General features: G+C 38.9%; 2 protein-coding genes and 2 long non-coding RNA genes across 7 annotated transcripts; 2 read left to right on the top strand and 2 right to left on the bottom strand.

The window, feature by feature from the left end:
• Positions 1-1152: 1152 nt before the first annotated feature.
• apoa1b (apolipoprotein A-Ib) lies at positions 1153-4151 on the bottom strand. The gene is made up of 4 exons (XM_065281764.1): positions 4044-4151; positions 3387-3433; positions 2768-2912; positions 1153-2035 (listed from the first exon to the last, which is right to left on the bottom strand). Exons 2-4 carry the CDS (start codon positions 3424-3426, stop codon positions 1456-1458), a joined length of 765 nt encoding a protein of 254 aa, XP_065137836.1. The 5' UTR covers positions 3427-3433; positions 4044-4151; the 3' UTR covers positions 1153-1455.
• Positions 4152-26890: 22739 nt separating this feature from the next.
• Positions 26891-106127, bottom strand: septin4b (septin 4b). Of its 4 annotated transcripts, XM_065281760.2 has the most exons (13): positions 50578-50829; positions 44279-44401; positions 41276-41575; positions 39630-39726; positions 39466-39552; positions 38949-39072; positions 38568-38702; positions 34930-35047; positions 34751-34852; positions 34247-34343; positions 32712-32874; positions 32002-32101; positions 26891-29892 (listed from the first exon to the last, which is right to left on the bottom strand). In XM_065281760.2, the coding sequence occupies exons 1-13, from the start codon at positions 50611-50613 to the stop codon at positions 29824-29826; spliced, it is 1551 nt and encodes a 516-aa protein (XP_065137832.1). In that variant the 5' UTR covers positions 50614-50829; the 3' UTR covers positions 26891-29823. The 4 variants fall into 4 exon arrangements, with proteins under 4 accessions (XP_065137832.1, XP_065137833.1, XP_065137834.1 ...); XM_065281761.2 differs by lacking the exon at positions 44279-44401 and having other exon boundaries at positions 50578-50827; XM_065281762.2 differs by lacking the exons at positions 41276-41575; positions 44279-44401; positions 50578-50829 and adding an exon at positions 106003-106127.
• Positions 106128-109656: 3529 nt separating this feature from the next.
• Positions 109657-110924, top strand: LOC135770536 (uncharacterized). Its single transcript, XR_010542680.2, has 2 exons — positions 109657-110588; positions 110835-110924. It is a non-coding gene; the product is annotated as an uncharacterized lncRNA (long non-coding RNA).
• Positions 110925-111111: 187 nt separating this feature from the next.
• On the top strand, positions 111112-115172 carry LOC135770535 (uncharacterized). The gene is made up of 4 exons (XR_010542679.2): positions 111112-111260; positions 111507-111596; positions 111843-111936; positions 113790-115172. It is a non-coding gene; the product is annotated as an uncharacterized lncRNA (long non-coding RNA).
• The last annotated feature ends 6976 nt before the right edge of the window (positions 115173-122148 follow it).

The following is a 122148-nucleotide window of genomic DNA, read 5'->3' as shown; positions in this document are numbered from 1 at the left end:
CACACACACACACACACACACACACACACACACACACACACACACACACACACACACACACACACACACACACACACACACACACACACACACACACACACACACACACACACACACATGTATCATTTTAAGAAACAAATATTTTTATATAATAAATATTTATATTTATATATAATATAAATTATATATAAATATAAACATGTATATACACATGCAAATGTTTCTTAATTATATACATGTGTGTGTGTGTGTGTGTGTGTGCGCGCGCGTGTGTGTGTGCGCGCGTGTGTGTGTGTGTGTGTGTGTGTGTGTGTGTGCATAATTATTATACACAGTACACCCACATATATTTTGTAAACAAACACTTTTATTCTGCAAATGATTAGTCACGACTAATCGTGAGGCAGCACTAAAACTGTGTTTAATAAATAAGCCAGAAAATACGACTGAAATATGAGCAAGAAATGCCAATGCCTGTGATTTTAATATTTATGAATAGGAATACTACATCGGTAAAGCTGTTCTGACCTGTCAAATGTCTTAAAATAACCACCAGAGCAATGTCTGTTGTAACTGTGGTATAAGTGGAATAATTGACTCCGGATCTTTGGATTATTTGAAAATAATGCACTCCGCTTCACACCGCATTATCATCTTGGGTGTTCATTATTTTCTAATAATTCAATGGCTCATAATCATTTACATAACCCCATATTTTACTTTTTACCATTAATGCAAATATATAGCAAATGAAAAACAGTCCTTGTCTCAAAGATAAAAAAGCACAGGTGAATTAAATCTTCAGAAAACCATTATGGTTTGGTGTTGAGATGGTCTTGCCCAAAGGCATCATCATCCATCTTCTGCCATTAGTAATGAATAACAGATCACAGAGTCTATTGATTACTGCTGATGTTTCTGTTATCAACTCATTAATCAAGTCTCAAATGTATAAAAGTGTCTGTGACTGTTTTCTTTTTATTTTGCAAATTCGGTAATAGTCCATAATTGTTCATCCATGTATTTGTGTAATGTTGGTTACATTTTGGTTAAAGTTATTTTATTGTAATGTGTAGGAATACTTTTATTTCTTGGAGAATGATTTGCACATTCTATTTTCTACTAAAACAAAGACAATGAAGAAATCGTATCCAAGTTTTTTGTTCAGTTTTTATTTTATTTAACATTGCAAATCAATTTTTACCAAAAAAAGCATTTAACAAAGGATTTTGCTAAGCATTTCTGTGAACGTTAAACCAAATTGTGTTCTCATGTTTATATCTCTGTTTGATCATAAGATTAAAGTCCATAAGTTTAGTGGTTTGGTGAAAAGTGCATATGAAGTGTACTCTAGAAGAAAGACAGACTGGTGTATTCTCTGAGAAAGGCTGAGGTTTTCGTATTGGGTATAAGTGGAAAGGAAGAAAGAAGTGGGAATGTTAAAAAGCGATTGCTTTACTCAAAGGACTTTTGGAGAGCTGCAAAAATAGCCTCAAAGTGGGGCTTGACCTCCGCTCCCAGTTCGTCCATCTTTTTCCTCAGTTCTCCGGATCGGACTTTCTCACGGAATTCCAGGGCGCCTTTCTCCACTGAATCTTTATAGTCCTGGATGTAGGGCTCTAGCTGGGCCTTCAGATCCTGGACCTGCGCAGTAATCTTGTTACGCACAATCTCCAAGATGGGCAGCAGCTTGGACTTGGTCTCCTCCCAGTTAACAGGAATTTTCTGCTTCAAGCTCTCTACCACAGGCTCCAGCTTGACCTTCAGCTCCGCCATTTCCTTGTCGTGTTTGGCCAAGTACTCATCGACGATGGGCTTGAGCTCAGTGCTGTACTCCTGAAAGTGCTTCTCTATCACAGCCCTCAGCTCCTCTCGCTTGGGTTCGAGCTGCTTGCGCATGTCCTCCATATCCTTCTTGAACTGCTCGATCTTTGGAGCCAAGACTTCAGCGAACTGGCCGGCAAATGGGGCAATGCCTTGGAAGGCATGCTGAAAGTAGCCATGGAGGTTGTCCACGGACTGGCCCAGGAACCCTCTGAAAAAGAGAAAGTAGATTTAGGCTGGCTGTCACTTCTTAAAGGGGACATTTCACAATCAATCTTTGGTGACCCTAGAGTACATATGTAAAGTTTTAGCTCAAATTATTAAAATTGACACTTTGTAGGTGTGAGCACAAATGTGCTATTTTGGGGCGTGTCCTTTAAAATGCAAATGAACTGATTAAATGCAAAAACTGATCACCATAATGGTGGTTTGTTGAAATTGAAACTCAATTGTGCTGTCAATTATTTTCTCTCTCTCTCTGCACTAAATGGCCATACCATAGTTGGATAGTGCAAATTAAGGGGTGGTTTTATTATAATAAGATCCCCTTTTGACATCACAAGGGGAGTCACATTTTAATGACAGCAAACAAAGTTACTGGGTTGTTCTTTATCACATTTTCTAGGTTGATTTTCTAGGAACCCAATTATTTAGATTTAGATATATATAAATTTTTATGATATGTCCCATTTAATTGAAAAAATATAGATTTAGTTTAGATATTAAAATCTGCTGAGCTTTTATTATTAAAACATAAAATTAGAAGTGACCCTATTTGATGACCCGTGTAATTAACTCATAACTGTTAGGATCAAACAAAGCTGCAATCTTTTTGGCTGACTAATGTGGTGGTTAAATATCCTCCACCTGTACAACATCAGATTGTTTTGCATTGACTTTAAGTTTAATACCAATGTTATTATCCAAATGCTGTGCTTCTTACTTGTAGTCTTTGAACTCTGTGTCATCGAGGTGATTGAGGGCTTTGTGTGCAGATTGTTTCAGTTGATCTGCATACACCTGCAGAACAGACTTCACATGTTCCAGCTGCGATGGAGGTGCATCCTGCATGAAACGTGCCTGGCAACCTGAAATTAATCAATGTCATGTATAAGAAACTTTTCTAGTATTGAAATGTCAGCACTGCAAAATTTTGTTTATCTTTTTTCCAAATAAAATATTTAATTTTCACAACTAAAGAGAGGAAGAATTTTCTTGTTTTAAGCAAAAATAAAAACACTGAATTTCTACATGGTTTTAAAATGTTTGTAGAAATTACAATAATACTGGCAGCTGTTTGCCAGTAACTTACTGTAAATTAAAATGTATGTTATTTACTAGCAACAGTTTGTTCAAAGTTAAATAAACATTAGACATTAACAAGTCTTATCAAATAACAGCCTCGTGCAAAGCATTCCCAGAATGCTTTGCATGAGGCTGTTATGTCTAATGTTTATTGCTGCATAACGACAGCAAATTTCTACAGTGTACATTTAACAATTTCTCATTTTTAGTTAAATGTTATGTATTTTTTGCATTGTAGAAAGGAGAATTGAGCATACCTGCCAGCAGAACTGTGACTGCAAGAGCTATAAACCTCATCCTGGATCTGAATAAAAAATTGAAAATCTTATTATCATCTCTGAAGCGACAGTTAATATATGTTTCAGATTTGTATAAGAGATCAGCGTATCAGTATTCAGCATACAATGATGCTACATACATTTTTTTTTGTAAAAATGCATTTTTAAAAATTTTGGCTACTTTTTATTGCTGTGATGGAGAGAAATTTAATACGGTAAAATTATGCAACAACTATAGGAGGACTTGCAAGTCACTATTCTGGATTTGTTTAATCTTAGCCAGACTATTAGGCTAGAGTTCATAACCAGATTATTTTAACTACTCATCTGGATGCATTTGGACACACTCGTGATGGACCTGTATAACTTTAGACTAAACCACTTAAATAAAGTAAAGTGGCAATTACAAATCACTGACAAATTTCTGTCAGGGTTCATCTAGTCATTGTAACAATAACAAAAACGATTACTAAACCTTTAAAACCAATTTATAATGATTAGAAATAACATTTTACAGTACCACACATTTCAAGCTGCTTTCTTTTAATTTCCCAAAACTTTTTAACATCTCCCAACACAAACTCCTAGATGTACTCGGTTAATCGACAGTAATGCTGACGGTCTGTAGCTGCTTACCTGTTGATGTAGCTGGTCTGGAAAGAGACTGAGGAACTGAAGCCAGAGATTTCTCTTTTAAAGGCTGATCTGACGGAGGGGGCAGATATGTGGAGGTGAACCTCACCCCCTTGACTCCTCACAGGAGGAGCAGGGTTCAAAAGTCACCCACTGAGAGGCCGGGGGAGATCTTCATCAATACTGTCAGCACAAATACATGCTAGTTATAAAACCTTACAAGTATCTTTTTAGTTCAAACCATTCAGTCTTCAGAAAAGAAAAAATATTGCATATGGTTCGTCTTTCGAACAATGACTTCTTCAAACTTACGACGCTTTAAACATTTTAGTGCAATTTTGTTTCTTATCTGCCACCAAAATGTCTGATGTAATGCTGATGTTTTATCAGACCACTTGATGTTTCATCAGATCACTCTTTAAGTTAAATTTAAATCTTGATAATTGACTCATTTGCATGAAGTAAAAAATGCATAGGTTTATTTAACATGTATAGGATTATTAATGATATATAAATCTGTTGTAAGCTTATATGCACCATTTGAGGTAATAATTCAACACTATAAACCCAAATTTGCTCTTTAATAGAGGAACACAGTGCCCCTGTGATCATTCATTGGTTACAGCCCGAGTCATTTCAGTCTGAGATGAAAAAATATTAACTTTAAATAGTAACCTTATAAAATCAAACGCTGTATAAATTAGATTTAAATTTATTTGCAGAATGCTATGCATGAGGCTGTTATTTTAGTTTTTTTTTTGTAAAGATAAACATAATGTTAATGTTTAATGTTCATTTAACTTTGAACAATCTGTTGCCAGTAAATAACATACATTTAAATCTACAGTAATTTACTGGCAAACAGCTGCAGAGCATTTTTTTTACAGTTAATGAATCCTGGGAATAAACTAAATTTAGTTATTAAACATCTTTTGTAATGTTTAAAATAAAAATGCTAATTCTAATATTGCATGCTTTCATTTGTAAGACACAGGGACACAATGCCCACATGCTGGGCTCTTTATTTGGCTAACTCTCGCCTCATGTGGAGTCATATCTGTGGTCAAGAGACAAAGGACTCGCTCAGAAAGAGACACTGTGAAGGGGGGACAGAGGAAACTTTAAAAAATAAAAATTATTCATAAATCTACACATTTGCTGCACTGTAAAACCTAACAGTTAACTTAACTCAAACAATTTAAATAAACCGGTTGCATTAGACCATTTAAGTTTTAAAACACATAAATTTAAGTACTGTGAACTTGAGTCATGTGCAATTATGCACTTATATTTAAGTAGTGTGAACTTAAATATAAGTGCATAACTGCATATGACTCAATTTGTTTAAGTTCACAGTACTGTGTATGTGTTTTAAAAATAACGCAACCGGTTTACTTAAATGGTTTGAGTTGAGTTAACTTTAAGTTTTACAGTGTGTGGTTATTTGCATAGTTTTCAACCTATTTCAGTTTTATCCTTCAGATTTTTGTTCCCAGAATGCCTTGCATGAGGCTGTTATTTTAGTTTTGTTCTGTAAAGATAAAGACTTGTTAATGTTTAATGTTCATTTAACTTTGAACAAACTGTTGCATGTAAATAACATCAATTTAAATCTACAGTAAGTTACTGGCAAACAGTTGACAGTAATACTTAACTGTGTAGTTAATGATGTGCTTTTTTTAAGAAATCAACTCTTTTATTCATCTTTGTTCATGAAATTTTTTAAGAAGTGACATGAAATTGTATTAAGCCATGTCCAAAGTTTGGTTGGTCCTACAAAAATGCAAACCTTAAATAAAACAATAAAATATAGGGGATTAAACAAAAGTGCAGTGATTTGTGCAAACTCTATCAGACCATCTGAGTAGGAGTTTAAGTAAACTAATCCAGCAAACACAGAGTGTCATTTGTTCAGTAAAAAAATCAATGTCAGTTTCAGAGCACAGATGTCTCTTTGGCTTTCCTTGAACATGCTGGGGCATTCGGTCCAGGCTCTTTGCTATGTAAGGAGAATGTCGTAATCGTTCCTAGTACACGCTGTCTATATGACAACATTAGTGAACGCTGCCAACCGCTGTTTGAGAGCAAATAGGTCAAAGATTCAACTGAGCTGTTTGTGGACTTTGAGGTTCTGGTTTCCATGTTGTCAAGCGCTCGCTCAATACAATTCTCTGTAAGCAGCGGTACTTCTTCAGCAAAATACTTGTGTTCATTTGTGTTCTGACTTTAGTTAGATTAAAATAATTATGTACATATACATTTATTCATATATAAAGTGACAAATGAGAATAATACACACTGAAGCATTAAAGGGATAGTTCACTTTAAAAAGAAAATTCTGTCATCATTTACTCATCCTCATGTTGTTCTAAACCTGTATGAATTTTTTTTCTGATGAACACAAAAGAAGATATTTTGAGAAATGATGGTAAACACACAGCAGTAAGTGACCATAGACTTCCATAGTAGGAAAAAAAATATTTTGGAAGGATTGTGATAAATGATGAAGAAAATATTTTGATAAATGATGGTTAGTACACAGTTGATGGTATCCATCAAATTCCGTCATATTTTTTTATTCCTACTATGGAAGTCTATGGTCACTTACTGCTTTAAACATAGTTTTTTTTCAGTAGAGTTGTGGTGTATTAGTGCCCTCCGTTGTTTTCTAAATAAAATAAAACCTTAAATAAGTCAGAAAGCGCACAAGTTGGGTTTCTTTCATAAAGGCGTCCACCTCCTAAAACATTAATGAAGAAAGTGATCACCCATATGCATGACTGGAGAGAGGAATTATAAAGTCATTTTTAGAGTAAGTCATTTATTGACAGTCTGTAAACATCAGCTATCAATGAACTGAAGTCTATCCAGGACTTGAAATTTCTCAATCCTCAGTCTCAGCATTGACAAATAATCTCTAGAACAAAAAACACATTGATAAACCATTGATTGCATTTTTTGTTCAGGTTATTGCTTCTGAAGAGACCAAAAATGCAAGTGTAGATTATATTTATTATTAATAATCATCAACTGCAATCGCCTTTCTTGCTTGGCCTTTGAAGTAGGGAGCCCCTGAGAAATGTTGTAGTTATTTTTTACAATGTTTTCTTCTTTTTATTTTACAGAATAAAACTAAAATAACAGCCTCATGCAAAGCATTCTGGGAACCAAAATCTAAAGGAAAAAACAGAAAAAAGATTGATTTTCGGGTCTAAGAATGCTTTGCAATTGTATATATATTTTTTTTGTAAAGATAAAGACTTGTTAACGTTTAATGTATATTTAACTTTGAAATACTATAGCAAGTAAATAACATCAATTTAAATATACAGTATTTGGCAGACAGCTGCATAACTACAGCAACATGTTTAACAGTGTATGTCTTTTCTATGAAACAGATTTTCAACAATGCAAAATTATAATGCATGTTATAGAAATTAATGCAAATACTAAAGATAACATTTTATGACACTTTAATGTTAAGTTAATATAAACGTTTTTCGTTTCATCTTACAACTAATTACCTATACTTTAACAATAGTTTGACATTGTTTATGAATACCCCATACAGCAAATAATAATAATTATAATTATAATAATAAAAAATATATAATAATGATTCTCTGGCGAAAAATTTATGTTAAATAGATTAAGAAAAATGTATATGTAGTTTTAACCTTCATATATTAAAATTAATTTCAAAATGTATTTCAGGGACAAAAAATACATTTCTAATTTTACAATCCATAAAGAAATAAAAATATTTTCCTGGCCAAAATATAAAAGTTTGTATAAAATGTATACGTATGTATAAAATATAAAATTATGAATATATTTTTGCAGTTGAAAAAATATAAAATGTAATCTTTTCAAATGTGTTATGTTTATAGGTTTTTAACAAAGATTTTCTTCCAATGCGACTTAAATATATTTATTTTTAAAATATATTTAAAAGTAATATATATATATAATTTTTGTAAACATATTTAAATATATTTCAGTACGTGTGTATATATATATACAATATATATATATATATATATATATATATATATATATATATATATATATATATATAAGCCAGCTCATGCATTTCCGGTTAACGGCTATAGGACGTCATTCTCAATTCACTGCCTTCAAAAAGCTTAAAATGAAAAAGATGTTTGCTTTTCAGTGTCATGAGTTAATCACAAGTGAATGTGAAGCCATTGCTGAGATGCTTTACAGTTTCAGTTTTAAACTTTTGTTTTTAACTACTTGGGATTTATTATCTTTCTTTCCTGTCTCAGTGTCATTGTCATTGGCCTTTCAAGTGTGTGTCAGTCATGTTTATAAGTCGTGTAACACTTCTCTTTATCATTCATCTCTCTCTCTCTCTCTCTCTCTCTCTCTCTCTCTCTCTCTTCTCTTCTGTTCTTTGTTGAATATCAATAGCTCTGTTTGGAGTTTAGGGTACAATTGAGCGGCTGTTAGTTCTCACCTTTCACCCAGCAGGAGTGAAGACATCTCAACTGTTAAAGCTGCTATCATGTCTGTGATTGAATCAAACAAACAACTGGTTCGAAGAGACTTTAATTGAATTTAAGCTATACATCAATTTTTCTTCAGTACTGTATGTGTTTTTCTGGGGATTGAACCCATGACTTTTGTGTTATTAAAACAATGCTCTATAACAGTTAAACCAGAGGAAGCCCTTTAATTTATAATATTTTGTTTTATTTTATTACTAAAATTAAAAATTGTTAGTTAAAAAGAATGGGACATTATTTAAAGATTGTTTACAAACAACCATTTTTGTGAATCACACTTCACTACAGTTTTAATATGATGAGCAATTCCAGTGTTATGAATGTTTCAGTCAAAACTTGTAAATATAATATATATTATATATAATTTCTCAGAGATTGTAATATATTGAATCATCTGCTTCTATTTTCCTAAACCCCTCATGAGTCCTGACATCAGAAAAATATCAGTTTTAACTCATGTTTTCTATTTACATGAGGGAATAAAATATGGACAAAATAAGACACAAGTTTTGGGGAGACAACATACTTTGTAATTCTGCGAATTAAAATGCACAAACCAGAAGCAATATTACTCAACAAATTGAGAAAGGTTGGCTTTACAAATAACAAATAATATTAATTTTATTTAAATTTTTGTGTGCATTATGCCAATACAGAAAAAATATTTTCAAATATAATTTTAAATATATTTCAAAATATACATAAAAAATGTGCTGAAACATTTTTTGAAATATGTTTACAAAAATAGCTATACTTATGATTTTCATATTTTATACACTGTTAAAAATACTCAGCATTTTTGTCAAATCGACACATATTTTTATGTTTCTTTAAAAGTAAGTTAGTAAAAAAAAAGAAAAAATTAACCATTTTAACTTGATTTTATAAGTTATGTTAACTTTTTTAAAGCCTAAACTTAAAATATTAAGTTGAATAGTAGGTTGAACTGACTAAAAGCAAGTTGTTTTAACTTCATGCTGCATATTTTTTACACTGATACTTTTATATTTTGGCCAGGAAAAATATTTCAAAATGTATTGTAGGGACAACAAATACATTTCTAATTTTACAATTTTACAATATGGCAAAAATATATGTTAATATATGGTGGTTAAAATATTTACTAATTCAAAAATATATTTAATTGAGATTTACTTTCTACAAAATGTATTTAGCATATGTTTACAGCAATTTTTGGCAAGATATTTTTTTTTTTTGCTGGGTGAAGAAGAAACAGCATTATGGATGTGCCCTTTTTATATATGTGAATATTCTGAAATTTGCAATTACTTAACTATGGAAAATAATTTTAAAAATGCTTTAAAAACTTTAACAGAGATTTTGCATGGGTATTTAAACCACCAAATATTGAGATCTGAGATATCAGTTGGGTTCAAACCTTTGGGTAAAAACTTTTCATTTCATAATAAAGTTAACATTTGCTTTAACTTTCTTGTGAATTAAGTCAACAGTCAGTCACATTCACTAATCTCTCTCAACATAATTATGACATAAACAACCAGCTTTTGCATGAATCATTTGATAAAAGGTCAATTTCTCAAGTTCACGTAACAAAATACACTTTGCAGAGCAGCTAAAGTTTTTTGTCATTATGATATTTTGACAAATAATCACCTGGAGGAGTTAATAATTCCTCCCGCTTGGACTCAAAGCCTGTAAGTTAACTCCTGTTAACATTGCATTGTGATTGAATCTTTCAAACATGATAAGGAGCGTCACATTTACGGCTGACTTTAGAGGTATTCAGGCCAATCACAACGTACAGATTAGCTGGCCAATCAGGGACACAGAGCTTTTCAGATCAATAAGTTTGTACAAAATCAAAGTGTTTGAGGAAGGCCGGAATATCTGGAGCTATAAAAATGTACAGTATGTGGAAAATAATGTGTTTTTAACCATAAACCTCGCAAACACATTGCATTATACCAATTACAGACATTTTAGCAATGAAATAGGTGCACTTTAAATAAATGCTGAAGCATAAAATGTAGACGTATTTGCAAGATAGCATTATTACATTTTTACAGCTACAAAACTTAAAAAAAAACTTACATTTTTAACATTTACAAATCTTTCATATCCTAAAGATTGCTGTTTACCTACCCCAAACCCTTCCCTAAACCCAAACTCTTTTTAAACAAAAAATAAAAAAAATGTGTTATGTATTCTTTTTATATTATGCAACGTAACAGACAGAAATGTGTAGGAAATTTTTTTATAACAATAGTAATAATATAGCATTTAAAAGATATTTTAAGCCGCCGATACAACCTACCCAAAAAAATTCAAATTAAAAAATGACATCGACTGAAAGACGGCAATGTCGCAAATCTGTAAAGTACACTGTAAAAAAATTCCGTAAAAATTATAGTGATATTGCAGCTGGGTTGCCGGTAACTTACCTTAGATTTAAATTCATGTTTTTTACTGGCAACATTTTGTTCAAAGTTAAATGAACATTAAACATTTACAAGTCTTTGTCTTTACAGAGTAAAACTAAAAAAACAGCATCAAGCAAAACATTCTGGGAAACAAAATCTGATAACATAAATTTAAATCTACGGTAAGTTACCGGCAACCCAGCTGCAATTTCTACGGAATTTTTTTACAGTGTAGCACGCAAGAGCCAATGAGCGTTTCATAACACTGCCGTAAAGCAATGTGTCGTAAAGCTTCTTGAGGGGCAATATTTGAATTCAAGTTCATAATGAACGTGAGATTTAACGTTTGCGGTCGCTGATGAGAACTGGGATCAAGATCGCTGGATCAAGGGCTGAATTTGGATCTGTTCATCAAAGATGTGGATTACAGCAAATGAATAAAATGAACATCTTTTGTGAATTAATGTTATGTTTTGGTGAAGTTATTGTTGCATAAGAGAAAACACATATTGTGTGTCATGCCAAACAAAGTAAATATTACAAAATGGTTAAATGATTACAGAAATGTTATTAATTTGAAGGTTTTAAAGTGTAGTCTCTCTGAAAGTCATGAACATTTCATTAGGTGAATGAGTAAACCGTCTTAAATAAATAAGTCAGAAAACATGACTGAAAACAAGTCATTAATATGAGTAAGAAACACCAATGCTTATGATTTTAATACTTATAAAGAGGAATACATACAAATCTGTACATTTGTAAAGCTGTTAATACATAAGTAATTAACGTATTAGTCCTGTCAACACGTCGGTATTATACGTTTCAGTGTGTATTAAAGCCTAAGTAAATGTATGAGTGGTACAACCACACTTTATGTAAAACACACACATATTCTCATGAGATCACGTTATTATTTCAGTGCGTCATGGCGTCTTATATTCATGTCCCTTTGGTGCCCATCATGGGAATTATGCAGTGAACTTTTATTTTCAAATTTTCCCTTTAATGATTTGTTATAAGGCAAAAAAATCTTTGTTTCAAATATATGCTACATACATTTTATGTAACATGAAGTTTATTTAACTAAGTTTGGGAGGAGCATGGTCATGTGATCCAACCAATCAGTGCGAAGAGGTGCCTATAAATAGCCGTCCCTCACCTCTGTCCCATGACAGCATCCCTCCTCCACCCCATCACCTCACTCTTAGCTAGATTCATTTATCCCAGAGGGGGGAGTACTCTGGGTTTGGGCTAAAATTCCGAGCTCGGAGCCCTCTCCTCGGACAGCACACCAAATATGCTTTATCTCACTCACTGTCGATTACATGTTAATACAAACTCGTGAATTATATGTTGGGATTTGAAAATGTATTTAGTTTTAATCTTCATATATTAACATATATTTAAAAATGTTTTTTTATTAGCTACAAATACATTTCTACATTTTACAACCCATACGTCAAAAAATATATTTTTTCTGGCCAAAATATAAAAGTTTGTATAACATGTATAAAGTATAAGTATGTATAAAATATTAAATTATAAAAAGTATATTTTTGTGCTTAAATTTGATTCATTTCAAACCTCTTATGTTTATAGGTTTGTAACATACAAAGTTTTCAACACAGTCTCAAGGCAAGTCGTGTTATAGTAACGCAAATTTTGATGAATTTATTCGTGTTTGATGACACGAATTTCCGCTGTTTTTCGTGTCTCTGGAGACGAATGTCTTTTCGTCCTTCCCAGCACTAATTTCTATCAATGGTTGTTCGTGTCTGTGGCACGACTTTCTTTATCGTGTCATTTTATATTTTGTTTTCTCATCGTTGTTTTCTATTTTTTGACCATTGTCGCTTGGGGTTTGGGTTAGAATCACTTTCTGTGACTTCCTAACCCAAACCTCAACTCTAACCCCAACTCCAGGGGAGAATAGTTTTAAAAACAAACCAAAAATATGTAGAAACCAATACATAAAATTACATCCTAACGCAAACCTCGAATCTAACCCTAACCCCAAGCGACAATGATTTAAAAATAGACAAGAACGATGAGAAAACAACATATAAAATGACACAATAAAGAAAGTCGTGCCACAGACACGAACAGCAATTGATACAAGGTTAAATTGAACAGCTTTCTGATACAAGGTTAAATAGCAGTTGTTACAAAACAGTGATCTTTTACCTCATCCACCTTAAAAAAAAGAAAAAACTAAAAGACACAGTTCTTATTTTTACAGCCGTCAGCGTATGAATGATTGGGTGAATGTGAGGCAACTTGTAAAGTGCTTTGGGTGGCCATGGGTCTGCTATATAAATGCACTCCATTTACCTTTTTTTTTTTTGCACAATGCAAAACCCAAAGTAAATGCCACTTTAAAAACAATAAGAACATTGTGTGTTTACACACTTCTGTGAGAGAGACTCTCTTCTTGATCATGTTTGTTAAAGTTTAGAGTTGGTTATGTTTGAATAAGACAGTAATTTATTTGCATGTTTTGATACAAGCTTGCATACAGAAAGACTTATCAGTATTAAATCCATTATTTTAACTGTTCTTCTCTGATTCTGAGACAATCTGAACAGGTAAATTGATTGGGACTGGATGTGTTCAAGGCTCACTGGGGTTAAATGTGCTTTTACAAACAGACACCCACATACACTGATAAACAAGGTTCACTGTTTGTTTCATCAGCAGCCACAGAAACTTTTGGCCTTGCATTCAGTCAAAGGTTTACAGCTGCTGGTTATATAAATGAAACATGACTTGACTTTAGAAATGAGCTTAAGTCACATAATATCTTAGTTGTAATGTTTAGGCAACAGTATGTTATCTGTAAATGTGTTTATAAACATGTAGCCTATGTGTATATTAAATGCTTATGTGTATTCAGCATTAGTTTGCTTCGGTTTAAATATAATTTAAAAATATTTCAAAATATTACAAATTTTTACAAAATGTATTTTTCTCCAATATAATTTTTGAAATTTTTTGTGTATTTTGAAATATATTTTAAAAATAAATATATTTTTAAGCATTTATTTGCACCTTTGTATTGTGGCAAGAAAATATATATTTATATAGGTTGCAAAATTAGAAATGTATTTGTTTCCCCTGAAATAAATTTAGAAATATATATGAAGGTTAAAACTAAAAATATATTTTTTTAATTAAAAAATATATAAAATTAAGCTTTACTTTCTACAAAATGTATTTAGCAAATATTCAAAGCATATTTTTGGCCAGAGAAATTTATTTTTTGCAATATGGGCTTGTTCATCTTAGATATGAAAAGATAAAGCAGACAAGAACCAACACTCTGGACATATGATGAAAATCTGACTTTTTCCATGTTTAAGTGCTATAATTGGGTCCCCAGTGCTTCTATCAATCTAGAAAATGAAAATGAAGAAAAACCCAGTAACTTAGTTTTGGTAAACCATTCTCTGCAAGCATGTGGGTCATTGAAATTTGGCTCCTCTTGGGATGTCAGAAGGGGATAATACCGCCCCATAATCTGCACTATCCAACCACGTCACTGCAATTTAGTGCAGAGAGAAAGAATAATTGACAGCACAATTGAGTTTCAATTTCAACAAACCATCATTATGGTAATCAGTGTTTGCCTTTCATCAGCTCATTTGCATTTAACTCTTAACTTATACAACCCGGAAGTAGCGCCTCATGTGAAAGAACTCCGTGTATGTTTTAAAGATCGCTCTGCATCTGATCTCTATGAAAAGTCCTTCACAAAAATGGAAATATCTCAGCTTTTTGCACAAAATTGGGTGTTTTTGAAGAAGCCTACACATATTTGAGAAGTGATAAAAAGAGAACTGATGAAGGTAGGATAAAAGGGTTTTTTTGGTTTGAAAGCAGAGGGTCAAATCTTTCATTTGAGATATTATTTGTTTATATATTTAAAGAAGAACATTTTCTAGAAGGCATTAAACTTTTGTGAAAAGCATGAAAAATGCTGGCGCTGGGCTTGCAACTTTTTTTTTAAACGCTGGCAGGGAAAGAGTTAAAATGAAATGCCCCAAAACAGCAAATTTTTGCTTACTCCTACAAAGTGGCAATTTTAAAGAGCACTAATGGTCCGATTCACGATTTTACATTTCCTTTGGTGTGTAAGTGTGTATTAGTTAATGTTAACGATATGCAAAAGGTACAAACCTCAAAGTAAACAATGACGCAAGTTATTGTATCCAACATAAATCTCTTTCTTGTACTACAACAAACACACAGATAGTAGGCAACAGTTTACTTCCAGGGATTGGTGATGTAGACAAGACAAACATTATCATAATTCCTCCCGCTTCAGACTCAGCCTGTGGGCCCTATCATACACCGGGTGCAATGCGGGCGTTCTGGTTTGAAAACGAGGTGTGTTCAGGCACATTGTTGGCGCGTTGCTATTTTGAGGCAAACTAAATAGACCACGCCATTGACAAACTAAAACCTGGTCTAAAGTCTAAAGCTAATGGCGCAATATTGTTTTTGTAATTTAATGAGCATGTTAGTAATATGCGCCTATAAAGGAAACAACAACGCGGGTTTGCTTCTCACACACTTGGATGCGCAGCAGCACAAAAACGCTTTTAAATGCGAAAAATAACAAGGATTAAAATGTAAAAGATTATTATTGAGTCAAATCAAATCAAATCAAAATTTATTCATAAAGCACAATAAAAACAACAGTAGTTGACCACTGTGCTGTACAGCCATACTAAAAAAGTCACACAAAATGAAAAATAAAAAGTTTCAACCACAGATGCACTATCGAGGATGTATAAAACCACTGAAAATAAGAGATCCATTTTACAAAGAACAATCATAAGCCTTGGAGAAAAGGTAAGTTTTTAACTTCGATTTAAACTCATCTTCTGATGGAACTAGTCGGAGGGACACTGGGAGACTATTCCACAGTTTTGGCCCGATGATTGAAAATGCACGATCGCCTCTCAACTTCAATCTAGATCTAGGAACCATCAGCATCCTTTTCCCAGAGGACCTCAAAGGTCTAGCACATATATTATGACTTAAAAGATCACTCAGATATTTTGGAGCCGTTTCAGTAAAAACTTTAAAAACTAGCATTAAGATTTTAAATTCGATTCTGTAGCATACCGGCAACCAATGCAGAGAGCATAATACAGGGGAAATATGATCATATTTGCGGGTGCCTGTCAGTAGTCTGGCAGCTGCATTTTGAACCATTTGGAGGCGATTTAAATTTGATTGATTTATTCCTATATAGAGGGAGTTACAGTAATCGAGCCGTGAGGACACCAAAGCATGTACCACTCTCTCTAGGTCTTGAAATGACAGAAAACTCTTAACCTTTGTTAGTAATCTTAATTGGAAGAAGCTGGATTTTACTACTGAGTTTATCTGTTTATCGAACTTCAGCGCAGAGTCAAAAATAACGCCTAAATTTCTCACCGACAGTTTTTTGCTGTAGTTCAGATTTCCCAAATCACATTCGGGGACTCTCGAAGACCCAAACACAATGACCTCCATTTTGTTCTCATTTAGATGTAAAAAATTTGAGGATAACCATGATTTAATGTCAAGCAGACACTTATTTAGGGATTCCAAGCCTCTTTTATCATTTTTACTCAGGGGCAGATAGATTTGGGTGTCATCAGCATAAAAATGAAATGACACCCCATGTTTGTTAAGAATTGATCCCAGAGGAAGCATATACAATGAGAACAAAACAGGAGCCAAAATGGAGCCCTGAGGAACCCCAAAATGCAAGCTGGAGCTGGATGAAGAGAAACCATCAAGATGAACCGAAAACGTTCTGTCTTCAAGATAGGATTTAAACCAATCAAGCGCGCAGCCAGTAATGCCAACACATTCTTTAAGGCGAGATACAAGAATTTTATGATCAACGGTATCGAATGCAGCACTTAGATCTAATAGCAAAAGTATCACAGAGTCCCCTGAATCTACAGTTCATAAAATATCATTTAAAACTTTTAAAAGAGCAGTCTCAGTGCTATGGTATTTCCTAAAACCAGACTGAAATTTATCACCAGTATTATTTATCTCTAAGAAATTCTGCAGTTGAAGTAAGACAGCCTTTTCTAGAGCTTTTGCAAGGAAAGGTAGATTTGAGATAGGTCTATAATTTGATATCACAGTAGGGTCAAGATTAGATTTTTTAAGCAACGGTTTAACAGTTGCATGCTTTAGGTATTTCGGAACAGTTCCTGTAAGAAGAGATTTGTTTATAATAGCCAGAAGACTTGGCCCAACAACATCAAAAACCTGAAGCAAGAACCGTGTAGGTATGATATCTTGCGGGCATGTGGTTGGTTTTAACTGCTTGATGATATCTTGAAAGGAGTCTAATGAAATTATCTGAAATTCATTTAGAGTAGCAGAACAGAAAGAGGGAGAAAGCCAATCACAAGTTGGAGGTATGATACTGTATGCTGTCTTATATTAACTATTTTGTCTACAAAAAACTTAAGAAAACTCTCACATACTGCAGGTGATGCATTTTGGCAGACATTTGTTGGATTTAGAACAGAATGCAGAATAGAAAAAATAATTTTGGGTTTGTGACAGTTTTTTGTTATATTTGAAAAGTATTGACATTTAGCAGCTTTAACAGATTTTTGATTCGTGATTAATGACTCTCGTAGTATTTCGAAAGAAACTTGTAATTTATTTTTCTTCCATTTCCGTTCAGCTCTCCGACAAGCACGCCTAAGTTCTTTTGTGTTGCTATTTAACCATGGTTCAGATTTAAGTTTTTGTTTTTTTATTCTCATTGGAGCCACAACATTTAAAATGTCATAACAAATTGAGTTTAACATTAAGAGTTGTTCATCGACATTTAAGATATTTAAGGGGGAATCTAAATTATACATAGGACATGACTCCTTAAAAAGCACAGAAAAATCATCCCTCGATGAAGAGCTAAAAGAGCGAGCCCGCTGTGGTAAGCTCTTAATCTTTGGAACATCATTTGGAAGCAAGCAAGTAAATATAACAGGCATATGATCAGAGAAACTTAGTTCACAGATTTCAAGTTCACACAGTGAAATACCATGCAATAGAACAAGATCTAAAGTATGCCCTTGTTTGTGCGTTGCACCATTTACTGCTTGAATAAAATCAAAAGAGTTATGTTTATGTCTCTTGGACATAAATGAGGATCGATTATGAGACGTTAAAAGGCACAAAGAGCTGCTTCACCTGTAGCCTGGTAAGTAAATAAATGCTTTGCTTTAAACAAATGCAAATATTGCATCTATTTTTAAATGTTTTTTAAATGCTACCCTACGGATTTATTGTGTATGATGATTCTGTACCTGTGGATATGATGAGATGAGAAACATTTTTAAGTAATGCTTTAAAAAAAACTCATGGCGCTGTCCGAGAACTGAAACAGCTGTTTGCACGTTTGTGAATTACTGTTTGTTACAAATAAAGTATTTTTAGAGTACAAACCTTTTCTTGCATATTTGCTAATTATTTTATGAGATTACAAGGATTATGTAGGATATCAATACATTTACAGCAATTAAAAGTCTGCTATTTTTACTTCCATGACTGAAAGAAAACGGCCTTTAAAGAATTTAATCCAAAAAAATAAAATTTTTAATAAAAATGAAAACAACAATTTTTTACATTAATCTTAAACTAGGGATCTTCTTCCTCCGCTTAGTTTTTCAGTTTACAAATTCCGCTTTTCAAATAGGGAATAGGCATGGTGCCAACGCAACTGGCTTTTGAAGGGGATGAGAGCTGAGAATCTCATTGGTTTATTGCACGTTACGCCCAAAACACACCCATTACTCATTACGAAAATAGGAACAACCCATTTTGGCCGTGCACTTGGCGCATAAACAATTTTTTTCGGTAGTTAAATTAGCAAAATTGGATTTGGAAATGCCCGTTTAGACTGTGCACTTTAGACAATGATTGTTAAAATAGGGCCCTGTAAGTTAACTCCGGTTAGCCTTGCATTGTGACAGAATCTTTTAAACATGGAGCGTCACATTTCTGGCTTACATCAGAGGTATTCAGACCAATCACAACATACAGTTTAGCTGGCCAATCAGGGACACAGAGCTTTTCACATCGATGAGATATGTACAAAATCTGTGCATTTCAGGAAGAGAAGAAAATCTTGAGCTACAAAAATGTACGGTATGTGGAAATAACGTGTTTTTTTAACCATGCAAATACATTTTATTATACCAAATATACAAAAAACATAGTTTTTTAGCTATGAAATAGCAATCATCTATGTGATATATGATATTTTAGCTAAAACTTCACTTATGTAAGATTTATTTTACATCTTAAAAAAGTATTGTGAAATTACCCCTTTAAAGTAAAGTTCTTAAAAGGGTTCTTCACAGTTCACTATAAAGACACAAAAGTATTGAGAGACAGGACTTAATTCAAGTTTCTCAATCAGATCATTAACACAGGTGAATAAAATCAAGCACCTCGTGCAGTTAGGGTTGTCAACAGTCCCCTTTTAGCCAGAACGTTCTGTATTTTAGACCTAATTGATTTGTCCCGCACTTGACCTCCCATGTCCCATTTATTGACTCCTACGCTTAACTAACCAGTGACTGATACAATCCGGCCCGTTTGACTCATGTGGCGCAGATGACATCAAAATCCCGCAGAACTGATTTGAAAATCATACAGAGGAGACTGCTATCAAAATGTTCTTGCGGTACTTTGATGTCATTTCCCTGCCAGTTCTTTCAGAAGTTGAAAAAGCTTAACTGCAACACAGGGCCATCGCCAAAACATACAGAACAGAGGGAATTTTGTTTTCATGGGTGGCACACTTCATAAACTAAGAAACAGATTAAACAACTAAAAGTCATTTGAAATAGACCAATAAAAGGCTGTCCAGTCTACAATGCCAAAAAAACACATTAAGTAACCTTGCCATTCAATGCTAATAGAATGAACAACAACTTCAGTCTTTTGTAGACATTATTAAAAATTATATCCAGCTAGACTTAATCAGTGAGGGGTTGTCATTTCATGCAAGATCTATCTCCTCATCCAGTCCAGTGGAAGCTAGAGATTTAAAAAATCTAAAAATAATAAAATAATAATATAATAATACATTTTTTATCCCAGTTACCCCTGTCACGACTCCTGGTTGATCGGTGGTGCATGTGTGTGTTTGTTTGTTTGCTTACCTGTTGGTGACAGTTCCTCACATGTGCACTCGCCCCTCCCGCTCGTTTCGGTATTATCCTCCAGCCGTGTCTTGTTTCCTCTCTCTCTATAAATAGCCTTCTTTCCTGTCCTTCATCACACGCTCATTATCATGGTTGCTCACAACCACGCTTCAACAGAAAGTTCCACCCTGTAGTGTCAGTTTCTCACCTTCTGCTTTTGTCTCAGGTTCAGCCGCCGACGTCCTGATATTTGTCTCTGTCCGGAGTTCACTATCCTGTGAGTTGGTTGTGAAGATTGTCCTCGTTGTGAAGATTGTCCTCGTCTGTCCTCTGGTTTCTGGTTCGCTTTGTTTATAAGCGGTACACCAGTACTTACGGTTTCCCTCTGAGCTCTTCGGCTGGTACGAGTCTGGATTACATCACTAGACGCCGCGTGTGGTTCTACCATCTTGGACTGTGGATTATTGCCGTGAACTGTTTCTCTCATCAGTCTTGTGGGGTGCCTCGTCTTTAGGCGTACACCTATAAACACTGGTGTTCTCTCTCTCCTGCTCTTCTATCATTTTTCTAAATAAATTATCTCGCAAGAGACTCTTTGTGATTTATCCTGACAGAATAAGCGCATCAGAAATGGAGTCTGCGTGTGTTGAGAGTATGGATGAGGTACAGGCTGCATTGAGTCAACAGGGGAGCGGTCATCGCTCAACATTCTGCTCTGCTGACTGCGGCCGCTAGAGACTTTCGTATCCTGTCTGACCTCGGATCTCAGTTATCATTTGGATCAAATCAGCCAGCCAGTAGGAGAACATCGAGCTTCTATTTCCAGCGAAACGCCACCCAGCACAGACGGTGAACCACATACGGCGACTCCTCCCACATTTGACGACACCTGCCGGGACTTCCTGCAGCAATGTTCCCTGGTATTCGCCCTTCAACCCCCAGGTGTTTTCGACTTCTACATACCGTGTGGCCTTCGTGAGGGAGTGGGGAATGGCTGCGTGGGAAGCCAGGGCCCCGTGCACAGCTTTGTCCAAGACCCTCAAGATGCGGAGTCTGCTTGATTGATCGGTCTGAGGCGACATGGCAGCAGCTGAGCTGGTGAGGCTACAACAACTTAAATCTTCCGTCACGGATTATGCTATTTCTTTTAAGACTTTAGCCATCACCAGTGGCTGGAATGATACTGCACTTCGGGCTCAGTTTCTCGAGGGTCTCAACCCTTCCATCCCGACATCGTCAGCGAGACCTCCAACGGTCATTCCACCAGCTCACCTTGTCACTGCAGGAGGAGTCTGTTCCATCATCACCAGAGCCTGAGGAACCGATGCAGCTGGGTAAGCTCAGTGAGAGACAATGTTGCCTGTCCAGTGAATTGTGTTTATATTGCGTTAAGGCAGGGCATCTCGTCGCTTCATGTCCGGGAAAAGGGTCTGCCCGCCGATAGACTCGGGAGTATCGGTGGGCGTTTCTTCTCTTAAGTCTCCCATTAACCTTACCGTATTACCCGTTATCTTTCAGTTTAACCAGTCTTCCCTTCACAGGCCTTGCTGGATTCCGGTGCGGAGGCAAATTTTTTTGATACTGGTTTGGCTGAAGCTTGGGAAATTCCTGCTGTCCCTTTAACTTCTCAGATCTCTCGGGAATCCCGGCGGAGTACATAGATTTACACCGGGTGTTCAGTAGGGCTCGGGCTACTCTCCTACCTCCTCACCGGTTGTTTGATTTTTCCATCAATCTACTCCCAGGTACTTTTCAGCCTAAGGGTCTAACTTTTTCCCTTTCTAAACCAGAGAGAGAGGCTAGGGATTAATACATTAACGCAGCACTTTATGCCAGTCTCATTCGCCGCTCCTCGTCTCCAGCTTGTGCTGGATTTTTCTTTGTTAAGAAAGATGGGTCTCTTTGTCCGTGCATTGACTATAGAGGCATTATGGTTAAGAAGAAATACCCCTTACCACTAATGTCAGGGAGCAAGCTTATTTACCAAATTAGATCTGCCCAACGCTTATCATTTGGTACGTATCAAAGAGGGCGATGAGTGGAAGACAGCATTTAATACATTGTCGAGGCACTGGGAATACTGCGTTCTGCCGTTCGGCCTTTGTAACGCTCCAGTTGTCTTACAAACTAAGGTAAATGAAGTGCTGGGAGCATGATTAATAGTTTTGTCTTTGTGTATCTCAATGACATTCTCATCTTTTCTCCCTCCATGAAGATACACAACCAGCACGTTCGCCAAGTTTTACAACGGCTGTTAATCTTTTTGTTAAGGCGGAGAAGTGCGAGTTCCAAAAAGAGTAAGTTTCGTTTCTAGGTTGTGTTATTGCTGAGGGAGAAATTCGCCCACATCCCGCGAAAGTTAAAGCGGTCGCCGAATGGCCAGTGCATGACAATCTTAAAGAGCTTCAGCGATTTCTGGGTTTCACCAATTTTTACAGTCGTTTCATCAGAAACTTTGGTCAGATCGCTAAACCTCTTAACGCTCTCACTTCCTCTAAAGTGCATTACCACTGGGATGGAGAGACTCAGGAAGCCTTTGATAAATTAAAGTCCTGTTTGATTTCTGCTCCGGTTCTCTTTATCCCTGATCCAGCTAATCAATTTATAGTGGAAATAGATGCATCTGATGTCGGGGTAGGCGCTGTTTTATCTCAGCGGTCACCAATTGATGAAAAAAAACCTGTGTGCTTTTTTCTCACCGGTTAAACTCAGCCAAACAAAATTACAACATAGGTAATAGAGAGCTGCTGGCGGTTAGACTTGTGCTGGGTGAATGGTGTTACTGGTTGGAGGGAACCTCGGAACCCTTTCTGGTCTGGACGGATCATAAGAATCTTGAATACATCCGTTCGGCCAGAAGATTAACATCTAGACAGGCTCGTAGGGCACTTTTCTTTGACCGTTCTAACTTCACCCTCTCGTACCGACCTGGCTCTAAGAACACAAAACCAGGCACTCTCTCTCGTCTGTTCAATCGTTCCGAGTGCGAACGGAACGAAACCATTCTCCTGAAGGGGAGGGTGGTCGGTGCCCTCGTCTGGGGGTTCGAGCAGCGAGTGAGAGAGGCAGGTCGAGAGGGGGAAGTGTCAGAGGGGTGCCCGGCAGGTCGTCTATGGGTTCCTGAGGGTTTACTTTCCAATGTCATCTGGTGGGGTCACAAATCCAGGTTTGTTGGCCATCCGGGAATTTCGGAGAACATTGGCTGGCGTCCGTCAGCATTTTTGGTGGCCTTTTATGGCTACGGACGTCAGACAGTTTGTATTAGCCTGTTCTACGTGTGCTTGTAATAAAGCATCTAATCTGCCCCCCGCTGGTCTGCTTAATTCTTTGCCAACCCTTCCCGCCCCTGGTTGCATATAGCCCTTGATTTTGTCACCGGTGTCTGAAGGTAACACTGTCGTTTTGACTGTGGTGGATCGTTTCTCCAAAGCTGTTCATTTTATTCCCTTACATAAACTCCCTTCTGCCAAAGAGATGACTCGGGTTCTGATTAACCACATTTTTTGTTTGCATGGTATTCCGACTGATGTGGTTTCAGATAGGGGCCTCAGTTCATCTCTTGGTTTTGCCAGGAGTTTTGAAAACAGATCGGCGCCAGAGCCAGCTTTGTCTTCTGGTTAGCATCCGCAGACCAATGGGCAATGTGAACGGGCTAATCAGAATCTCGGTCGAACATTTCGCTGTCTGTCGTCACAATATCTGAATTCCTGGTGCCAACAGCTCCCGTGGGTCGAGTATTCTCACAATTCTCTCCCCATCGCTTCGACTAATTTGTCCCCATTTGAACTATCCATCGGTTATCAACCTCCCCTTTTTTCATCACAGATGCAGTGGTTCGGTCTGCTTTAGCTTTTGTTTGCAGGTGCAAACGCACTTGGAAGAAAGCTAAAAACCTTTTATTACAGACCTCCAGACGGACCAAAGCTACTGCTGACCTCCACTGATGACCTCCACCTTGTAATGTGTGTGGACAGAAGGTATTGCTTTCTACCAAATATTTGCCTCTCCACGAGCCTTTTCGTAAGCTGGCTCCGCGTTTCAATGGGCCATACAGTATTGTGAAGGTCACACCCTGTTTTCCATGTATCCAAGGTTGAACCTGTGATTTCAACAATTTCAATAATAATCACCCTGTCTCTGCCCCAACCCTCCCGCCCCTCGACTAGTGGATGGTGCTCCTGCCTATACTGTTAGGAGATTACCAGATGTTCGTCGTAGAGGCAGAGGTTTTTAATATTTAGTGGACTGAGAGTGTTACGGTCCGGAGGAGAGGTGTTGGGTTCCGGCTCGGGATATATTCAACCCTTGTCTGATCGAGGACTTCCGTCAGCGACAAGGTGAGCCCCCTTTGAGTGCCGGTCTTGGGGGGGGGGGGGTACTGTCACGACTCCTAGTTGATAGATGGTGCATGTGTGTGTTTGACGGTTCCTCATGTGTGCACTCGCCCCTCCCGCTCGTTTGGTATTATCCTCCAGTCATGTCTTGTTTCCTGTATCTCTATAAATAGCCTTCCTTCCTGTCCTTCGTCACACGCTCATTGTCATGGTTGCTCACGGCCACGCTTCGAGTCCAGACAGTTCCACCCTGTTGAGTCAGTTTCTCACCTTCTGCTTCTGTCTCAGGTTCATCCGCCGACGTCCTGATATTTGTCTTTGTCTGGAGTTCACTATCCTGTGAGTCGGTTGTGAAGATTTTCCTCGTCTGTCCTTTTCTCTGGTTTCTGGTTCGCTTTGTCTATAAGCGGTACAACAGTACTTCTGGTTCCCCTGCGAGCTCTTCGGCTGGTACGAGTCTAGATTACATTGTTGGACGCTGCGTGTGTTTCTGCCATCTTGGACTGTGAATTATTGCTGTGAACTGTTTCTCTCATAAGTGTTGTGGGGTGCCTCATCTTTAGGCGTACACCTACAAACACTGGTGTTCTCTCTCTCCTGCTCTTCTATCATTTTTCTAAATAAATTTTTAAATCGCAAGAGACTCATTGTGATTTATCTTGACAACCCCCCTTAATGCCCAGAAACCTAAAATCAGAAAGAGACGTCTGTCAGACACAAAATGACAAAAAACTGGAGTAGTATAATCTTGTCTCCTAATAGCACTCATAATTTTGGTGTGCAATGTGCATTTTGTTTTACATACAATAAGGAGCAAGGCTAAATACAGTAATTATGTATATCACATTTTGCATGTTTTTTTCAGTTTGTGTTATGCTGCGTTTACACCAGCCGCGGTAGAGGCGAAAAGCGCAAGTGATTCAAAGTTAAGTTAATGTGAAGACGCGTTGATGTGCGTCAGGAGGTCTCGCAGCGCGGATGAGGCGTTTGGCGCGGAATTGAGGGCCTGGCGTGGTACGGGCGAATGGTGCTTTTAGTGCATTTTGTGTTTGACGCGAATTGGCGGCTGACGCCCGAGTTGAAAAATTTGAACTTTGAGCTATACGACACAAGATCTTATTTCTATAGAGACAGGAATAAAAGGGACATTGCTTGGAAGAGTGTCAGTGAGGACATCGGGCAGTCTGGTAAGTTATAATACACATTTCACTTTTGAGTCACGTGACGTTTATCAACCTGTACAGTTTATTTTCCCCCTATAGTAAGGTTACCAAATACAAACCGGTATCTCTCTCGATAAATGCACAATCAACATCAGTCATCTTGCAAACAGACAACCGCATAGCACTTGCCCCTCCCACAAGAAGTGGATTTGGCCTCTGACGCGCGTCAAATGCTTGCTTTTTCCATGTGTCTACTTCTCCACACGCGCGAATGCATTCAAACTGTTCAAGCGGCAAACTAGGCGCAGTGGACGCGATTTTGATGCCTGAAATGCAGTTGTGTAAACGTAGCATTACACGTTTTACTGGTGCAAACTTCAATCTACTGTATGTCCCATAAATGTTTTTATAATTCAACATTTATAACTTTTTGGTTGTTTTTAAGTGCGTGAATGTCTAGTTTTTACACAATGTAGCCTCATCAGTTAATTTTAAATGGTGGAGTTGTGTGAGTGTGTTACATACAAGTTTTAAAAAATCATCTATCAGCTACTAGGAGATCATAAAAATTGAATGTAAAATAACTGCAGAAAAAGGTTGAGATAATTGACATTGCTGGCTGGTGTTTTAAAGGCAACACAGAATTTTTTGTTTATATCAGATTTTATCTGCTGAGCACTTTACTGCCACCCTGTGGTACACAGCACACAAAGAAGCATGCACATGCACACACACACACACACACACACACACACACACACACACACACACACACACACACACACACACACACACACACACACACACACACACACACACACACACACACACACACACACACAGCCAAATGTATTTAATGTTGACCATATTTCTGAGATGAAATCAAGGGACATTTCCTAGTTCAGTCATCTAACTCTGAAATCTCATTTGTTATTATCTATTAATTGTAATGATCTATGTTGTGTTTTAATTATTGTGAGTTTATAATTTACTGGGGTAGTTTCCCAGACAAGGTTCAGATTAATCCAGGACTAGATTATCTAGGTTAAACGTAACCCAGCATTTTGTAAGAGTGTAATTTTCTCCTTTTTAATTCTCCTTCTTTAACCTGACACATTTAAAAGTTAACCTGACTACCTACTCCTTTAATATTCACTATGTACTACATCAGGGCAATTGGGGATGGATTGGGGGAAATAGGCGGAGGCAAAAGTTATGCAAAAAAAAAAAAAACCTATACTGAGTATTAGTAGTATACTATAATATTATAGACAGTTTTTATTTCAAATGTCACATCTTTATTCTCAATGTTTGAACAATATTTAAATGTATTAATGTCCTCAATCCATAAAAAATACTAATAAAATAAAAAGTAGTTAATGTACAACACAAAGCAAATGTACACAATGATATGATCACATCAACAAAGTAAATGTAGCTGCTCATACCAGACCAAAATAAAGCGGACATTAAAAAAAAAAAAAAAATCAGATCAGCTTTATGTTGTACCTTAAACCTGAAATCTGTAATACATTTCTCTTCTAGTTTACATTTAATTATAAAGACCATTGACATACAAAAATGAGTATAAATATTCTTATGACTTCAAACATACCATGACCAAACATTAGCATGAGATCCTTGTTAAGTTGCAGCAATAGAAACTAAGCTTCTACAGTATAAGGTGTCGATTCATGCGCCTCTTTTGATCAATACAATAAACAGTATGACTCTGTTATTTTCCTTTCTTTTGTTTCACCAACATTATCCAAGAAAATAATAAAATAGAGGAATGATGCAGGAAAATATAGATAATCTATCTCTATGAACGCTGTAACAGACAGTTTAACTATGAGCCTTCCTCTCACAAATGAATCAGCGTCAGTATACAGTATTAGATTTCATCTTTAATAAACCTCAGGGAGCAGATGTCAGATATGTCTTAATACTTTAACAAAAATATCTCTCTACAGTACATTTTTAAATCTTCAATAAGAAAATAAAAAAAACATTTAGAAACTTAGTAAGAAGCCATTTTGCAGTTTTGTATAGAAATGTAAAAAAAAATACAGGCATTACAACAAATACAAATTAATAAACATTTAACAAAATAGTTACACATTGTAGAAAACAACTTAAATAATGACACTATAATATTTGGGTACAAACAAACATTGGATAAGCAAATAGGTAAAGGGTTTTTGCTTTTTACTGCCCCCTTAAACCAAAACTCCTCACAAAATAAAACTTTAAATAATAAACAACATTTAGTTTGAATAAATTCAAAACAAAAATCTTGTGTGCTGACTCACATGAAAACCCTTAACATGTTCAGGTCATATTTCACAATCTGTTAAGAAAAATTATGTAGATTTTACATATTTTACAAAATGATCCCTAACTTTGATATTTATAAAAAAATAAAATAAACAGCACTGTATTACAACAACTGTAATTATCATGTATTGTATAAGTAATACAATAATTGTTAGCCCACGTGTCCACCAGAACGTTTTTTCTAGTAGCCAGCCCATGTTTTTTGTCCACGCTCAATGTCTGGGCTCGCTGTTTTTATCAGTGCTCAGTGTCACCGCTTGCCATTTTGGTTTGAGCTCAGCCTTTGTCGCTCGCTGTTTTGTCCGTGCAAAACGTTTGCGTTTGCCATTTTTTACCGTCCTCGGTGTTGGTGCTCACTGCTTTTGTGCACTGTCAGCATCTACGGTCACCGCTTTTGTACACACTCAGTGTCACTGCTCGCCGCTTTGTCTGTACTCACCAATTTTTACCGTGCTCAGTGCCGGTGCTCGCCATTTTTGTCTGTGCTCAGCATCAGCGCTTGATATTTTTGTCCGTGTTCAACATCAGGGCTCGCTGTTTTTGTCAGTGCTCAGTGTCGGCGCTCACCATTTTTAACTGTGCTAAGTGTTGGTGTGCACCATTTTTTCATGCTCAGCATTTGCTGCTTTTGACTACGTTAAATGTCCGTGCTTGTAATTTTTGTCCTTGCACAGCGTCTGCGTTCAGCATTTTTTAACATGGTCAGTATCGGTGCTCGTTGCTTTTGTGCACTCTCAGTGCCACTGCTCGTCGTTTTTGTCCGTGCTCACCGTCTGCACTCACCAATTTTTACCGTGCTCAGTGTCGGTGCTTAACGTTTTTGTATAAACTCAGCATCTGTGCTCAACACTAAGTTTTAGTGCTCTGAATTTTTGTCTATTCTCAGCATCGCTGCTTGCAGTTTTTGTCCGTGCTCAGTATCTGCGCTAGCCGTTTTGTACTATGATAATGTCAGTGCTCATAATTTTTGTCCGTGCTCAGCATCATTGCTCACCTTTTTTGTCTGTGCTCAGCATCAGCGCTTAATGTTTTTGTCCGTGCTCAACATCAGGGCTCACTGTTTTTGTTAGCGCTCAGCACTCACCATTTTTAACTGTGCTCAGTGTTGGTGCTCACCATTTTTTTCCATGCTCAGCATTGGCATTCGCTGTTTTTGACTACGCTAAATGTCTGTGCTTGTAATTTTTTTCCTTCTTCAGCATCAGTGTTAGCCGTTTTTGTCCGCGCTCAGCATCGTCACTCGCCGGTTTTATCGGCACTCAGCATCGGATAGGAGAAGCACTGGCTTCGTCTGGATGTGGCTTTAGGTCATCAATGTCACTATTCACTTAACTGTCTAATCACAGTAGACGATGGGTGGGACAAATGCCACACCAACCAACCGGTGCATCATACAACGACAAAACACATAGAAATTCAAGTTCTCAGCTAAAGAAACGCTGGCAAGCGGCCACAGTCAGCTGCGTTTAAATACTTTGGTGGACACAGGGTCTTACAGTTTTTTTCCTGTATCAAAGACAAGTAATAAGAATGGGACTTGGCATATGCGTATTTGGAAAAGATGTCATGATGTCAAAATATAAAAAAATGTATTTCATTTTTCCTTGAAAATATAATTTTTTAAAAAGTATTTTTCTTTTTTAGGTGAAATATGCCCTGGACTTCCTGTGAGTCAAAAGTTAAGGCTTGTTTTTGTTGATCATAAACTGTTTACATTGAAGTGGACATCACAGATCTATTGGGTTTAAAGACACCACAGTATTGGGATCTGAAAGGGAATGGAGTGCGGCTGGCCTGGTGGGTGAGGTCAAGGGCGGAGCTTCAAATCGACGTGATGCAGTGTTAATATGCCTCTTTCTGCGTGTGCATCTGCTCCTGGATCTTCGTAAGCATTTCCTGCATTCGTCGCAACTGCAATGAAAAACAAAAACAACGATTAGCCACCATAAAACCGCTAAATCAATAAAGACGATCGATACGTCTGTAAGTTACAGCAACAGGCAACGAGCCACGTGACGTTATAAACTAGATCAATATTGATTGTTTTCCTCCTGAACATCCAATCACTATTCAATTAACCAACTGAAAGTTGTTATATAATATGACCAACTGCTAAATCAATAAAGTTTTTCTACCAAATTATATAATAATACCATTATAATAAAAACATATGTGCATATTTGTGCTCCTGTAAAGCGCTGTGTGAGCGACGGGTAGGTTGTGGGTTTGATTCCCAATGAACACACATTCAGATTAAATGTGTGGCGTAAATGCATAAAATACTTTAAAGTGTCTGCCAAATGTATAAATGTCTGTGTACTGACAAATATCATTATCCCTAAAATACTTGTGTGTAACAATTTTTATGATATTGGTATGCAGTATATGTAAAATTAAAAGATGATTGATTCAAATAAAGATGATGTTAATAAACTTAATAAAGGCAAAACCAGTATGAATGCAGACATGTTATGAAATCATTTCAACTGGGCGGGTCAAAGGATTTTAATGTCAGATTCCAATGCAAAATAAATAACAATATGAAAGCATAGCCTTTGTATATTTTCTTCATTATTTTCAACGTTAAACTACTATAGACTATTGCTGCTTTGATTATATCTACACATAATCATTTATTCATCTTTCAGATGATGTTTAAACTATAACTGGGTATTTTTTTTTTAGAGAAAACCCTTATCTCAGCTTAATGACTGGTGTTACAAGAGAAACAGATTGATGTTGGGATGTAGGGGAGAGCGCGGCACAAAGTAACACTTTTTGGCTTTGGCTTCATTCAAAAAAATATTTAAGTTATATTTATAATTTTTACACATCAACACACACATCTCTGCTACAAATGAACATTTAAAGTTTGTTTGTGGGACCTACCGTTATCGTACAATTACACTAAAAGTGACAGGAGTGCAAACGTGACAACTTACCCCATAGGTGGGGTTCATTGTAACAAACAGAGGGTTTGTTGTAACACCTGCTAGAAAATTTAGTTTAAACACAAATAATTCAATCAAATTCGGTCTATATACTAAAGGTAGATATTGTTTATATATCTGCCTATAATAGATAGATATCAACACATTCATCCATCCATCATCCTTCATCTCACCATCCTTGTATTATGCAGTAATGAATATAAATAGATTTTTTTTAAAAGGGCTGCACAATTAAGACAAAAAATTATTATTGAGTTATTTTCACTGATATTGTATTAACAGTTATCATTTTGATGAATAGTATTTACATTGTTTTTATTTCATTATCATTGTATACCTGAGGCTTCATTGTAACACTGTGTGACAACTAACCCAGCTATCAGTTACTAGGAGTTGCTGACGTGTTTCAAAATGCTTTAGGTAACAAGACGATTAAAATATAAGGTTAAAATAATATAAGGTTGGATTTGGTGACTTACACACCAAACTCAGAAATCGAAAAAAAACATAAAATGAAGAAATTCACTTTCACACCTCCAAAACACTCATTTTTCAATATCTTAACCAAAACACAAATTCACAAGAGATCATCTTCTGACAGTAAGAGAAAAAGACCAAAAGCACAGATTACTAAGCCCTGTATAAATATGTAAAGTAGCCGTGTTACAATTAACCCCACGCTAGTTTGTGCCCCACTCACCCCTACTATCAGATGGTGTAATACAAGACTAAAGTGCATAAAGGCAGAGATGTGCAGGCATTAAGAAATGTCAAATACTGTACAGACTAATAAACACCACAGTGAAGATGAATGACAAAGTGCTCTATTCTGTCTGTATACACATATAAACTCTTTCATACTGCACACATTAACGAAATCGAGGGTTTATCAGAGATTCCTGTGCTTAAATAAATACTGTATATAAATCCCTGTCAAATATAATCTCTGTCATCATGACCCTTTCAGATGAGGGTCAGCGGTGGGCTCGGGCTCTGTGCGTTGGTCCACACATGACACAGGGTCCGAATGTGGCTCATGATGTTGATCTGGACAGGGAGAATGTCGTACCTCCTCATCCTTCTCTCGGATGAGCTTTTCCGTCTCATTGTCAGCCACGGTGGGTACCACGGGGATGGGGAAGTCAGTAACGCTCTCTCTGGTCAGTTTGCTGCTCAGAGAAACAAATAAATACGAGGGTGAAGTGTGTCTCTCTAGTGGCACCAAACACAATTACCATCAAATGACAACATATCAAACCAACTTTTCAGATAAAAATAATGCTTGAGCATCATAAAGAATTTTTTTATAAATGCGTAATTTTTTAATTATTTAAAGGGAACATTTCACAAGACTTTTTTTTTAAGATGTAAAATAAATCTTTAGTGTCCCCAAAGTAAATATATGAAGTTTTAGCTGACAATATTATATAGATCATTTATTATAGCATGCTAAAATTGACACTTTATAGGTGTGAGCCAAAATTTTTGGGTGTGTCCTTTAAATGCAAACACTGATCACCATAATGGTGGTTTGTTGAAATTGAAACTCTATTATGCTTTCAATTATTTCTCTCTCTCTAATAGTGCAGATTAAGGGGCGGTATTATTATAATAAGATCCCCTTCTGACATCACAAGGGGAGCCAAATTTTAAAAGAGAATGGTTTATCTAAACTAAGTTACTGGGACCCAATTATAGCACTTAAACATGTAAAAAGTCAGATTTTCATGATATGTCTCCTTTAAAACACATGCCCTGCTTTAGGTTATGAGTGCATACTTGCGGTTGCGTTCCTTCACCACCATGCGCGTCATGCTCTGAATGCAGTGAGCTCTGTAGTTCTCATAATGAGTTTCCCGCGTCACATCCTTCAGATCCTGCATGTGTGTTCGTACCAACATGTTCCTCAACTTTACAAAGTCACAGTGTGCTGGGTTCTCCACTGGTAAACACAAACACACACACGTCAGGGTCAATACGTATTTTAACTTATAAGACGGTTAGTTCCAATCCTTGATTCTGATTGGTCAATAGGTGTGCTTTATTCACGATAAAACACGGCTATGACCCCTTCACCCAACGGTTCTGTTTATCACAGCGCCCTTAGCAACACCCTTAGCAACCGCACGTATCGGTTTGTTGTTTTTATTTCAGCTTTCATGCATATTACACATTGGAACACATTTTTGTTCATGGTCAGGGACTATTTTTTCTAGCGGAAGGAATGCTTTTTATTGATTTAACTTCGTGAAAGTTGCACAAATTTTTTTTTACTTTAATATTTTGTAGTAACCGTTTTATAAAAGCAATAAGGTACTCGAGGCAAGTGCTGTATCGTGAATAAGTAACGGCTGAAGGGCGTTTTTAGGCACGACGTGAAGCGGAGCATAGCACAACCTCTCGTACCTTATTGCTCACATAACTCGACTCCTGTATTGACCAGTCATGGTCTAAAACAAGAACTACAAATGTACACTACAGTCTCGGGTAAAAATAAAATATACCTGAATGTACTAGAAATATACTTAAAAACTCACACACATTTGTAGTACATAATGTTATATGTTATTTTAGTAACACTTTACAATAAGGTAAATGCATTAACTAACCTGAAAAAACAATGTGCAATATAGTTTTCAGCATGTATTAATTCTTGTTAATGTTAGTTAATGTCAATAAAGATATTCATGTTAGTTCATGGTGCATTAGTTAATGTTAACAGTTACAACGCTTAATTTTATAAATGTATTCGTCAATGCTAAAATTATTAACATGAACTAATTATTGCTGTAGAAATATTGTTCAGTGTTAGCTAATGAAATAACTAATTGTTAACAAATACAACCTTATTGTAAAGTGTTACCGTTATTTATTGGGCTCAAAAAAGTGTAAAAGTTATATACTAAAAGTAATATCCTCATACTCTTCAAAAAGTAATACTTCAAATGATTTTAAGTGTATTGAAATAAATGGTGTCTCAAAATAGCACAGTAGTATATTTACAAATACTATTTATTAATTTGTACATTTAAATTGTATTTTAGTGCACTGTATTCATCTGGGTTTTTACTGATGGTTTACATAAGGCTCACAATGAATCTGTGCAAGTTTTTCATGAAGGAAATGATGAGAATTTGAATTGTGCTGAATCTACAGAGACGACTGGAGATTTCTACAGATGCAGGTTTTTGCAGCCTATTCATTTTTTTAATTACATATTTTTTAAAAATCAGTAACCCTGGTATGTCTCACAGTTTTTTTTATATTTCAGGAAACAATACAGAGATTTTGAGTATCACTGTCAAAAGTCATACCTTCTACAATTCCCCAGGGGTACAGACGTCCTCTAACCCTCTTCCCTTTGGCCTCCACCACTGTGTTACTGCCAATCACAGCAAAGGGAATACTGTCCTACAGAACAACAACAAACAAATGAATCATCTCAACTGAACAAATCGTCTCAAACGAATGAATCATCTCTTACTTACTTATTCATTTAGCTGATGCTTTTATCCAAAGCGACTTACAATTGCTATATATGTCAGAGGTCGCACGCCTCTGGAGCAACTAGGGGTTAAGTGTCTTGCTCAGGGACACAATGGTGTATCACAGTGGATTCGAACCCGGGTCAATACACTAAAGGCGAGTGTCTTATCCACTGCGCCATCACCACCCAACTATCAACTGAACAAATCATCTCAACTGAAAGAATCATCTCTGATGCAACTGATGCATTCCACAAAACAATCTGCTATCGTACAGTTTGTACTAGTAAAGGGTGTTATATTTAACAACATGCTGGATTAAAATGTCTAAACCTTGAGTTCTTGATCTTGCTGTTTGAATTCCTCATCTTCATCTGAATCGCAATCTGGAAACTGGTAGATCTTGATCCCATACTGCTCAATCTCCTCTCGAATCTGTTATAAACCAAGGAGTTGAAAACTGAAATGTACCCACGACACAAATTATAGATATTGATGAAGCGAGCACTTGCCTTGATTTTCTTCTTTTTGACCTCAGTAGGGGTGAGCGTGTCGGCTTTAGCTAGCACAGGCACAATATTCACCTTCTCATGTAGAGCCCTCATAAACTCAACATCAAGAGGCCTTAAACTGACGAACACAACAGCAAACCAAATGAACACAGATTTCTACACTATAAGTGTTTTAACACAATCTCAAGGCAAATCTAATGTATTTTCGAAAAATGAATCCATAGGAATTAGCCAACTCTCAAAAAAAATGTGTGAGATTAGATTGATTGTTTTTATTATTCTATTAATATTATATCATGATATTATTCTATCATATTTAATTTTACTCTGGATGTAATCTTTATTCAATTCTAATGCAATTCATTAATGGACTTTCTGTTTTAGTCAGATAATAAAGAACTGTAATTACAAATGTATGACAGCAGGGGGCACAAATGCATTGCAGAAACGGATTCTCTTTAATTCTTGTGCAGAACTGTTATGTCTTATGACTGAGATGCTCCTGTATTCTAGCACAGTGGTTCCCAACCTTTTTTGCCCTAAGTACCCCCACAGCCGTATCAGTAAGGCTCAAGTACCCCTTCATAGAAACTAAACCTAAGTTGTGTTTTAAAGACAAATAATTAGTAATATTTATTAATTTTAAACATTAAAGTAAAAAGCACTGACTGATGAAGCATGTTTATTTCAACAAACTACTATCATTGCGATCAGTGTTTGCATTTTATCGGCTCATTTGCATTTTAAAAGACACACCCAAAAACGGCACATTTTATTCTGCCCTACAAAATGGCAATTTTGACATACTATAATAAATTATCTGTAGGGTGTTTTGAGATAAAACTTCACATATGGACTCTGTGAACGGCAAAGACTTATTTTACAAATTAAAAAAATTCATCATATGACCCCTTTAAGGGCCAGATTTACTAACAGCTTGCGCAAACCATCATTTTGTCGTTAAATAACAACTGAACTTACTAAAGACACGCAGTAGATATTTAGCTCTGAAAAGGTGTTATTTTTGCGACCATATTGCATTCCTTTTGAAGCAACATTAATGCGAGGAGAGTTTTACATTTTGCCAGAGGAACATACTTAAAAAAAAATATATAGAGTTTGCCAAGCCAAGCTATGTTTAATTTGCTGAAGAAAAGAGGAGGAGAAGTCAAATCAGGTATTTCAAAACTTCTTTTACCGTTCATCTTTCGTCTTACTTTCACTTAGCTGGAATTTCACACTACGCAGTCCGCATTTTCATTGCGATGTCCTGCCGAGTTCTCTTATTTGCGACCTAATTTGCGCTGCTCTTAGTAGATTGCAATGGTCATTATAGAAATGTGCTTATGTCATTATTGTGCCTGTGTATTTTATTTGCGCCTTTGTAGTAAATCACACGCAAATTATCCACTCCGGCGCTTATTTGGAATTGAGCTCTCACGTCCTTTTTAGTAAATGCCCTAAATTTACTAAAATCTCAATTTAAGTTACTGATAATTAAAGTGTGCAAATAAGTTAAATTATTCTGTTCAAATATAAAGAGAAACAAAATGTGTTAAGACATTCTTTATAAATACAAAAGACATCATACGGGACAATATATGTTAGCCAAAAACAATGCAAAAGTTTTTTTGCATAACTTGAAAATGTAATGGCAGCGGGAATGAATATTATAGCATTATTTGAACATTATTTATAGTTTATAAACTTTGTGTCTTTAGAAACTATTCAGGTTCATTGAAAATAGTCAGATCGCTCTTAAGTTGGACATCGCTATTGCGTTTTGGATCATGCAGCGCATTACTCTTGACAGCTAATTATATTAATGATAAGATTAAAATTACAAAGTTTTCCTTTTTAAAATGCTTTCCTCACAAAAATCAATCTTAGGTAAATGACTGGACAAACGAAAGACATTTTTATTAAAAGTAAATGAGATCAAAGCAAAATGTTAATCTTTTCGCGTACCCCCTGGAAACTCTTCACGTACCCCCTGGGGTACGCGTACCCCCGGTTGGGAATCACTGTTCTAGCAGGTATGGAAGTTTTTTGAAAATTTTAAAGTTATTAATAAAATGATAAAATAAAACCGTAAAATATGTCCCAAAATTGAACATTAAATGCTGAAATAAAAATTAAAACATTTAATTTGTTCACTTTCATGCATCTTCCCTGACAAATTGAAAAATAAAATGCAATGGGTGATTTGACATTCATTTTCACAATTTCGAGGCAATATTATAATCAAAAGGCAAACATGGAAAAAAAACTTTTAAATGGCATTTTATTAATGCTCATGCAATAAAAGTGCCAACATATTTTCTAATTATTTGATTTAATTTAATTCAATTTACATTATTATTAAAATTATTTATTTTATTTAATGGTTTTCATTTTCACTTTGTATGCAAATTCTATGTTAATCAGTGGGTGGGGTTTACTTGGATTTTTTCCGAAGCAGTGTTTCCAACTTAACGACTTTATTGCTACATTCAGCAACTTTTTAGACCCCAATCTAGCAACTGTTTGGATGAACCATAGCTTCACATCTGTACAGATAGGCTATGGGTCTTCCTGTCTGATGAAATGTGCGTCTCTTTCTGCGTCTGCATCTGATAATCACTTTTATTGCATGAACATTAATAAAACGCCATTTAAGGAATTTTTTTCATGTTTGCTATTTATTTGTAATATTGTCAGTTTCGCCTCGAGATTGTGAAAATCAATGTCAAATCATTAATTGCATTTTATTTTTCAATTTGTCAGGGAAGATGCATTATCATCTTGAACATGAAATAATTTAATTTAATGTTTTAATTTTTATTTTAGCATTTAATTTTCAATTTTGGGAATTATTTTGTTTAAATTAAATCACACTTTAAAAAATTCCTTGTTCCACTTACATTTTTAAGTTTGATCAATTTGACAAGACAAATAAATTCAAATTTTTTTACTTAATTTTTATCATTTATAGTAATTCCTCACTAAAAATATTTAAAGGAACAGTATGTAAGAAATGTTTATCAATGAATCATAAAATGGCCCTGATATGTCGCTAGATATTAAGAAATAATTTTCATTTCAAATACTTATATCACTGACAACAGTGGTCTGGCCAGGTTATGTCATTTAAAAAGTGGAGTTGCAGCCCTCAACTGATGTTTATGTTGTCATTTTGTGTATTGGCCACAAGTTGTGTGATTGCAGTACCAGTTTTAGCCACAAGTTTTGTAATTCCAATATCTGCTTTGGCCACAATCCTACATACTGTTCCTTTAAATCATAGTAATTTTAAGTTGATTAAACTTACAAATTTAAGTGCAACAAGGATATTTTTTACAGTGCACCTTTAGTACAACAGCTGTAGGTGTCATTCACAGTCATTACACTTCATATCTTTGAATTCTTGTTAGGATAATATTTTAATAAGTAACTGGAAACATTATGTGCACATCCGAAAAGTTGTGGGCAGCTGCACGATTAACCAAATCAACATCAGCACTTTTCTAATAATATATAATAATAATAAAAAAAGAGTTCATCATCAGGCCTTTTGGGAGCAACAGTGGCAGTGTGCCGATTTTTGTTTTTTATTGGTCTAAGGACATCTGTGTGTATAAAGTAGATAGCGCTCGTACCCATGACCGAAGGGTGAAATGAAGTACAGACAGCAGTGTACTCGATTATCCTGAATGTTTTTCCGGTTAAGTCCGCTCTCATCTCTGAAGTACTGCTCAAACTGCTGGTCTATGTAGTCTGCAACCGACTTCCAGCTGAAAAAAACATACACAGATCATCTGATACATAAGGAGTGGAAGAAATCATGTCAACGGTACCTGATATCTGTTTCATTAATAAAGTGATAGACCACAGTTTATCTTCAAGTACAGCTGCAAACCTTATCACTAGATTCATACTATTGAATGTTGTCCAGTCTGTATTATTCATCTATCACATCATGATCCAGGTGTTGAATCTACTTCTTACTCTTTACAGGGTTAGGGTAACTGTTTCTTTACCACTCAGTGTTATTGACTGCATCTCCGAATCCCGGTGTGTCTACGATAGTGAGCTTTAGTTTGACGCCCTTCTCCTCGATGTCCACTGTGTGTTTAGTGATCTCTACTGTCTGAGTGATCCTCTCTGCCAAGAAAACAAAGAGCAAACATGACCTCTTGTCTGTCATTTCTTCATATTTATTTTTTTAGATTCATTAATGCATTTCTGTCTGTATGTGAGAAAGGGTACATTCACAAGGAGCGTCAGCGTTATTCATTGACAGAGGGCGTGGTCCTGACGTGACATTAGCCAATCACAGCGGCTGCAACACATTGGCTGGCTCTGCACTAGGTTATCTGATTGGTTGACGCCTGCGTCGGTGCTTGAAAACTTCTGCCACGAGCAACGCCAGTGATGTAATGCCGACAGATTTACAATTCAGTTCGCCAATGCATGACATCACCCATTAAAAGTAAATGAGAAGTGTTAACACTGACGCCACGTGTGAATGTACCGTAACAGGTGTTTAGGTCTCACCCTCAGCATTAAGCAGTTTTCGGTCTTTGTATAGATCTGTGAGGAAGAGACTGTTGACCAGGGTGGATTTTCCTAAACCTGACTCTCCTGTATAAAGAAACAACACCCATGAAAAATGATTTCACTTCTGCTTTTAGGTTTTTGAAGTTAAAGGCAGACATTACCTGCTACCATTAAAGTGAAGTCAAAGCCCTTTTTCACAGATTTCCGGTGAACTTGATTCGGTAAAGTTGCAAATCCCACATACTCCTTATCCTGGTCCTATCCACAGAGACAACAAAAAGGAGATAAAAATAGAGTAAGACAAAATGATCAAGAGAGGTAAAAGATTCAGCAGTATGTGGAACTAAATTTGCTTAATTCAAGGCTGGTGTGAACGCACAGTAAGAGGAGCGTGCAAGCCACTCATTAAGCTTGTGAGCACTTTTGCCGCATTATTGGCCTTAAATACACATAAGCATCAAAATACCCATCTCTGCAACTATCCTCATAAACACAACCATTTTGGTTTTAAAAGAAAGCGAACAGCTGATAGAGAAGATGCATGTTTAATAGCATATTGCATCCGGACTTTGGTCTTAAAGGGGAAGTTACCTAATTTTGCTCCTGTCTGTCACTCATGATTTTGGTCATATGGCCCACACCAAATGTGGATAAATTTAAAAAAATGAATAAATCCCAAAAACAAAGAATCTGAAAAAATATATATTTTAAAATGTTAAATGCTGAATGGTAATATACATTTTATATTAATAATATACATTATATGCAAGAAATAATTGACGACAAAGCAGTGAAATAATTTGAAAATAATGCACACCCAAGGTGGTAATGTGGCACAATGCGGGTGTGCATTACTTTTAAATAATTCAAAGGACCAGTGTTAATTATTCCTCTTATACCACGGTTACCACAAACATTGCTCTGGTGGTTATTTTGGCAGGTCAGGTGTGTGTTTATGTGGAACATTTCTCAACCAATCAGAATAAAGCATTCAACAGCCACATGGTATAAACAGTAAATATATAACAGTTAGAAAAGAGAAAGTTGCAAGACAGACAGATAAAAAATGATATATGGAAGTGCAGAAGTAAATAAAAAACAGATGACAACTATCTCAAGATTCAAAAGTAAAATGAGCATTTGTATAGTAGTTTATCTCTGGATGTTAAAGAGTCAGCACATTCAGAGAAAGACACTGCCGGAGGTAAACCAGAGGAGAGGCACAGGGCTCATAAACCCCCCAAAAACTGACGTTAACCCTTTAATTATCAACATTAGAAAACCACAACATAATTCACTTTAATGAATGACTTTAAACTAAACATCCATGTTCCCCTAAAAAGGAAGTGACATAAACACAATTAGATGGAGATAAGATTAATCTGCTATTAGATCTAAAAGAACTTATGCAGTTTAGTTTAATGTTGCTTAAAACTGACTTTTCAAAAAAAAAAAAATCAGAGCAAGAAAAGCACAAAAAACAGCTCTAGCTATAATACCAAATTCAGATTACCATACTTCTGTACTTCAGTACCAAAGTATCTTCATTTAACATAGTACTCAATAGTGCTCATTGCAAACATCATGTATCTAATACTGATCTCATTTCATTGTGGTATTGTCATAAAACTGTCATCCACCAAGGTATTTATTTACATGAAAATAAATCTCAGTAAATAAGACACGCCACGCGACATCAAACAACATGCCAGTTTAAAGCAATGTCAACAACCTTTGATTTTCATTTTGGATTGTATGCATACATGCTGACATCATAATGTTATCTAACTAGTCCACTATTTTTTACCTCAGCAGCATACGGATCATAACAACCCCAGGGGCTTCTAGGCCTGGAGGGGCTGATTGGAGACGGCAGGTTAAAGTCCACATGGCCGCGGTGAGCCACGGTTCTGGACTCGTGGTCTAACTCTCCCGGGCTCCTGGGTGCCGCCACGGGCCTCAGGAAGGTGGGCGTGCCCGGGGTGTGGGGTCTGCTGTGACCCTCACCATCACCCTTATGGTGCCCGGATGCGTGCCAGTCAGTGGGAGGGTGATGTCCCATGATGTGCTCCAGCTCTGAATCTTCCGAGTCTTCTTTAGGGAAGTGCTGAGCTCAGGTGTATTTGGGAGGGGTCAGGGAAAAACAGACGGACAGGCGCAAAAGTAGAGGTTTAATCGAGAAAATGGATATGAATGGAAAGTTACGGAACATAGAAAAGAAAATAAGAGGTATTAAGTGGTTAGATAAATTTTTTTGCATCTGTACAGAACACAATGAGCTCCTGTATAGCTCAGTGGTAGATCATTGCATTAACAGAGCCAAAGGTCATGGGTTCAAACCCAGGAAACACGCATACTGATGAAAAATGTGTAGCTTGTATTACACTAAGTCACTTTGAAGAAAAGTGTCTGACAGATGCATAAATCCAAATGTAATGTGATTAGAGGTCTTCACAGGTCCACTTAGATCTGAAAACCTGTGGTCTGACCTGAGTGGGTTCGGGTCTAAAAGTTTCATATGTGCCTCGGCCATGGGTTGCGTATATTAACGGCATCGGGTAACGGGTAATTTAAAATGAATGTGTTTGCCGAACAGACCCGAGAGCGTGTGGGGATACAGACTGCACACACGTCGGTGCCGTTTACATTCAAGTCCAGTTGGGTTCAAATAAAATTGCCACTGGTTCGCTTCGGACTCAGGTCTAATTCTCTCAGGTTTGACTCAGCTTGGGTCTTTCTTTTAAAAAACTATTTATGCACGTGGGGTTCGGGTAAAAAGTAATTCGCGTCATTTTGGGTCGGGTACATTTCTTTGGACACAAAAGGACCTCTTAATGTGATGTAACACAATTATCTGATATTGGTATACTATTGGCCACTTTGTTCCACTGAGCATGACAAATATTTGGATTTGGATTGTAACGTATGAGTTTCTATTAGACCTCAGGACTTTTGGTAGAAACTGTGTTGAAAATGAGTCAAGCAGGATACATTATTTGAGTATATCTCAGGCACTTCATCTCTGATGAGTATCGTCTAAAAGAAGTGACGTCAATGCATTAACAATGGCATCAAGATCTTACACTATGCAGATTTATTGTACAGGATTTATAGTTTTGAGTAGGTCCTTCGTTGTTGTTCATATAATTGTGCAATAACACATGCAGGCCGCTAGTAGGCAGTGTCACAGTGTCGTACGTCTGTCACAGAAGTATAAATGGACCTTCACTGTGGTTGTATTTCTAGAGAGTGCAGTGGACTGAAGAGTGCTGGTGTCACTCCACTAAAAAAACACACTCGGATTCACCACACAGAAGACAAATAAAAAATGTCTCACTTCCCATATCTGGCCTTTAAAATGCGCACCAGTGTGTTAAGCATCAGCAATGAAGATTTTAACAAGTTTAAGGTTACATACCGAAACTTCTTGAAAAGTCATCTTGGAAACTAAAAAAAAACTCAGTTATGAAAAGAATGTGTGCCCTACAGGGCATGTGTTGTACACAAGAGTCCTACAATACAAAAAAGTCTGAATGCCATAGTCTGACATGAAGGTGAAACTGAACAGCTACGGGCCACAACTTATATACAACCATGCTGTGATAAACAAACAGGATAAACCAGCCTAAAGAGGTCTGGCCAGGCTTGTAAATCTGGGGTTAAGCTGCTTTTCAGGCAGGAATGTCAAAAGTCTTTAATATTATGCTGCGTACACTTCAAATGTGAAGCATCACATTTTTCGTTCTAAATTACTCGTGGGATTTAACTTCGTGTCATGCGAATTTTTCACTTGTGTTGAATATTTTCAACTTGCGCGAAGACACGTTTGAGACAAATAGCGAATTTTTGCGTCATTTGCATCGCCCCACGTGAGTTCACGTCTATTTGCTATTTACATTGACTTTGTATGTAATCTATTCGCGCAAATCGTTGAATTTGCGTTTGGTGTGTACGCCCGTTAGTGATAAAGGGGACTTTTTTAAGATGTAAGATTTGGTGTCCAAAAATTGTAGATATGAAGTTTTAGCTCAAAATACCATATAGATCATTTATTATAGCATGTTAAAATTCATTGCCATTTTGGTGTGAGCAAAATGCATGTGACAGCATCAGAGTAGTACACACACATAGTACGCACACCAGCAGATTTTTTAACTGCGCATACTTTGTACACATAGGTCAAAAGTGCCTGTACATGAGTATGTAGTATGTAGGCCAGAAGAGGGATTTAGCATTTTGTTGCAATGAGTATGCGTCAAACGGCTGTCAAAATAAACTATGCTGTGCTTTTGACTGTGCACGTACGCTGAAAACACCAGGCGAGCGCCGACTGTAGGCGTTGACAGCTTTTTTTCAGCTGAGCACTTTGGTTGCTTTGATACTTCTGCTTTGTTTGTTGTTGAACGATGCACCGGTTGGTTGTTGTGATATTTGTCCCACCCCTCCTCTACTGTGATTGGTCGTCCGAGTTAGAAGTGACATTGACGATGTGAGCTTTTAACCCAAAGTTGAAATTTTTTTAAACTCGGCGCTCAGCGCTAAGCATGGAAAAATCGTGAGCGAAAAACCACTCAAACCCACCAGCTGATATTTTTGAAACAATTGAAAGCATACGCCGGTCACCGGTATAAACGCTTTGGTATGCACGCTTCCTAATGTAATTAAGGCCTAACAGTTCATTATTTAAGGTTTTTATACACCACTGATAATATAGTTATATATTATATTGCATTTCTGTCAAAGCACCTCCACATTTGCACCTTTAAGAAAGGTGAGATGTCTCAGTGGAAGAGGGGTCATGCATCAATACCTTTTCCTCTGTATGCGCCCTGGGTTCAGGTGACGCAGGGACAGAGTTCTGCTCATCTGACGCAGAGTCAACATCACGGTCACTGTCCTCCATAGCTACTGGGGCTACTGTACACTCTGTCATCTCCAAACACAAGAGACAGGGACGTTTGGAGAGGAGGGTCAAACCGGTTTAAAAGGGGCAGTGGTGGAGTTCAGGTTTTAGGTGAAGGGATGTTACAGTGGAAGGACGGTGAGAGAAAGAAAATAAACAGTAAATAAGTCTAATGAATAAAATGCAGAGGTCTGGATGAAACCATGTGGATGTTTAAAGCAAAATATGCCAGTATGTAACAAAGGCGCTTACTGGAATTATTTTTATTATCCTCAGGTACAGATCTGGGGATTTTATTGTGCTATATGGAGTCAAAGACTCAAAGCACCCCAGCATGCCAGAAACGACCGAGTTACAACAATTTTTTTTTATAGAAATTGATGTTTCATCAAGTAATAACTTTTTTATCAATAGACGATATTCACCCCTTTATATAATTATTCATGAACTTACAAATCAAATTAAATCAAATTTGACTTTTGGAGTGTTTTGGGACAGCACAGTGTCTGGAAATAAAGGCCTAGAATGGGATATTAGGAAATATATTACATATTAAACAACAGATATCAAAGTGTCATTTTGGATGGGTGATAACTGTCCCGAACCATTGGTCAAATCCATTAGTCTCAATGATATTTCTGGTGTCTATGTATGGTTTATCATTCAATATAAATCTATAGGATTATGAAGTAGGCAAAAGTATGAACATTAGATATACTGACACTTGTTTTAACAAACAGCAATAATGAAGAGTTAATGACCTGCTTTATGTCACATGCATGTTTGATCAATATTCAATCTATCCATGAGCTTTACTGACCTATTTGAAGGCACTGCTCAATGGAGTCTAAAAATAAAGCTCTACAATGTCAAGAAACTATGATGTAGCCTAATGCAGGGTTTTTTAAACTTTTTGTGTGTGTGGACCACTATTTGTAATCAAGAATTTTCGCGGACCACCTTACCTGTATAATACTCATTAATACTCCTGAATTTATCTGCACCTCTAAATAGGTTTACACTAAAACTATAACTGGTCATCACATCAGTACAACAGATTCTTAAAAAATATTCTTAAAAAAATATATTTTTCTTAATTTTTTTTATTATTTTATATTTAATTTTGCCTTTACACGGACCACCTGCAGTACCCTCACGGACCACTAGTGGTCCGCGGACCACAGTTTGGGAATGGCCGGCCTAATGTAATACAATGCAAATGTTTGTATTTCGATTCAAAATTAGTAACAAATATACAAGATTTTTGTTCAATAAAGAAACATCTGTTTAAGAAATCAACATTCTCATACAATACAAATCTCCTATCTGACCAGTCTTCATTGAAGAGGAGTAAAAACAAAAAAGAAAAGGACAGGACGATGGGATGCCAAGACAAATAAAGAAGATTTAAAGATTTATGTCCTTCCTTTTTCTACATGCAGACCGAAACTCACCTGAAACACCTTGAGGTAGATGAAACCGTATGAATTTTTTGCCTTGACGAAGCCAGCTCCTCATTCCCTCATTCACCGCTGCAGACCCAGTGGTCCGTGCATGAGTTCAGGCTTTTATAGCACTAGACCCTGCATGGGACACGGTGTCCTTCAACTGCATTGAGCTGCACCACTGCCCCTGGGCAACAATCAGTACCAACCCTCAACCTCACAACTCTATCAACATATAGGCCATTAAAAAGCCTGAAGCACTAGACATCAACCAAGATCCAACCATCAAATAATGAAGTCACACCCACAAAACCAAATGCCAATAATATTGCTGTCATTACTATACTATGCATTATGGGTAATGAATTACAGTTTTTCTGAATTGCTAAAACACATTTTTTGAAACCATCACTCATTTTCTCAAAACCTTAAACACAAATCCCAATTTTAAACAAAATTAACAGAACCCCTGACTCTTCTAGCAAAATCAAACAATTGCTTCAAAACCATTTCACTTGTACTCAAAATCAAACTAAGCTTTCAAATCATACACACATAAGTCTATATTATAAAACACTACAAGCATCCATTAGACACTACTGTACCTTAAAAAATGGAAAACACAACATCCAGGAGATCTGCTTACAGAAATACATGTTTACTGTACATAACAACACACTTGACAAATACTTTAAAAAAATCTCTATTACTGTAATCACAAGTTTAGTTCAGTGAATATAGCGAATACTTTACTGTAAGTACTGCAAGTAATAGTAAGTTTTCAATATTACTGTAAGCAGCACTTGTATTTTGTAAAAAGTCATCAATCCAACTGCAAATTTTGCCAATTGCATTGTCTCTGGTGTCCTTTTCTTCCTCATACTCTTCATCTGCCTCTCAGACTGTTTCCAATTCACACAAATGGTAAAAAATACCATTAGATAAAAGTGTGTAGAATTTTGAGTTGTTGTGTTTACTCGATGATAACGGTGTTTTAGTTGTGTTCAACTTTTGCCTGCCTGTGTTTAGCATTTATAAAACAAGTGCATTGCAGTGTGAAATGTGTGTTTTAGTGAGAAGTTTGTGTTTAGAATTTTGCAAAAAGAGTGCATGATTTGACAAATGCGTTTCGGCCACTATGAATTTGGTTCAGAGAATGGGGGTTAGTGTTTTAGCAATTCAAAAAAACTGTAATATGGTTATGTTGGATCTGTATCTATATAAAATGGATAGAAACTAAGACATGATGTGATTTTGATTGTGTGCCTGAGTATTTCCAGTTAAAGTGCATAGAAACAGACATGACTGCTGTATAGTTTTACAGTTTTTCTGAATTGCTAAAACAAAAGTTTCTAAAAACCTTAAACACAAATCCAAAGTGTCAAACTAAATTCACAGAACCCCTGACTCTTTTGGCAAAATCAAACAATTCCTTCAAAACCTTTTCACCTGTACTCAAAATCAAACTAAGCTTTTAAATCATACACACATAAGTCTATAATATATAACACTGGAAAGCATACATAAGACACTACCTTAAAAAGTGAAAAACACAACATCCAGGACATCTGCTTACAGAAAAATACATTCTATATATACATTCTAAAATACAGTTCAGTGAATATAGTGAATACTTTACTGTAAATATTGCATTAATAGTAGGATTTCAATATTACTGTAAGCTGCACTTGTATTTTGTACAAAGTCAGCAAATTTTGCCAACTGCATCGTCTCTGGTGTCCTGTTCTTCATTATACTCTTTATCTGCCTCTCAGACTGTGTCCAGTCCAAACAATTGGTAAAAAATACCATTAGAAAAAAGTGTGTAGAATTTTGAGTTGTTGTGTTTTCTTGATGACAACTGTGTTGTAGTTGTGTTCAACTTTTGCCTGCCTGTGTTTAGCATTTTGTGAAACAAGTGAATTTCAGTGTAAAATGTGTGTGAGAGAGTGAGTGAATGAGTGAGTGGGAGAGTGAGTTAGAGTGTGAGTGAGTGAGTGAGCGAGTGTGAGAGTGAGCGAGTCTGAGTGTGAGTGAGCAAGCGAGTGTCAGAGAGTGAGTGAGTTAGTTAGAGCGAGTGTGAGAGTGAGCGAGTGTGAGTGAGTGAATGTGAGTGAGCAAGCGTGAGTGAGTTAGAGTGTGAGTGAGTGAGCGAGCGAGTGTGAGTTAGTAAGTGTGAGCGAGTGAGTGTGAGAGTGAGCAAGTGTGAGAGTGAGCAAGTGTGAGAGTGAGTAAGTGTGTAAGTGTGAAAGAACGAGCAAGTGAGTGAGTTACAGTGTGAGTGAGTGAGTGTGAGTGATTGAGTTAAAGTGTGAGTGAGTGAGCGAGTGTGAGTTAGTAAGTGTAAGCGAGTGAGTGTGAGAGTGAGCGAGTGTGAGTGAGTGTGAGTGAGCAAGTGAGTGTCAGAGAGTGAGTGAGTTAGTTAGTTTTTTTCTCCTAGGGGGTTTTTCACCCCGGGGAGGCAGCCTTTTTGGGCTTTACCTAGCTTCCTCTTCTATACGTTGCTTTAGTAATACGTGCAATTATAATATTGAGTCATAGCCGCAGCAAATTTAACTGCTCATGCTATCATGTATTCTGTTGTGCTATCTGTCGTTTTCTGTGCTTTTCACTGCTTCTATTTATGTAAAGCTGCTTTGAAACAATTGACTTTTGTGAAAAGCGCTATATAAATAAAATTGAATTGAATTGAATTGAATTGAATTAGTTAGTTTGAGTGAGTGAGTGTGAGAGTGAGTGAGTTATAGTGTGAGTGAGCGAGTGTGAGTTAGTAAGTGTGAGGGCGAGCGAGTGTGAGAGTGAGTGAGTGAGTGAGTGAGTTAGAGTGTGAGTGAGTGAGCGAGCGAGTGTGAGTTAGTAAGTGTGAGCGAGCGAGTGTGAGATTTAGTGAGTGAGCAAGTGTGAATGAATGAGCGAGTGTGAGTGAGCAAGTGTGAGCGAGCGAGTGTGAGATTGAGTGAGTGAGCAAGTGTGAATGAATGAGGGAGTGTGAGTGAGCAAGCGAGTGTCAGAGTGAGTTAGTTAGTTTGAGCAAGCGAGTGTGAGAGTGAGTGAGCGAGCGAGCGAGTGTGAGAGTGAGTGAGCGAGCGAGCGAGTGTGAGTGAGTGAGCAAGTGTGAGAGTGAGTGAGTGAGTGAGCGAGTGTGAGTTAGTAAGTGTGAGCGAGCGAGTGTGAGAGTGAGTGAGTAATTGTGAGTGAACGAGTGAGTAAGTGTGAGTGAGCGAGCGAGTGTGAGAGTGAGTGAGTGAGTGTGGTGGGTGAGGTAAACTTAGATCAGACACTGGGTGGGTAAAATTATAACTGGTAAACTTATGTCTTTTTCTATGCAGTTTAACTGGAAATACTCAGGCACACAACCAAAATCACATCATGCTTAGAAAGGCTGAAAGCACTGCATTGATCTGTGTCTGTGAAGCCTTAGTTTCGATCCATTGCTTATGCTGCTTACAACGCTTAGTGTCAGAATTCACTCACTCGTTTTCATTAACTCATTTAAGTGGACTACATGTGAACTAATGTATGAGAATAGTGAATTAAGATATAGGGGATATTTTGGACACATTCCTGCTCTATCGGCATATGACAAAGGAGAGGAGTATTGTTTTCAAGCTGCTCTCACTGTACTTGATGTCATACACTGATCTGTCTGTGCAGCGGCGCATGAAGTCAAATGCACCACCTGAGTCTGTGCAGCAGGGCACATTCTCCTAGTCCCAAACAGGTTAAGGGACAGCACAGTGACGTGAAATAAGTTGTTAAAAGCCACGCTTTTTTTGCAGGCGCCTCATGCACCCCCATTAAATGCAGTCCCATGATTCCTCATGCCTTAATGCGCCACTGTACTTGGTATTAAAGTCTTAAAACATCTCAGAGATTTTAAGAGCAAGATTAAGGAATTTCAAAGCATGTCCTAGATCTCAAACCCACTCTTAAACTCTATTTGTGGGTCACTGAGATAAGAAACAATAGACTGAATCAGGACAGATTTGAGTTTTTCAAAGAGATGGAAAATCAACAATACATTAATAATAAATGTAGCATCATTCAAAGCATCAAAATGCAAGATCTTGAATTATACTTAATCCCATATTGCTATCATGTCTGAAATGTAAAATGGGACTACCAGTTTATTTGACCAATGCTATTTTTCTTATTAGCATTACGCACCACAGCTTTTATTTTTAAAGTTGTTTGATATTCACCATCATACAAATTGAGGTATAAGCAGTAAAACAACAGATTCTTTATATTTGCCATTCTCAGATACAACCGGACAGTAAGAAATCATTCTCAATTCAGTCAAGTGATGTGTTTGATATGAGCTCATGTTGTCAGATGCTGTGATGACTGCAGCAGAGCTGAGATTGTGTGTGAATAGTGCTGTTGTGTGAATCTGCACAGCGAAACTCTTTGTGACTGCGTGTGTGTGCGAGTGAGTGAGAGTGAGAGAACCATACACAAACATTAAAGCACAAATGTATTTGAAAGGCAAATATTTGTGTATTTTTTATTATAAACTGACAACAATGTTGAGTTCATATCAAAACAGTTCAATCAAATCAATCATTTTACTGCAGAGTTCATATCAGAGTATTCTTCTGCACGTATCATGCTCTCAAAGAACGAACCTAAAAAGTTCAATCCAAATGCATGACACCTTTAGTCAATGTAAACAGCAAACAGTTATTCACAATGTTTGACTTTTGACAATGCAAAGTCTAATTCCTCAAAGTCAAATAAGTGAACATACTGCAAACATACCTCAATATCGCAGGTTATCTCTGAGATTGCTGCCATATTCAGGGATCCCGAGACAGAGAACAGCCACACAGGACAAGAAAATGTCACCCAAAGTCTGTCTACATCTCAATGGCATTGCATCACCACACTCCCAGCATGTGCATCTCACTGGAGCTCATTTGCATGGCCACACCCCGGCATATGCATCCCACTGCAGATCATTTGCATAGTCACACCCCAGCACACAAATCGCATCTGCATGGCTACACTTCCAGCAACTACATCTCACTGCAGGTCATTTGCATAGACCCAGCTTCAGTGTATGTATTAAACTGAGGATAATTTGCATAGTCACACCCCAGTGCACCAATCACACTTTGCATGGCTACATTTCAAGCACCACTGTAAAATATTTACATGCATCATATGCATCTCGCTGCAGATATTTGCATTGCATGCAAGTCCGTGTCCTTTAAAATCTTTGAAGGCTTTCGGTTATCAGAACATATATCTTGTGAAACTTTTACTAGTCTAGGTTTGCTGAATACTCTACATGTGTGTTATGTTTGTGTTAAGCACTTACATAAACACAAAAAAAAAACGATGCACAGACCTATACATTAACTTTGCTGTTCATCAGGCTATGGGTCAGTTTTGGATCTGTAGTTAGTTCTCTATAAAGGATTTCTGATGACAGTACCAAGCAATTCCTGGTGCCTCTGAACACATAAGCCCTAACAAAACATCAGTCACATCTGAGACGTCTGTGCAGCTCACAGCACAAAGAGATTCAAAGATACGGCAACCCCGTCCTTTAACATCTCTTATCACCAGTGGTCACTGCCATACTGAGCTTTATAATGCACTGAAGTAAGTGACACACATTTCAACTAATCCCTGACGTTAAACCAAGCTCTTCTTAACACGAACATCTATGCTTAAGGATTTTATTGTGTATTTAAGGAGACTCTCTAGAAGCTAAGAAACAGGACAAGATAGAAAACATTTTTTTTATAACAAGAGGATTCGGCAAAGCATTCTGGGATTCAGTTTACATTCACTTCTCCATAACAAATCAAAATCTCATCAGAAAATCTCAGTGGATTAGTCTTCTGTTGTCATTGTGGAAACAGATAGCGAAGATACATTATTTATTTCATATGTATACTTTGCCATTTATTCTTTCTAAGAACTAACAGGAACTAACTGCTTGAATGACATTAAATAACGCTATCTCACGAGAATTCATACATATTTTACGAGTTGGCTAATTCATATTAATTCATACGAATTCTCGTGAGATCAGGCTGAATCAAACCGCACAATCACTTTTCACTTTTTAATTTACCATCTGAACTGGAATACAGCTTGCTTAATTCAAGGAAAACTCTTAACCTCAAGGTTATGTTTCACAGTAGACTGATAAAAATGATGGATGCAGATTTGAAGCGTAACATTTTTATCAAAGGAATAGTTTATCCAAAAATCACCCGTGCTGGCAAATTTAGTCAGAATGAGCACATTTTTAAAAACAAGTTATTTATATTTTGACATTCTCTATTTAAAAAACAGGGCTTGAAATTAACTTTTTTTATATGTAGTACTGGTGCTCCCAAATGTAAAAGTTAGGAGCACCTGCAAAAAATAATAAGAGCATCCATTGAAAATTATAGGAGCACCACAACTTCATTATCCTGAAGATTAAAAACTTGAACAATCAAACTTGATCTTTAATTATTTGCCACACACATGACTTGAACTTGGCCTTTTTTTAAACAAACTCTTATTATGCTTAAAATGTAGAGTCATGGTGCCCTACAATGGCCATTTATTTTATATTATTTATTTTAAATTTAGTTTTTTATTTTTACAAATCCCATTTTTTCTGTTTAACTTCACTTTTCATTTTCTTTAATGGTTAATTTCATTTCACTTACTAAAAAGCATTTTTAATAAACTGAATTCATAAAGTGTAACACTTTATTTTTTTCTAAAATAATCAAATAAAAATATGATACATTTTCATCAAAACTAGGGATGCTTAACGATTAATCGCGATTAATCGTTAGCAGAATAAAAGTTTTTGTTTACATCACATATGTGTGTAAACTGTGTATAATAAATATGTATATATATAAATGTGAACACATTTATGTATAATTTTAAGAAAAAAAGTATATATTAAATATTTATATATAATATAAATTATACATAAATATACAAATGTATATACACATGTAAATATTTCTAAAACATATACATGCATGTGTGTACATTTATTTTTACGAAGTTATTATACACAGTTCACACACATATATGATGTAAACAAAAACTTTTATTCTGCTAACGATTAATCGCGATCCCTAATCACAACATTGCATTTTTATTTTTTAACTAAAAATGAAAGTACAAATCTTTTGAGGGTGATTATAAGAAATAAAAAGTAATTTTTAATCTTTATTTTAAAAGTAGATTTTTCTATACAAAAGAAATATTTTTCTGTCAACTTCAACAGACTTTTATTTTGAATGTGGTCGTACCAATTAATACGAATTAGCCACTTCTTAAAATGCGTGAAAGTAATTATCAAAGTGTATATAAAATAAATAATTACTACTTTCCACATGTAGATCATAATAGTCTTCAGGTTTAAAAACATTGTTTTGATATTTTTCGCACATTCCTAGCCAGTCCTGTACTTCACAAAACAGCGTCTCGAGGACAGACTTACCCTTACAAACTAGCTTTCCCAGACTTCCTGACTAATTCATTTAGACTTTATCTACAAATTTTCCAGGTTCCTGTTCGATCCCGACCCAGCTAAAGTGATCTCCCCTCCCTCGGCCTACAGTTGTGTTTGTGCTGATCGAGCATTAATCATCATTACAGTCACAGCAATGCAAGAATGCATGTTGAGAATGTACAATAGGATGACCATGCATCCATGTGTGAGTTTTGTGAACTTGAACAGAGTGTGTTTCTGACCAAAAGCAATATTATCACATACAAGAAACCTGGGCGATCTAAAACATTTGCATGCATCAGAGGTTCGACTCACAATCGAGTCCAATGTGAACATGTTGACCTAACTAAAATAATAAGCATCTCCATTAATCTGGAGTCTGTGCACTAATGCACGTATAATCACAACAGTCCAGAGCGAATACAGATCTGTTCTCACTCTGAGGGAAACCAGGCATTATGCTGTCTATTGGTTTTCAGTGGACCTCGGGTAAGAAAAACTGAATGGCACAATTACTTCTCACACAGAAAACAGAAGAAGTGCTTTTGAATGGGAAGTTCTCGGTGCCAAAACGGCTAGAAGCGGAGGCACGACTTCACCTAAGACCAAAACAATAGATGTAGACATAACAACAGTGGAATGTGGAGGGTCGTGCCCCGGCTTCGCTCTCGGCATTCGGAAAGAGCTTTAGTCGCTATCAAGGTGGCCGAAATCCAATGTGTGAGGTTCATTACCAACATATGGGCATAAAACTGTGAAACCAGAACAGACACTACTTTTCATTCCGGTAAGGGCCGGAATGAAAAACATCCGAATTACCTGATGACAGCACTAAAAACAAGCATGAACAAAAACATCTGGTTTGATATTAACATGGCAGTGTGGTCATATAGGGACAAAAGGGAACAAAATTCAAGTGTAAATATCAATCTGTCTTCAAAGGGTTCCAGGTCATCAATCTTGGCAAAATTGTATGAGGTATACACTTGAAATAGGCACTTCAGCATATCCGGAGGAAGTCTGACCTCTTTGTGTTTTTTTCAGTAGTTGACATGCGTCCTCTATTGGAGCACCCCTCCCTACAGCGTATCCTCTGAACCATTATCCCATTATGCCATTAAAGTACATTGACTGCCAAACCACACCTACTCTTCTTCAAACAAACAGGTCAGTGAGTTTACATGCCACATACATACACCCTTAAACATCTTAATGGGAACTAGATTTTACTAGAGATGATAGCAGACTGGTACCTGAAGAATATAGACCCGATCTTTACATTATTTCCAATGTGCCATAAAGCCTGAGGGAGTGTTTTTTATATTTTATATTATATTTTGTTAAAATAACAGTCCAGCTGTTAATATATTAAACTCCAAATAAATAAAGTGCTTAACAAATTTATTAAACAAATTTATCACAGAAAATCATTTGTTTATGTTTCTATAATGGTAAATCCAGCAGTATGTGTAAGATCATTTGTCACAAAAGCATTTTTTATGTTAAAATATAATTATTGTTATCTCTCAATTTTCATATTGACTGTTTTACAAAGAAAATAGTAAAATAGTAAAGCACTTTATGATGTTTTTTTGTACGTGCCCAATTGACCGATGGCTAAGCCACGCCCCCTCCACTCATTTGTACAAACAATCAACATTGGGTGACAGACGCTATATGGCAGCTGTCAGAGTAGAAGACGTTTCACATGAGGCAATTGATGATTTTTGGAGACAGAAAGACTATATATCATCTCAAAGTCGCCAAAAGGGCCTTAACTATGCATTGAGGGTTATACTAATAATTTTATTGTTAAGAAGTTTGATGAAAAGCTTCAGCATACGTTTCCAGAACAAGTCTTTTTACTTTCTTTACCAAGAGTAAGTTACCTCTCCGTTAGTTTGGTGCTACAGTATTTACATGAATCATTCAGCACAACATTGCTATTAAAAATAACATTGGTTATCTCAATTATTTACAGATACGTTAATGAAGTGGCATGATGTACAACAAAGCTAGAAGCTAACGTTAACGTTTTCTAATGTTAGGCTAATGTTACGTTAAGAGATGTTAATGATAACGTTCAAATACTTAGCTTGGACATCCTTGTTTAATTTATCCACGTTTAGTTGGTGTTGTGGTCTACCGCATAACTTAATATGGATTAAGCAGACACTTATCTCGGTTGAGATGTGGCTTGGGAAAGGGTTAAAAATACACACCGTTGCCCAGCCTTTCGGGATACCTAGTGTCGGAGTTGCATGTACCCCATGCACACCGTTTGACCATTTTAAACTTAAAATGACAAGAAATAACTTATATAAATGGATGAAAACTGACTAACTGCAATGCATTTCAATTGTCGTGTAAGGAAAGAATGTCCTAGTGTATTGGGTTGCTATGCGCACTGTGATTGGATCATTGCGTTTGGGGGCGTGAATTAGCCATAGATCAATTACAGTTAATTACTTGCAGTCCCTGATAGAAAAATGGTTGAATGTTACGCTTGATTTATTTCTGACTTCTAAGAGAAGCTGAATGTATTAATTTGACATTCATCACTCCTGTTTAAAATTATGAAAAGGTGAAAAACTCAGAAAAAAAAGAGTCCACACTAAAATACTTCATGATGCAGGACGGTATTTGACAATTAAGACAGATGGTCTACAACCCCACCTTGCCTTTCAGATGTACACATTAATCTTACAAATATTTAGTTAAATGGGTCATAAACTGGCTTATTTTATTATTTTGTACAGTTCTCTGTGGTCCACTAATAGTGTTTTTACATAAAAAAAACATCATAATAATTAGTAAGTAATAGACTTTTATCTACCATGCTTTTGAGTCTCTATGCAAAACCACCTGGATGTAATCGACCACAGCTATTATTGGGTAACAGTGTTACATATGTAAAAAGTTTCAATACCCCCATCTGTGCATGTGTGGAATTGCTCGTTATAATGATTTAAAAATTGTGGATATTCTCCGGCAGAGGGGTCTTTCGCATGACTATGACATCACAGTCGCTTGACAACGACCTCTTAACTGTCAAAACATCAATGAAAATTTCACAGTTCACAACCCCTTTAATATTCTAGGTTACATATAACCAAATATAATCATATTGTGTCCCAATTTGAAGGCTGCTACCTCCAAATGCTGCATTTTAAGATTGATTGCATCTAGGGATGCTAAACAATTAATCGTGATTAATCGTTAGCAGAATAAAAGTTTTTGTTTACATCATATATGTGTGTGAACTGTATAATAAATTTGTATAAATAAATGTACACACATGCATGTATATGTTTTAGAAATGTTTACATGTGTATATACATTTGTATATTTATGTATAATTTATATTATATATAAATATAAATACTTAATATATACATTTTTTTCTTAAAATTATACATAAATGTGTTCATATTTATATATATACATATTTATTATACACAGTTTACACACATATGTGATGTAAACAAAAACTTTTATTCTACTAACGATTAATCGCGATTAATTGTTTAGCATCCCTAATTGCATCACAGCAGGGTGAGTAGTAAGGCTAGTAAGGCTGTCCCAATTCCAAGGATGCTAAAAATGCAGCTTCAGAATGTGTCCTCCTTTATCTGGGATAGAACGAATGGATCCTTCACAGCCTAAGCTTTCCCAAGATGCATTGCACGCCTTTTCCTAAATAATAGTGTTTTTGCAGTGGTGTAGTGGTGTCTGAAGAAGTGGGTATACTCTTAAATTATGCCCCCAGTAGAAGTGGGTATACTCTTAATTTATGCCCCCAGTAGGAGTGGGTATACCCCATGCCATCAAATAAAAAGGTGGGTATACTCCGTATACCTGCGTATACCCTGCACTACACTAGGGATGCAGCGATTATAGATTTTGATGGTACGGTTATAGTCTGATAAATAATCACGGTTGTACGGTTATTACGGTTATTAAGGATTCATTTATTTTACAACATTAATGTATAAAATCACATGAATAAATTTTTGAACAATTGCTAAATTTTTCTGTATTTTCAGTTTGTGTATTTTCTCTACAATTCTTGGACAAATGATAATAATAATAACTTGGCTGGCTTTGACTTAAACCGTATAGGTGCCTTTGAAACCTGTAGGCTATTAATTTGAATGATCTTTTGAATAAATGTAACTTTACATTTGGACTGAATAAAGTTATATTATTTTGGTTTGTTTGAAGTATTGAAGTAAAATATATGAAGTAAAAATGATAAGAGCCTCTCAAAATGAATAATTACACAGGGTCATCCTGAACCAGGTACTGCAAGTCATTTTGACAGGTGAAGCTTAATATTACTTATTACACGGCTCTCTGGAATGCTTGATTCTGATTGGTCAGTTGAGACATTTGCAGGTTCGTTATTTTCAAATAATAACCGCTCCAAATTAATAACGCATAGCCGGACTACTTGCACGAGTAAAATCGCTCCGCGCCAATAAAGATCAATAAGATCTTTATCTGTTTGGCGCCATCTTGTGACAAACACTGGACAACCACGACAAGACACAGACAGCTTACTGAGACTGAACTTGACAAAATAGAGCATGACAGCTACGAAGCCAACACACACAAAAATACAGAATGGGGATTAAAACTTCTCAAAGACTGACTAAAAGAGAAAAAATGGAGACAGACAAGTATGAAACAGAGGATCTTAATAAGGTATTACGATCATTTTATGCATCTGTGTAAAGTTTCGCGGAAGGATAAAAGTGTTAATTTAAAACAAATATGCCAATAAAATGTTTAAAATTCATATTCATGTCCAGTTTTTTTTCTTATGTGGCAAGTAGCCGTGTAATAAGCGGGATAATGTAGAGGTAGCAGGTAGTTATTGGGAAATAAGCCCCTTCAGTGTGATACAAGACCCTCCGCTTCGCGTCGGGTCCTGATCACACTGTCGGGGCTTATTTCCCAATAACTACCGGCTGCCTCTACATTATCCCTTACACAAAAGTCAAATATAAATATTAGGGGTGGCAAGATTAACGTGTTAACTAATGCTATTCATTAATTAATCATTAACGCGTTAAAATAATTCAACGTAATGAAATGCAGTCAGACCACCAGGAGCCCCGCCCGGGTTTGATCCGCGAGCAGGAGGTTTTTAATGCTGTACAGAGTAGACCGATTGGAGTGTGGCTCTTTCACGTACAGATGCAGGTGCGCGCGCACACATCCACGCACACACAAACCAGATGCACGAACAACCAAGAGACGCGTCACGCGCACATATTCTTTTGAACGCGGAGCTTTGTCATCAATGCACAATCCAGATGCACGAACAACCAAGAGACGCGTCACGCGCACATATTCTTTTGAAGGCGGAGCTTTGTCATACAATGCATCATGACGCATGCGCCTCTTGGTGGTTCGTGGATCTGGTTTGTGCGTGCGTGAAACAAAAACACGCGGTGTAGCGAAGGCTTTACGGTTACTTAACCGTGACATTTTAAAGCGCGGTTAGTAGTGAAACCGGTTAATCGCTGCTTCCCTACACTACACCACTGTGTTCTTGCAGAAAAAGGGTGTGTCACTGTTTTACTATATATATATATATATATATATATATATATATATATATATATATATATATATATATATATATATATATTCACTAAGGGTGTCACGATTTCGATTTTAAATCGAAATCGATCGAAATTCATTCACAACCTCGAACTTCAAATTAAAAAATGGGATCGTCGATGCTGCCACGGCCCCATGTCACGTCTGGTCGGCTTGCCAAGCGGGGGAAAAAACTCTCAGATATTTATATTTTTAACATGAGTGATGTATTGCTACAACTCCTTGAAATGCATATCATAAACCGGATTACTACCTACTGATCTGACTTTGGACAGAGCGCAGCTCTCTGCACGTGCGCGAGAGTGAGGCGCCAAGATGCAGCGGATTATATTTTAAACAAAAGGGGTAGTTTGCCTCTGCTTGCATGAAACGCATAAAACTGAACAAATACATAATGATTACTACTTTAGTTTATGTTTAGACTTCGGACAAATAGAGCGCGTGCATGTGAGACAGAGAGAAGTGCAGCTGCCTGCTTGACGTGCTGGATTTATTTCAGATGTTAGGAGTCCAATACGCGCGCATTAAATCCATGTTCGTGCAAGAAGAAATCCTCTCTCTACAAGCTCTCTCGCGTAAAGTGAAGCCCACAAACCCCCATACGAGGAAAAGCACACAGTGTGCATGTTAATGTGAAACTATAATAATAATAATAATAACTAGATAGTAAAGTTTGAAGACAAACTTTATGTTGGCTTGAGAAAGTGTAGCCGGAACGTTTAAAACGGTTTGACATAAGTTTAGTTTAGTAGGCTATCTGGCTGTTAGTATGTTTAAGTATGAAGGTAGCATGATTTACCATAAAGCTAGCATGATGCTAGCATGATTAGCATGAAGCTAGCATGATGCTAGCATGATTAGCATGAAGCTAGCATGATGCTAGCATGATTAGCATGAAGTTAGCATGATTAGCATGAAGCTAGCATGAAGTTAGCATGATTAGCATGAAGCTAGCATGATGCTAGCATGATTAGCATGAAGCTAGCATGATGCTAGCATTATTAGCATGAAGCTAGCATGATGCTAGCATGATTAGCATGAAGCTAGCATGATGCTAGCATGATTAGCATGAAGCTAGCATGATGCTAGCATGATTAGCATGAAGCTAGCATGATGCTAGCATGATTAGCATGAAGCTAGCATGATGCTAGCATGATTAGCATGAAGCTAGCATGATTAGCATGAAGCTAGCATGATGCTAGCATGATTAGCATGAAGCTAACATGATGCTAGCATGATTAGCATGAAGCTAGCATGATGCTAGCATGATTAGCATGAAGCTAGCATGATGCTAGCATGATTAGCATGAAGCTAACATGATGATAGCATGATTAGCATGATGCTAGCATGATTAGCATGAAGCTAGCATGATGTTAGCATGATTAGCATGAAGCTAGCATGATGCTAGCATGATTAGCATGAAGCTAGCATGATGCTAGCATGATTAGCATGAAGCTAACATGATGCTAGCATGATTAGCATGAAGCTAGCATGAAGCTAGCATGATTAGCATGAAGTTAGCATGAAGCTAGCATGATGCTAGCATGATTAGCATGAAGCTAGCATGATGCTAGCATGATTAGCATGAAGCTAGCATGATGCTAGCATGATTAGCATGAAGCTAGCATGAAGCTAGCATGATTAGCATGAAGCTAGCATGATGCTAGCATGATTAGCATGAAGCTAGCATTATGCTAGCATGATTAACATGAAGCTAGCATGGTGCTAGCATGATTAGCATGAAGCTAGCATGATGCTAACATGATTAGCATGAAGCTAGCATGATGCTAGCATGATTAGCATGAAGCTAACATGATGATAGCATGATTAGCATGATGCTAGCATGATTAGCATGAAGCTAGCATGATGCTAGCATGATGCTAGCATGATTAGCATGAAGCTAGCATGATGCTAGCATGATTAGCATGAAGCTAGCATGATGCTAGCATGAAGCTAGCATGATGCTAGCATGATTAGCATGAAGCTAGCATGATGCTAGCATGATTAGCATGAAGCTAGCATGATGCTAGCATGATTAGCATGAAGCTAGCATGAAGCTAACATGATTAGCATGACGTTAGCATGAAGCTAGCATGATGCTAGCATGATTAGCATGAAGCTAGCATGATGCTAGCATGATTAGCATGAAGCTAGCATGATGCTAGCATGATTAGCATGAAGCTAGCATGATGCTAGCATGATTAGCATGAAGCTAGCATGAAGTTAGCATGATTAACATGAAGCTAGCATGAAGTTAGCATGATTAGCATGAAGCTAGCATGATTAGCATGAAGCTAGCATGAAGCTAGCATGATTAGCAGGAAGCTAGCATGAAGCTAACATGTATTGCGTTGCTAGGGTACTAAGTTTGGTTGCTAGTGAAAAAAATTGGCATCCCATAATGATCACCCTTCAAGCCACAAGTAAAACGGTCCAACCCCTGTGTCTCTACGATGTTCAGATCCAGAGATATAAGGCTTTGTTTATTATGTTGCTAGGGTCTTCATATTTTGTTGCTAGGGGCGTGGCTTAATACCTCAATAAGAATCCTAAGAGACTGATTGGATGCCTGAGTAAAATGAGCCCACCCCTATGTCTCTATGACACTCTGGTGCAAAGATATCCATCTGGGCTTTTTATAATGGTAGTCTATGGGAGATGTTGCTAGGGTACCCAAAATTGTTGCTAGGGGCGTGGCTTAATAGCTCTGGGGTGATCCTAAGAGACTGATTGGATGCTTGAGTAAAATGAGCCCACCCCCATGTCTCTAAGACACTCTAAAGTGAAGATATTCAATCTGGGACGCTTTTATTCCCTTTTATGGGCATGTTTCCTGCCCCATTATAAGTCAATGTGAACTTTTGGGGGCCTCTTACACCCCAGGGGTACAGCTTACACCCCATTGTGAGGTATGTTCTTACACAGCCTGTCAGCCTCCTTAAATGTGGTAAGCCACAAGTTTCTACAAGTTTCTCACTCGCAGCTATGACCCGTCAAAGTTTGTCTCAATGTTAAGTCAATGGAAATTTTGGGGTGTTTCAGCGCCCCGTTTAGGAATTCGGAAGGTCCCATCAGTTAGAAAAGATATAGCACACCTCGTCAGATCAGACCGAAAGTCTGTCCAAAGTTTGATGGCTGTAGCTTGAAAGCTCTAGGACGAGTTAGAGTTAGAAATTTTAGTCTCAGAAGAAAAAGAATAATAATAATAATAACTAGATAGGTACATTTCCTGAAGAAAATGTGAGTGGTGCTTGCCGTGGCAAATTTCAGGGGACAATTTATGATTATACTCCAAGCCAAAAGTAAAACGGTCCAACCCCCGTGTCTCTACGATGTTCTGAAGCAGAGATATAAGGCTTTGTTTACTCTGTTGCTAGGGTACTGTATTTGGTTGCTAGGGGAAAAAATGGCATCCACTAGTGATTACCCTCCGAGTCACGAGTCAAACGGTCCAACCCCCATGTCTTTACGATGTTCTGATGCGGAGTTATAAGGCTTTGTTTACTCTGTTGCTAGGGTACTGTATTTGGTTGCTAGGGGCGTGGCTTGGGAGTGGCCAATGATGTGCCTAGTGATTACACTCCGAGTCACAAGTAAAACGGTCCAACCCCCGTGTCTCTACGATGTTCTGATGTGGAGATATAAGGCTTTGTTTACTCTGTTGCTAGGGTACTGTATTTGGTTGCTAGGGGCGTGGCTTGGGAGTGGCCAATGATGTGCCTAGTGATTACACTCCGAGTCACAAGTAAAACGGTCCAACCCCCGTGTCTCTACGATGTTCTGATGCGGAGATATAAGGCTTTGTTTACTCTGTTGCTAGGGTACTGTATTTGGTTGCTAGGGGCGTGGCTTGGGAGTGGCCAATTATGTGCCCAGTGATTACACTCCGAGTCACAAGTAAAACGGTCCAACCCCCGTGTCTCTACGATGTTCTGATGCGGAGATATAAGGCTTTGTTTACTCTGTTGCTAGGGTACTGTATTTGGTTGCTAGGGGCGTGGCTTGGGAGTGGCCAATGATGTGCCCAGTGATTACACTCCGAGTCACAAGTAAAACGGTCCAAACCCCGTGTCTCTACGATGTTCTGATGCGGAGATATAAGGCTTTGTTTATTCGGTTGCTAGGGTGCTCAAATTTGGTTGCTAGGGGCGTGGCTTGGGAGTGGCCAATGATGTGCCCAATTGTTACACCCCTAGTCACAAGTAAAACGGTCCAACCCCCGTGTCTCTACGATGTTCTGATGCCGAGATATAACTGTTTGTATTTTATGTTGCTAGGGTGCTCAAAAGTGGTTGCTAGGGGCGTGGCTTAGTAAGTCTGTAAGGATCCTGAGAGACTGATTGGATGCCTGAGTAAAATGAGCCCACCCCCATGTCTCTATGACACTGTGGTGCAAAGATATCCATCCGGGCATTTTATAATGGCAGTCTATGGTATAGGTTGCTAGGGTGCCCAAAATGGTTGCTATGGTAACCTTACACCCCATTGTGGGGGACGTCCTGACAGAGTCTAGCACCCTCTTCAAATTTAGTAACCCACATGTTTCTATGAAATCCTGGCTCGGACCTATGACCCGTCAAAATTTTTGCAATGGTAAGTCTATGGGATTTTGCCCCATTGACTTTTCATTGGGGCACTTTTGGGCACCTCTTACACCCCAGGGGTACAACTTACACCCCATTGTGATCCATGTTCTTACAGAGCCTACCACCTTCTTCAAATGTTGTAACCCACATGTTTCTACAAAATCCTCGAGCGGAGCTATGACTCGTCAAAGTTGGGCGCAATGTTAAGTCAATGGGATTTTTTGGGTGGTTTTTCGCCCCCCTTTCGGAAATCCTGCACCCGATCGCTTATAAAAGTCATAGCACACCTCTCCTCAATAAGCCGGTCGATTTGAGCCCTAATTTATGGGTCTACGACAAAGCGTGCGGGACGAGTTACGCGCCGAAAAAGTGTCCAGAAAAAGAAGAATAATAATAATAACTAGATAGGTACATTTCCTGAAGAAAATGTGAGTGGTGCTTGCCGTGGCAAATTTCTGGAGATCATATATGATTATACTCCAAGCCAAAAGTAAAACGATCCAACTCCCGTGTCTCTACGATGTTCTGATGCGGAGATATAAGGCTTTGTTTACTCTGTTGCTAGGGTACTGTATTTGGTTGCTAGGGAAAAAAATGGCATCCACTAGTGATTACCCTCCGAGTCACGAGTCAAACGGTCCAAACCCCGTGTCTCTACGATGTTCTGATGCGGAGATATAAGGCTTTGTTTACTCTGTTGCTAGGGTACTGTATTTGGTTGCTAGGGAAAAAAATGGCATCCACTAGTGATTACCCTCCGAGTCACGAGTCAAACGGTCCAAACCCCGTGTCTCTACGATGTTCTGATGCGGAGATATAAGGCTTTGTTTACTCTGTTGCTAGGGTACTGTATTTGGTTGCTAGGGAAAAAAATGGCATCCACTAGTGATTACCCTCCGAGTCACGAGTCAAACGGTCCAAACCCCGTGTCTCTACGATGTTCTGATGCGGAGATATAAGGCTTTGTTTACTCTGTTGCTAGGGTACTGTATTTGGTTGCTATGGAAAAAAATGGCATCCACTAGTGATTACCCTCCGAGTCATGAGTCAAACGGTCCAACCCCCGTGTCTCTACGATGTTCTGATGCGGAGATATAAGGCTTTGTTTACTCTGTTGCTAGGGTACTGTATTTGGTTGCTAGGGAAAAAAATGGCATCCACTAGTGATTACCCTCCGAGTCACGAGTCAAACGGTCCAAACCCCATGTCTCTACGATGTTCTGATGCGAAGATATAAGGCTTTGTTTACTCTGTTGCTAGGGTACTGTATTTGGTTGCTAGGGAAAAAAATGGCATCCACTAGTGATTACCCTCCGAGTCATGAGTCAAACGGTCCAACCCCCATGTCTCTACGATGTTCTGATGTGGAGATATAAGGCTTTGTTTACTCTGTTGCTAGGGTACTGTATTTGGTTGCTAGGGGCGTGGCTTGGGAGTGGCCAATGATGTGCCCAGTGATTACACTCCGAGTCACAAGTAAAACGGTCCAACCCCCGTGTCTCTATGATGTTCTGATGCGGAGATATAAGGCTTTGTTTACTCTGTTGCTAGGGTACTGTATTTGGTTGCTAGGGGCGTGGCTTGGGAGTGGCCAATTATGTGCCCAGTGATTACACTCCGAGTCACAAGTAAAACGGTCCAACCCCCGTGTCTCTACGATGTTCTGATGCGGAGATATAAGGCTTTGTTTACTCTGTTGCTAGGGTACTGTATTTGGTTGCTAGGGGCGTGGCTTGGGAGTGGCCAATGATGTGCCCAGTGATTACACCCCGAGTCACAAGTAAAACGGTCCAAACCCCGTGTCTCTACGATGTTCTGATGCGGAGATATAAGGCTTTGTTTATTCGGTTGCTAGGGTGCTCAAATTTGGTTGCTAGGGGCGTGGCTTGGGAGTGGCCAATGATGTGCCCAATTGTTACACCCCTAGTCACAAGTAAAACGGTCCAACCCCCGTGTCTCTACGATGTTCTGATGCCGAGATATAACTGTTTGTATTTTATGTTGCTAGGGTGCTCAAAACTGGTTGCTAGGGGCGTGGCTTAGTAAGTCTGTAAGGATCCTGAGAGACTGATTGGATGCCTGAGTAAAATGAGCCCACCCCCATGTCTCTATGACACTGTGGTGCAAAGATATTCATCCGGGCATTTTATAATGGCAGTCTATGGTATAGGTTGCTAGGGTGCCCAAAATGGTTGCTATGGTAACCTTACACCCCATTGTGGGGGACGTCCTGACAGAGTCTAGCACCCTCTTGAAATTTAGTAACCCACATGTTTCTATTAAATCCTGGCTCGGACCTATGACCCGTCAAAATTTTTGCAATGGTAAGTCTATGGGATTTTGCCCCATTGACTTTTCATTGGGGCACTTTTGGGCACCTCTTACACCCCAGGGGTACAACTTACACCCCATTGTGATCCATGTTCTTACAGAGCCTACTACCCTCTTTAAATGTTGTAACCCACATGTTTCTACAAAATCCTCGAGCGGAGCTATGACTCGTCAAAGTTGCGCGCAATGTTAAGTCAATGGGATTTTTTGGGTGGTTTTTCGCCCCCCTTTCGGAAATCCTGCACCCGATCGCTTATAAAAGTCATAGCACACCTCTCCTCAATAAGCCGGTCGATTTGAGCCCTAATTTATGGGTCTACGACAAAGCGTGCGGGACGAGTTACGCGCCGAAAAAGTGTCCAGAAAAAGAAGAATAATAATAATAACTAGATAGGTACATTTCCTGAAGAAAATGTGAGTGGTGCTTGCCGTGGCAAAATTCTGGGGACCATATATGATTATACTCCAAGCCAAAAGTAAAACGATCCAACTCCCTTGTCTCTACAATGTTCTGATGCAGAGATATCAGGCTGTGTTTATCCGGTTGCTAGGGTACTGTATTTGGTTGCTAGGGAACAAATTGCCATCCACTAGTGATTACATGCCGAGTCACAAGTAAAATGGTCCAACCCCTGTGTCTCTACGATGTTCTGATGCAGAGATATAAGGCTTTGTTTACTCTGTTGCTAGGGTACTGTATTTGGTTGCTAGGGAAAAAATGGCATCCACTAGTGATTACCCTCCGAGTCACGAGTCAAACGGTCCAAACCCCGTGTCTCTACGATGTTCTGATGCGGAGATATAAGGCTTTGTTTACTCTGTTGCTAGGGTACTGTATTTGGTTGCTAGGGAAAAAATGGCATCCACTAGTGATTACCCTCCGAGTCACGAGTCAAACGGTCCAACCCCCGTGTCTCTACGATGTTCTGATGCTGAGATATAAGGCTTTGTTTACTCTGTTGCTAGGGTACTGTATTTGGTTGCTAGGGAAAAAAATGGCATCCACTAGTGATTACCCTCCGAGTCACGAGTCAAACGGCCAAACCCCATGTCTCTACGATGTTCTGATGCGGAGATATAAGGCTTTGTTTACTCTGTTGCTAGGGTACTGTATTTGGTTGCTAGGGAAAAAATTGCATCCACTAGTGATTACCCTCCGAGTCATGAGTCAAACGGTCCAACCCCCATGTCTCTACGATGTTCTGATGTGGAGATATAAGGCTTTGTTTACTCTGTTGCTAGGGTACTGTATTTGGTTGCTAGGGGCGTGGATTGGGAGTGGCCAATGATGTGCCCAGTGATTACACTCCGAGTCACAAGTAAAACGGTCCAACCCCCGTGTCTCTACGATGTTCTGATGCGGAGATATAAGGCTTTGTTTACTCTGTTGCTAGGGTACTGTATTTGGTTGCTAGGGGCGTGGCTTGGGAGTGGCCAATGATGTGCCCTGTGATAACACTCTGAGTCACAAGTAAAACGGTCCAAACCCCGTGTCTCTACGATGTTCTGATGCGGAGATATAAGGCTTTGTTTATTCGGTTGCTAGGGTGCTCAAATTTGGTTGCTAGGGGCGTGGCTTGGGAGTGGCCAATGATGTGCCCAACTGTTACACCCCTAGTCACAAGTAAAACGGTCCAACCCCCGTGTCTCTACGATGTTCTGATGCAGAGATATAAGGCTTTGTTTATTCCGTTGCTAGGGTGTTCAAATTTGGTTGCTAGGGGCGGGGCTTAACACCTCTTGGCATTCACTAGTGATTAGCCTTCAAGTCCTGAGTAAAACGGTCCAACCCCCGTGTCTCTACGATGTTCTGATGCAGAGATATAAGGCTTTGTTTATTCCGTTGCTAGGGTGCTCAAATTTGGTTGCTAGGGGCGTGGCTTGGGAGTGGCCAATGATGTGGCAAGTGATTACACTCCGAGTCACAAGTAAAACGGTCTAACCCCCGTGTCGGTACGATGTTCTGATGCCGAGATATAACTGTTTGAATTTTATGTTGCTAGGGTGCTCAAAAGTGGTTGCTAGGGGCGTGGCTTAGTAACTCTGCAAGGGTCCTGAGAGGCTGATTGGATGCCTGAGTAAAATGAGCCCACCCCCATGTCTCTGTGACACTGTGGTGCAAAGATATCCCTCTGGGCATTTTGTAATGGCAGTCTATGGGATAGGTTGCTAGGGTGCCCAAAATGGTTGCTAGGGTAACATTACAACCCCATTGCGGGGGACGTCCTGACAGAGTCTAGCACCCTCTTCAAATTTAGTAACCCACATGTTTCTATGAAATCCTCGGTCGGACCTATGACCCGTCAAAGTTTTTGCAATGTTAAGTCTATGGGATTTTCCCCCATTGACTTTTCATTGGGCATTTTTGGGCACCTCTTACACCCCAGGGGTACAACTTACACCCCATTGTGATGTATGTTCTTACAGAGTCTACCACCCTCTTCAAATGTTGTAACCTACATGTTTCTACAAAATCCTCAAGCGGAGCTATGACTTGTCAAAGTTTGGCGTAATGTTAAGTCAATGGGATTTTTCGGGTGGTTTTTTGCCCCCCTTTCGGAAATTCTGCACCCGACCGCTTATAAAAGTCATAGCCACCATCTCCTCAAAAAACCGGTCGATTTGAGCCCTCTTTCATGGGACTACGGCAAACCGTGCGGGACGAGTTACGCGCCGAAAAAGTGTGCAGACATAAGAATAATAATAATAATAATAATAATATCCCTGAGCAATAATAATAGTGATGCTTTGCATAAATGCAAGCACCACTAATAATAATAATAACTAGATAGGTACATTTCCTGAAGAAAATGTGAGTGGTGCTTGCCGTGGCAAGTTTCGTGGGACAATTTATGATTATACTCCAAGCCAAAAGTCAAACGATCCAACCCCCGTGTCTCTACGATGTTCTGATGCGGAGATATAAGGCTTTGTTTACTCTGTTGCTAGGGTACTGTATTTGGTTGCTAGGGAAAAAATGGCATCCACTAGTGATTACCCTCCGAGTCACGAGTCAAACGGTCCAACCCCCGTGTCTCTACGATGTTCTGATGCGGAGATATAAGGCTTTGTTTACTCTGTTGCTAGGGTACTGTATTTGGTTGCTAGGGAAAAAAATTGCATCCACTAGTGATTACCCTCCGAGTCATGAGTCAAACGGTCCAACCCCCGTGTCTCTACGATGTTCTGATGCGGAGATATAAGGCTTTGTTTACTCTGTTGCTAGGGTACTGTATTTGGTTGCTAGGGAAAAAAATGGGATCCACTAGTGATTACCCTCCGAGTCACGAGTCAAACGGTCCAAACCCCATGTTTCTACGATGTTCTGATGCAGAGATATAAGGCTTTGTTTACTCTGTTGCTAGGGTACTGTATTTGGTTGCTAGGGAAAAAAATGGCATCCACTAGTGATTACCCTCCGAGTTATGAGTCAAACGGTCCGACCCCCATGTCTCTACGATGTTCTGATGCGGAGATATAAGGCTTTGTTTACTCTGTTGCTAGGGTACTGTATTTGGTTGCTAGGGGCGTGGCTTGGGAGTGGCCAATGATGAGCCCAGTGATTACACTCTGAGTCACAAGTAAAACGGTCCAACCCCCGTGTCTCTACGATGTTCTGATGCGGAGATATAAGGCTTTGTTTACTCTGTTGCTAGGGTACTGTATTTGGTTGCTAGGGGCGTGGCTTGGGAGTGGCCAATGATGTGCCCAGTGATTACACTCCGAGTCACAAGTAAAACGGTCCAACCCCCGTGTCTCTATGATGTTCTGATGTGGAGATATAAGGCTTTGTTTACTCTGTTGCTAGGGTACTGTATTTGGTTGCTAGGGGCGTGGCTTGGGAGTGGCCAATGATGAGCCCAGTGATTACACTCCGAGTCACAAGTAAAACGGTCCAAACCCTGTGTCTCTATGATGTTCTGATGTGGAGATATAAGGCTTTGTTTACTCTGTTGCTAGGGTACTGTATTTGGTTGCTAGGGGCGTGGCTTGGGAGTGGCCAATGATGAGCCCAGTGATTACACTCCGAGTCACAAGTAAAACGGTCCAACCCCCGTGTCTCTACGATGTTCTGATGCGGAGATATAAGGCTTTGTTTACTCTGTTGCTAGGGTACTGTATTTGGTTGCTAGGGGCGTGGCTTGGGAGTGGCCAATGATGTGCCCAGTGATTACACTCCGAGTCACAAGTAAAACGGTCCAAACCCTGTGTCTCTACGATGTTCTGATGCGGAGATATAAGGCTTTGTTTATTCGGTTGCTAGGGTGCTCAAATTTGGTTGCTAGGGGCGTGGCTTGGGAGTGGCCAATGATGTGCCCAATTGTTACACCCCTAGTCACAAGTAAAACGGTCCAACCCCCGTGTCTCTAAGATGTTCTGATGCGGAGATATAACTGTTTGTATTTTATGTTGCTAGGGTGCTCAAAAGTGGTTGCTAGGGGCGTGGCTTAGTAAGTCTGTAAGGATCCTGAGAGACTGATTGGATGCCTGAGTAAAATGAGCCCACCCCCATGTCTCTATGACACTGTGGTGCGAAGATATCCATCTAGGCATTTTATAATGGCAGTCAATGGTATAGGTTGCTAGGGTGCCCAAAATGGTTGCTATGGTAACCTTACACCCCATTGTGGGGTACGTCCTGACAGAGTCTAGCACCCTCTTCAATTTTAGTAACCCACATGTTTCTATGAAATCCTCACTTGGACCTGTGACCTGTCAAATTTTTTTGGCAATGTTAGTCTATGGGATTTTCGCCCCATTGACTTTCCATTAGGGCACTTTTGGGCACCTCTTACACCCCAGGGGTACAACTTACACCCCAATGTGATCCATGTTCTTACAGAGCCTACCACCCTCTTCAAATGCTGTAACCCACATGTTTCTACAAAATCCTAGAGTGGAGCTATGACCTGCCAAAGTTCGACGCAATGTAAAGTCAATGGGACGTTTTCGGGAGGTTTTTCGCGCCCCTTTCGGAAATCCTGCACCCGATCGCTTATAAAAGTCATAGCACACCTCTCCTCAATAATCCGGTCGATTTGAGCCCTCTTTCATGGCACTACGCCAAACCGTGCGAGACGAGTTACGCGCCGAAAAAGTGTCCAGAAAAAGAAGAATAATAACTAGATAGGTACATTTCCTGAAGAAAATGTGAGTGGTGCTTGCCGTGGCAAAATTCTGGAGATCATATATGATTATACTCCAAGCCAAAAGTAAAACGATCCAACTCCCGTGTCTCTATGATGTTCTGATGCGGAGATATAAGGCTTTGTTTACTCTGTTGCTAGGGTACTGTATTTGGTTGCTAGGGAAAAAAATGGCATCCACTAGTGATTACCCTCCGAGTCACGAGTCAAACGGTCCAAACCCCGTGTCTCTACGATGTTCTGATGCGGAGATATAAGGCTTTGTTTACTCTGTTGCTAGGGTACTGTATTTGGTTGCTAGGGGAAAAAATGGCATACACTAGTGATTACCCTCCGAATCACGAGTCAAACGGTCCAAACCCCGTGTCTCTACGATGTTCTGATGCGGAGATATAAGGCTTTGTTTACTCTGTTGCTAGGGTACTGTATTTGGTTGCTAGGGAAAAAAATGGCTACACTAGTGATTACCCTCCGAGTCACGAGTCAAACGGTCCAACCCCCGTGTCTCTACGATGTTCTGATGCGGAGATATAAGGCTTTGTTTACTCTGTTGCTAGGGTACTGTATTTGGTTGCTAGGGAAAAAAATTGCATCCACTAGTGATTACCCTCCGAGTCATGAGTCAAACGGTCCAACCTCCGTGTCTCTACGATGTTCTAAAGCGGAGATATAAGGCTTTGTTTACTCTGTTGCTAGGGTACTGTATTTGGTTGCTAGGGAAAAAAATTGCATCCACTAGTGATTACCCTCCGAGTCATGAGTCAAACGGTCCAACCCCCGTGTCTCTACGATGTTCTAAAGCGGAGATATAAGGCTTTGTGTACTCTGTTGCTAGGGTACTGTATTTGGTTGCTAGGGGAAAAAATGGCATCCACTAGTGATTACCCTCCGAATCACGAGTCAAACGGTCCAAACCCCGTGTCTCTACGATGTTCTGATGCGGAGATATAAGGCTTTGTTTACTCTGTTGCTAGGGTACTGTATTTGGTTGCTAGGGAAAAAAATGGCATCCACTAGTGATTACCCTCCGAGTCACGAGTCAAACGGTCCAACCCCCGTGTCTCTACGATGTTCTGATGCGGAGATATAAGGCTTTGTTTACTCTGTTGCTAGGGTACTGTATTTGGTTGCTAGGGAAAAAAATTGCATCCACTAGTGATTACCCTCCGAGTCATGAGTCAAACGGTCCAACCTCCGTGTCTCTACGATGTTCTAAAGCGGAGATATAAGGCTTTGTTTACTCTGTTGCTAGGGTACTGTATTTGGTTGCTAGGGAAAAAAATTGCATCCACTAGTGATTACCCTCCGAGTCATGAGTCAAACGGTCCAACCCCCGTGTCTCTACGATGTTCTAAAGCGGAGATATAAGGCTTTGTGTACTCTGTTGCTAGGGTACTGTATTTGGTTGCTAGGGAAAAAAATTGCATCCACTAGTGATTACCCTCCGAGTCATGAGTCAAACGGTCCAACCCCCGTGTCTCTACGATGTTCTAAAGCGGAGATATAAGGCTTTGTGTACTCTGTTGCTAGGGTACTGTATTTGGTTGCTAGGGAAAAAAATTGCATCCACTAGTGATTACCCTCCGAGTCATGAGTCAAACGGTCCAACCCCCGTGTCTCTACGATGTTCTGATGCGGAGATATAAGGCTTTGTTTACTCTGTTGCTAGGGTACTGTATTTGGTTGCTAGGGAAAAAAATGGCATCCACTAGTGATTACCCTCCGAGTCATGAGTCAAACGGTCCAACCCCCATGTCTCTACGATGTTCTGATGTGGAGATATAAGGCTTTGTTTACTCTGTTGCTAGGGTACTGTATTTGGTTGCTAGGGGCGTGGCTTGGGAGTGGCCAATGATGTGCCCAGTGATTACACTCCGAGTCACAAGTAAAACGGTCCAACCCCCGTGTCTCTACGATGTTCTGATGCGGAGATATAAGGCTTTGTTTACTCTGTTGCTAGGGTACTGTATTTGGTTGCTAGGGGCGTGGCTTGGGAGTGGCCAATGATGTGCCCAGTGATTACACTCCGAGTCACAAGTAAAACGGTCCAACCCCCGTGTCTCTACGATGTTCTGATGCGGAGATATAAGGCTTTGTTTACTCTGTTGCTAGGGTACTGTAATTGGTTGCTAGGGGCGTGGCTTGGGAGTGGCCAATTATGTGCCCAGTGATTACACTCCGAGTCACAAGTAAAACGGTCCAACCCCCGTGTCTCTACGATGTTCTGATGCGGAGATATAAGGCTTTGTTTACTCTGTTGCTAGGGTACTGTATTTGGTTGCTAGGGGCGTGGCTTGGGAGTGGCCAATGATGTGCCCAGTGATTACACTCCGAGTCACAAGTAAAACGGTCCAAACCCCGTGTCTCTACGATGTTCTGATGCGGAGATATAAGGCTTTGTTTATTCGGTTGCTAGGGTGCTCAAATTTGGTTGCTAGGGGCGTGGCTTGGGAGTGGCCAATGATGTGCCCAATTGTTACACCCCTAGTCACAAGTAAAACGGTCCAACCCCCGTGTCTCTACGATGTTCTGATGCCGAGATATAACTGTTTGTATTTTATGTTGCTAGGGTGCTCAAAAGTGGTTGCTAGGGGCGTGGCTTAGTAAGTCTTTAAGGATCCTGAGAGACTGATTGGATGCCTGAGTAAAATGAGCCCACCCCCATGTCTCTGTGACACTGTGGTGCAAAGATATCCATCTGGGCATTTTATAATGGCAGTCTATGGGATAGGTTGCTAGGGTGCCCAAAATGGTTGCTAGGGTAACCTTACACCCCATTGTGGGGGACGTCCTGAAAGAGTCTAGCACCCTCTTCAAATGCTGTGACCCACATGGTTCTACGAAATCCTCGCTCGGACCTATGACCCGTCAAAGTTTTTCGCAATGTTAAGTCTATGGGATTTTCGCCCATTGACTTTGAATGGGAAATTTCGGGTGCCTCTTACACCCCAGGGGTACAACTTACAACCCAATGTGATGTATGTTCTTACAGAGCCTACTACCCTCTTGAAATGTATGAACCCACATGTTTCTACAAAAATCTCGCTCATACCTATGACCCGTCAAAGTTTTTGCAATGTTAAGTCTATGGGATTTTCCCCCATTGACTTTTCATTGGGACACTTTTGGGCGCCTCTTACACCCCAGGGGTACAACTTACACCCCAATGTGATGTATTTTCTTACAGAGCCTACCACCCTCTTCAAATGTTGTAACCCACATGTTTCTACAAAATCCTAGAGCGGAGCTTTGACTCGTCAAAGTTGGGCGCAATGTTAAGTCAATGGGATTTTTCGGGTGGTTTTTCGCCCCCCTTTCGGAAATCCTGCACCCGATCGCTTATAAAAGTCATAGCACACCTCTCCTCAATAAGCCGGTCGATTTGAGCCCTCTTTCATGGGTCTACGACAAACCGTGTGGGACGAGTTAGGTGCCGAAAAAACGTGCAGACATAAGAATAATAATTATAATAATAAGTATGCAAGATAGTAATAGTGATGCCTTGCATAAATGCAAGCACCACTAATAAGTATGCAAGATAGTAATAGTGATGCTTTGCATAAATGCAAGCACCACTAACTAGATAGGTACATTTCCTGAAGAAAATGTGAGTGGTGCTTGCCGTGGCAAAATTCTGGGGAACATATATGATTATACTCCAAGCCAAAAGTAAAACGATCCAACTCCTGTGTCTCTACGATGTTCTGATGCGAAGATATTAGGCTTTGTTTACTCTGTTGCTAGGGTACTGTATTTGGTTGCTAGGGAAAAAATTGGCATCCCATAGTGATTACACTCTGAGTCACGAGTCAAACGGTCCAACCCCCGTGTCTCTACGATGTTCTGATGCTGAGATATAAGGCTTTGTTTACTCTGTTGCTAGGGTACTGTATTTGGTTGCTAGGGAAAAAATTGGCATCCCATAATGATTACACTCTGAGTCACGAGTCAAACGGTCCAACCCCCGTGTCTCTACGATGTTCTGATGCTGAGATATAAGGCTTTGTTTACTCTGTTGCTAGGGTACTGTATTTGGTTGCTAGGGAAAAAATTGGCATCCCATAGTGATTACACTCTGAGTCACGAGTCAAACGGTCCAACCCCCGTGTCTCTACGTTGTTCTGATGCCGAGATATAAGGCTTTGTTTACTCTGTTGCTAGGGTACTGTATTTGGTTGCTAGGGAAAAAATTGGCATCCCATAGTGATTACACTCTGAGTCACGAGTCAAACGGTCCAACCCCCGTGTCTCTACGATGTTCTGATGCTTAGATATAAGGCTTTGTTTACTCTGTTGCTAGGGTACTGTATTTGGTTGCTAGGGAAAAAATTGGCATCCCATAGTGATTACACTCTGAGTCACGAGTCAAACGGTCCAACCCCCGTGTCTCTACGATGTTCTGATGCTGAGATATAAGGCTTTGTTTACTCTGTTGCTAGGGTACTGTATTTGGTTGCTAGGGAAAAAATTGGCATCCCATAGTGATTACACTCTGAGTCACGAGTCAAACGGTCCAACCCCCGTGTCTCTACGATGTTCGGATGCCGAGATATAACTGTTTGAATTTTATGTTGCTAGGGTGCTCAAAAGTGGTTGCTAGGGGCATGGCTTAATACCTATGTAAGGATCCTGAGAGACTGATTGAATGCCTGAGTAAAATGAGCCCACCCCCATGTCTCTATGACACTATGGTGCAAAGATATCCATCTGGGCATTTTATAATGGCAGTCTATGGGAGATGTTGCTAGGGTGCCCAAAATTGTTGCTAGGGGCGTGGCTTAATAGCTCTGGGATGATCCTGAGAGACTGATTGGATGCCCGAGTAAAATGAGCCCACCCACTTATCTCTACGACACTGTAAAGCAAAGATATCCCATCTGGAACTGTTTTATTCCCTTATATGGGCATATTTCCTGCCCCATTATAAGTCAATGGGAATTTTCGGGTGCCTCTTACACCCCAGGGGTACAACTTACACCCCAATGTCATGTATGTTCTTACAGAGCCTACCACCCTCTTCAAATGTTGTAACCCACACGTTTCTACAAAATCCTTGAGCGGAGCTATGACCCATCAAAGTTGGGCGCAATGTTAAGTCAATGGGATTTTTTGGGTGGTTTTTCGCCCCCCTTTTGAAAATCTTGCACCCGATCGCTTATAAAAGTCATAGCAGACGTGTCCTCAATAAGCCGGTCGTTTTGAGCCCTGTTTCATTGGTCTACGACAAACCGTGCGGGACGAGTTACGCGCCGAAAAAGTGTCCAGATATAAGAATAAATAAATTACTAGATAGGTACATTTCCTGAAGAAAATGTGAGTGGTGCTTGCCGTGGCAAATTTCGGAGGATAATTTATGATTATACTCCAAGCCAAAAGTAAAACGGTCCAACCCCTGTGTCTCTACGATGTTCTGATGCAGAGATATAAGGCTTTGTTTACTCTGTTGCTAGGGTACTGTATTTGGTTGCTAGGGAAAAAATTGGCATCCACTAGTGATTACACTCTGAGTCACGAGTCAAACGGTCCAACCCCCATGTCTCTACGATGTTCTGATGCTTAGATATAAGGCTTTGTTTACTCTGTTGCTAGGGTACTGTATTTGGTTGCTAGGGAAAAAATTGGCATCCCATAGTGATTACACTCTGAGTCACGAGTCAAACGGTCCAACCCCCGTGTCTCTACGATGTTCTGATGCTGAGATATAAGGCTTTGTTTACTCTGTTGCTAGGGTACTGTATTTGGTTGCTAGGGAAAAAATTGGCATCCCATAGTGATTACACTCTGAGTCACGAGTCAAACGGTCCAACCCCCGTGTCTCTACGACGTTCGGATGCCGAGATATAACTGTTTGAATTTTATGTTGCTAGGGTGCTCAAAAGTGGTTGCTAGGGGCATGGCTTAATACCTATGTAAGGATCCTGAGAGACTGATTGAATGCCTGAGTAAAATGAGCCCACCCCCATGTCTCTATGACACTATGGTGCAAAGATATCCATCTGGGCATTTTATAATGGCAGTCTATGGGAGATGTTGCTAGGGTGCCCAAAATTGTTGCTAGGGGCGTGGCTTAATAGCTCTGGGATGATCCTGAGAGACTGATTGGATGCCCGAGTAAAATGAGCCCACCCACTTATCTCTACGACACTGTAAAGCAAAGATATCCCATCTGGAACTGTTTTATTCCCTTATATGGGCATATTTCCTGCCCCATTATAAGTCAATGGGAATTTTCGGGTGCCTCTTACACCCCAGGGGTACAACTTACACCCCAATGTCATGTATGTTCTTACAGAGCCTACCACCCTCTTCAAATGTTGTAACCCACACGTTTCTACAAAATCCTTGAGCGGAGCTATGACCCATCAAAGTTGGGCGCAATGTTAAGTCAATGGGATTTTTTGGGTGGTTTTTCGCCCCCCTTTTGAAAATCTTGCACCCGATCGCTTATAAAAGTCATAGCAGACGTGTCCTCAATAAGCCGGTCGTTTTGAGCCCTGTTTCATTGGTCTACGACAAACCGTGCGGGACGAGTTACGCGCCGAAAAAGTGTCCAGATATAAGAATAAATAAATTACTAGATAGGTACATTTCCTGAAGAAAATGTGAGTGGTGCTTGCCGTGGCAAATTTCGGGGGATAATTTATGATTATACTCCAAGCCAAAAGTAAAACGGTCCAACCCCTGTGTCTCTACGATGTTCTGATGCAGAGATATAAGGCTTTGTTTACTCTGTTGCTAGGGTACTGTATTTGGTTGCTAGGGAAAAAATTGGCATCCACTAGTGATTACACTCCGAGTCACGAGTCAAACTGTCCAAACCCCATGTCTCTACGATGTTCTGATGCGGAGATATAAGGCTTTGTTTACTCTGTTGCTAGGGTACTGTATTTGGTTGCTAGGGGAAAAAATGGCATCCACTAGTGATTACCCTCCGAGTCACGAGTCAAACGGTCCAACCCCCATGTCTTTACGATGTTCTGATGCGGAGTTATAAGGCTTTGTTTACTCTGTTGCTAGGGTACTGTATTTGGTTGCTAGGGGCGTGGCTTGGGAGTGGCCAATGATGTGCCTAGTGATTACACTCCGAGTCACAAGTAAAACGGTCCAACCCCCGTGTCTCTACGATGTTCTGATGTGGAGATATAAGGCTTTGTTTACTCTGTTGCTAGGGTACTGTATTTGGTTGCTAGGGGCGTGGCTTGGGAGTGGCCAATGATGTGCCTAGTGATTACACTCCGAGTCACAAGTAAAACGGTCCAACCCCCGTGTCTCTACGATGTTCTGATGTGGAGATATAAGGCTTTGTTTACTCTGTTGCTAGGGTACTGTATTTGGTTGCTAGGGGCGTGGCTTGGGAGTGGCCAATGATGTGCCCAGTGATTACACTCCGAGTCACAAGTAAAACGGTCCAACCCCCGTGTCTCTATGATGTTCTGATGCGGAGATATAAGGCTTTGTTTACTCTGTTGCTAGGGTACTGTATTTGGTTGCTAGGGGCGTGGCTTGGGAGTGGCCAATTATGTGCCCAGTGATTACACTCCGAGTCACAAGTAAAACGGTCCAACCCCCGTGTCTCTACGATGTTCTGATGCGGAGATATAAGGCTTTGTTTACTCTGTTGCTAGGGTACTGTATTTGGTTGCTAGGGGCGTGGCTTGGGAGTGGCCAATGATGTGCCCAGTGATTACACCCCGAGTCACAAGTAAAACGGTCCAAACCCCGTGTCTCTACGATGTTCTGATGCGGAGATATAAGGCTTTGTTTATTCGGTTGCTAGGGTGCTCAAATTTGGTTGCTAGGGGCGTGGCTTGGGAGTGGCCAATGATGTGCCCAATTGTTACACCCCTAGTCACAAGTAAAACGGTCCAACCCCCGTGTCTCTACGATGTTCTGATGCCGAGATATAACTGTTTGTATTTTATGTTGCTAGGGTGCTCAAAACTGGTTGCTAGGGGCGTGGCTTAGTAAGTCTGTAAGGATCCTGAGAGACTGATTGGATGCCTGAGTAAAATGAGCCCACCCCCATGTCTCTATGACACTGTGGTGCAAAGATATTCATCCGGGCATTTTATAATGGCAGTCTATGGTATAGGTTGCTAGGGTGCCCAAAATGGTTGCTATGGTAACCTTACACCCCATTGTGGGGGACGTCCTGACAGAGTCTAGCACCCTCTTGAAATTTAGTAACCCACATGTTTCTATTAAATCCTGGCTCGGACCTATGACCCGTCAAAATTTTTGCAATGGTAAGTCTATGGGATTTTGCCCCATTGACTTTTCATTGGGGCACTTTTGGGCACCTCTTACACCCCAGGGGTACAACTTACACCCCATTGTGATCCATGTTCTTACAGAGCCTACTACCCTCTTTAAATGTTGTAACCCACATGTTTCTACAAAATCCTCGAGCGGAGCTATGACTCGTCAAAGTTGCGCGCAATGTTAAGTCAATGGGATTTTTTGGGTGGTTTTTCGCCCCCCTTTCGGAAATCCTGCACCCGATCGCTTATAAAAGTCATAGCACACCTCTCCTCAATAAGCCGGTCGATTTGAGCCCTAATTTATGGGTCTACGACAAAGCGTGCGGGACGAGTTACGCGCCGAAAAAGTGTCCAGAAAAAGAAGAATAATAATAATAATAATAATAATAACTAGATAGGTACATTTCCTGAAGAAAATGTGAGTGGTGCTTGCCGTGGCAAATTTCTGGAGATCATATATGATTATACTCCAAGCCAAAAGTAAAACGATCCAACTCCCGTGTCTCTACGATGTTCTGATGCGGAGATATAAGGCTTTGTTTACTCTGTTGCTAGGGTACTGTATTTGGTTGCTAGGGAAAAAAATGGCATCCACTAGTGATTACCCTCCGAGTCACGAGTCAAACGGTCCAAACCCCGTGTCTCTACGATGTTCTGATGCGGAGATATAAGGCTTTGTTTACTCTGTTGCTAGGGTACTGTATTTGGTTGCTAGGGAAAAAAATGGCATCCACTAGTGATTACCCTCCGAGTCACGAGTCAAACGGTCCAAACCCCGTGTCTCTACGATGTTCTGATGCGGAGATATAAGGCTTTGTTTACTCTGTTGCTAGGGTACTGTATTTGGTTGCTAGGGAAAAAAATGGCATCCACTAGTGATTACCCTCCGAGTCACGAGTCAAACGGTCCAAACCCCGTGTCTCTACGATGTTCTGATGCGGAGATATAAGGCTTTGTTTACTCTGTTGCTAGGGTACTGTATTTGGTTGCTATGGAAAAAAATGGCATCCACTAGTGATTACCCTCCGAGTCATGAGTCAAACGGTCCAACCCCCGTGTCTCTACGATGTTCTGATGCGGAGATATAAGGCTTTGTTTACTCTGTTGCTAGGGTACTGTATTTGGTTGCTAGGGAAAAAAATGGCATCCACTAGTGATTACCCTCCGAGTCACGAGTCAAACGGTCCAAACCCCATGTCTCTACGATGTTCTGATGCGAAGATATAAGGCTTTGTTTACTCTGTTGCTAGGGTACTGTATTTGGTTGCTAGGGAAAAAAATGGCATCCACTAGTGATTACCCTCCGAGTCATGAGTCAAACGGTCCAACCCCCATGTCTCTACGATGTTCTGATGTGGAGATATAAGGCTTTGTTTACTCTGTTGCTAGGGTACTGTATTTGGTTGCTAGGGGCGTGGCTTGGGAGTGGCCAATGATGTGCCCAGTGATTACACTCCGAGTCACAAGTAAAACGGTCCAACCCCCGTGTCTCTATGATGTTCTGATGCGGAGATATAAGGCTTTGTTTACTCTGTTGCTAGGGTACTGTATTTGGTTGCTAGGGGCGTGGCTTGGGAGTGGCCAATTATGTGCCCAGTGATTACACTCCGAGTCACAAGTAAAACGGTCCAACCCCCGTGTCTCTACGATGTTCTGATGCGGAGATATAAGGCTTTGTTTACTCTGTTGCTAGGGTACTGTATTTGGTTGCTAGGGGCGTGGCTTGGGAGTGGCCAATGATGTGCCCAGTGATTACACCCCGAGTCACAAGTAAAACGGTCCAAACCCCGTGTCTCTACGATGTTCTGATGCGGAGATATAAGGCTTTGTTTATTCGGTTGCTAGGGTGCTCAAATTTGGTTGCTAGGGGCGTGGCTTGGGAGTGGCCAATGATGTGCCCAATTGTTACACCCCTAGTCACAAGTAAAACGGTCCAACCCCCGTGTCTCTACGATGTTCTGATGCCGAGATATAACTGTTTGTATTTTATGTTGCTAGGGTGCTCAAAACTGGTTGCTAGGGGCGTGGCTTAGTAAGTCTGTAAGGATCCTGAGAGACTGATTGGATGCCTGAGTAAAATGAGCCCACCCCCATGTCTCTATGACACTGTGGTGCAAAGATATTCATCCGGGCATTTTATAATGGCAGTCTATGGTATAGGTTGCTAGGGTGCCCAAAATGGTTGCTATGGTAACCTTACACCCCATTGTGGGGGACGTCCTGACAGAGTCTAGCACCCTCTTGAAATTTAGTAACCCACATGTTTCTATTAAATCCTGGCTCGGACCTATGACCCGTCAAAATTTTTGCAATGGTAAGTCTATGGGATTTTGCCCCATTGACTTTTCATTGGGGCACTTTTGGGCACCTCTTACACCCCAGGGGTACAACTTACACCCCATTGTGATCCATGTTCTTACAGAGCCTACTACCCTCTTTAAATGTTGTAACCCACATGTTTCTACAAAATCCTCGAGCGGAGCTATGACTCGTCAAAGTTGCGCGCAATGTTAAGTCAATGGGATTTTTTGGGTGGTTTTTCGCCCCCCTTTCGGAAATCCTGCACCCGATCGCTTATAAAAGTCATAGCACACCTCTCCTCAATAAGCCGGTCGATTTGAGCCCTAATTTATGGGTCTACGACAAAGCGTGCGGGACGAGTTACGCGCCGAAAAAGTGTCCAGAAAAAGAATAATAATAATAATAATAATAATAATAACTAGATAGGTACATTTCCTGAAGAAAATGTGAGTGGTGCTTGCCGTGGCAAGTTTCGTGGGACAATTTATGATTATACTCCAAGCCAAAAGTCAAACGATCCAACCCCCGTGTCTCTACGATGTTCTGATGCGGAGATATAAGGCTTTGTTTACTCTGTTGCTAGGGTACTGTATTTGGTTGCTAGGGAAAAAATGGCATCCACTAGTGATTACCCTCCGAGTCACGAGTCAAACGGTCCAACCCCCGTGTCTCTACGATGTTCTGATGCGGAGATATAAGGCTTTGTTTACTCTGTTGCTAGGGTACTGTATTTGGTTGCTAGGGAAAAAAATTGCATCCACTAGTGATTACCCTCCGAGTCATGAGTCAAACGGTCCAACCCCCGTGTCTCTACGATGTTCTGATGCGGAGATATAAGGCTTTGTTTACTCTGTTGCTAGGGTACTGTATTTGGTTGCTAGGGAAAAAAATGGGATCCACTAGTGATTACCCTCCGAGTCACGAGTCAAACGGTCCAAACCCCATGTTTCTACGATGTTCTGATGCAGAGATATAAGGCTTTGTTTACTCTGTTGCTAGGGTACTGTATTTGGTTGCTAGGGAAAAAAATGGCATCCACTAGTGATTACCCTCCGAGTTATGAGTCAAACGGTCCGACCCCCATGTCTCTACGATGTTCTGATGCGGAGATATAAGGCTTTGTTTACTCTGTTGCTAGGGTACTGTATTTGGTTGCTAGGGGCGTGGCTTGGGAGTGGCCAATGATGAGCCCAGTGATTACACTCTGAGTCACAAGTAAAACGGTCCAACCCCCGTGTCTCTACGATGTTCTGATGCGGAGATATAAGGCTTTGTTTACTCTGTTGCTAGGGTACTGTATTTGGTTGCTAGGGGCGTGGCTTGGGAGTGGCCAATGATGTGCCCAGTGATTACACTCCGAGTCACAAGTAAAACGGTCCAACCCCCGTGTCTCTATGATGTTCTGATGTGGAGATATAAGGCTTTGTTTACTCTGTTGCTAGGGTACTGTATTTGGTTGCTAGGGGCGTGGCTTGGGAGTGGCCAATGATGAGCCCAGTGATTACACTCCGAGTCACAAGTAAAACGGTCCAAACCCTGTGTCTCTATGATGTTCTGATGTGGAGATATAAGGCTTTGTTTACTCTGTTGCTAGGGTACTGTATTTGGTTGCTAGGGGCGTGGCTTGGGAGTGGCCAATGATGAGCCCAGTGATTACACTCCGAGTCACAAGTAAAACGGTCCAACCCCCGTGTCTCTACGATGTTCTGATGCGGAGATATAAGGCTTTGTTTACTCTGTTGCTAGGGTACTGTATTTGGTTGCTAGGGGCGTGGCTTGGGAGTGGCCAATGATGTGCCCAGTGATTACACTCCGAGTCACAAGTAAAACGGTCCAAACCCTGTGTCTCTACGATGTTCTGATGCGGAGATATAAGGCTTTGTTTATTCGGTTGCTAGGGTGCTCAAATTTGGTTGCTAGGGGCGTGGCTTGGGAGTGGCCAATGATGTGCCCAATTGTTACACCCCTAGTCACAAGTAAAACGGTCCAACCCCCGTGTCTCTAAGATGTTCTGATGCGGAGATATAACTGTTTGTATTTTATGTTGCTAGGGTGCTCAAAAGTGGTTGCTAGGGGCGTGGCTTAGTAAGTCTGTAAGGATCCTGAGAGACTGATTGGATGCCTGAGTAAAATGAGCCCACCCCCATGTCTCTATGACACTGTGGTGCGAAGATATCCATCTAGGCATTTTATAATGGCAGTCAATGGTATAGGTTGCTAGGGTGCCCAAAATGGTTGCTATGGTAACCTTACACCCCATTGTGGGGTACGTCCTGACAGAGTCTAGCACCCTCTTCAATTTTAGTAACCCACATGTTTCTATGAAATCCTCACTTGGACCTGTGACCTGTCAAATTTTTTTGGCAATGTTAGTCTATGGGATTTTCGCCCCATTGACTTTCCATTAGGGCACTTTTGGGCACCTCTTACACCCCAGGGGTACAACTTACACCCCAATGTGATCCATGTTCTTACAGAGCCTACCACCCTCTTCAAATGCTGTAACCCACATGTTTCTACAAAATCCTAGAGTGGAGCTATGACCTGCCAAAGTTCGACGCAATGTAAAGTCAATGGGACGTTTTCGGGAGGTTTTTCGCGCCCCTTTCGGAAATCCTGCACCCGATCGCTTATAAAAGTCATAGCACACCTCTCCTCAATAATCCGGTCGATTTGAGCCCTCTTTCATGGCACTACGCCAAACCGTGCGAGACGAGTTACGCGCCGAAAAAGTGTCCAGAAAAAGAAGAATAATAACTAGATAGGTACATTTCCTGAAGAAAATGTGAGTGGTGCTTGCCGTGGCAAAATTCTGGAGATCATATATGATTATACTCCAAGCCAAAAGTAAAACGATCCAACTCCCGTGTCTCTATGATGTTCTGATGCGGAGATATAAGGCTTTGTTTACTCTGTTGCTAGGGTACTGTATTTGGTTGCTAGGGAAAAAAATGGCATCCACTAGTGATTACCCTCCGAGTCACGAGTCAAACGGTCCAAACCCCGTGTCTCTACGATGTTCTGATGCGGAGATATAAGGCTTTGTTTACTCTGTTGCTAGGGTACTGTATTTGGTTGCTAGGGGAAAAAATGGCATACACTAGTGATTACCCTCCGAATCACGAGTCAAACGGTCCAAACCCCGTGTCTCTACGATGTTCTGATGCGGAGATATAAGGCTTTGTTTACTCTGTTGCTAGGGTACTGTATTTGGTTGCTAGGGAAAAAAATGGCTACACTAGTGATTACCCTCCGAGTCACGAGTCAAACGGTCCAACCCCCGTGTCTCTACGATGTTCTGATGCGGAGATATAAGGCTTTGTTTACTCTGTTGCTAGGGTACTGTATTTGGTTGCTAGGGAAAAAAATTGCATCCACTAGTGATTACCCTCCGAGTCATGAGTCAAACGGTCCAACCTCCGTGTCTCTACGATGTTCTAAAGCGGAGATATAAGGCTTTGTTTACTCTGTTGCTAGGGTACTGTATTTGGTTGCTAGGGAAAAAAATTGCATCCACTAGTGATTACCCTCCGAGTCATGAGTCAAACGGTCCAACCCCCGTGTCTCTACGATGTTCTAAAGCGGAGATATAAGGCTTTGTGTACTCTGTTGCTAGGGTACTGTATTTGGTTGCTAGGGGAAAAAATGGCATCCACTAGTGATTACCCTCCGAATCACGAGTCAAACGGTCCAAACCCCGTGTCTCTACGATGTTCTGATGCGGAGATATAAGGCTTTGTTTACTCTGTTGCTAGGGTACTGTATTTGGTTGCTAGGGAAAAAAATGGCATCCACTAGTGATTACCCTCCGAGTCACGAGTCAAACGGTCCAACCCCCGTGTCTCTACGATGTTCTGATGCGGAGATATAAGGCTTTGTTTACTCTGTTGCTAGGGTACTGTATTTGGTTGCTAGGGAAAAAAATTGCATCCACTAGTGATTACCCTCCGAGTCATGAGTCAAACGGTCCAACCTCCGTGTCTCTACGATGTTCTAAAGCGGAGATATAAGGCTTTGTTTACTCTGTTGCTAGGGTACTGTATTTGGTTGCTAGGGAAAAAAATTGCATCCACTAGTGATTACCCTCCGAGTCATGAGTCAAACGGTCCAACCCCCGTGTCTCTACGATGTTCTAAAGCGGAGATATAAGGCTTTGTGTACTCTGTTGCTAGGGTACTGTATTTGGTTGCTAGGGAAAAAAATTGCATCCACTAGTGATTACCCTCCGAGTCATGAGTCAAACGGTCCAACCCCCGTGTCTCTACGATGTTCTAAAGCGGAGATATAAGGCTTTGTGTACTCTGTTGCTAGGGTACTGTATTTGGTTGCTAGGGAAAAAAATTGCATCCACTAGTGATTACCCTCCGAGTCATGAGTCAAACGGTCCAACCCCCGTGTCTCTACGATGTTCTGATGCGGAGATATAAGGCTTTGTTTACTCTGTTGCTAGGGTACTGTATTTGGTTGCTAGGGAAAAAAATGGCATCCACTAGTGATTACCCTCCGAGTCATGAGTCAAACGGTCCAACCCCCATGTCTCTACGATGTTCTGATGTGGAGATATAAGGCTTTGTTTACTCTGTTGCTAGGGTACTGTATTTGGTTGCTAGGGGCGTGGCTTGGGAGTGGCCAATGATGTGCCCAGTGATTACACTCCGAGTCACAAGTAAAACGGTCCAACCCCCGTGTCTCTACGATGTTCTGATGCGGAGATATAAGGCTTTGTTTACTCTGTTGCTAGGGTACTGTATTTGGTTGCTAGGGGCGTGGCTTGGGAGTGGCCAATGATGTGCCCAGTGATTACACTCCGAGTCACAAGTAAAACGGTCCAACCCCCGTGTCTCTACGATGTTCTGATGCGGAGATATAAGGCTTTGTTTACTCTGTTGCTAGGGTACTGTAATTGGTTGCTAGGGGCGTGGCTTGGGAGTGGCCAATTATGTGCCCAGTGATTACACTCCGAGTCACAAGTAAAACGGTCCAACCCCCGTGTCTCTACGATGTTCTGATGCGGAGATATAAGGCTTTGTTTACTCTGTTGCTAGGGTACTGTATTTGGTTGCTAGGGGCGTGGCTTGGGAGTGGCCAATGATGTGCCCAGTGATTACACTCCGAGTCACAAGTAAAACGGTCCAAACCCCGTGTCTCTACGATGTTCTGATGCGGAGATATAAGGCTTTGTTTATTCGGTTGCTAGGGTGCTCAAATTTGGTTGCTAGGGGCGTGGCTTGGGAGTGGCCAATGATGTGCCCAATTGTTACACCCCTAGTCACAAGTAAAACGGTCCAACCCCCGTGTCTCTACGATGTTCTGATGCCGAGATATAACTGTTTGTATTTTATGTTGCTAGGGTGCTCAAAAGTGGTTGCTAGGGGCGTGGCTTAGTAAGTCTTTAAGGATCCTGAGAGACTGATTGGATGCCTGAGTAAAATGAGCCCACCCCCATGTCTCTGTGACACTGTGGTGCAAAGATATCCATCTGGGCATTTTATAATGGCAGTCTATGGGATAGGTTGCTAGGGTGCCCAAAATGGTTGCTAGGGTAACCTTACACCCCATTGTGGGGGACGTCCTGAAAGAGTCTAGCACCCTCTTCAAATGCTGTGACCCACATGGTTCTACGAAATCCTCGCTCGGACCTATGACCCGTCAAAGTTTTTCGCAATGTTAAGTCTATGGGATTTTCGCCCATTGACTTTGAATGGGAAATTTCGGGTGCCTCTTACACCCCAGGGGTACAACTTACAACCCAATGTGATGTATGTTCTTACAGAGCCTACTACCCTCTTGAAATGTATGAACCCACATGTTTCTACAAAAATCTCGCTCATACCTATGACCCGTCAAAGTTTTTGCAATGTTAAGTCTATGGGATTTTCCCCCATTGACTTTTCATTGGGACACTTTTGGGCGCCTCTTACACCCCAGGGGTACAACTTACACCCCAATGTGATGTATTTTCTTACAGAGCCTACCACCCTCTTCAAATGTTGTAACCCACATGTTTCTACAAAATCCTAGAGCGGAGCTTTGACTCGTCAAAGTTGGGCGCAATGTTAAGTCAATGGGATTTTTCGGGTGGTTTTTCGCCCCCCTTTCGGAAATCCTGCACCCGATCGCTTATAAAAGTCATAGCACACCTCTCCTCAATAAGCCGGTCGATTTGAGCCCTCTTTCATGGGTCTACGACAAACCGTGTGGGACGAGTTAGGTGCCGAAAAAACGTGCAGACATAAGAATAATAATTATAATAATAAGTATGCAAGATAGTAATAGTGATGCCTTGCATAAATGCAAGCACCACTAATAAGTATGCAAGATAGTAATAGTGATGCTTTGCATAAATGCAAGCACCACTAACTAGATAGGTACATTTCCTGAAGAAAATGTGAGTGGTGCTTGCCGTGGCAAAATTCTGGGGAACATATATGATTATACTCCAAGCCAAAAGTAAAACGATCCAACTCCTGTGTCTCTACGATGTTCTGATGCGAAGATATTAGGCTTTGTTTACTCTGTTGCTAGGGTACTGTATTTGGTTGCTAGGGAAAAAATTGGCATCCCATAGTGATTACACTCTGAGTCACGAGTCAAACGGTCCAACCCCCGTGTCTCTACGATGTTCTGATGCTGAGATATAAGGCTTTGTTTACTCTGTTGCTAGGGTACTGTATTTGGTTGCTAGGGAAAAAATTGGCATCCCATAATGATTACACTCTGAGTCACGAGTCAAACGGTCCAACCCCCGTGTCTCTACGATGTTCTGATGCTGAGATATAAGGCTTTGTTTACTCTGTTGCTAGGGTACTGTATTTGGTTGCTAGGGAAAAAATTGGCATCCCATAGTGATTACACTCTGAGTCACGAGTCAAACGGTCCAACCCCCGTGTCTCTACGTTGTTCTGATGCCGAGATATAAGGCTTTGTTTACTCTGTTGCTAGGGTACTGTATTTGGTTGCTAGGGAAAAAATTGGCATCCCATAGTGATTACACTCTGAGTCACGAGTCAAACGGTCCAACCCCCGTGTCTCTACGATGTTCTGATGCTTAGATATAAGGCTTTGTTTACTCTGTTGCTAGGGTACTGTATTTGGTTGCTAGGGAAAAAATTGGCATCCCATAGTGATTACACTCTGAGTCACGAGTCAAACGGTCCAACCCCCGTGTCTCTACGATGTTCTGATGCTGAGATATAAGGCTTTGTTTACTCTGTTGCTAGGGTACTGTATTTGGTTGCTAGGGAAAAAATTGGCATCCCATAGTGATTACACTCTGAGTCACGAGTCAAACGGTCCAACCCCCGTGTCTCTACGATGTTCGGATGCCGAGATATAACTGTTTGAATTTTATGTTGCTAGGGTGCTCAAAAGTGGTTGCTAGGGGCATGGCTTAATACCTATGTAAGGATCCTGAGAGACTGATTGAATGCCTGAGTAAAATGAGCCCACCCCCATGTCTCTATGACACTATGGTGCAAAGATATCCATCTGGGCATTTTATAATGGCAGTCTATGGGAGATGTTGCTAGGGTGCCCAAAATTGTTGCTAGGGGCGTGGCTTAATAGCTCTGGGATGATCCTGAGAGACTGATTGGATGCCCGAGTAAAATGAGCCCACCCACTTATCTCTACGACACTGTAAAGCAAAGATATCCCATCTGGAACTGTTTTATTCCCTTATATGGGCATATTTCCTGCCCCATTATAAGTCAATGGGAATTTTCGGGTGCCTCTTACACCCCAGGGGTACAACTTACACCCCAATGTCATGTATGTTCTTACAGAGCCTACCACCCTCTTCAAATGTTGTAACCCACACGTTTCTACAAAATCCTTGAGCGGAGCTATGACCCATCAAAGTTGGGCGCAATGTTAAGTCAATGGGATTTTTTGGGTGGTTTTTCGCCCCCCTTTTGAAAATCTTGCACCCGATCGCTTATAAAAGTCATAGCAGACGTGTCCTCAATAAGCCGGTCGTTTTGAGCCCTGTTTCATTGGTCTACGACAAACCGTGCGGGACGAGTTACGCGCCGAAAAAGTGTCCAGATATAAGAATAAATAAATTACTAGATAGGTACATTTCCTGAAGAAAATGTGAGTGGTGCTTGCCGTGGCAAATTTCGGAGGATAATTTATGATTATACTCCAAGCCAAAAGTAAAACGGTCCAACCCCTGTGTCTCTACGATGTTCTGATGCAGAGATATAAGGCTTTGTTTACTCTGTTGCTAGGGTACTGTATTTGGTTGCTAGGGAAAAAATTGGCATCCACTAGTGATTACACTCTGAGTCACGAGTCAAACGGTCCAACCCCCATGTCTCTACGATGTTCTGATGCTTAGATATAAGGCTTTGTTTACTCTGTTGCTAGGGTACTGTATTTGGTTGCTAGGGAAAAAATTGGCATCCCATAGTGATTACACTCTGAGTCACGAGTCAAACGGTCCAACCCCCGTGTCTCTACGATGTTCTGATGCTGAGATATAAGGCTTTGTTTACTCTGTTGCTAGGGTACTGTATTTGGTTGCTAGGGAAAAAATTGGCATCCCATAGTGATTACACTCTGAGTCACGAGTCAAACGGTCCAACCCCCGTGTCTCTACGACGTTCGGATGCCGAGATATAACTGTTTGAATTTTATGTTGCTAGGGTGCTCAAAAGTGGTTGCTAGGGGCATGGCTTAATACCTATGTAAGGATCCTGAGAGACTGATTGAATGCCTGAGTAAAATGAGCCCACCCCCATGTCTCTATGACACTATGGTGCAAAGATATCCATCTGGGCATTTTATAATGGCAGTCTATGGGAGATGTTGCTAGGGTGCCCAAAATTGTTGCTAGGGGCGTGGCTTAATAGCTCTGGGATGATCCTGAGAGACTGATTGGATGCCCGAGTAAAATGAGCCCACCCACTTATCTCTACGACACTGTAAAGCAAAGATATCCCATCTGGAACTGTTTTATTCCCTTATATGGGCATATTTCCTGCCCCATTATAAGTCAATGGGAATTTTCGGGTGCCTCTTACACCCCAGGGGTACAACTTACACCCCAATGTCATGTATGTTCTTACAGAGCCTACCACCCTCTTCAAATGTTGTAACCCACACGTTTCTACAAAATCCTTGAGCGGAGCTATGACCCATCAAAGTTGGGCGCAATGTTAAGTCAATGGGATTTTTTGGGTGGTTTTTCGCCCCCCTTTTGAAAATCTTGCACCCGATCGCTTATAAAAGTCATAGCAGACGTGTCCTCAATAAGCCGGTCGTTTTGAGCCCTGTTTCATTGGTCTACGACAAACCGTGCGGGACGAGTTACGCGCCGAAAAAGTGTCCAGATATAAGAATAAATAAATTACTAGATAGGTACATTTCCTGAAGAAAATGTGAGTGGTGCTTGCCGTGGCAAATTTCGGGGGATAATTTATGATTATACTCCAAGCCAAAAGTAAAACGGTCCAACCCCTGTGTCTCTACGATGTTCTGATGCAGAGATATAAGGCTTTGTTTACTCTGTTGCTAGGGTACTGTATTTGGTTGCTAGGGAAAAAATTGGCATCCACTAGTGATTACACTCCGAGTCACGAGTCAAACTGTCCAAACCCCATGTCTCTACGATGTTCTGATGCGGAGATATAAGGCTTTGTTTACTCTGTTGCTAGGGTACTGTATTTGGTTGCTAGGGAAAAAATGGCATCCACTAGTGATTACCCTCCGAGTCATGAGTCAAACGGTCCAACCCCCGTGTCTCTACGATGTTCTGATGCGGAGATATAAGGCTTTGTTTACTCTGTTGCTAGGGTACTGTATTTGGTTGCTAGGGAAAAAAATGGCATCCACTAGTGATTACCCTCCGAGTCATGAGTCAAACGGTCCAACCCCCGTGTCTCTACGATGTTCTGATGCGGAGATATAAGGCTTTGTTTACTCTGTTGCTAGGGTACTGTATTTGGTTGCTAGGGAAAAAAATGGGATCCACTAGTGATTACCCTCCGAGTCACGAGTCAAACGGTCCAAACCCCATGTCTCTACGATGTTCTGATGCGGAGATATAAGGCTTTGTTTACTCTGTTGCTAGGGTACTGTATTTGGTTGCTAGGGAAAAAAATGGCATCCACTAGTGATTACCCTCCGAGTCATGAGTCAAACGGTCCAACCCCCGTGTCTCTACGATGTTCTGATGCGGAGATATAAGGCTTTGTTTACTCTGTTGCTAGGGTACTGTATTTGGTTGCTAAGGGAAAAAATGGCATCCACTAGTGATTACCCTCCGAGTCACGAGTCAAACGATCCAACCCCCGTGTCTCTACGATGTTCTGATGCGGAGAAATAAGGCTTTGTTTACTCTGTTGCTAGGGTACTGTATTTGGTTGCTAGGGGAAAAAATGGCATCCACTAGTGATTACCCTCCGAGTCACGAGTCAAACGGTCCAAACCCCATGTCTCTACGATGTTCTGATGCGGCGATATAAGGCTTTGTTTACTCTGTTGCTAGGGTACTGTATTTGGTTGCTAGGGAAAAAAATGGCATCCACTAGTGATTACCCTCCGAGTCATGAGTCAAACGGTCCAACCCCCGTGTCTCTACGATGTTCTGATGCGGAGATATAAGGCTTTGTTTACTCTGTTGCTAGGGTACTGTATTTGGTTGCTAAGGAAAAAAATGGCATCCACTAGTGATTACCCTCCGAGTCACGAGTCAAACGATCCAACCCCCGTGTCTCTACGATGTTCTGATGCGGAGATATAAGGCTTTGTTTACTCTGTTGCTAGGGTACTGTATTTGGTTGCTAGGGGAAAAAATGGCATCCACTAGTGATTACCCTCCGAGTCACGAGTCAAATGGTCCAAACCCCGTGTTTTTACGATGTTCTGATGCGGAGATATAAGGCTTTGTTTACTCTGTTGCTAGGGTACTGTATTTGGTTGCTAGGGAAAAAAATGGCATCCACTAGTGATTACCCTCCGAGTCACGAGTCAAACGGTCCAACCCCCGTGTCTCTACGATGTTCTGATGCGGAGATATAAGGCTTTGTTTACTCTGTTGCTAGGGTACTGTATTTGGTTGCTAGGGAAAAAAATGGCATCCACTAGTGATTACCCTCCGAGTCATGAGTCAAACGGTCCAACCCCCGTGTCTCTACGATGTTCTGATGCGGAGATATAAGGCTTTGTTTACTCTGTTGCTAGGGTACTGTATTTGGTTGCTAGGGAAAAAAATGGGATCCACTAGTGATTACCCTCCGAGTCACGAGTCAAACGGTCCAAACCCCATGTCTCTACGATGTTCTGATGCGGAGATATAAGGCTTTGTTTACTCTGTTGCTAGGGTACTGTATTTGGTTGCTAGGGAAAAAAATGGCATCCACTAGTGATTACCCTCCGAGTCATGAGTCAAACGGTCCAACCCCCATGTCTCTACGATGTTCTGATGCGGAGATATAAGGCTTTGTTTACTCTGTTGCTAGGGTACTGTATTTGGTTGCTAGGGGCGTGGCTTGGGAGTGGCCAATGATGAGCCCAGTGATTACACTCTGAGTCACAAGTAAAACGGTCCAACCCCCGTGTCTCTACGATGTTCTGATGCGGAGATATAAGGCTTTGTTTACTCTGTTGCTAGGGCACTGTATTTGGTTGCTAGGGGCGTGGCTTGGGAGTGGCCAATGATGTGCCCAGTGATTACACTCCGAGTCACAAGTAAAACGGTCCAACCCCCGTGTCTCTACGATGTTCTGATGCGGAGATATAAGGCTTTGTTTACTCTGTTGCTAGGGTACTGTATTTGGTTGCTAGGGGCGTGGCTTGGGAGTGGCCAATGATGTGCCCAGTGATTACACTCCGAGTCACAAGTAAAACGGTCCAAACCCCGTGTCTCTAAGATGTTCTGATGCGGAGATATAAGGCTTTGTTTATTCGGTTGCTAGGGTGCTCAAATTTGGTTGCTAGGGTCGTGGCTTGGGAGTGGCCAATGATGTGCCCAATTGTTACACCCCTAGTCACAAGTAAAACGGTCCAAACCCCGTGTCTCTACGATGTTCTGATGCGGAGATATAAGGCTTTGTTTATTCGGTTGCTAGGGTGCTCAAATTTGGTTGCTAGGGGCGTGGCTTGGGAGTGGCCAATGATGTGCCCAATTGTTACACCCCTAGTCACAAGTAAAACGGTCCAACCCCCGTGTCTCTACGATGTTCTGATGCCGAGATATAACTGTTTGAATTTTATGTTGCTAGGGTGCTCAAAAGTGGTTGCTAGGGGCGTGGCTTAATACCTATGTAAGGATCCTGAGAGACTGATTGGATGTCTGAGTAAAATGAGCCCACCCCCATGTCTCTATGACACTGTGGCGCAAAGATATCCATCTGGGCATTTTATAATGGCAGTCTATGGGAGATGTTGCTAGGGTGCCCAAAATTGTTGCTAGGGGCGTGGCTTAATAGCTCTGGGATGATCCTAAGAGACTGATTGGATGCCCGAGTAAAATGAGCCCACCCACTTATCTCTACGACACTGTAAAGCAAAGATATCTCATCTGGAACTGTTTTATTCCCTTATATGGGCATGTTTCCTGCCCCATTATAAGTCAATGGGAATTTTCGGGTGTCGCTTACACCCCAGGGGTACAACTTACACCCCATTGTGATCCATGTTCTTACAGAGTCTACCACCCTCTTCAAATGTTGTAACCCACATGTTTCTACAAAATCCTTGAGCGGAGCTATGACCCATCAAAGTTGGGCGTAATGTTAAGTCAATGGGATTTTTTGGGTGGTTTTTCGCCCCCCTTTCGAAAACCTTGCACCCGATCGCTTATAAAAGTCATAGCAGACGTGTCCTCAATTAGCCGGTCGTTTTGAGCACTGTTTCATTGGTCTACGACAAACCGTGCGGGACGAGTTACGCGCCGAAAAAGTGTCCAGATATAAGAATAATAAATAAATAAATAATAAGTATGAGCAATAATAATAGTGATGCCTTGCATAAATGCAAGCACCACTAATAATAATAATAAGTTTAAGTGCAACAACAGTATGTTGGCTTTCTCAAGCCAACATAATAATAATAAATATAATGTCTGTTTAAAAAAATTTAAAATAGAGAATTGAATCGAATTGTGACCTTAGCATCGAAAATGTAATCGAATCGAGGATTTGGAGAATCGTGACACCCCTAATATTCACACACACGTTCCACCACATCCCAAAGATGGTCTATTGGGTTGAGATCTGGTGACTGTGGGGCCATTTTAGTACAGTGAACTCATTGTCATGTTTAAGAAACCAATTTGAAATGATTTGAGCTTTGTGACAAAGTATGTAACAAGGAATGATGGATCCATGTTCTCGTTCTGTTTATGCCAAATTCTGACTCTACCATCTGAATGTCTCAACAGAAATCGAGACTCATCAGACCAGGCAGCATTTTTCCAGTCATCAACTGTCCAATTTTGGTGAGCTTGTGCAAATTCTAGCCTCTTTTTCCTATTTGTAGTGGAGATGAGTGGTACACGGTGGGGTCTTCTGCTGTTGTAGCCCATCTCAAGGTTGTGCGTGTTTTGGCTTCACAAATGCTTTGCTGCATACCTCAGTTGTAACAAGTGGTTATTTCAGTCAAAGTTGCTCTTCGTTCAGCTTGAATCAGTCGGCCCATTTTCCTCTGACCTCTAGCATCAACAAGGCATTTTCACCCACAGGACTGCCATATACTGGATGTTTTTCCCTTTTCACACCATTCTTTGTATACCCTAGAAATGGTTGTGCATGAAAATCCCAGTAACTAAGCAGATTGTGAAATACTCAGACCGGCCTGTCTGGCACCAACAACCATGCCACGCTCCAAATTGCTTAAATCACCTTTCTTTTCTCAGTAACATCTCTTGAAGTTCAGGAGATTGTCTTGACCAGGACCACACCCCTAAATGCATTGAAGCAACTGCCATGTAATTGGTTGATTAGATAATTGCATTAATAAGAAATTAAACAGGTGTTCATAATAATCCTTTAGGTGAGTGTATGTATTTATGTATGTATATATATATATACATACACATATATAGGCCTCTTGTGGGCAGGTCTAATAGTTTTAGATTGCTGGCACAGCACAGAAATGAATATGAAGTTCATGACTGTGATCTGAAAACACAAGCAACGGTTGTTTATCTTATCATCTTATCTCTCTTCAATGAATACTATGCAGGAATTTTCAGAAACCAGGACAAGACCACGGAGACAACAGACAAGAACAAAGTAAAAAAAATCTATCTGTCAGCTAATATACTTCTATAGCCTTTGTCTAAAACTATTTTTACACACATATACTGTATATAGACCATGTACACAAATATAGACATACTGTATATAGTCTCTCGAAAAAGACATGACGTTTTTTTCCTGTGACAGGAAGACATGATCATCTTTAATAACAGCATTAAACTGATTCTCCCTAAGGATGCGAGTTAACCATCAGAGACAGACAGACTGACTCTACCTTCCCAAAAACCACAGGTATAATTCATAAGTCATCATCAGTACACTTGAAAACCTCATCTACACATATGTACATGTGCATATTCCAGATGGTTTAACATCAGTGAACCCAACAGTAACATCTCTGATTCACATATGCCTCATAAATAACACAATAAAGTGGAATATACAAACATGTGGATCACACCTGTTATATAGCAGTGTCTTCATATAGTTTCAGACGGACGCTGATCACTATATGCTTTCATTGTATGGCCAATCAAAACAAATATACATAAATATCTAAAGAGCAATATAGAGATCCTCCTTTTGCTATCCACAGATGAAAGTATGTCACATGGGTTTGAAGTGACATCAATGTAAAAAATCATTTTGAGTGAACAAGTACTAATCATATCACACTACATCTGGTCCTATATATTTTATAATTGTGTGCTTTTGTGCATAATGTAAACAAAAGCATTATATAAAGAACACAGTATAATTAATAATTAAAAAGATAATCTACAGTATAGAATCACTGTGTAAAACAGAAAGCATAACATATTGAACCCCCATTAGTTTCAGAAGGATAATAAATGTTTTTGATTTATGATATATGAGATATATTTAAGATATACAAAGACTTAAGAAATAAACCACAGATAACTGTAACTGCTGTAATGCTTATGGGTGCGGTAGCTCTGAGTGTTCAGATTAAACTGATAACACATGTTGAGATCTGTTTGTCTGGAGGGATTTCAGAATACATCCTCAACTATCTGAGAACAGGAAACTATATTCACATAAATACACAAATATACACAGAGCCAATGGCAGCCGGTGACTTCTTTTTCGAGGGTGCATGATGCGAAGATCCTCACAACATGTATTTAGCACATCATGTGCGTGGCTCCTCATGTCAAAAATATTTTTTTGGCGCGTCACATAAAATTATGTGCATCAAGCTTTATGTCAAGCTACGTGTCTGCTGCAGACACCTCAAAGGGGTTTATGATAAAAAGACGCTTACGTTTGCCGATACTCTCTTAATCTTGTGTGTTATCAGAGTTTAGTGTTAAGTTAGTGTTAAAATGTGAGCGTCTCTTTTATCATAAACTCTTTCGACACGTGAGCAGCAGGCACTTATTTTGACATGACGCATGATGCACATAGGTTCACATGACACGCTGAACACATATTTTGACATGACGAGCCACACACGACACACCAAACACATATTTCGACATGACGGGCCACACACACAACACATCAAACATATTTTGAATTTGCGCCCCTAATTCTGGCTTTATAGTGACATGCAGAAATGAAATCTAAACACTGTGGGACAGTTGGGTGTAGATTAATCCAGGTCTAGGCTTTAGTTATATTAGGACCTTTAAGTAGTTTAAAAAAAATACCTTGCAAAAAACACTAATGGTGTAGCCTGACTCCGCCCTCCTACGTGCTTCCGCTTAATTTTCATTTCGCTTCAGCAGTACGTCTGGGACTGCTCTGAGTTTCGTTTTCTCCTGCAAAAATCTGCAGGACCAATCAGCGAACAGATGGGGGTGGCTAAGAACGATGACGTTGAGGTCGTGCATCAGTTTGAGTTGTAGTTCAGTAATGGCAGCGGAGAAAGACGTGAGAAAAGCTATTCGGTCCGTTGTTGCAAAACTGCCGAATATACAGAAGTTAAAGCCGGAGCAAGAACCAGGTTTGCTAATTTTTGTTTGTCTGATTATTCTGACTTGTTGTTTCCAGACGGTTTCTGTGCATGATATACGTCACGACCACAGGTTAGCGATTGGCTTTGGCAGATCCTGAGTGACTCTGGGCAGATCCAATAGTTTTAAACTTCAACAATGGACCCTCCTTAACGGAAGTAACGCTTTGCAATTGAGCGTGGCCAGACTCTCTGTACAAATGAAATTAATGTACGAGAGTCTGGTTGGACCAGGCTACTAATGGTGTGCATTTTGAGGCAAAACAATGGCACTGATATATTTTGAAATATTTCCATACAAAGTGTTTTTAAATTAAGGCAGCTCAAACATGGATTTTAGTCTGGGATTAGGATAAAGCCTGTCCAAGAAATCGCTCCTGTATGTTTATTTTATAGCCCAACTTTATTTGACATGCTATGTGAATACAGTCAAGCTGCGCTGTGTTAACTGAGCATTTATCTCATGTTTGAGGTTAAATCTGTCCACTGCTGAGGAGTTTATTTCATCAGCTGTCAATCATGAGGTTAGTTGTATTTTTTGAGGTTTCGTAAGTTTATGTTAAGACTTCACATTTTTGAGATTCAACATTAAAGAATAGTACTAGAGACTATTAAAGAATCCCACAATGCCCCAGGGCTTTAACCCCAACTCCTCAATGGAGAATGTTCACCCGGCCTCCAATTATAGTCAATCAATTTGTCATCATAAATCCTGCAAGTCTGAACCGCTGATGTAAATGTAAAACTAAATCAGTAGACTCAATAACCCTAATGCACTGGTTGAAACAGAGACTAGATCTCACATTGAAACGAATATTATAGATGTTTTCTAACTTTTTGTTTCAGTTTCTATTCCATTTTGTTTTATTTTGATGTATTGCATCTATGGTAGGGGAGAACTGGGGTGAAAGTAACGCAGGACGAAAGTAACAAAGTGATTTTCTCCAAGCCCTGACTACATTTGCATTGTAAACTATGACAGCATCTTTAGCACCCAACCCTTAATAGTAGGGCTGGGTATCGATTCAGATGTTCCAGATCGTTTCGATTTCGATTCACGAGCTATCAAATCGATTCTCGATTCAATTTTCGATTCTGGTCCTCGAGTCATTTTTTATACTCGATTCTCGATTCAACTCAATGAATATATATATTTAATACGAATACTATATTTATAAAAAAGAACAGTGAACAGCAGTTCACAAGTGGGTAATTAATAAAAAAAATAAAAGCCACAACACTATCGTCGTCGTCTTGCTGGCAAAATCTAAAATGCTTCCATACTTCTGACTTTTTATGTGAAGGTGGCATCAACGTCAATGAAGCACCTGAAACCATCTTTTTAAGCACTGAATGAATGAATGACAGGCTCACCCTATGCTCCTTGGTAACATCACGCAGGGCAAAAAAGAGGGTGACATCTAGTGAAGAAGACTAGTAATTAGATAAACGTTAATCCTACGTTCAATGTTTGCGGAAAAAATCGATTCGGCTCTTTGAGAATTGATTTTGAATCGACCACGTTTAAAAAAAAATTTGATTAATCAAAAAATCGCGACATTTCATCATCGTTTCCAGCGTGTAGGTCCAGAAAGCTATTTTCGACCATGATAAGTTAATTCCTAAAGCAGTATTTTTTTTCGAATAACACATTGTGTTTCTGGTTTTATTTGTTACAGTACTGATCAATCTACAGGTTATTTAGTGATGTAACACATCCTGAGTTTTTCCAAATAAAAGTAAATCGGGTTTAAATGCCAAGAGCCCCTGTAAGGACAAAAGTAACACTTGTTACTTTCGTCCCGCTGCGAAGACTGTTGCATTATGTTGAAAAAGTATATTATGCTAATCTAATTTCAATTTCATTTAGTGTTCATACTGTTGAAATTTTCTTTATTCTCAACAATTTAAGTTTGTAGTGTCAGGTTGCATTTGAAACATTTGATGAAAATGAAATTTAAAATGAAAATGTAATTGAATATTTTTTGGCAAAGATAAAAAACAAAATATGTTTGCAGTTACATGTTAACAAGGCCATAGTCATGTATATTTACTAAAAAAAAGTGTAACACAAAAATCTAGACCCACCTGTCTCACAAACAAACCAAATTTTCTTTCCCCCCTTAATGACATCACCATGCAGCCAACAGATGCATAGCACATGCTGCTACAGCATCACAAACTCAAGCCGATGATTGCTGCATGCATAACCAGCACAACACCAGATCCACGTATATCCATGCTTCTTACATGTACATACTGTACAGGATAAGACTATAGTCATATAGACAGACGGGTTTCCTGCAGAAGCAGCTAAATATCGACACACAGATCCACTTTACTGTCCCGCAGCACAAACATGCAGACACATGCATTTGCTGGTATAGCAGTATCTGTATTGAGTGAGTTCAGGCCAGACCAGACACACAGCAGACTGAATGACCGAGCGGTCTCAACACAATAGAGTTCAGGAAATACCTTCAGAACATACAGGAATAAACTGAGGATATGAAGAGGAGAAGATAAGACTCTCTGTGGGAAAACTGATGAAGATTTCAATAGAACAACTTGAACATAAACGGGTTTTCCTTCCACAATGTGACTTTTATCCATTGAGAGTTGATTTAATATTGAAGTATAGTCTCTATATGACTATAGAGACTGGAAGTTGCTTGGCGACCTGCATGTTGCCATCTTTTTGTATACAGTTTCTTTAGAGCCAATCAGCTGAGCTTTAAATATACAATACAATACAATACATTACAATACAATAAGATGCATGATTTGCACTATAATGCTACACGCTAAATAGTTTTGAATTTGCCCTCAAACATCAACACAGCTGTTAAACTTGTCTGATCACATTACGATGGACATGTGTTGACATTTAACCAAATATTCAACCAACCATGTTCTTAAAAATTCTTCATGATGAAAGTGTTTTGCAAAAATGGCACAGATATATTTTAGAGTCAGTGCTTGCACACACCCATCTAAAGCCACAATATGTATCCAAAAACACTTGCAAAAGATGATATCTTATGGAGTTGTGTATTTACATTATCCCAAAAGTTTCCATGGATTTGCAAATCCAGAGAAATTTCTAATTTTCATAAGGGCTTGCTTGTTTGTCTCCCCTTGTTATTGTTGCCCGTTTAGTGACTTAATATCTATATAAAATGTAAGTGATATTATACACTTAAAAACATTGTGTGACAGTAACACTATGTGTAAAATTGTCAGAGGGGCTTTTGTGTGAACACAAACATTGTCCGTAAATGTTTTGGGATCACTCCCGGAGATAATATCCTGTGTAAACGAAGCAGAAACAATGCCGTAAGGCATTAAACAAGCCTTACGTGAATGCACTCACAGATTCCTGAAAATCATTGAAAGTGTGAATGAACCAAAAAATCAAACAATCCGGGGCAAATCCTGGATGTATTTTCCGTAATCTCTGTGTGAAAAGGGCTTATGGGTAACACTGCAGTCACATGATTATCCAAGGTACTTCAAAAAATACCATGGTACAATTCAAACATAGTACTGCCATGATACATACAGAAAACCATGATGTTACCATAACATACAGTACACTACACATCAAAAGAAACTTTTACAATTATTTCCCCTCACATTTTAGAATAAAAGTATCCTCTGACTACAAAATTATTCTTCAGTCAAAGCCATCCATTTTAAGACTTACTATAAGTGCGATTTAAAGTCGTGCATAGGTACTATGCCTTTGCAAAATTGTAACAACGTGTCAGTTATATGAAGAGTTTTGTTGCAAAAGGAGATAACTCCGTTTTTAACATTTTTGTCAAAACATGTTTATTATTATGTTATCATGTTATTATTTTGTTTTATGGTGCTACTTAGCTGTATTTTGTAAGTTATGAAGGTTTAAATAAAAAAAAAACCCAACTGCAGTTGAATTGATATTAATTGGAATGCACAACCAGAAAACGAGATTTCTGAAAAATAAAAAAAACGGAGTTTTCTCTTCATATGCAGACCGAAAGCGTTGTGATTGGTCTGCTTAAACCCCTCCCATCATAGCCTTGCTGCACCCTCCTACGCACTTCCACTCAATTTCATTTTCGTATAGTACTGCGTCTGGGATTTCGGTTTATTCAAATCATACACAACAAACTCTTCTTCTTCTTTGGTGGGTTTACTGGCCAAGCACCTTCTTCGTCGACTGCCACTGTGGGTTACACGTGTGGATACTGCCTACCAGTGGTCTGCATGTGTGTTTGCACGTCAACGTGGACCTATGCACAACTATAATGAGCCCTTTACTTTTCTAATGTTAAAGGACAAGTTCGGTATTTTACACTTAAAGCCCTGTTTTCAGATTGTTTATGATGAAATAAAACGGTTTTGACTGAAATTTGGACATATGATGCTGGCCCGAGAATTTTTGAGTGTTTGTTGTATCAGCCCCCACCTCTACAATGGCTACAACAATCCTTTCTGAAATGCATTAAACTTTTTGTTTACGAAGACGTGAAACTCACCGAGTGGTCAGGGGTGTTCACTATTCACTGCAAAGTTTAATGCATTTTAGGAAGGATTGTTCCAGTGCACCTATGCAGCCATTGTAGAGGTGGGGGTGATACCACAGGAACCGAAAATTCTCGAGCAAGCATCATATGTCCACATTTCAGTCAAAACCGTTCTATTTCTATTTCATAAACAATCTGAAAACAGGGCTTTAAATGTAAAATACCGAACTTTTCCTTTAAGCATACTTCTTCAGATACAGTAAGCAGTGAAACATTTCACTTACAGTACATTAACTTTAAATTAACTTTTAACTTTAACTTTCTTAATAAATTTTCAACCACATGAATTTTTAAACATCTACCAAAACACACAACGACTTTACTAAAAATAAAAATTAATCTCATTAACTTTGTCATGGGAAAAACCTCAAGTCCATACTTTCTGTTTTGCCAAATACAATAAACGTGATGCCAATCAGATATTATGGTCCAGACGTGGAAACTGCATTGAGAAGCCGACAGGACACACAACCTTTTGTAAGCCCACCGCAGAGTGACATTTCCAGCACAGTAGTGTCAGGCTGCCTGCTGGATAAATACTGCTTATACAAGCTCATTAGTTTCAACTTCTATCAAACACATCTATATTGCATATATGTATGTGCTATTAATTAAGCAGGTGCTGCAGATAACCTGCTGTTATGACCTCAGACAGACCTCAAACTGTAAGGATACTGTGTTTCTAAGCCATTGGTCTTATGCTTTTTGAAAACTTGATTCAGTTGCCAGTGGATGCTGGAATTGTTAAATGTACTTACCATACTGTAGCAAAGAAACACGTCTCTAACAAAAATATTTTTTTCTTGTGTTTATTGCAGGATTAGTACATTTTTTAATTTAGTATAATTTGAGACACTGTTTTAATATTTACAGCAAAGCAAATAACAATCAATGATACAAAGAAATTGTTCGTTTTAAAAAGCAATACCAAATTATAGTTTAACCTAATGCACATTTTTTCTCTGGTTTCATTTTTACAATACGTTCGAGGCAGGGTCTTAAATAACAGCAAAACATACTGCAACATGATGTGCACTGTTTTGCCATGGGGGTTTCATAAATGAATTTGTGCATGTATGATATATGCATTTTTCTGGTATAGACACTAAATTTTATTGTAATTTCATTAATTAACACACATTAATAGCACAATCATCTCCACTTTCATTGCAAAAAAAAAAAAAAAAAGGAAAACATGGACAAATGTTTTCATGGTTGGCAAGTAATACTGTAATACCACAATCATTTTAAATACCTTAATGTTTAAACACAAAATCTGCAAGTCGTAGATCAGCATAATTACTTAACATTTAAAATATAAAGATTTTAAATATTAAATAAGAGAATGTGCATGTGTCTGGGAGTGCAATGCAAGTGCTGCAGCTAGACCCTCTTGAAAATCTGTAGTAGAGATTGGATTGCGTGAAATAGAGATGAATCCAGTGTTGGGGAAGCTTTTAAAAACCTGTGCCTTATACATTGATCAGCCACAACAGCCACATTGCTTTTATATGACTGCATCACCTCCTGCCAGTCAAAAGACTGATTTTATAGATAATGAACTAACCAACTTGTAACTTATTTAGATACAATAATCATTTGTGCCAAGTCTCACTAATAAGTCCTAATAAATGCGGAGAAAAGCTCTTTCACGTCCTTCATTATGCAGTTCACTCACGGATCTCTGATTGATTCACTTAGCTCTGATTGATTTGCGTGGTGACTGAATTGTTCAAAGGTGACATTGAATGATTGAACAGGGTATTTAAATTTTTTGTTTGGGTCTTTAATGCCTTAGAAGCGTCCTAAAAACCTCTCTCAGATAGCTCTATTAGGGTGGGGGATTTTAAACAAGTGGTTTTGCACCTATTTGGCTCCCCCTACTGGCTTAACTTGCAATCTCATTACTGATTGGCTGACTTTGCTGCCACTCAAAAAATGTCGCCAGTTATTTTAAAGTGGAGGGGCAGGGAGATGCCTGTGATGTCATAAGCATCAGTTTTTCAGATTGGGTCGTTTTCTGGCTGACATTTTTAAAAGAGGAATTTCTATGAGACTGAGATGTTTAGCATGTTTAGCACTTTTTGTATGTTTGTGAATGCGGGAAGACTACCATTATTCAACAAAGACAAGGTAAAATGGTTTTTCATTCTCTGTCCCCTTTAAACTATTCATGTATGACGGTATGATTGTTTCAACCGTTCTAATATCAACACTGAAAACACCCTAACGTAGCTCAGGAGGAAACTCTATAATTTACAGTTCTTCTTGTAAAGCTGACAACGAAACAGCGCCACCACACAAGTGCCCATCATGCCATTATAGTATAATAATAAAGTGATGTCAAATGTTTCTTCTAAACATGAATGAAAGGGTGCTAAAAAGAAGCGAGACTGGATGAGCTAACAATAACTGGACACATGAAAAAGTGCGAAAAGGGACAGATGCTTCATAGAACGTGACTGTATTGAACATCATGGCAGTACTTTTGAGTACCAGACTGAGATTCAGTAAAATCTAAATCCTAAATATACCCACGAGAGATGGATAACACAGAAACAGTGCTAAATGTATCAGCAGAAGAAATGTTTGGAATTCACCACTTATATTTCATGGTCATTTGCAAGCGCCGAGATTATGAAGTGACCTCCGTCTAATTTCTCAAGCTAACTCTATAAATAACCCTAATGAAATCTCCAAAGACATACTGGGTCACTCCATGCAACCTACTTAACAAGAACAACAATACTGCTTCCTCACAATCTTCCCTTCAACACTTCTACAAGTCTATTTGAACTTTCAGTACATGTATTATACATGTTTTGCTTTATATACTCAAGAAAATCCCACAGCTGTTACTGTTACAAATGTGCTTAAATGACAACTAAATATTTTCTTGCAAAAATCTCTAAGTGTTGGAGTGACACCATGAGGCACTTCTCACTGGTTGGCGTGAATAAAAAGATTAAGCGGAAGAGTAAGAAGAGTGAAGTTTTATATCCTAATTTGTTAATCTTAAAATAAAATGTAGGCAGGTATGAATGTGAGATTTGGGAACTGCACATGAAACACAAGCTTGACCATTGTGTTAACTTTTTAAACCCAAAACAAAAATACTACATTGCTACTGCAATTTCTACCCACCAGATTTTACCATTATTCCTGTCAGGTGATAAAGATAATACCAATTCTCTTTTATGTTACACACACAGAGAGAAACCACTGCACAGTACATCAGTGAAAAAAAGAAATCATTATGAAAACATTCCATACATTCCTCTCTATTTCTGGTGCATTGCTAGCTACACCAAATAATTCAAGGAAAACCAGCAATGGCTACATTGGATATAAACCCACAGACCTAAAATGAATAAGTGCAGTGCAGCAAAATAACCTAAATCACTTCAAACATTATCTATTAAGAGATTTATTTCCCTCGTTTACTTTAGAAGATTTGCAATTTTAGCTACACTTAATAAATGAAACACATATTATATGCACATGAGACATAACAAACACATATTTATAAAGAACAAATTATCCTAACAGGTAGTTATAAAAATCTGTGAATTGGCTGCCACTGACACTGTTATCTACAGATTATCAAATACAGATATCCAGATGAAACTGGTGCTGTAAAATCATTTATCTGTGCCTTTTAAAACATGATCCTCCACATCTGAGACTTACTTCAGGAGCTAATGCATTCTCAATAGGTACATCTGAAGAATCCAGCATCCTTTCTCCTGTTCTGAGCTCAGTTGATGATATTCCTCACTGCAGAGCTGAATGACGGTAACTTCAATTGGTTTCCACTTCGTCAGGTTTACAAACCACAGCAGTTTTGATTTCTGCTGTACTCGCTCTCACTATGCACTATAAGCTGATTTTTTAAGTAGCCAGCCTAGTGTACAGTGCCACCCTCAGGCTCTGGCATCATAATTAAACATCAAAAAACTAGAAATTAACCAAATGATTACATAACCATCTAGTTAAAAATTGCACATAAACTGTAGAATACAGATCTTTTGTAAACCAATAAACATTGACCATGCAATGCTGTGCACTTGCTAATACTGAAAGTGATCTGAACAGATGCATACAATGCACAAGGAATGGCAACAGTGAGTCTTTAGCAAGCACTACCTACAGAAATAAACACTTCAGCAGTAGAGTAACTTTCTTTTGAAAAGAAATGGAGACAAAGACCCCAAACCCTTTTGCCCCATAGTAAAAACAGGCACTTAACAGCAAAACCATGATGTGTCCATGGCCAGTGTTAAAATGATTTTAAAAATCAATAGGCCCAAATACTGACTTTATACTGTTGCTGATACTCTAACTATAACGTGTCCTCAAATGATACCAATAAAAACATAGACATAAACTTCAATTAGGCCTTAATAAAACCACACAATCAACAAAAACAACATAACCTCGGATAGCTATCACCCTCCATGCACTACACAAGAAAGGTCTGAACAAACACAGTATATCTGCTTTTGATCTGCTAATGTTTTGCTTAGAGTTTTGTTAAACATCGCTGCTGTTCAAATGACAGACTACTGAAAACTCACAGGCTGAGTCAAATAGGATAACATGCTTTCTGTCTAACACATGTTAATCAGTGCATTACACAAAACACAGTTCATTTTAGGACTTTAGATAATCATTATTGTAATTATTTAAATATCAATAAAACAAAACAAAAATATAGATAAAAATGTATTATGCACATCAACTAGGGATGCACCGATAGGATTTTTTTGGGCCGATACCGATACCGATTTAAACAGACAACTTCTGGCCGATACCGATATTAAACACTTGTATACAATACTATACAGTTGGTCTATTTGCTAGTTTATTTCTGCATCAAATTATTTTTACTGAACATGGATTTGATCTAATTAACATTCAACTGACCAACATAATAAGAGAGACACAAATTAAGCTAAAACAAATATAATAAGACAGCATGACAACCTTCAAAGGTGGTTTTTGCTGTTCAGCATTTATTTTATTAACAACATTAACTCGTTTTTTAAAATATAATGGATTTCTTTATGCAGTTAATTAATAGGCCGATACCGATTGTTTTTCTTGTGCTATTGCCGATATGCCGATGGTTTCAAATTCATCAAAAATCGGCCGATAAATATCGGCGGCCGATACATCGGTGCATCACTAACATCAACTGGCTACGGCACTTGTGTGTGTGAATTGTACACAGTATACGTATAAGATTTGTCAAGCACGGAAAAACAAAGAAATAAAAATTTTTATTTTTTAGATTTGCTCATGCATGTTGCCAAATAACACGTACTTAAAAAATGTTGTCTATGTCAAAAAATGTATGAAACTCTGTTTTATAAAGTTATTATTATTATTAAGTGTAGTTAGTTTTGCATCAAATACAGCACATTTTTTGCTACGTCAAGCAACTCCGCATGAAATCACATGCAAGATGCATAGCAAAGAATGTGCAACGTTAATGAATTTGCTCGCAAAAATCCCTTAGAGCAGGGGTCCCCAACCTTTTATACACTGTGGACCAGTTTCAGCTTGAAAATTTTTCGCAGACCAGGAAGGGGGGTGCTGTGTGTGTTGCACATACCTGCTCTATTACTTATTTTTAGTGGCTGTTAGTGCTGAAAATACTACTTTGTGAAATGTATAATGTTTTAAACGGAAGTAAAGATCAAAGAACCATTCATGAAGAAAGTTAGAAGTGAGTTTAGAACCATATGTTGGTGAATTGCTTTTACTTTCATTGTTTCACGACTTTGCCAGCTCATTCAGTCTTCATAATTAACAGGAAACGAACTTGGCTTACTGTCTTCGAAGGCAGCTTGAACCTGAGACCGAGCTTGAGTCCCCACTTTAAGTAACATAACTGAAAAAAAATTAAGCAATAAAGGAGGAGATTGAGTAGAAGAGGAATGCTGGAAGAATTGCTGGAGGAATTGCCACTGACCGGAGTCATCCAGAGTAATCCTTTTAATGGTGATTGACACATGACTCAATGTTAGGGTTCCTCCCGAACCTACGTTTAAAGTGTACCAGTTGAACTATGGTTACTGCAGTAAGAGTTTATTTTCATCATGGTGCTGCTATCGCTGGATAATTATGTATTTGTTTTCCAGAAGACTTTTTAGTAATTTGTGATGTCACAGAGTTGAAAGTTTTCACGTAGTGACATGTATTCGGATTTGCAGTGTACATTTGCATATCGTCACTGTCCGATGAAAACCACGTATGTCCATTTTGCCGATTTTGAGATTTTTCGACGGATTGAATGTCCAGGTTCATTTCCGTATCCAGTATTCTTCACATACCTAAATGGCCAATGAAAAGTTGTGAAATCACGTCATCTGATTTTCACGTATATCCATTTGGTGTCAAAGCTGTCAATCACGGCGCGTATCTTCAGCCCTATGGAAGCATCTCGCCGGTCTCGTGAAGTTTAATCGAAGCTCAGCACTGGATAGTCGAATGAACATAGCCTGGTGAGACAATGACTTTCCTTCATCGAGGTAAACGTTTCCCCCCTGACGCCAGACGTACGTCTAGGAGTGACAAAATTACGGTAGGACTGTGCAAACAAAGTATCTGTCTAACATTACCATGTCAGTGTATTGATTCATTGTCCCTTCATAGTTTGCAAGAGACATTTAATAAATGTATAATTAATATTAAATAAACTAAGCGTATTTAATAAACTAAGACGTAGGCCATTTAATAAACTGAGCGCATTCATCTGTCAATATGAAACGCGACTTGGCCGTTACTGTAAAATATGCACGTATGTCCATTTAAACTCAATTTTGGTCAAATGTGGATTATATCATTACACTGGAAAGAATATGGTTACATGCAAAGATGCCGTACCAAGTATGACAACGCTACATTCAACTGCTTTTGAAATATGGTGTTTTTTTCTCTTCCTGAAAAGTAACCGTTTTGGACATACGTGAGTTTCATCGGGCAGCGACGATATTCTTTAAAAGTAGGCTAAAAACCTAATGACAACAATCCTATGTGAATGCTAATGTGCTGGTAGACAGAGAGAGAAAGAGAGAAAGTGCGGGCGGGTATAAAAGTGGAAACGATTAAGGTCATCAGAAGTCGGTTCTTAAAGGTTAAACACCTGATGAAGCTACATCAGGTATTACGTTGCTATTATACACATTTTTTTCCAGGACCCGGTTGCAACCCCGGAGCACAAATTTGCATAAAATTACCATCATTAGCAAATAAATATTTTACAGACTTATGTTCAACATAAATATAAAGTTATTTATACAGTAATGTTACACTGTAAAAAATCCAACTCGCAAAAAGTTTAAACAACTATTTTTTATTAGTTAACTGGACAATAAAACAAAAAAAAGTTGACTTAACAAGTGGGAATAAGTTGGTTCAAAAATTGTATAACCAACTTACATTTAACCGTTGACTGGATATACACATGCAAGTTTAAAAGCACACAAGTTGTTTTTGGTTGTTGGCGCATGCGCACTGTAGCCTATGTGGACGTTGGAGCTCATGTGGATTGTGGAATAGCGCCAAACTTCATCGTTTAAAGTAAGTATATTTTTCTGTGTATTTGAAACTGAATTTAAGTAATGTAATAGCGCTGTGCAATCTTATTTTAAAGCAAGTTTTCATGAAATAACTAATCAAGGAGAAAATATGTTGGAATACCGGTTTTATATCTTGCAAATCTTAAACTTAATGTTTTCAAATCCTCGCTATATCCAACACAGTTATTGGAAATAATGTGCGATTCGTCTCATAGACTTAACTCAAAATGTAATTGTGTTGTTTTACATCATAAAAACGTCATTGCAGCTCACGTGGAATGATAGCGCCTTGCACGAACAGGACAAACGTAACGTTAATCTTCTCAAATTTCATCGTTAGAAGTAAGTATCTTTATTCTGTGTGTTTTGAAACTGAAGTCCTATTTAATAAATGTAACGTTAATGTCACTGGGCTAACGTCAACGTATTTTAAAGCAAGTTTGCATGAAAGAGCTAATCAAGGAGAAACTGTCGCAATCCCGGTTTTATATCTTGCAAATCTAACGTAATGTTTTTAAATCTTGGCTATATCTAACACAGTTATTAGAAATAATGTGCGATTTGTCACATAAACTTGACTTAATGTTTATTGCATCACAGAAAACTCTGTTGGAGCTCACGTGGAATGGTGGCATTTTGATCTTCAGTAAAACGTGCAGCACGAGTTTGCAACAAACTTCATCGTTTAAAGTAAGCATCTTTATTCTGTGTATTTTGAAACTGAAGTCGTGTTAAAGTAATGTAATGTCACTGGGCAAGCTTATTTTAAAGCAAGTTTGTATGAAAGATCATCAAGGAGAAAATGAGTCACATTCCCGGTTTTATATCTTGCAAATCTAACGTAATGTTTTTAAATCTTGGCTATATCCAACACAGTTATTGGAAATAATGTGCGATTTGTCACATAAACTTAACGTAATGTTTATTGCATCACAGAAAACTCTGTTGGAGCTCACGTGGAATGGTGGCATTTTGATCTTCAGTAAAACGTGCAGCACGAGATCGCGACAAACTTCATCGTTTAAAGTAAGTATCTTTATTCTGTGTGTTTTGAAACTGAAGTCGTGTTAAAGTAATGTAATGTCACTGGGCAAGCTTATTTTAAAGCAAGTTTGTATGAAAGATCATCAAGGAGAAAATATGTCACATTCTCGGTTTTATATCTTGCAAATCTAACGTAATGTTTTTAAATCTTGGCTATATCTAACACAGTTATTAGAAATAATGTGCGATTTGTCACATAAACTTGACTTAATGTTTATTGCATCACAGAAAACTCTGTTGGAGCTCACGTGGAATGGTGGCATTTTGATCTTCAGTAAAACGTGCAGCACGAGTTTGCAACAAACTTCATCGTTTAAAGTAAGCATCTTTATTCTGTGTATTTTGAAACTGAAGTCGTGTTAAAGTAATGTAATGTCACTGGGCAAGCTTATTTTAAAGCAAGTTTGTATGAAAGATCATCAAGGAGAAAATGTGTCACATTCCCGGTTTTATATCTTGCAAATCTAACGTAATGTTTTTAAATCTTGGCTATATCCAACACAGTTATTGGAAATAATGTGCGATTTGTCACATAAACTTAACGTAATGTTTATTGCATCACAGAAAACTCTGTTGGAGCTCACGTGGAATGGTGGCATTTTGATCTTCAGTAAAACGTGCAGCACGAGATCGCGACAAACTTCATCGTTTAAAGTAAGTATCTTTATTCTGTGTGTTTTGAAACTGAAGTCGTGTTAAAGTAATGTAATGTCACTGGGCAAGCTTATTTTAAAGCAAGTTTGTATGAAAGATCATCAAGGAGAAAATATGTCACATTCTCGGTTTTATATCTTGCAAATCTAACGTAATGTTTTTAAATCTTGGCTATATCTAACACAGTTATTAGAAATAATGTGCGATTTGTCACATAAACTTGACTTAATGTTTATTGCATCACAGAAAACTCTGTTGGAGCTCACGTGGAATGGTGGCATTTTGATCTTCAGTAAAACGTGCAGCACGAGATCGCGACAAACTTCATCGTTTAAACAAAGTAAGTATCTTTATTCTGTGTGTTTTGAAACTGAAGTCGTGTTAAAGTAATGTAATGTCACTGGGCAAGCTTATTTTAAAGCAAGTTTGTATGAAAGATCATCAAGGAGAAAATGTGTCACATTCCCGGTTTTATATCTTGCAAATCTAACATAATGTTTTTAAATCTTGGCTATATCTAACACAGTTATTAGAAATAATGTGCGATTTGTCACATAAACTTGACTTAATGTTTATTGCATCACAGAAAACTAATATAATACTTTATAATTATGTTTAATGACAGGCTCACTGATGGTCATCATTCACTTGCATTCTGCAAAGGATAAATAATGCAATTAAATGTAAATTAGTATTAGTAAAATAATATGCAAACTTTTAGTGTGCGTGCGTGCGCGCGTGATATTTAAAGTATGTTAGGTAGGTGTTTTGTTCCTACAATATAGGTCAATTGGAACCAAAACTTTAACATACAACATGATAGTTGATTATGTACATTAGGGCTGTCAAAATGGCTGAACAAGTACATTCGAAATTCGTCCTTGAAAAATAATAAAATTCGAATTATATTCGAATTATAAAGACCTACTTTATCTTGGAGAACATACTCCTAAAAGCCCACAAGAGGGCGCAGCACAAAGCCCCAATAATATAATCATGCACAGCTTATTTTTTGTTAAAACGAATGTTATAAACACTACTAATGAAATCAAAATTAACCAGTATAGTTGTGCACCTGTAAATGTACAAAACGAATGCCATACATAGACAATGCATATTAATATATGGCATTTTATATAAGTAGATAAATTAACGTGTTTCTAATAAAGTATGAAAACGAATTAATCTTTATTTAAGCCAAAATAAGTGGGAAAGATCATTAGTCATTTAAATTTGGTCGAGCTTAAACGCTTTTCACAACAACTTATATAATATTTTGTGTGTTCCTTGGTTGAAAATATGTAGAAATATAAGCGAGTAATAAAGTACAGAACAGAAATGTTTAACTTACGCGCAGAGCGAAGCCGTTAATAAAGCAGCGACTCTCCGTAATTAATAGAGGACGTGCTGAAACAGTCGAGTTGGCAGATGATCATCATGTTTATATTTCACGCAGATAATGTTGATGAAAAACTTGCATATTATTAAATGTCCAGGTGAAAGTCAAGTTTCCAGTCAGTTAAAATAAAGCCACCGTGGCGTTACATTGCAACTCTCTCATATGCGGTGTGGACTCTGTAGATGCACATATGGTTTTAATGTTGCTAAACAAGCAGCTGTATTATGGCACTTTCGTGTTGATCAGTTATTTTAAACTTTAAAACTGCATTTTGAAGCAGACGACAATAATTCATCTCAGTTAGTTTCACTTTGCGGTTGAATTCCAGTTGATGCTCCAAAAACCAAAGAAGCATCACACAGCCTTTTAATATGTGTTCTGTCCGACTCGTAATCCCCACTGTCTTTTCTTGCTATTTTTCAAATGAATATTGCTGGCTTGCTCCGCATAGTTGGCTGAGCCGCTAACGCTCTGTATAACAATCCGCGTCAGTTATGCATTATATCACGTTGCGTGAGCTTCCTGACACGGGTCAAATTCGAATGCAAAGTTTTACGTTCGAATATGCATATTTTTTACATTCGACGAATATTCGAAATTCGAATTAAAATTTGACAGCCCTAATGTACATTGCATTTGCCTCCACATCTTAACCACATCCAAGATAAACAAATCTTCATAAACCATCCACACTAAACTTATAATATCTGGTTGTTTCATATAATTAGTTGTTTTTCAGAATAAAGTTATAAAACTGATATCAGCTGATAATGATGTATTTGTTGTTTCATTAGGACACATCGCCAATAGACAGACAGACCAGAGGGATAAAAATGGGAATTCTGGCGATAACTGAGGATGATGTCGCCTCTAGCGAATTGCCAACCTTTCAAAACTTTGCGATTGTTTTGGAGGAGGCAATTGTTCTGAAGGACATTCCAGACCTTCCATCTGCGGTTTCATACCTGTTTGGCCTTGTCTTTGCCTTGAATTTTGAATACCCCAAAGAACTGAAATATACTTTTGAAGTAATTGAGAAGGTGTTCATGGAAATGGGGACTCAGTGCTCTGCGAGGGTACAGTCCTTAAAAACAAAACTCTTGCTGTGAAAGTTAAATTGTGTGAATTGAAGTTGGAACAGAGTATGTTAAAAGGTAAAACAGATTGTTGAATTGTTGTGAATTGTTTACCCATGTTCAGGTATGTTTTAAGACTGTTTAAAGGGACACTTCACCCATTTGCATTAAGCCTTGTATAGTTAGAACCCCAGTCATGTTTTTGAATGGTCGTGCATCATTTCCTCGGTTGCCACTGAGACAGGAGAAATACAGATTTCAGTGTTGCACTTCCTTCTTTCAATGATGTAAAAATCATCATTTTGCATCATTGAAAGAAGGAAGTCCAATATCTTTGTTGAGGGGGTGAGACTACAAACACTCCTTTTCTCGGTCAGATAGGCACCAAATTCTAAATGTATGTTACATTTTGACTACAAATATGACACACTTTCAATAAAGATCAATGTTTCTATGGGTGAAATGCTCCTTTAATGACATTGTGATGATTTTTTGTTGTGATATGCACATTGACACATTTGCTCTACAAGGGTATTATTGCTGAGAACTGTTAATTTAGTTGTGAGCATCTTTTTAATTAAACTAAGATTAAGACTAAGATTTTAACATTAGGACATTAATATTAAAGTTTTTGAAATGTAACTTTGAAGTCTTACAATGTCATTTTAATTGTTTTGTTTATTTGTATGCTTATTTTTCATTTTCAGATTATTTATTGTAATTTTATTTGTATTGTAATTTGTGTTTGTACTTTTTTTACAAATATTTTATACAAAAGTGTATTTTTGTTAGAAAAATTTTAATTTAATTTTACATTTCAAAAGGTGGACTGACCATCCAGTGTTGAACTGCAACGTTTACATGTTCATTGATGTTTTGATGTTTTAAGCATTCTAAGGAATAGAGTCAAAGCTTTTACATGTGAAAAGGGATACATTTATCTTTAGTTTTTATGTTTTTAATTTGTATTATTGATTTTGACATTTTCCAGTATTTCTTTATTTTTATTATATTGACACTCATATTTTTTCTGTTAGGAAGTATGACACTTATTTGACCTTGTTTTTATTTCTTTACAGAATGTTCAAAGTAAACAAAACTTGAAGCAAGCATTTGGTTTTATTTTACAAGACTGTGTAAATGCAAACTAGAACAGAAAAAGTTCACATAACATAATTTGAGTTGTGTCAAAAAAGGAATTAAGTCCAGTTAACTAACAAAACTGAGTTGGCTGAACCAATAGAGAACTTTTATTGAGTTGTTTCAAAAAGAAATTAAGTCCAGTTAACTAACAAAACTGAGTTGGCTGAACAAATAGAGAACTTTCATTGAGTTGTTTCAAAAAGAAATTAAGTCCAGTTAACTAACAAAACTGAGTTGGCTGAACAAAAAGAGAACTTTGACTTAACTCAGTGATTCTAATTGAGTGAACAACTTTTTCAAAAGTTGAGTAAACTCAAAAATGCTGTGCAGCAAGTTGCCTCGAAATTTTGAGTTGAGTCAACTTTTTATTTTTTACAGTGTAATATTAGTCCCTGACCTGATTATCTCATATGAGATTTGTACACAATGGCCTTTGGAAAGAAGTGGTGGAGAACTGAAAAGTGCTACTGTGCACAATTCTTTATATAGGTTAAGTTTTTTGTTTTCCAATGCACACAAATTCTTATTTGATTTAAATAAAAGGCTTACTTTTTGTGAAGTCTGAAATGAAATATTTATGTAAATACACTCATTACTTGCTTAAATGTTAACTGGCACATCGGACACAGTCAAGTGAATCGTTGGCCTGCAGTCTGCTGCTGAAACAAATAGATGCACAAGTATCCACCACACAGGATTAAATTTGTCAATCAGTCACATATTACTTCTGCACGACACACAGTTAGATCGTATTTTTGAAAGTATGTCAGGTCACAGGTGCATGCTTATGTACTTATAAGTAAATTCATGTTTGGTCAACTATGAAGTCATGATTCAAAAAAGAAGGCCAGTATTCTGATCTGCTCCAGACCGAGTCTGATGGTGTACTAGAAGAAAAATAAAAGTTTGTGAATTCTTTCTGAAGGTAGTGTATATGATGTACTGTGCTACAGGGGATGCCTTGTTATTGGTTAATTGGTTAAGTTTAACAGACGTGTGTAAGGTCACGTGACAGGAAGAGAAGGAAACACGCATTTTAAGAGAGACAGATCCTTTGATCTCTTAATGAAAAATGTGTGGTGGGCTGTCCAGGCTCGCTTTTATCAATCACACGTGTGCACGCACACACATGCCCGCACACACACACACGTTTGTATAGTTATCTTTGTAAGGACACTCATAGACGTAATGCCATCCCTACCTCCTTACCCCAATTCTAACCCCAATCCTAAACACCAGTGTGTTTGTATGTCAACATCAACACATACAGTACTGTGCAAAAGTCTAAGGCCACCATTCCAGAATTATATTTGTTTTTATGCAATGTTATAGTGATCATATATAATTGTTTCTCATTCTTTTTATAAGAATACAACCAGAAAATACATTTTTTAGGGTAAACTCCTCTTCCACTTGAGCAATAGCAGGTACATCTCTTAAACCTAAATAAAATTAAATCCTCATGTATAATTTTAAAGAAATTTGTCTTGTTACTTTATTCTGCTCAAAACGCTCAAGATGTGTTTAGTGCCAAGAGAGGGTTTTTTTTGTACATATTTCCTGTATTTTCTGTTTCTATCTCAATATAATATATTAAAAAAAATATATTGATGAACATTAAGACTTCTCAAACAACAAGTCTGGTGGTGGTGTCCTAAGACTTTTGCACAGTACTGTAGATTTAGGTAATATGATCCAGATAGTCTGAATGTTGTCTTTAAATCAAGTTGATCATTTTGTAGCAGCATGGCTTCACATTCCACACCCAGATCTAAGGCTCTCTGTCACATGACCTGAACACATACCATACCATCATAACTTCCATTTGACTGTAAAACCTCTCATTTGAAAAACACTTTAAAGCAGCTTATCTGTGTTGTTGGTCTTGAGCATTGATCATGTTGATCTGGTCTGTTAAAAGGAGGAAGACTTTGAGATCAACTAAGAGCAGTAACTCATCTCCAGCTGGTTTAAGCAGTTTGGTTTTTATGTTCAGGTGAAATATGTCATCCTGTTGAAACGCATGTGTGTGCGCTGTATTGAGTCCTGCTGTCCACCGCTGTGTCCTGTCAGTTTATTGCTCTCAGTCTGTGACATTGACTGCTGTGTGTCTGGAAGAGGTTAAAACACATCTGCTATCTGTTGGAGCTCAACACCCTGTCTGTCACCTCACATGAACCGATGCATCTGAACACCAGCTATGAGTCCAGACAACCTTCAGACTACTGAGATTAAATGTCAAAGGGGATTTTCTCTCTAATTATTATTCCACTGCTCTTTCCAAAATAAACCATTTTTGTTTTATTTTGCAACTACTGTTAGATAATAAGTGAACTAACTGTCGGGTAGGAATGTGTGAAATTATTCAAAGTACCTTTAACAGTCTTGCAAATGTCTTACTACACAGAATAGGAAAATGCTTGCTATATATAGCACCGGCATATCATATATTGTAAACTAAACTGTAAACTGTAGAATGAGTCTGAAAGTCTTATAAATGAATGAGTTATGAGATATTTTGTATTTGTGGTTGTGAGAGAGTATTTTATAGGGTGCTCTAGTTTTGCATGTAGTGAGTTATCTTTAAATTTACATACTCAATATTCAACGTAATCTCATGTGAATATGTGTATTTTTTCGTAAAGTGTGGTTGTACCACAGGTACATTTACATGTTTTTATTCACACTGAAACATAATGGGCCCTATTTTAACAATCTGAAACGCAAGTAAGCGCAACGCGCAAGTGAGTTTGTGGGCGGATCTTGGGCGCTGTTGCTATTTTCCCGGCGGGAGAAATAACTCTTGCACCAGGCGCAAATCAATAAGGGGTTGTTCTGAAGTAGGTTCATTATTTTATAGGTGTGGTTTGGGCGTAACGTCAAATAAACCAATCAGAACGCTATCCAACATTCCCTTTAAACGCAAGGGCGCAAGTTCCATGGCGGGTTGCTATTATTATGACGGATTTACCAGGCGCACGCCAGGAGCGGTTCACAGCCGAGGAGACCCACGTTCTTGTAAGAGCAGTCAAAGACAGAGAAGTTGTTTTGAATGGGGATAGGAGAAACCCGCCCAAATCAGCGTAGGTTAAACAGGCGTGAGAGGAAATAGCCACAATTGTCTCATCAGCTGGCATCCCCATTGTTGCGCCAAGCGCTACAATGATGTCAGGAGACGGGGGAATCCCAAGCTTGCCAGCATAAATCGGGCACGCCGTGTAACGGGAGGTGGATCTGCCTCAGGACCTGACGCCAGCACAGGACATCGCTGCGTCCACCCTCACCGCTGAAAGGGTTTGGGGGCTTTGAAATCGGACCCAAGAACGCAAGCAAGGTCCAACCCCAAAGTACTCTTACAAATCAAGTTCGTATACATTAAGGTTTCTTATGAAAACATTGTAATTATTATTTACATAAAATAAACGTAATACAGCCACACAACAAACTTATGAAAATATTTTAATGGTTATTTGCATGAGAATTTTTTAACGCAGCCACACAATAAATAAAAACTATCACCACAATGCTCACCACTATGATTCCCCTTATCTCGTGTATTAATATTTTTAAGTGTAACAATTTATGATTTGCAAAAATGACTGTTGCATCTGTGTAGATTAGATAAGCAAAGTGTGTGCGCGTTGTGCACGCTATACATTATGGTCAAGCATGCGCCCTTAAAATAGCATAATGAACAACGCGCCACTAAATTTAAACTTTTTTTTTCTGGTCAGTGGCGCAATTCTTTTTTGAAACTGCAAAATAGCATCAGGGATGGTTTGCGCCAGAACACGCCTCTTTTTTTGCGCCGAACCGCCCAGGGAGCGCAAGTTTATTCCCTAGTTTGCCGACGTGCGTCTGTGGAGGGAAAACCCGCTGTGCGCCGGTGCAAAATACGAATGATACATCCGTCACTGACAAAGTCAATTGCGCTGGGTGCAAGATAGGGCCCATAATATCGAAGTCTTAACAAGACAAATACGTCAATTATTTACTTATTAACAAGTTATCTTGTCAATTAAGAGAAAACACTTCCCTGCCAAAGACAAGTTTTACAGTAGGGTTGTTGCGGTGACAGAATTTTCCCACCGGTTAATCAGCGCGTGACAAACCCGGTTTTACCGGTTTCACCGGGTGGGAGGGGCTTATAAATGCACAGAAGTTCGCATTTTACGTTCACTTTTGAATTAGATGCAACTGTTGTTTAAATCCAGCGCTTGCGTGTGTGAATGCAAATATTGCACCTCAAGAAGCTTTAGTTTGGGTTTAGGGTAATGTTTGGGGTAGGTTTAGGGTGGTTTCATTATCGATAAAATGCTTTAAAGGAAATTATACAGCGATCTTTATGGTATGAAAGATTTGTAAGTGTTTTACGTTTTGTAGCCGTAAAAATATAATAATTCTACCGTTAAATGTTGCAAATACGTCTACATTGTACGATTCTGCATCTACTTAAACATACATAAAATATATTTTGTGTTTTTTAAAGTTATGTAATACAAATTATCAGTAAGACCAGGCTGCAATATCATACCCAATACACATACTGCGTACTGCAGAAATAGTACAGTCAACTTGGTGAAATGCTTTTCCCAAACATTAATTACGTCACAGCGGAACTTTTGAAATTGTAAGGAAACTCAAATTTCTGAAATAAAATATTACTATTCCACTGAATGTTCACTTTTATACCACATATAGTACTCAACACTATTATCCAGTCGCCATGCCAGGCGGCCCTCCGATGTTATCGTTGGTGCACTTTTGGGCATCTCTAGGGACCACATAACCATGAGAACCCAGCCTAAACTATATTTATAGAGAAGTATCATCTACTAGAAACTTCTCTGGGTGTTCACAAGCATTCCAGTGTCATCCCAGACCACAGGACTGAAGCTGAGCCAGGGTTAATGTTGGGAGGATGGATCAGGATGGAGCAGGAAGTTATGTTCATCTATGCTGAGACAGAATGTTGTCAATTGTGTGTTTAGATCATAACACTTCAAGAAACTGCCAGGACCTTCAGAACCAAACCTTCTTCTTCAGACTTCTTCAAGCTGAGCAATGGTATACAGTTTGAAAACATTTATTTTACAGTAGCATTTAAATAAGTAATGAAGTAAGTAAAGATCATCATGGGCGAGTTTTTCAAAAGTAATCAATTTGGTTTCGGCTATTGGATATAACCAATATTTCAAAATGGGTTGTTCAAAAAAAAAGGAATTTGAATTTGGATTAGATGACAAAAACTAATCTAGGTTTTGAACTGGATCAAATCGACACTTTTGTGTAGTTCAAAACTTTTCCGTAACATTGGGCTTTGTTTGATCCCAAAAAGAAGGATTATTCTTATCCCAGCCGATTTCAGAACAAAATGTAATTAAACTTCTAAAAAATTCACTTAAACTTATAAACCTACAGTTACATTTCTATCATGTAATATTTATAAATGTATCATTTTTTTTAGTCGAAATTTTGCTCTTGGTTAGTTCAATTCTTAAAATTATAAAATTTTCAAAGTAAAACCTTGGTCTACCATTTAAACTGTCCAGTCAATTAAAAATGAAAAAAGTCAATATCAATCCCTCATTCAGCAGTCAATAGCAAATAGCATTGTTTATATATATTTAATTTTAGCAAAAGTAATCTCTACTTTAACTGTTATTTGGCACTGTACAGTATATTGATTACAATCACTATCATCAAAGACCAAACAGTCAAAAGTACTTTTAACATCCGGCATCTTTACAACTGCAAACTATCGGACATTTAGCCTCTTTATGACTTAAAATGCATGTTTCAGTGTTTGTGTATAATAATTTTTTTTTGTGGGCCAGAGGAACAAACTGAATGTTGAATTGAAATAAAAAAGTAAGGGAAAGTTGCTTTTACCGTTCTCTTTAGATAAAACAGTGAGCCCATACTGACCAAACTACCCTTTTATATGACTTATAGTAAACATTGAAATGTGATCCCATTTACAACACTAGCAATCCAGATTTGCTAATCTGAAAAGGTCAGGGTGATCCAATCCAATTTTGCTTTGAAAGACAAAAATTAGATGGTTTAATTATCCTGATCCTGGATAGCACACCGTGGGATTTCCAAATCTAGATTATTTTATAACACACCTATTATTCCACCGTCATGGATGTATGGGTGTTTCAGAAAAAAAACTTTGAACGTTCTGTGCCTTTGAATGAAGCATATTGGGGCCTTAAGACTAGTTAATCCCACCATCAACAAAGCATGGCTGAAATGAACAAAATCACATATAAAAATAATAAGGGACTACATAAGGGTTATTATCCAAAAATAAACTGCGACAGGGTGATCAATACTTGACGTGAAGTCTACTGGCACTCAGTACCGGCTGCTTGTACATTATCCCGATTATTACACGGCTATTTACCTCAAATTATTGAACATTAAATATAGATTTAAAACACATAATTTCCACTTTTTTATGAATATAGATCATCATTAAGTAGAATCAAGTAAAATCTGTTTACTTCCGGTTTTAAGGCAAGACATTAAAGGAATAGTCAATTTTCTTAAAAAAAAAAATTCCAGATAATTTACTCACCACCATGTCATCCAAAATGTTGATGTCTTTCTTTGTTCAGTCGAGAAGAAATTGTGTTTTTTGAGGAAAACATTGCAGGATTGTTCTCATTTTAATGGACTTTAATAGAGTCCAACATTTAATAATCGCATAGATAATCGGAATCGATTTTCCTCGATTATGAACCCGATTTTGCCTAGCTTCTCGATGAACTATGGGTCTGTGTAATAAATGCCGCTCCATCTGAAAGCAGCTGATGGCGATTTAATACTAATCACCGAACCGGCTTTACTGATGACCCGCGCATGATAATCGCAGTCGATTTTTTGCACAGCCCTACGTGTTACATATATGAAACGCACATTTGGG

The sequence above is a fragment of the Paramisgurnus dabryanus genome, chromosome 8, assembly GCF_030506205.2.
Source record: "Paramisgurnus dabryanus chromosome 8, PD_genome_1.1, whole genome shotgun sequence".
Classification (NCBI taxonomy): domain Eukaryota; kingdom Metazoa; phylum Chordata; class Actinopteri; order Cypriniformes; family Cobitidae; genus Paramisgurnus; species Paramisgurnus dabryanus.
This window is presented reverse-complemented; position numbering and strand designations above follow the sequence as displayed.

Coding starts and splice junctions, on each gene's coding strand:
- apoa1b (XM_065281764.1), bottom strand. CDS start 3,426: ATGAGGTTTATAGCTCTTGCAGTCACAGTTCTGCTGGCAG. Junction 2,913..3,386: donor AGTCACAGTTCTGCTGGCAG/GTATGCTCAATT, acceptor GATTAATTTCAG/GTTGCCAGGCACGTTTCATG. Junction 2,036..2,767: donor ACAGAGTTCAAAGACTACAA/GTAAGAAGCACA, acceptor TCTCTTTTTCAG/AGGGTTCCTGGGCCAGTCCG.
- septin4b (XM_065281760.2), bottom strand. CDS start 50,613: ATGGCAGCAATCTCAGAGATAACCTGCGATATTGAG. Junction 32,102..32,711: donor GTGAAGGAACGCAACCGCAA/GTATGCACTCAT, acceptor TTCTCTGAGCAG/CAAACTGACCAGAGAGAGCG. Junction 29,893..32,001: donor TCCGAGAGAAGGATGAGGAG/GTACGACATTCT, acceptor TTTTCATTGCAG/TTGCGACGAATGCAGGAAAT.